Source organism: Lagopus leucura, unplaced genomic scaffold, assembly GCF_019238085.1.
Source record: "Lagopus leucura isolate 7727_CA_CO unplaced genomic scaffold, USGS_WTPT01 Super-Scaffold_54, whole genome shotgun sequence".
NCBI classification, from domain to species: domain Eukaryota; kingdom Metazoa; phylum Chordata; class Aves; order Galliformes; family Phasianidae; genus Lagopus; species Lagopus leucura.
In genome coordinates this window covers 3,825,370-3,958,675 of record NW_024962251.1, presented here as the reverse complement: position 1 = coordinate 3,958,675, position 133,306 = coordinate 3,825,370, and the positions used below count along the sequence as shown (strand labels likewise).

At 40.8% G+C, this 133,306-nt stretch overlaps 2 protein-coding genes and 1 long non-coding RNA gene across 12 annotated transcripts; 1 reads left to right on the top strand and 2 right to left on the bottom strand.

Annotated features, from left to right (window-relative positions):
- Positions 1 to 11,800: 11,800 nt before the first annotated feature.
- On the bottom strand, positions 11,801 to 98,399 carry MOB3B (MOB kinase activator 3B). 6 transcript variants are annotated; one of them, XM_042874056.1, is made up of 7 exons: positions 98,312 to 98,399; positions 96,408 to 96,507; positions 85,862 to 86,098; positions 77,045 to 77,123; positions 61,356 to 61,958; positions 30,906 to 31,108; positions 11,801 to 16,088 (listed from the first exon to the last, which is right to left on the bottom strand). In XM_042874056.1, exons 5-7 carry the CDS (start codon positions 61,771 to 61,773, stop codon positions 16,059 to 16,061), a joined length of 651 nt encoding a protein of 216 aa, XP_042729990.1. In that variant the 5' UTR covers positions 61,774 to 61,958; positions 77,045 to 77,123; positions 85,862 to 86,098; positions 96,408 to 96,507; positions 98,312 to 98,399; the 3' UTR covers positions 11,801 to 16,058. The 6 variants fall into 6 exon arrangements, with proteins under 6 accessions (XP_042729990.1, XP_042729994.1, XP_042730008.1 ...); XM_042874060.1 differs by lacking the exon at positions 77,045 to 77,123; XM_042874074.1 differs by lacking the exon at positions 85,862 to 86,098.
- On the top strand, positions 97,840 to 108,968 carry LOC122181548. 3 transcript variants are annotated; one of them, XR_006179474.1, is made up of 4 exons: positions 97,840 to 98,002; positions 99,772 to 99,912; positions 104,163 to 104,257; positions 106,346 to 108,968. It is a non-coding gene; the product is annotated as an uncharacterized LOC122181548 (long non-coding RNA). The 3 variants fall into 3 exon arrangements; XR_006179479.1 differs by lacking the exon at positions 97,840 to 98,002 and adding an exon at positions 98,612 to 98,665; XR_006179473.1 differs by lacking the exon at positions 97,840 to 98,002 and having other exon boundaries at positions 98,696 to 99,912.
- A 6,101-nt stretch (positions 108,969 to 115,069) lies between these two features.
- C9orf72 (C9orf72-SMCR8 complex subunit) lies at positions 115,070 to 130,095 on the bottom strand. 3 transcript variants are annotated; one of them, XM_042874032.1, is made up of 11 exons: positions 130,029 to 130,095; positions 128,772 to 129,267; positions 125,753 to 125,812; positions 124,825 to 124,920; positions 124,143 to 124,207; positions 122,965 to 123,037; positions 119,847 to 119,963; positions 118,912 to 119,147; positions 118,366 to 118,423; positions 117,636 to 117,745; positions 115,070 to 117,550 (listed from the first exon to the last, which is right to left on the bottom strand). In XM_042874032.1, exons 2-11 carry the CDS (start codon positions 129,213 to 129,215, stop codon positions 117,364 to 117,366), a joined length of 1,446 nt encoding a protein of 481 aa, XP_042729966.1. In that variant the 5' UTR covers positions 129,216 to 129,267; positions 130,029 to 130,095; the 3' UTR covers positions 115,070 to 117,363. The 3 variants fall into 3 exon arrangements, with proteins under 3 accessions (XP_042729966.1, XP_042729975.1, XP_042729981.1); XM_042874041.1 differs by lacking the exon at positions 130,029 to 130,095 and adding an exon at positions 129,407 to 130,013; XM_042874047.1 differs by lacking the exon at positions 125,753 to 125,812.
- Positions 130,096 to 133,306: the final 3,211 nt, after the last annotated feature.

Sequence of the window (133,306 nt, the reverse complement as noted above, 5' to 3'; positions counted from 1 at the left end):
TTCACAGTTTAAAAAGAAAATCTTCATCTTTACTAATCCAGGTTTTTGCTCTTCCATCTCTTTAAGAGACACAGAATGATAGAACCACACGATTCTATGTATGAGACATAAGCATTCAAAAATCTGGCTACTGGGTCTGAAATGCTTAAGATACAGTAATAGTTCAGTATTACATGGAAAAGGAACAGGCTGGCCAGTGATGTGGTTGATGACTCGTCCCTGGAGACTTTCAAGGCCCGGCTGCATCAGGCCCTGGGCAGCCTAATCTAGCTGTGGTGTGGTGTCCCTGTTCATTGCAGGGGAGCTGGACTAGATGGCCTTCAGAGGATTCTGCATGATTATATGAAAAACCTTGCATTTAAGCAATAACCTTTTATCCTGCCTTTTATGATTCTATATAGGAACTTAGAACACACAGGCACTGCTTCTAGGATAATTTCTTTCATCGCAGTTTGTTTCATAAAAAAAATTTGCTTATTAGCCCCTTGTTAGAAAATGAAATGAGATTACTACATTTTTCTCAATCAGAAATAGAAATAAGCTGATTTATTTTTCCAGACATAGAGTAAGCATACACTGCTGTTTGAATGAATCAGGACAGGGAAAGAACACAGAATCTCAGAAGGCAAACTGAACCTTTGACTGCAAGCACACGTCTCCCATTCGGGCCAGCAGAAACTTAACTCCATCCATACATTTGTAAATGTTGACCATATTGCCTCAGTTGAAAAGCAGTAGTAAAATGTGCTTGGAGGTAGACAGAAAAATGAAAGGTACACAATCTGAGGCACTTTTCGTGGATACAAGCATTTCTGCACACTCAGTACTTATTAGCATTGTGCTTTCCATAGTTTGTCAATGCGGATTAAGTTTCATCACCCACTGGCTCTGATGTTTCTGCCTGCTAATATGTGTGTACCTTAAAGACGTGAGGTCTGCCTCACGTTTTTCCTCTTCTGTGATTGTAGGATGAGAGTATGACAAAGACTCTTGACTTAAGGTTTCTTATTGATTTCATTATTGCTCGTCAAATTTAGAATTGATGTCATTTCTTACAGTACTTAGTTTGGTAAATTCAAGTCATATTTAATCCTTTGCTGAATTCTTTACCATACCATTCAAAGCCTGCTCCTCACTGTAGTTCTGTAGGGCAGCGTTATGATACTGGGGTCCAAATCTGGATTCTGGAAAAGAAAAACAGCAGCCAACTGCTCTGTCTCAGGGATAATCAGAAAGTTCAACATTTGAGTGGAAAAGGAAGCAGAGGAAGCGTGCCTACAAAAACTGCCTCATGAGGGTCAAAAGTTTAAAAGACAAAATTAGAAATCAGATATTTCTCTAGAAGACCTAGTTGGAAAAGTGGTAAGATGGCTTCCTTTAGGATAAGGAAAAAGCATTTTATTCTTTTGGGTTTTGCAGTTCTGCAGTGATTAAAAAACTGAGCATTTTAAATAGCTATATTAGGAACTTACAAACGACAGAAGAATATCTGATCTTGAGCTCAGTCATAATCAGATCAGAAGAGATTTGTTTAGTGTCGTGGTAGAAGCACACTAGATACACTAGTGCTAAACGCACAAGAGATAACACAACCCCAAAGAAAATGCCAGTTAGTTGTTACCTAGTCTCTTTGCTTCCTCAGAAATCTTCTCCTCATCATCTCCTTCAGTGGAGAGGAAATTTGCTACAAGCAGTAATAATAAAGAAGCTGCAGTTAAGCAGGAAAAATCTCATAGGGATAGAAACAATCTGCTTACAAAAATCCCCATCTCTACACACAGATTTTAAAGCAGAGCTGCTTTTGCAGGAGTGTTTTCCAGTTTTGTGTCCTGATTTTTCATGGCCCTGTGTGGAAAGCAGTGTATAATTTGCCTGTGGTGTGCTGAGTGGTACAGCATGGTTCACCTGAGACCAACTGTTTTGCTTCCTGACTGAGAACGATGATGAATGTGTTACTTCCTATCTACAGCTGCCCACCCAGCAGAAAAATGCATTGCTGTTAGAGTCCACTTTTCTCATCCTCAGTTGTTAGTGCCTAACAGAAATGCCTCAAAGCTATGACTTGGCCAGCACTGGAGTGGCCATGCACAATACTGTGTGTTGGCAGTACTGTGGCCTTACTTCTTTTCTACAGTTAATTCAGAAGTGGACTCTATAACCACTGACTGTGAACTCTGAATGATCACAAAGGTCATCAATAGGAAGATTATTAAACCTGGAAAAAAGAAGCAGAGCCCTTTAAGGACTGATCTATCACTGCAAGTCAAATAATACCGATGTATTTATTTTGCTGAAAGGTGAGAGGCAGGCAGGCTATTCATTCTCTCACCTGCCATTCTGTAATTTTGTTTAGCTGTTTGGACTTAGGGCTTCTTGGCACAAGCTTGGCACAAGCAATTTATCCTCTTCTTAGAATAGTTGTATTGGTGGCAAATGAATGGGGCACAGGATGCAATTTAAGATGCATAACTGTCTGATAACTTTGCCCAGACAGTCTCTTTCTTGCGGACTTTATGACTACTTCATGTGACTTCATATACTTCTACTTACAATGCTCCTGCAAGTTCTGGAAACGCCTCCTTGACTGATCCTGCCCATCATCTAGGTGGAACACAAGTGTCATTACAGAGACGTCTAAATGAGTGCGTACCACGTTAGACTCTTATTCTGGCCCTGTAGGTCTGGCGCTTTCTTAAGAGCACAATGGCAATATGACAAAAACTCTCATATCCAAGTGAAAAAGATGGCTTTCAAACTACCCAGTTGTGCTCTAATTGTTCGGTGGGTCATCAAATGCTGCCACTTTTAGAGAAAAACAAAACAAAGCAAAAACAGCCCCTGTGAAGGTTGCTACTTCCAATTCTCTTTTTCAATACTGGATTCTGATATTCTGCCTAAGATGCGATCAAGATGAGTGTTCTGAAGGCCACATCTAATGCTTTTCCACCTCTAAATTTTGCACTCCTGACCCTAAGGTGTCAGTACAGCTATACTTCATTTCATTGGTTTCTATCACCTCTCTTTTACCAGCATCATTATTAATTTTCCTTACCATACTCCCAACAATCTTCAGGAAGCGCTGCTACGCAGAAAATGAAACAACTGCTTCATCAAATGTTGGATATTTTTAAACCTGTTTTCGCTGATGGTTTGATGGCTACAAAATCGGTTGCTGCAACAGATGACTAAAACTAGTGGGATAAATTATAAAGCAATATAGTTAACTTTTCCTAAATGCTGTGACTTGTTATTTAATAAGATCCCCATTTTAGAAGTACAGCTTCCAGCTGTGTGCATGTGCTGACACTGAAACGCTGTCTGTTTGCAGGAGTGTATGCTCTGGCATTGTGGCACTGTGTGGTTGCTGGAGGTGCTGGAGGAGCTCTATGCACTCCTGTACTTGCACACAAGCAGAACAAGTCTAGCTGTAGAGCAAGTCTGCAAAACAGCAAGGGAAGGGAATGGCCTTACTAAGCTCTCTGAAGAAAACCAGTGTTTAGCAGTCAGAGGAAAAATGCCTTTTGCCTTTCTTTGTACCTAGCTGAACACAGCCTCTCTAATCACTTTTACCAGAAACAGGTTTTGATTGGCACACACCATAAAAAGGGAGAGGAAGCACCACGAAGAGCAGTATGAGCCACATAGCGGACACAGAGCTGCTTCTCCAGGGGGCCTCAGCTGCTCCCTGTTGTCACCCCCCCGACTGTGACATCATCAGGCGAGATCCGCACTGCTGGGTGGGGAAGCCCCACAATTACACGGGTGTAAAGGTGGCACCTGATGAAGATGTTACCACAGATTGAGCTGCGCAGGGCCCTGCGAATTTGCCAGGACTGAGCACGATTCCGTGCAAAAGCGCCGGCCTGACTTGCGGTTTTATGTAAGGGACGTATCTCCCTCTGCTGACTGCAGAAGGAAACGTCGCTCGGTGTTGTAAACGAAGAGCATGGAGAGGAAAGTGTTGCAAAACAAAACCGTGAACAGGAAAAACAAAAAACAAAAACAACAACAACCTAAGCCTTAACACAACAGCGTGCCAGGAAAAGAGAATTTCACAGTTGGTTTATTTAGCCAACATTCACGTGGCGTGCAGCTGACCCTCACTACTCATATAAGCAAGAATTACAAAGCTGATGGAGGAATTCAGGGTGTTTGTGGTGCGGCACACAGAGTTCCAGCCTGCAGTTTCGGCCATTCGTGGCCGAGTGAAACGAATCTTAAGCATAGTCACCCTTCTGGGAGGCACTCATTTCAAAGGGCAATAGCTGCCAGTTTTCAAATCTTGATCGCTTGAAGGCTTTTCATTAAAAGACATCATAGAGAAGAGCGTTGCTTTCCAGAGACAAAGAGAAGCTCAACCTCTCTCCTACATTGTCAGGAGATTAACAAGCCCTCCAGGCAGCTGGGAGGGGCAACAAGGAGGGGACCTGTATGAGTGTATACCAAGGCTTTGGAAGATGTTGGTGAGAGAATGCAGAGAGGCTGCTGGTGCCTGGCCTGCCTCAGACGTGCTGTCCCGTGTGACACCACTGAGCAGACCTGGAGCACGTCATCTACTGAAAATGTGTGGTACAGCATTTGTGCCAGCGCCTTCACCTGTGTGCACGCACGGCCGGTACAGCCAGTGAGCGGCAGCTGCACACAGTGGATTTCAGGTACCTTCCATTTCCTTGCAGTAGTTCTGGCAGACACACTATGCAGGTCTCTGCTTGCAGTTGCAGAAAAGATTCATGTTGCCTTTAACTAGGGGCGCTCACCATTATTTTCAAAGCTGACATGCTAAGCTATCTTTTAGCATTAACAACAAATACTGAAATTAAAGCCAGGCATATGCATTTTGCTTCCTTACAGAAAATAATAGATGTGCATGACTGTATTAGTAGGCTTAATTTCAGAGCATTTGTTCTTAGCTGTCCTGCAATTGGCTTACAACAGCCTCATTGTCACTATGCCATAGATGACAGATTCTACTCCATTTTCATTTTTCATGAAATAATTATATGGCCTGTCATTTTAATGGATAAGCATTGCTACACGATTGAAGTTAATGAGAGAAAGCCTGTTAAATTTATGTCATGGCCTTTGAAAACGTACTGCTCCTTAGACATAAAAGCATGTTCTGTTTAGGACCAGCTCTGCAGTTTTTCACACTTCTCTAGTTCTGCAGAAGAGGCCCAGACAAGTGTTCAGTGGAGCTGATAGTTCCTCCCCACCCATGGAGTGCATTCCCAGGCCAAATGCTGTCCTCACCTGATCTTACCCAAAACCAGTACTAGGGAAGGTTCAAGAAATAGAAAGTACTGTGAGGAATTTCATAATAACCTGTGAAAAATAATTCTGCTCAGAAAACTATTAGTTCTGCTTCATTTTGAACATCAATCAGATAATTTAGTTTTTAATTATATAACTGCAAACACGGTTACATTGCATTTCACTTTTCACCTTTGTTCTTTCACTGGCTCCAACAAGAAGCTTTCCCCTTCACTCGCTGGCAGTACGGGTTGCTTGCTCTGTACCCCTCTTGTTCCTTTTGAGCAAGCAGCAGCCTTTTCTGAAGGTGGTACATAAATGCTATTGACATACCATCATCCAGCCAAGATCTGTATCGAGGGTTAAACTTCAATCTACAAATCCACGTACAAGTACTGGTGCTCCCAGCCACTGGTGCCTTGCTAGCCACACCATAGGAATCAACTTACTAGCTCATGGGAAAGCAGTTAGAAAAAACATGATCAGTATTTGTATTTGAGAGCAAACTTGAGATTTTATGTTCTTCAGTGTTGCATGCAGTTACTGAGAAAAAGGATGCGGCCTCCATCCCTGCTCTGGCAGCCAGGACCCCTGCTTTCACAAGGCACCATGGGGTGCCCCTGTGCTCACTTCTCGCCTCATGGCCCTGAGACAGAAGCTTTATGACAACTTGCAGAAGTGTCAGTTCTCATGAGCTTTTGGTTACTTTTAGGAGATTGAAGGGTTAAAAAATAAATAAATAAACAAACTAGGGGAAAATACACCTTTCCCCACCTTTTTCTGACTCACCCAGGCACTTTTAGCCAAAAATTCATCCCCCAGCTAGGCCTAGCTCCCCTTGGTTTTGGAACACACTACACTCAGTTTTTCTGTTGAAATAAATGTAGAATCCCCTTTCACATACTTTGAGATACACAAACTTCTCCAAGGAATCTGTGGAAAGGGGTTCTGCCAGCCTCTGTAAAGGGTTGAACTTCCCTCCCAGCTGCTTGCTGTATTCACCTGGCTCAGTGTCCTGCTTTGTGTACTGCCTGCAGGTCACAGAGACTGCTACCACACCATCTGTGAACAGGAGAATTCACAACCATACCTAGCATTACCTAGCACAGAAACCTGTATTGAAGGGTGGCCTGTATCTGAAACCTGCTCACTAAGAACACCAGCTCTGCTTCAAGGCTATATGCATCAGCTTAGAAACTCACTGTCATACCGCGGTGTGTGAGAAAGATAAATGCAGTGCATTAAATGAATAGGATTTTGTTGTTTCTCCCCTTTTTTATTTTTCTGAAGAGTTTGTCTACTAAGCATGCTTTTTTTCTCCTTGTGCTTGATCATGCCATAGCTACCTAAAAAATTAAGCAAGCACGCAGATTAATTACATACAGTATTAACATGATTATTATGATCATAGAATCTTAGAATGGCCTGGGTTGAAAAGGAGCACAACCGCTCATCCAGTTTCAACCCCCTGCTAAGTGCAGGGTCACCAACCAGCAGACCAGGCTGCCCAGAGCCACATCCAGCCTGGCCTTGAATGACTCCAGGGTTGGGGCATCCACAGCCTCCTTGGGCAACCTGTTCCAGTGCCTCACCACCCTCTGAGTGAAAAACTTCCTCCTATATCTAACCTAAACTTCCCCTGTCTCAGTTTAAAACCATTCTCCCATTTCCTATCATGATTCACACCTTTCTCTCTCCTGTTTATATGCTCCCTTCAAGTATTGGATGGCCACAATGAGTTCTCCCCAGAGCCTTCCCTTCTCCACGCTAAACAAGCCCAGTTCTGAAAGGTGGAAAAGGGGCCCCATAAGAAAAAAGCAAAAAGAAGGTTTCACAGTAACTGAGAATAGGGGAGGGGATAGAGGGGGATAGTTAGGAATAGTTTATAGAAGCAGGAATGTAGAGCTTGTTAGAGAAAGGGGTATAGCAGACACAGTCTGGGATAGTGAGGGGGATGAAGGCCATGCTGATAAGGTTTGAGACATCTGGCAGGGAGGTGATCAGATGTCCACAGAGTAAGACAAAACTAGTTTGGGGGATGCTCCCCCCTCCTCTGTCAGGAGTTATGGTGAGGAAGGTCAGAAGCCTTCATGAGAAAGATAACAAATTCTTCAACCCATGACCCACTACGCACGCACAACAGGGGAGGGTTTGCATGCCTTGGGGTGTAATAAATGTGTATCCAAATTCTGGGAAACTATTGATTATGTATTAGTTTGGCCTATATCTGTAGCACAGTTTTTCTAGACAGTGTGCAAGCTTGGAGGAATTATCCCCCTTGCACCAGGGCTTTTGCACAGTTGCCAATAAAACATACCTTCTCTATATCCTTACAGGCTATAGGGTTTGATTTTCTGCACGTCAGTTCCCTCAACCTTTCTTCATAGGAGAGGTGCTGCAGCCCTCTGATCATCTTAGATGATCCTCTGGACCCGCTCCAAGAGCTCTGCGTCTTTCTTGTGCTGGGGGCCCACTTTGGGTTTAGTGTGATGGCAAATGGGAGAAGAGGTGGTTTAATTCTGGGTCTTAACTCAGTAGATCTTACACGTGGGTGTTGAACTGATTCTTGTTTCCATTAGGAAAGGTAGAAAACACTTAATCCTATGCATTGTCTAAATGGTAGCACCACTGAGCCAGAGGCTGCCACCACACTGTGAGATGCACCAACTTCAGTGGAGGTGGCTGTGTTCACACTTTGCTTGCCAAGTCCTGATAGTGATACCATACAGTAGCAGGAGAGGGGCTTAGTTTACTCCCCATATAATGAGATGCCACCTCCTCCTTCTAATTGCCACCACTCCTTGTGTCATATTTATTGCTGAATGGCCAGTAATTACATGGTATGTGGCTTTTAGGGATGTGAGTAACGTTGGTTTTCACTTTGCTACTAATGGTACATGCACACCAAGTGTGAATTGGATTACCAGCCAACTTACTTGTATTGCTTCTAACTGCTGTGATATATTAAACACAATCCAGGGGCTCGACTCATGAGGTCCACCTGCTGTATGTCAGAACTACTTTGTTAATCAGGCACAGTTCTCTGTTTTTTGAAGTATCTCCTGCTGAGTTTGCATCACTTCTGCTTTATGCTGGCTCTGAGGACCATGAAGAGCAATGTGAAAAACAGGGAGGATGAATTCTGCTTTGCCCCCTGCTGTGCAGCAGCAGGGAGTGCCACACATTGCATATGTGATGGAAATGATGCAGCTGACAATGTTTCCCAGTGCTACAGGGAGTGCAGGCTGGCTGTGACACTTCCCCTGGCTGCTTCACTCCTCAGCTGACCTAGGAAGTGGCTTCCATGAGCCAGGGAGCTGCATGCAGCAGAGGAGCAGCTCCTTCCCCTGACAGTGAATGTCTTCTCTTGCCTGGACGCTCAAAATGGCAGCAACAGAGCAGATTCTGATGGTGTCATGCTGTGACCAGCACACCACTGCAGCTGGAGGCCACCAGTCCAGCCCACACCCAGAGCAGGGCCACTGAGCAGGTTGCTGAGGCTGTACCCAGTGGGATTTTTGGTATCTTTGGGGATGGAGACCCTACAGCCTCTCTGGGAAACCTGCACCTGTGTTCTACAGCACTAACAAAGGTTTTCCTTATGTTTGAATTTCCTGTACTTCACTTTGGGTCCAGTGTTTCTGCTAGAAACTGCTGATTCTTCTAGATGCCACTGAGAAAGGTCTGGCTCTCTGTTCTCCACTCCTCACACCTGGTATTTATACCTGAGGATGCTCCACTAGCCTCTCCAGGTTGAACCTGTTGACAACAGTCGGGCTAATTCTGTGTAATGCAGCCCTGATGCCTCGGTCTCTGCCTCCAGGGAGGGCTGATGGGTCACGGTCATCTTGGTGACCACCAGGACCCCGGGTTACTTTCTGCCAGGCTCCTTTGCAGCCAGGTGCCCCCGGCATGCATTGGGTTGTTCCTCTCCATTGGCAAGATTCTACACCTCTTCCTGTTGATCTTACGAGGATGCCTCTTCATGCAGCATGTAATGGGCAACTCTGCATGGCAGCAGATCTGTCCCATGTTACAATATTCGCACGCTACCTTGAGTACCATCCTGGTATTCCCACCACTGGGATTCTTTCAGCTCTGCTGAGCTTCTCAGCTCCTTTTAGCATCTGTTTTCCAGTCATCCACCAGTCAACATGCTAACCTTCAGCTCCATCAGAGACACCCAAAGTCCAGAAGCATGTGGTCCCAACCTATCCCACAGCTATCCTTAACCTCCTTTCCCTTTGCTTGCTCCCCTTCAGCTCTCTAGCTGACTCACATCCCACTTTCCCCATCTCCTTGCGGTGTCATGGGTCCCCCGACTCCCAGCTAAGTCCACATGCAGCAGTTTCCCTTTTTCCCTCAGGCCTTCACTTCTTTCCGTGACCTACAAAACTCAACAAAGGCTCCTTAGCTTTGCTGTCAGGAGATGAAATTCTGCCTTCAGCTGGCTTGGTGACACCCATCTCTCTTGACCTGAGGTATCCCATCAGGAACCGGTGGCAGAGCGCGATGCAGCTACCTGAGCCTGAGGAATGGTGGGCGAGGACAGCAGGCCAGCAGAGCACCAGGAGGGCCACTTGCATGGCCAACCAACATCTGCTCCATTTCCCCTGGTGTCAACCCAGTGCCAGCTGGATCATCAGCTGTGACTGATCTTAGCTGTCTCTAACTTTTATGAGCCTATCAGGAAATTTCATCCTGCAGTACAAACACCATCTGCATTTTTCTGTCCAAAGAGATAGACTCCAAACAACTTCACAATATTCCTTAAGATTACATTTCATTTATTCATGATATTTGGATTTTACAGCTTCATCTACTTAGGACTGATGTGAAAAATAATCTGGTGTTCTTTTAATGACTACAACAGTTAGTGTTGGTCTCTCTTCCAGTTGGTCTCTCTTACAGCTGCAACTTATTTAATAACAAACAGAACAAAAAGAGTCTAAGACACATCTGACATCATTAAAAAAGGAATCAAACAACACTGATTCATGTAGGAGGAAAAGGAATCAAGCACTTGTTTGTTAGAAATATCCCCTTAAAATAGCACAAGAAAAATACATATTCAATGGGAAAGCTCAGGACATGTATCTGTGCTTATCTACACACCGGGAATGCACACATGCACACCCACTGAAACATACCTGTGTGCATTCATACATACACATGTGACAAATTCAAAAAAAGCAATTCAGTTTTTTTTCTCCTGGAAGAATATTGTAGTATCTCTTTGCTATATTATATCTATCTTTACAACAGGACGGAAAACTTACTAAAACAGAAAAGAAGCAATTACTTCTAAGAGTTCCAACTTACTTGATTAAATCCTGAAAACCACTGCTTTTCTCATTAGTATAAAATACATCAAAAAGTGGTTTTGATCATTTTGGATCTAAATGTGTTTCACTACCAGGTTCTTACAACTCATTTGGCTTGCTTCGCCCTCAGAACTCTTAGTAAAATTATTAAAATGCCTTCAAAATTTTTCAATATATGTGAAGTTTGATCACTGACCACTTGTGTTATCCCCCTCCTCAAAAATCCTCCCAAAATTTAAACATGTTCTACAATAGCAAGTATATTCTTACTTTATATATAGTGCATCCTGCTTTGAAGTGCCAGCAGGTACTTGGAAAGAAAAAAACACGTAGGAAAGACAAAAGCAAAAGAAAGGCATGGTCTCCTGCAGGATGGCTCCAGGACGTATAACTTGTTCAACCTAAGTCTAAAGGGGCTAAAGACCTTGTTCTGTATTTTCAAAAGAAAACAACTAGTCCTTGGAGCTTGATCTCCAGACTCAAAAGGTGGGTCCAGGTGAATCAAATGAGATTCAACTCAGCAAAGTGCAGAGTTTTGCACTTGGGCTGGAAGAATCCCAGGCATCCATACAGACTGGAAGGAGCGGTCCTTGAGAGCAGCCCTGCAGAGAAGGACCTGGGGGTCTTGATAGATGAAAAGCTTAACATGAGCCAGCAGTGTGCTCTTGAGCTCAGAAAGCAAATGGCATCTTGGGCTCCATCAGAAGAGGGGTGGCCAGCAGGGACAGGGAGGTGATTGCCCCCTCTACTCTGCTCTTGGGAGGCCCCATCTGGAGTACTGTGTCCAGGTCTAGGTTCCCCAATACAAGAAATACAGAGAGCTGTTGGAGAGGGTCCAGAGGAGGCCACGAAGATGATCACAGGGCTGGGAGCACTTCCACAGCAAAGACAGGCTGAGGGAGCTGGGCTTGTTCAGCCTGGAGAAGAGAAGGCTGCGGGGTGACCTCATTGCAGCCTTTCAGTACCTAAAGGGAGCCTACCAACAGAAGGGGAATCAACTCTTTGAAAGGGTAGATAACAGCAGGACAAGGGGAAATGGTTTTAAGCTGAGGGAGGGAAGACTAAGGTTAATCTTAAGGGGTCAGGGAGAAGTTCTTTACAGAGAGAGTGGTGAGGTGCTGGCGCAGGCTGCCCAGAGAGGATGTCCCATCCCTGAAGTTGTTCAAGGCCAGATTGGATGGGGCTCTGGACAGCCTGGTCAATTGTTAAATGGGGAGGTTGGTGGCCCTGCTTGTGGCAGGGAGGTTGGAGATTCATGATCCTTGAGGTCCCTTCCAACCAAGGCATTCTATGACTCCATGATCTAAATTTCTGTGGTGGAGAGGCGGCTGCCTTTGGCTGGAAACAACCTGGAATCCTGATTAATAAGAACGATGAAGACCTGAGAGGCTATCACTAATCGTGGTCCGGATACTTGCTCACAAGGGCACCATTCTCTCCGTGTCCTCTCCACACAGTCCTGGGAACGTGCATGATTACTGTGATGGTGTTTACCCCTTAGGTTTCTCCGTGTCTTCCTTAAATGTTAATTGGTCTGAGTTACATTTTTTTTCTCCTGTCCTCCTGCCCTGTTCTTAACAAATGCACTGGTCAGCAGAATTAACCACGACTATTGTATGGCAATGAGTTTTGCTGCTTAGAGCTTGAGTTCTCGGAAAAACTCAAGTTTTCACCTTTTCTCATATCCAAAAGGGAATAATCAATTTCACTGCTGCTGAAAAGCCTCCCTTTCTAGTCCCTGGAACTCCATCCTTCACTAAACATAAGGGAAGTTAAGATCTTTTTCATATTAGATTTGTTGCTACAGTCTAGCACTAACCTACATTCACACAAAGCAGAAGTTCATCACAAAATCCCTTATGGCAGAGACGAATCAATGAAAGCTATTAATCAGTCTTTAATCACTGAAGGCAATTTTGGTATCACAGGAGTCCTGAAATAAAGGTGGCTGTGGCCTCTATCAACTGAAGTGATCCCACTTAGAGTGCCTTGAAGCTCAGTACTAAGAACACCTCTTAAGATAGTTGCCAGACTCACAGGATTTTTTCTAGGTATGAAAAAAAGAAAAAAAGATCTTATTGAAAGGCAAGAAATAAAGCAAAACAAAACACAGTTCCAGAACCACATGAAATGCTAATAGGACACACGCTGGAGAATGATTAGGAAGACACATAAATGGTAAGGTCAAGTAGAAAGATTTTCTCAGTAGGTGGAATGCACGCTTTTGCATACCATCACATTTAAAATAGATTTCTCTTGACATATCCTGAGGAATCACATAAATCAGGACCTGTGATCAACACCCAGAACAAGAGTCATCTGGATGTGGCCCCAAGCAGATTGCTGATAAAGCTGGAATGCCTCAGATCTGGATCCAACAGGCTGCTGCCCCTCTCTCCTCCAGAGGAAGAGTAACTTGACATATTCATGTAGCAATGCCACGTTCCAGACATTATTCATAACAAGATATCAAGTACCAAGCGCGGGAAATGGAGAAGTGGCCCATGGCACAGGATGGCAAGGCCAGGGCAGGATACCTCTGCAGTGAAAGTAGTACTTGTTGGGAAACATTTGGCCAAGGACCCAACCCTGCCATCTGGAGAAAGTGTATTTCATCATCTAGCAAGTTTCAATTTGGCTTTGGATGTTTTCCACAGCAAATACAGCTCAACAGATTTGCGATGCCCAGGCATCACACCACCCTTAGCGTGGCACAGATAAAAAGTGAAGAGGCTGCCAAAAGGCCTCTGCCCTACTACCTACGCACAGAACTTGGGCCTGTGCCTGTCACAACACCGGTGGGACCGACAGAAAGAGCTCAGTGCTCACAGAGAAAACACAAGCTGGGGCAAAACTCCACCTTCTTCCCATCAGAGCAAACCACCAAACCAAGTGCATCGTGTGGTGGTTCAACTCCTGGGTTGAAATCCCTTTCCAATTAGACTCGTCAGGATTTTGGCCCTGGCAAACACAGATCCTCTAGGATTCCACAGTGAATATTCCCTCCTTAGCCTCCTAATGCTAGAAAAGGAAACACAAGAGCCAAGGAAACTGAAAGATGGTTTTAGAAAAATAAACACACTCCAACAAAGAACTTTTGCAAACATGCTGAGATTAACGCGTTTATAAGGTTATTCAAAAGTAATTCAAAGTAAATGGGAGCAAATTCTTCTGCATTTCCAGACATCGCTACAGTAATTAGACTCAAGACAGCTTATGGTAAGGACCAGAACAAACTGAAGGACAGATTTTATGCAAAAATACTGTTTCTCAATTTCTGCAATGGCACTTTGACCGTTATGTTAATCTTTAATACACAGCACTGCAGTACTGCCCAGCCATAGGAAGAGAAGATGGGAACTGGCAACAGTGAAGTTCAAGTACACTGTATCAACTACAGCTCCAGCTCCAACAGGACAATGACCTGACAGGCTTTGGAGAAGGTGTAAGAAACCTCTTCAGATGTAATCAAGGCTGCAATTCCACGCATATCCGTGTAGCCTTCTTCCAAGGACACAACATTTATCATTACATCCAAAATGAAGCAGCAAAGCCCAGCAATAGCTTTGGCAATGAATACCACTAGACAGTTATACCATGCCCGAGTGCCAGCACCCCAGAGGTGTTATGTCGTGCAACCCACAAAGAATAAACCTAACTGAAAATAATACTGGAAGAGGAAGGACACTTCAGCCTACTTCCCTGAAAGCAAAGGACAGCGCTCCTTGTGTCATTCTAAAGATGCAGAGAAGTCTCCACCTAGCTATGCTGAATGTTCACAGACAAAAGCCATTTCTCCCAGCAAGAACAGGATCACCAAGATTTATAAGCTCTATTTTAAGCAAGCAAGCAAGCGAGAAAGGCAGAATACACGACAACATGAACTACAAAGGGATTGTGGTTATTCTTAATCACTGCTACACCTCTATTTTCTAATGTTCCAATCACTGGATACTCCATGAGATTTCATTCTGATAATGTCTCAGAAGAAGTAAACACACCTAACTCGCTTGTAGGGAAGGCAGCAATAGGGTTCAGCACTTAAAAAGGAAAGAGTAATCTATCACAATAGCAAAAATGTGCAAAATTCATCAGAAGGCACAGAATACGTAGGTGTGTTCCATTCAATCCCCATTTATTCAGCTAAACCTCTCCTGCGATCTGCTAAGTATTGCTTTTTGCTTCTTTTTTTTTTTTTAATTTAATTTTTTTTTTTTTTTTTTTTTTAAGAAAGCCTTTCATCAGGGTATATTTGACACAGAAGACTGGATCTACGGTGTTTACATCCCTCCAGGCTGTTTACCAATGTGTTAAGTTGGACTAAGAACTGGGGAGAAATATTCTCCAGTGCAGAAATAAGGCCACACTGCTAGCACAATTCAGATGCAAAAGAGTCCTTTGCTCAGTCCCTCCTGGCCTGACAGTTATACTATTCATCTTTACTCATCTTCCTCCCAGTTACCGAAATTACATTTCTTTTCCCCTGAAAAGATTAAACATTTGGGAGAATGAAAGCTGTCCTTCCTCTAAGGGGATCATAGGACATCAAGTTACATCATGCACTGGTGCACTTTGTAGGGTATTTCAGGAAATGCTGACAATATAGGTGCTTTCTTATGTAATGCAGAAACACTGAGCAGATTTGCTGTCAGTCACAGTAAGAATTTGAAGACAGACATCAACATTGCAGGGCTGTGTCTGGAGCTCCTGTAGCTGAGATCAGAGGCTGACCCTCCATCACTCCATTAGGAATTGCAATGCAAACAAGCTGTTGATGAGGTCAGCAAGGTCAGGGCTAGACCAGGCTCGAAGTAACCTGATGTCCTTGCAGATGTTCCTTTTGATTGCAGGAGAGTAGGACTACATGAACTCTCAATGTCCCTCTCAACACAAACAATTCTGCAATTCTACGGTCAGCAAAAGGACAGGGCTGTGTTTGTGGAAACACAAGGCTCTCTGGCATTTGGGAACAGCAGCCAAGCCTTGAGTGGTCTGGTGATGGATGGGAGATGTTCAGGTAAGTTCTCTGTAACTCCAGACTGACTTGATATTCCACTTCATTTAGGAAACAAAGCATAAACTGAGGAGCAAAATAAAAAGAAAACAACATTGCAGCTAGTAATAGTTTCATTTGAATACAGTGGATCCGGAGGTCAGCCCAGGGACCTGAATTTCAGTGGGCTTTAGCAGCAGGAACATGGTCAGTCATTACGTGCGCCTCAAGAGGTTCTTAGCCTTAATGAAGAAGCTAGGATTAATATGAAGTCGATTCTTCTTTCCCTCACGTCGGCCGGATGAGGTTCCTAGCAGCATACTCTGGGTTAGGAACACTGACAGCAGTGGAAAACTTTTGTGAAAGTAACTGCAGTTCCCATCTTTTCTGCTTTCTTGGATTGAAAGCAGATGCATTCTGCAAAGGCTGCCATGTTCTGGAACTCTGCAGCAAGGATGAAACTGGACATGTTCTCTTCCGTGAGTGGCTCTTCAGTGACACAACCTGGTTGTCATCTCCTTCTGTAAAACAAGAAGGGAGAATTAAAATGCAAAGGACGTTTGTTTAAAGATTTGCACACACCTCTTCCCAATTATCACTTCTGCATTTGTGCCAATTTACACAGCTTTATATGCCACCATGTTTCTGCTCCTCTCTGTCAGTTTCAAGGTGAAGATAATTGGCAATTAGCATGCTGTGTTTTGTCACTTTTGACAGCTTTAGTACCTTGCTAACTTCCTATCCAGACCATGTAAAAGGTGCTGCATCCCACACATAACAAAGTAGTCAGGCAGGAAGCCTTTTAACTTAATGCAAGGAACAGGATTCCAACTCTTGTCATTGCACTTGCAGCCAACAGGAAACAGGGAAATATAATGTTTACCCAATTATTTCTGCTGACATATGGACACAAAAGGCAAATCGTTTTAGGACTCAACCAGATCTGTGGAATTTGATTCTAGGATGGGATCTTGTAGCATTCAGACCGTATTTGGAAATGGGGGTTGGCATCCACTGCAGGATCTGATTTGACTTGACGTGAATTAAAGGCAATTTGATCCAGCAGCTGACTACTCTGTTCTATAAAATCCTTCATATTTCTCCACATAAACTGTATAAAAGAGTATCAGATGGCCAGTCACTTTGTCACTTTCCTGACTTTCTGTCAGAATTCAGATGTGAAAATGTGATTTGCTCTGAACAGAGGACAACTCTTCTTTACAGAGTAGGGACAGCTGCATGTTAAGATCCAAAAGCCTGCTATTTCATAAGAGTTTTGCCAAAAGGTGTATAAGTGAGAGAAGTCCCAGATTTGACCTCAGGGTTGAAAGGCAGAAGCATGTAAGTGCCACTAAGGCTGTGCAGCTTGTCCTTACAGCTCCCCTCTCACGATGTCTCCAGACCTGTATAGCATTTCCTCTGGAACATCTATTGATGTACATAAAGTTGTCAGAATTTTCTGAAACTCCCCCTAGATTGCTTGAGTAATTTGTTGTCATTCGTAACACAACCTCATGTAAAAGCCATCTGGATAGTCTTGTATCTCCACATTACTCTGGGCTAACTAGATCATTTAGTTACAAAATAAGTGAAATTGTTGGATTTTTTTTTTCCTTTCCAGTTTTAATTAGTTTTCATTTCTAGCTGATTACAGACTGATTACAGAACGGAATACTGTCATTTACTATTGCTGCAAAGACAACATAACAGATACAGCACTTATAGTCCAAACTCGTAGTTGCTTTTCCCTCAAATTTGTTACAGATGACACAGATAAATGTTCACAGAAAACTCTGTCTGCCATTTAATTTCCTGTTAAATGTTATTTTAAAAATAATAAACAAACAAAAACAGCCCAGGATTATTCCTTCAAAGCAACAAATACCAAATGTGGAACTTAACTATAACCCAGCACACATAGGATATGACAAAAACTTGCTTGGAAGCAGTCCTCCTTTTCAAAACATACATTTTCATCCTCAGATTTGACTAATTTATTTTCCTTATCTGAAGATTCATTAGGTGCTAATGCTTCTTGAGGCAGCAGTAATCCTACATGTCTGCACTGCACGTGCAGTGACCATGCAGGTCTGTGAGGTGAAGCACAGCCCCTTTGTCCTGCAGAGCCGCTGAGAGGATGTTGGCAGCTGGGCAGCAGCATCCTCTCTACAGAAAAGCATCAGGGTTGTAAGGCAGGCAGCACCAGGCACTTTGTAAACTTGGCACAATAAAACACTGAAAGCGACTCATTCAACATTCAAAATACATTTCCATTCCTACTTTAGGGAAAAAAATAGCATCAGAGGTAGGATCTGAGACACAGGCAAAGGAAGAGTAGGATTGTCTGTAAACTAGAGGGCTCTACAACAGTGAGTGCCTACGTTGTTCCACTATCAATGAACTGTAGCTGCAGGTTTTTCATTGTTCAATTATCACTGACTGTGCACTTAGAACACCATTTCAAACTTTGCTATTAGTAGAGAATTTACCTTAGTGTAACACAAATTCTGCACACACCTGTTCATCTCCTTGCTCCTGCAACATTGCTTGGTTGAATAATGAGATCAGCAGTCCCTGAAATCCACCGTCTTCTCCCCAACTCCTGTTCCCCCCATCCCATCATGACGGCATTGCAGTATAAGACTGCAGTTTTATCCCTGCTTCTACTTTAAGAGCCTTCTGTTCCTGCACTGGCTTGACTTGGCTTGGTTTGGTTTGGGCAACTTATAAAGTCAGAACATCCTTGAAACTTAAAGGCTTCCGTGTCGTCCTAATCTGTTATGGGTAAATGAAGGACACAGAAATGTAGAACCACAGTCACACTGCATTTCTGCACACATGCGTATACACTTTAACTTATTTCAGGCAAGGAGCTGGAAATGCTTCCCTAAAAAAAAAAATAAAATAATCACTATATTTAGAAGTGTGGTTTGGTACATGCTTTGTGGAAGGGAGGAAAATAAACAGGAAATAGTTTCTCAAGGAGACTGCTGTGTAGCTGTTACAATTATGAACCAGCTAGCCTCTGTCACAGTGACAGTGTGAAGGAAAGGAGCGTGCTCTTTGTAAGCATCTTCTCCTGTAACGTTGTGCAGAACTGAACACACGTAGCACTGCCCTCAGCAAACACCCACAGCCCAGTATTCAGCAGAGTTTCTTCAGAACTCCAGAGTAGTATTCTGTGTTGCTGCATTCAGACCTGTACCTTCTCCCATTTTTAGATCACACAATTAATTCCAATAATGAAGGCATGAGTGGAGCTTTCAAAGAAAGTAGAAAATAAAACTTTGGCCCAATATGTCCAGAAACCAGTTGCTAAGGAGAATTTAAGAAATAACTTCTAAGTAACTTTAAGAGAAATGTTCTTTGTCAAGTTCTTAAAGTACTCTCTCATTTGCCCTGGCAAGCCACTCTATAAGTATCACAAGTCCATCTGTTTCCTTAGCATATGTGATTTCACAGAAGGATACATTCCTTCCTCAACTGCTTTCAGGAAGAATCAACATGATTTCCCAGAAGAAAGGAAGGAAGCAGCACTGAATCTTAAAAGGGTAATCTTTATCTCTGATAGATGCCCAGTCCTCCCCTCTCACTATTGCGCTAACATGCTGGACAAATACATTTGGCACAGAAGTCTGTAACTAAGTGCTTTCATTTCTGCTCTCCACTTCATCTTCAAATAAAGTGGAAAAAGAATGGGAAAAATCCCTCTGACATCTTATAGAGTTAATGAGTAGCTGAAGAAAAAAATTTTTAATGGGACAAACCTACATATAGGGACACGCTGACATGAGTTACACGAAGAATGAGTTCCCCACTAAAGAATAACATTCTTCTAAGAAAATAGTTTTGCTAGACTTGTGTGGTGAGTCACAGCAGTATCCAAAACATAAGGTGCAAACATCTTACACTAGTAGCAGAATTCAATAGAAGCAGGAGGGATCCACAGTCCATCTGAGGCTAAAACTGTTGGGAAAGTGGATGAATACACATGGGTTACAGTATGAACAGCAGCACTGTAAAAACACCTGGAAAATTAACCAATGCAATGACATTAGACATGAAGGCACTCATGCAGCACCAGCATCCCTGGGAGAGCTTTCTGCTACCTGCTCCCATGAGGAAGAGGGAAATCCATTGGATTCCCAGCAGTACGTGGAGAGGGAGGATCTGCAGTATGCCCACAGGACATCCTTCAGTCACAGACATTCAGTCGTTCAAATCAGAACCACAGAGTAAATGAAGGAGCAAGCAAAAGGCATAAGAGAGCATTTACATGCTGTTCTCTGAAGCACAAAGGTCTACAACTTTTGCTACCCTTGTGGCTGTTTTTTCTTCACAAAGACTTCAGCAACGGACAAAGCAACATGTGGACAAAGCTTAGTATCTTGGTCACAAGAGGCTGTTTGCTGTGGAATAACAAGTATCACCTGGTCTGAGATCCAGTGCTGCACAACAGATCTATATTCAGATGGCAAGTTAACCAGGATAGGAATGGTGAAACCACATTTGTAACAATTTGTTACTTACAAAACTTCTTTTTCTGGCATTTTTAGTTAGAGCCTTGTCTTGGATCCTCATTTCCAAACTGCTTTATCCAGTGTTATTTTTTTTAAATTTCCTCTATGTTTTTCAGTTGCCCCATCTTTGTACACCACTAGGAAGAAAATGATGGTCTGGCAACTGATAGCAAATAGGCACACTGATCATCCAAGTATTCCGGCTTCAGAACTTCTGCTTGAAGAAGTCTCAATTATGGTGATGCTTGGGACTTTAAACATGTAGCTTTTGGCTCTAAGGTCACGAAGACCAAATAATAAATACTAATGCTATCTTTAGTATAAAATTTTGCAGATTTTCTTTTTTTTCAGAACATGTAAATTCATCACTATGACCTATAATTCTTTTTTTACACGATGTTTTACATTAAGTTATTTTGTACACTAACATATCTTTTCAAATGACACAATATTTTCCTTTTTTTTTTTTTTAGCAACCAAGTTTATGTGGCACTAAATTTCTTCCTTTGGCTGTGAGAAAAAATTCTGCTTCTTAGCTTTCTGGTAGGTCTGGGTTTAAAAAGAATAACAAAAGGCCAACCCAAAACTCATTATTACCAGAAAGAAACACTTAAGAAGTACTGTTCAAATTGTGAAAATATACATTTTTACTTAGATCTAAAAGCTTTCCTGAACCTTATGCTTCTTAACGTATTCACAATTGCCTTGTTATGCAAGCAAGAGTATGGGATTATGTCATCAAGTGCTACAGAAAAGAAAGAAATGATAGACATATTTTGAATACCCATCCAAAATTTCAAGTTGATTTGAGTTTAAGGAACACTAAATTTTTCTGCTTCATAAAGCAGTCTTCTGTTTCTGAAGACTGACATCATTCCAGCAGTGGAACACCCCCTTGCATCAGTCTAGCAAGGGCAGCTGACTGACTCTACGCAGAGAAGCACAAGGTATGGCATTTTGTTGAAGGGCCCTAACAGCGCAGTACAACAGCTGAGGTGCTAATGCAGGACACAGGTATTTCCAAAACCCAGGAAGCATGTGGGATTCCCATCATTCTTCTCACAGTTTTGGTGAAAAATCACCACTGCATTTTTCTGTTCTTTTATCTTAGTTAGCAAAGTCAGATATTCCCCATGCTTACCGAACAAGCACAAATAAAATACTGAATATGCAAGATTCACATTAGCTCTTCAGAAGCATTAATTAAATAATAATGAAAAAGATTTCTTGACTGTCATTCCTTTTCTACCACTGAAATGTTGTAGCAGTTCCCTATAACATGACCTGAAAAAACTGCAAAACTATCAAAGGGATGCTATTTGTAGTTATTTTCTCTTCTAATGTTTTGCAGAACTGAACACATTTGGAGGTCTAAGCTCCTTCAAAGTTTCCTCTTCTTACTCTATTCTGCACTGTTACCCGTAGCTCTTTCAATCTGGTATTAATCATTTCTTTGAAGTACAAATGTGTTGTTATTTATTACAAACCATGAAATGTGGATTAATTTGGAGAAATCCTTTTTATTCACCAGGCTATGATTTATATTTACTAGCTAAACTTTAAAATAGGATTTATGTGGTGTACTCACCAAGCAACTGAAACATAAATGCACTCATAAAAGAGAAAATTGCATTAAAGTATAGAATGGTACAATGGTTAAGCCAAGGCACCAAAGAGAACCACCCCCAAACCTCTGGTGAATCAGTGGCACACAGAAAATTGTCAGCTGGAAAGTCCTTCAGCCTCCCTGTTTTGGCATTGTACATTTGGACTCCGTGCAAGCAAAGCAGCTGATGTGATAAAAATAGACTCAAAAAAACACAGGCCAGAAACAGTCTACTCAAAAACTCTGGCACTGTAGTGCATCTTATGACATAGCTTTCTTAGATCATCAAAGTTAAGAATTCTATTCTTCAGCAATATTATGTTCTCAAGTTCTTATTGTAGAGGAAAAAAAAGAAATGCTGCACATTATCACCATGTATTTTAGCTGCATAAAAATCTAGGCTGGATGTGGCTCTGGGCAGCCTGGTCTAGCAGTTGGTGACCTTGCATATAGCAAGGGGGTTGAAACTAGGTGATCATTGTGGGCCTATTCAACCCAGGCCATCCTATGATTCTGTAATTCTATGAAAAACTGGATTGGTAGCAAGGAATGCTTGATTTCTTTATTTTACTTTTTAAGGAAAGAAATAACAGTGGCTAGTTAGCAACAGTGATGAAACTTGCCTGAGTGGGGACTCTTAATTAAGCAAATAATTGGAGGGAGAAAAAAAAGACAAACTAATGCCTACTTTAAAACTGATGCTTAGCTAGCATTGATTTTTGGATAATACCCAGACAAGCAGTAAGTCAGTGTACCTCCCATGCACCTATGCATACTGCTCTAAATCACACACTACTGTTAAAGACATTTTTGTACAGTGGTTTTTACACACAGAAGCGTCACTGATAGATTTTAGAGTCAGAATCTGTTAATGATAGATTAAGCAGGGAATGAACAGTTATCTTTCTGGAGCAGCACCTATGACTGAACAAGATCAAACCTTATGTGTTCCCTGTCTAAAGCTTACACCATCTGTACAGCATACAGAACGCACCAGAGAGTCTGGAAGGATGAAAAGTCAAAGATACCTTTCAAACAATGTGCTAATATTATTGTTATCTTGCTCTTCTATGTGCTGTGAATCGGGAATCACCAAGGCTGGAAAAGACCTCCAAGACCATCCAGTCCCACCATCCACCTACCATGAATATTTCCCCACTAAACCCTGTCCCATCTAAACATTTCTTCAACACCTCCAAAAACAGTGCCTCCACCACCTGCCTGGGCAGCCCATTCCAGCACTGAAGGTCTCTATTTCAGCAGTAATGAGCAGCAATATAAAAATAGAATTGGGTAGCTATAAGGGATAGTTATAAGAAGAACATGGTGACTTTAATGAAATTAGTTCTCTGCTTTCAAGCTCAGAAAGTCTTCTGCTGACAGGCAGATCATTTATATTTCTGAGTCTGAAACAGCTAATTTCACAGTCTATTGATTCATGGCTACCATCGCTGTTTTCACAAAGACTGATGTACACATTGAAAAAATGAACAGGAAAAGTTCAAATTCCAATTTTCACCATGAATATAAAAAACTAGCTAAGCAGAAAAATCAATTATTTGAAAAAAAAATCAAATGAATTAAGAAAGGAATATTGATGTTTAAGAATTTATGCTTGAAAAATTTATCTGAAGTAGAAGCCTCATTTAATCAAATTTTGACTCAGCCATCTTTCATCTGAGAGTACTTTTACCAAGATGCTAGCAGTTCGCTATGTTTTGTTAAGCCTGATATTGCTGTTTTTTCCACTATAAGCTCTGGATAGAGCTAATGCCAGATGGGCTATGTTTACAGAATTTGTGCAATGTCTGTGGCATTTCTGGCAATGAACTGCCTAATGAATAAACATTCTGCAGCACAAACAAAGAGGCAGCAGAATTTCCAGTTATGTTGTGAAAAGATGTACTGTTTTGTAGTAAACTGGATGTCTAACAGCAGCTACATGGGCCTCATGCACAGCAACAGCAGAGCTGAGGTGTGATACTTGAGCCTTGCTGTAAAGCTGGCAAAGCAAAAGCATAACAGAAAAACTCTCGGCACTCATCTGGATACCACTTGCACGGAGTACTTCTCATTACTTCATCCTGAAACAATGTGCATGGAGAAACCCACCAGGAAATGCAGACTTCGTGAGCTGGTACCCTGCATCCTGTGTGATACCCTCAGCAGGTGGCTGAAGAAGCACAAACAGCTGCTGCAAGTGTTTCTAACATGTGCCTTGTGCTGATACTAGGTTGTGTGCAACGGCTCCAGAAACTGCCTAGGCAAAACCAGTGTTCAGCTGGGTCTTAAGATGATAATGTAATGACTGGCTCCGATACAAGGAAGAAGGGGCTATCTGAAAATAAAGTGCCCCACATTCATGTCAGCGTAATCAGGGCAGTAATGCAGCTCTGAATCATAAAATACAAGAAGGCAGAGTTAGATCATTATATAAACCTCACTGTGCAATTTCCTGAATGTGTTTAAACTTTGAAATCTTATTGCCACTCAGACCATAACTGGTTCTTGCAATTAATATATAATACAGCTTGCTAGAGAAAAAATAAACAGCAAAACAAAAAAACAAAACATCAACAAAACCAAAAAACCACAAAAACAACAATCCCAGAACACAACTTAGTACTTACAGCGATATATTAAACACTCATCTCTTTACCTGCTAGACTGCCTTGACATACACTAGCAATTCCATTCTGAAGACAATTTTCTATAAAAATAAAACAAACAGACATAAATGCTTACTTTTAAGCAACTCCTAATACTAAATGAATATATTATCAGAAGCCAATCATGCCATGAGATCAATGGAAGCTTTTACACTGAGAATAATGAAGGAGATAAACCCTTATTAACTTTGTTATTCTACAAGTAAACTCCATACTCATAGAGGCAATTACCAGCTTCTACACTAGTATGCATGCAGCTCCAGTGATTGCTACCACTTCCAAAACTCAAACTATCTACTTGCCACCATGGCTGATTATCTCTGCATCAAAATGAAATCAGTATTTTGTGAATTACCGTAACAACATGTTTAAATAACACCTTTCTCTGTTTTCCTGTCCAAGAGTAATTAATACTTTCTGTTCTCATAAAACAAAATGTTTAAAAAAAAAAAAAAAAAAAAAAACTTCTGAGAGAAAAATCAAAGTTTCCAAGGGACTGGAATTATAAAAAATAACTTTTAGGAAATAAGTGAAGTAAATGGCCAAATTCTTCTGTCTTTCACCCGGGCACTCAAGAGGGGAATTTCACTGCAATCAATAGTTTCCAAAGTCATGTAGGCATCTGCTGGAATCTGGCTATTTGCAATATATTTCTGAATATTTCTGAGAGAGAACAAGCTCTCTCAAGTACAAAGGTACTCTTTGCTTAGTGAGAGGATACTACGTTGGTTAAAAAGGAAAATGTACAGAAAGGACATATATTGGTATCTCTATCTATGTGGCCAACAGATGCATTTGAAAATTCACAGTAACTATGAGAGAAGCAAGTTTACTCAAACCACACAAACCCTTCTTTCATATTTGTCAAGGTGCCCCTAACCCATCACTTCCCACTGTCATTTGATATGATATAAACTCCTGACCAACCTACAGCTCTGCAGCCATGCAGCCAAGGAGAGACAAAGTGTACATATTTTTGCCACCTACGTTTGTTATTAGAATGCAAGTTCTAATTTAAAAAACAAAACAAATAAAACAAAAAACAAAACAAAACAAAACAAAAAAAACAAAAAATAACCCACTGAGGCATGACATTTGCTTGACACTAATTTTATCATTTTTCAGAAGCCTGTTTTTTCCCCCTCCTTTCCTACATGACACATTGCTGTAGCTGCATTGATTCTCAGGTTTCAGGCCATGACCAGTGCCTACTCCAGCTAAATCTCAGCACAGCAGCAAACAGGCCCTGTAATCACCAGGACAAACCTGGCTCCTGAAAAGACACCCTGTTCTCAGGAAAAAAGAGAGGAATCCAGCTGCTTCAAAACAGCAGAGCTAAGGAAACTGACCTGATGGCAGAAGGTTTGGAGATTCATGATCCTTGAGATTCTTTCCAACCACGCCACTCTGTGATTCTGTGATGCTGAGACACAGCTAGCAGATATGTTCAAAAGACAAACTGCTTTATGGTGAGACTGCTCTATCTGCAGCTGCACTTTATTCCTGCTAGGTAGTGTCTTTTTTCTGAGATGAGAGAAACGGAAAGTGATGCATATCAGAGAAGGTACTCACCTGTTTTTATGGAAAAATTGGATTTATGATGATTTATACTGTGCTGAGCTAAAGAAATTAGGAAATACCTGGAAGGGATTATATTGCCTTGTATTCAGGAGCTTGTAGTCCTTAAAAACAAGCAAGCTGATATGACCTATCTCAGAAAAACATTCTCCAATTCTATCTGTACTACAAACAGCTACATCTTCCACAAGGGGTATGGACTATCTTCTCACAGTATAGAGAACATTTTAACAGAGATGAGTTGCTCTATGAAGCAGTTCTGAAGGTGTTTCATGTACTCTGAGATTAGAGGAACAACAGTCTGCATCTGCAGGTTACAGCTCAGACTAACAAAATGCCACCTTTGCATTAATCCTGCAGACTGGTGAAATGTAATGGTGCAGTGCTTGAACACTAAGTGCAATTCCTAACACAACAACAAGCCACATTAATGAACATCAAGTTAAGGAACATAGGAGGCTTCTATTCCTTCAGCTGTTCTGCACATGCCAGTATCAAGGATCCAGTTTCAAACTGAAAGGAAGATGATGAACTAGGACTAAGATCTACTTTTATTTCAACTCTTACTTGGCGGTATAAAAACACTTCCCAAACATCAGTGAATTGAGGCTTACAGTATCATATTCAACAGGGGAAAACTCACTAAGAGAGTTATCAGTTAATCTGCTGATACACAAGAAAACCAAAGAATGCAAACCTTCAGCTAACAGGTTGCATATGATAACTCACACAACTGATTTTCTAACCAGCAGGGTATTGGTAGCAGGGGGTGACTGGGATGACCTGTGTTGTGGGAAGCCACACAAGTCACAGCCCCTTGCAAGTTATAGCTGCTTTCAAAGGCACACTTCCAAAGGTGCTGTGGGCAAACTATGCTGGAGTAGAGACAACCTGAGCGACTGTGTCCTTTGGTTAACACGTGCTGGTGTAGTGGAAAACAAGCAGCAACCAGCAGAAATAAAGCATCACAACCCTAGCTTCCTGCATAAACCCTGGCCTTGCCAAAGGGACTGGCCATAGTTGAACATAACATGTAGCACAAGCATGGTAAGCTGAACCTCTGAAAAGAGGATGAAAAGTTTTTTTACTCAATTTGAAAGCGTTTGTCTCCTGAGTGTTTTTTTATTATTAATATTTTGTCCTTTTACTTCTCATTATCTCATTAATAAGCAAAAGTTTCTGTTCATTGCTAATACATAAAGCATAATTTCCCAAATCAAGACTATTTTGCTCAAGACATGCTTATTACTTACAAACATGAGCAAAAAAACCAAGAATGTTATTTGACATGGTTGAACTGCCATTTGAACAGCAAGCTGCTATGCTGCATTAAAAGCCTCACTAAAAAGCAAGTTTAGATTGTTTTAAGTATCCTCTAACAGCAGTAATCTACACAGGTTGAAGATGGAATGGAAGTAATAATAATAATAATAATAATAATAATCAATGATATCGATGTAGGAATTGAGTGCATCCTCAGCAAGTTTGCTGATGACACCAAGCTGAGCGGTGTGGTCAACACGGCCGAAGGAAGGGATGCCATGCAGAGGGACCTTGAGAGGCTGGAAAGATGGGCCCAGGTGAACCTGATGAGGTTCAACACAGCAAAGTGCAGAGTTTTGCACTTGGGCCAGAGGAAACCCAGGCATCCGTACAGACTGGAAGGAGCAGTACTTGAAAGCAGCCCTGTGGAGAAGGACCTGGGGGTCTTGATAGATGAAAAGCTTAACATGAGCCAGCAGTGTGCTCTTGCGGCTCGGAGGGCAAATGGTATCCTGGGCTCCATCAGAAGAGGGGTGGCCAGCAGGGACAGGGAGGTGATTGTCCCCCTCTGCTCTGCTCTTGGGAGGCCCCATCTGGAGTACTGCGTGCAAGCGTGGAGCCTGCAGTAAAAAAGACAGGGAGAGAATCCAGAGGAGGGCCACTAGGATGATCAGGGTGCTGCAGCACCTCCCCTATGAGGACAGGCTGAGGGAGCTGGGCTTGTTCAGCCTGGACAAAAGAAGGCTGCACGGTGACCTCGTTGCAGCCTTTCAGTACCTAAAGGGAGCCTACAGAGGGGAGGGGAATCAACTCTTTGAAAGGGTTGATATGTGTTCGATGAGGGGAAATGGTTTTAAGTTGAGGGAGAGGAGATTTAGGTCAGACATCAGGGGGAAATTCTTTACCATGAGAGTGGTGAGGTACTGGAACAGGCTGCTCAGAGAGGTTGTGGATGGCCCGTCCTTGGAGGTGTTCAAGGCCAGATTGGATGGGGCCCTGGACAGCCTGGTTTAGCATTAAATGGGGAGGTTGGTGGCCCTGCATGTGGCAGGGGGGTTGGAGATTCATGATCCTTGAGGTCCCTACCAACCCTGGCCATTCTGTGATTTTGTGATTCTGTGATTCTGTAATAGACATCATACAACTAGACCGCTTGAAAAAGGCTCAGAAGTAAAATAAGGTGAACTGTGCCACTGGAGAATAAAATCAGTCACTCAGGAAGCGAGCACAAAACAGATGCTACATATTAAACTCAAACCTTAATTTGGTTTCTGATAAAACTCCCCTGGAGACATGCCACTAGGGCCTTATGATGCACACTGCCTCTTCTGCCTGTGAACTGTGGGAAAGGGCCGGTGCGTTCTCAGACTTGCTGTTTTCTCACAAATCAGCCAATTGGCCATGCCTTGTTTCCTTCAGGACCACCTGCAGGATCAGTAAGTGTGCCAGCTTCCTTTTTTTTTTTCCATACAAAAAGACTCTTTCCATGAGAGACTCAGGGGTCTGTCAAATTAACACAGCCTTGAAGATGGGAAGAAGATAAGCAGCACTTTTATCTATAGACTCTGTATTAACAAAAGTTATGAATGGGAGGGGAGGAACTCTATTTGACTCATTTGCCTCATTTGATTCATAACTGTTACATCAGCTTACAAAAGCTGATAAAATCTATTTTAAACTAAGGGTGAAAGTCCTGCCAGCAGGCTAATATTACTATTTATCTACTGCCTACTTCCTAGTTATTCTCCCTTTTTGAAGATGTGGTGATAAATCAGTTGCCTTCCTGTTTAGTAAAGCATGTGGCAGTCTGTTTATTTAATCAGCTCCTGGCCCATTTTCTAATTAAGGGAGATAATGTGGGCTCATTTCCTGCTGTGGCGAACCTGGCACAGCACAGGTTGTCCTCAGCTATTGCAATAAAGTAGAAGATTATTTGTAATATCTGCTTTTGTTTGGCAGCTCCTCCCCTTCTCTCTGCCCAGCTGAAGACAAAAATGCAGATAATTTTTTTTCTTCATTTCTAGTTCCTCCCGAGTCGAGGACAGGGAGACGTAAGAAACAGGTGGGGTTTTGTCATCTTGCTGATACTGTGCCTTTCATGCATGTGGAACAGTTTTCTGGAAGCTCCTGCAGCTCAACAAAGTTCAAAGCACCCTGTGCTGAAACTAAGAGTAATTTTGTGAGGGAAGCAAATGCTGGAATGCAAGGGGAAAGCATATACCGATGCAGCACATTCTTAGCCTGCTCTCCTGCTAGACTTGGGCCACTTCCTGCACCACTCTGGCCTCAGACCTTCATCTGTCTGCTCAGCACAGGAATTTTGCTAATCTCTTCTTGTGGCATCAAATTAATTTTTGGGCTCTTTGTATGTCAAAGCAGGCAAGGATCTTGTAGCTGACTAGCTGTCTCCTCTTTTCCCACCCCACCTCATTTTATTTGTAACACAGCTACAGAGATCAACAGCTACAACAAACCCAGAATCCCTGGTCTGCCAAAGTTCTCTTTTACAGGGCACCTACTCACCCTTACCAGACATTTAGATGGTATTAAGTTCTCCACCCACAAAGGAATGACAGAAACATTACAGGTTACTTGTATGTGCCATATACAGCATCTTTCAGAGGGACTTGTGAAGTGCTGCAAACAAGACCATTCTCTTTGTCTTTATTCACTGGCTCTGCTTCAGTTATCATAAGCACATACATGTACCACTCTGCAATAGCTCCAGCTCCCAGAGAGCCACCACTTCCAGAAATATTTAATACCAGCTATGCTGTACACATCTGTGCATTCTGCCTTTGTGAGGAACAATTGAAAGTCTGTGGACGTGTTCCACAGTGTTCCTAGGAAACAATGCTTTCAGTGGAGCACGTTGGACTGTGTTGCATCTGCAAGTGTTGGCCAATCTCTGCTGCTCTTGTGCCTCTGATGAAAAAAATACCCCAGCCATTATGAATAAGCTGTACAACACAGTACTTTCAGAATTCTGGCCAACACAGAAATGTTGCCCCATACCCTTTAAAAGTTGGCGCACAGTGAGGAAACCTTTTGAATTGTCTTTCTTATCTGCCTACACTTCTATTTCACTTGCATTTGCAGACCACAGCAGAAGGGTTTCCATTTCTGAAGCCTTAGTTTTGAAAACAATAAGTTTCATATGACCTACCTTCAGTCAAAAGGAAGTGTCTGGTTTTCTTACGCTGTTAATTGTCTGAGTCTCAGTCTCACCTCATTTGTCTCACTTAGATCCAGGCCTAGCACACTCAATATTTTCAAAAACACCTACTTAAAACATTTCTAAAAAATCCCATTTCACCTCTATTTACACCACTGTTCTCTTCATGTGCATGCAACTGGATGCTACAAGTACCACGCTGTGACCAACTAGTGAAAAAAAGACAGCACAAAGTTATATATAAAATATATAATACAAGAAGAGGGAAAGAAAACTGAATTTCCACTTTAAAATGAAAGCATTTCCCAGCTTGTATTCTTCCATACAAAATACACTGTATTTTTATCCTTTGACTACTCTGCATCTCACAAATGCTGCAGTCGATGGTCTCTGGTCAGAAGTCAAGTTCTTTGCTTTAAATTGCCTTTGTTCAACCATTGAGAAAATCCACTGCAGTAAGTGTGGGAAAGGCTCAGTGAAGGGTGGCTGAATATCTCCTCGAGCTTTCTCCTAGACCTCACACTTACCAAAGGCTCTAGTTCTTTGCGGTCTATCAGGTTGAGCTCTGTCACGAAGTAATAAAAATGCTTGTAGCAGGTATTGACGTGGGCCTCGGCCCCAATGAGGATGATACGGTCAAAATGATGAATGTAGACGTGAACAAACACCCGAAAAAGCCGGCAAAGTATCTTCTTGCAGATCTGAAGGAAGTTCTTTGGAAAGGGAACACCTGTGAATAGAGAAGGTAGAGAGTTGTCACAACAGCTTGTCATCCTACCAAAACAGTGACTTTGGAGTAAAGAAAAAAATCTGTAACTGTAAAGAAGGTTATGACATGACTCCTTTCCACTCCAAAAGTCTATATAACATACAGGTGTCCAAACTTTTGGCTTGCTTGGGCTGCAGTGAGTGAAGAGGAATTGTCTAGGGTGTTATCTACGAAGCTTGCTCTGAAGGTAATGCCTCCTATTTATTCTGATGGAAACTACAACAGCTACAAAGAGTACAGAGACACTATTTAATAGAGCAAGTTCTCAGCTACAACATACTCTTTTCCAGCACAATCACCATCCTTTGCTCTGTGCTTTCGCCCATAATGAACAAGAGCCTGCATGCTCCACTCAGAAAAATCTTCACCAGCAGAGGTGAACTCTACCACTGTTGCCACTGCTGATACATACCAACCCACCCCTCACTGTGTGCACATTTCTCTTTGGTGTCCATAAATGTTGACAAGTATCAGTGAATGTCAGTGGGTGCCATTTTTTCTGCACAGAAGAATTCAGTTCTATACCTTTGTTCCATATGCAACTCATGCCAGAGTTGCCAGAGACAGAGTGCCTCCCTGCTGCCATCTGTTGCACAGCAATAAAATCAAAAGAATACCCCTGGGGTAGCTCTACCTCTACTGCCGAACCACCAACATCCTCCTCTGACAACATGGGACAACATTATAAAATAGGAGGCAATACTTTCATAGTAGCCCTAATAAAATATATGATACAGCTAATGTATATAAGTGACAAAACATTTTAATTTTCAATGTTTTTTATTAAAATACAAAAAAGGAGAGCAACAAAACCATAAAAGTAGTGGGATATTGAGCCTGTTTTTGTGAATGTAATGCATCAAGCTGGTTTGACAGAAGCAGCTGCAATTCTTAGTAAGGTCAGATTTAGCTTACTGTAGCAGCATAGGTAGCCAAACACTTAATCACTGTAATGGATCAAGACTAATTGGTACTGGTCTTTGTTCCCTTACTAGTTTAACAGAGAAACAGTTGGTGGCGGAATATTCAGAAATGTGATTTTCACTGCACTGCACTTGATAACATCAATGGCTTTGCATGTGGAGGTAGCTGTTCCACTTGCTGTACAGGCAGAGTTTGTCCTAGATGCAATGGACTGTCTTCTGCCCATCTTATTCAACAGTTTAACATTTTCACAAAGTTAAATTTAATAATGAAGAGAAACTGAAGGATACATCCCTTTGTTCTCAGCTTCATCGGCCACATACACCACTCTGTCTGCTCTTTAATAGAAAAGCTCACGAAGACAACAAGAACAACCTTTCTAAAATATCCTGGAAGTTAGACTACTATGTAGTTGAATACTTGAAAGTAGCAGTATGAGGAATATTTGCAAGTAGACCACCAGGCAACCACAGTGTAGCATCAATAATGACTTCAAAAAACCCTGTCATTAAAAGTTCACCTTGCATAACACTATCTATCACAGAGCTGTCACAAACACCTAAAGGATTCACCTACTTCTATGATTGCACTCTAGCACAATGACTTCAGTGCCATCCTCGTAACTCTGCTTGCTATTTGCTTTGTTGCATTGTCCTGATGTTTCATTTATCCTTCATATTTTTTTTCCAGATTTGAACTACATAACTGTAGTTACTGCTTCTTTAAAAAACAAAACAAAACAAAACAAAAACCTTACCACTAACCAGTCCCACAGCCCTTGGAACCTGGCTCATGGTTTCAACAAGAAAAAACATACATTATTTGTAGAAAGGAGATGGAGAAATTAAATTAACATTCTCAGAAGCTTGAGGGCACTGTACTTTCTGGTCCTGAACAGACATGCCCCAAAATAGAGAATAATTAGTTTCATCTTCCATGGGCTGAAAAACAATTGTTAATGAAGAACATTACTGTAATGAAGAAATATTTTTATATTAACTAAAACAATCCTAATACATCTAGCTGGCAAAGGTGAACAAATCCTTTACTTCTTTGCAGCCCATTTTCCCACTGAACAGTCACAAGCAGCAGGAGCAAAGGGGGTAGCAGTTTCTGTTGCAGGTGAGAGCTTCCACCTGATGGCCTTATAGGTGTGTAGGCACTGAATGTGAGAACATGCAAACAAGACACAGAAATAACTAAAGCAGAACAGCCAGGGGCATATAAACTTGCCACCTACCATTTGTCACTGCAGCACTTCCCCAGCTTTGCAAACCTCTCCCTGTCTCACTTACTTGGGCTATGAAATGAACAGTGAGACACAGCTATCATAGATCTGCTGCTCTTCGTATTCACAAATGGACAAGAAGGATGGCAGAAATGCAGTCTCAAAGAAAAAAAAAAATCTAATGCAACAGAAGAGATTCCAAACACAGTAACAGAATAAATTTAAAGTAATGTCATCAAAATTTGAAAAATCAGAATGAACTGATTCCAGATTTATACTCTGAGGTCAGAATTTGGCCTAATGTCTTCTTCCCACTGCAACTGTTACCGTTACAAATAAATCAAGCACAGAATGCAGTTGTTAACAGTGACCCCTGGGAAATGACTAGCTTAGATTTAGATGCTTAACTTGCTGAAGAGTCAACAGTGCTTTAGTCGAGCCTTCCCCCTTCAAGCTCTTTTTAACATGCAGTCCAAGTTTAATAATTCCTTTCCTGGAAATCTGAATAAGGGAAAAAATGCCTGAGTATTTATTTAAACTTTGGATTCCTTCTGCAACAAAAAAGATTTTCAATAAAGTTGACTGTCTCAGTATCTGAGTACAGTAAGGTGATACTGTAAAGATAAAGAATGAAAAACCACCAAATTAGATTGATAACCTATATTAATGGAACACAAAGAAATACAAAGATGCCAATGGATTTTTTGAGCTAGCTGCTACTTGCTGAAAAAAAGTACTTCTTGGAGCACAACCTGTTGGGACTCAGTGCTGCTGTATGAGAAGAATGTATTGGAAGGATTCCCTTGGTTCCAAACCCCAGGGGTCCTGACTATGTCCTAGTTAAGTGCCACGTTACACAAACGCTCTCAGACATCCCAGTCATACCATGCAAGCTCTTTTACTTCAGGGCTGTACATGCAACTGAGAAACAATGCAACTGAGTAAGAGAATGATGTGTATAGCATAGACAGCAGCAAATACTGCTAATGATAGCTTCCTCCTGCAGCACAGCAGCACTGGCACGCACCAGAACAGCAGTGGCCAGCCACCACCTCCTCCTTGCTCATACCTGCCTACCTGTCCTATACTCTTCTGCTTCATCCAACAGTGCTACCTGCCAGCTTCTACACCTGGGTCAAAACAACCCCATGCAGCAGCATAGGTCTGTGAAAGAGCAATTGGAAAGCTGCATGGCAGAAAAGGATCTGAGGGTGTTAGTCAACAGCTGGAGTGACCTGAGCCAGCAGTATGCCCAGGAAGCCAAGACAGTCTATTACATCCTGGCCTGCAACAGATGTAATGTGTCCAGCAGGACTAGGGAGGTGATGATCACTCTGTTCTCAGACCTGCTGAGACCACAACTCTAATACCGTGCTCAGTTCTGGGCCCCTCACTACAAGAAGGATTTGAGTTGGTGGAACACATTCAGTGACGAGCAATGAAGCTGATGAAAGGACTAGAAAACAAGAGTTATGAGGGGTGACTGAGGGAACTGGGATTGGTCAGTTTGGAGAAAAAGAGGCTAAGGGAAACCTCTTCATCTTCTACAACCACCTGAAAGGAGGTTGCAGTGAGGATGAGTCAGTCTCTTTTCTCAAGTGACAAGTGCTAGGACACAAACAAATGGCCTCAGGTTGCACTAGGGCTGGTTTAGGTTGGATATCAGTGATTATTTCTTCACAGATAGGCTGGTCAGGCCTAAGGAAGTGGTGGAGTCCCCATCCCTGCAGGCACTCAACAGACAAACAGATCTGGCTTTTAAGGACAAGGTTTAGCAGTGACCCTGTAGTGTTACATGGATGGTTGGGCTTGATGATCTGACAGGTCCTTCTAACCTAAATCCTTCAGTGATTCTACGACTCTTTTTACTTGCTAGAAAAGGCTACAACAAAGACTCTGTAAAACATCCAAAACTCAATTCACTCAACATGTTTAAGAAGTTTTAACACTTTATTTTCCACTGGAAATCAGTGAGACTTTCCCTTTCCCCCTTGTGCAGTGACCACCAGCAAGTCAATGGTCTGCTGGTTTAAAACCCAGCTACATGTTCTACAATGTCAGACTCAGGTGTACTTTGGACCTTCTGTATTTGTGTGGTTTGAAGACTTACTTCACTTAAGGAAATCCCTCTGGCAGTTGTGCACAGACAGAGCACTGCACATTTCAACATCTTTTGACAGGCCACAGTCACGTGTCATTCTTTTTTAACAATATACATATAGGAAAAGAAGACTCTTCTCCACTGGCAAAAAGAATGATAATATACTACTGCAAACACTGTTTAAAAATATGCCAACCTCGAAAAGTAAGATTATTTTTACTTTTATGAATGAGAAAGCAGTATTCTTAAAAACCAATGACCTGGAGAAGGCATCTGATCCAAATTCTTCTCTTCTTGCTCCCTAAGTGTTCTCCTCCTCCTACTGTCCCCAGTACTAAAATTTGTGAAAGATAGCCTCAGCAATTGCTGGAAACCTCACTGCAAAACACCTATCCCGATCCAAGCAGATGTTTAACTCAGCATGTTACTCAAGGAAGCATCTGCCTCAAGTGCCAATGAAAACAACGTTGGCTTTGCAGAACTTTGTTCCTCACCAAAATAAGCTGACAACTGCAAAAAGTCAGTGATAAACTAGACTACCATGCACCTACATCCTCCTGATCTTGCCCCACTTTCTGCTCTCACATGAGAGAAAACAGAACAAAGGAATATATCCTGAAGATTACATGGTGTCATTTATTTTTTAAGTGGTGCTGCCACTAACGAAAGGTACTTATGTTCAAGGGGAAAAGAACAAAGATCTGAGAACTGATTGAGGGGTTACACAACTTGAACATCCTGCAGCACTCTCTGATGCTGTACAAGAACAAATGATGAAGGCACTAAATTCTGCCATTTACTAATAACTTAATGAGAAGACACTTCCTAGAAGCATGCAAACACCTAGGTATGCAATACCTGAACAGCTGGAGGACACCTGAAGCGACTCTCCCTCAAATCTGAGGACAGAAGAACCTGAATCCTTGGGCTGCATAAGCCAGGTCCCTTGCATTATTAGGGAAGTTGACAGTGGCTTGTTCCTGCCAATATCCTGACCTCTTCTGAACCTGACCTGCCACTTTATACTTTTGATTCTGCTGCAGCAGAGGAGCAGAAAACTGCAGTACTGGAGAGCAGAATGTTCTGCAGCTGCCTGTACCAAGCAAGGCCAGTCTTGCCAATAAACCCATTAGGATAGATCTGTAGGTCTACAACACGATAAGGAAACTGAGAGCCTGCAAAAGTAGCAGAGTCATGCTTATGTGACTCTGTAACCCATCAAACACACGGAAGTCCCTCCTTCACCATAGAAACAAAATGGGATTTACTGGAACTCTGGATTTAGACAACTTTATGTGGCACATATATTCACAGATTTGGAAATCTATTTAAATAGTAAATAGCGCTCAGCCTCAGCGGTGCAATGTTACAAGTCAGCAATAGGCAGCCACTTCTGGGGCAGACAATGCAGAAAGTTAAGACTCACTTGGCATTATAACAGGTGACAGTTTAGGGTAGGAACAGAGTTTGATGCTGAGTCAACGCAAGAAAAAAGAACGTACTAACACAGGAGTCTGACTAAGGCACAAAAGGAAACACTGCCTCCTCAGCTGACACTTGCAAACAGCTTCATTCCTTGAGTGCTTACTGTGGCCTGACAATTTCTGGGTAATGACTCAGCATCCCTTGTTGAGTACAGCGCTGCCAGTATGGTTTTTATTTTCGTTATTTACTTCTGGCATTTCCAGCAAGTAAACATCCTCCTCCCCCATTTATTTTATAAGAACACCGGAAAAAACATGCTGTTCTACAGGCCCCTCTTAGACTTAGCGCTGCAGCACCAAGCAGCAACATGAAACATTGTTGGAAGTAAGCAGCCTAGTCTTGGGAGCTACACTGGGAACCAGACAAAACAGCCCCCTGTCTCAAGGACGTGTTCTATTCTGGCCTTGATTAAAAAACAAACCCATAGTACAACATTAACAAGAAATTCAAAGATCTGAAAGGTTGGCATGGTTTATATCACAAAAGTAATGTTTGTTCTCCAGATGGCTGCTGTGCTCAATCCCTTTCAGGGGGCCACTAAGAGAAACACTCAGTACTAACAGCTCTCGCAGTACATGCCATGTTCTGACCCTTTGACATCTGCACTGACTTAGGAATCCATTACGCACACAAGGGTATCTTTAGTGTACACGGATAGCTGTTTGGAAAGATTTAGAAGTTTTAGAGAAGTTATTTTTCCCCTCCAGAAAAATGCAGCTCTCCCATGAGACAGGGAAAGACAAGTAACCAGGAGCATGCAATGAAAACTTCAGAGTCAGAATTCTGTTCCAGAAGCCCAGGTGAAAGCAGGAATGGAGCCCAGAACCTTGACACTGCTGGAGTTAACCTTGCCTTGCAGTAGTGCTGCCTCCAGCCAAGCCCAGCATCTGGGAGAGAAATATGGACGCTGATTAGCAAGAGTCACTCGGGGTTTCCAGAGTTGCTTTCAACTAAACCGTGCCTTTATATCACTGAATCTGGGTTTAACACAACAGGTGCTTTACAGCTGTTAAAGGACTTGTAAACTTGAATGGATCCATCAGTGTGAGAAAAAGGAGTCGGCTCCCTCCCAGCACACTGAAGCATTCTTAAATATTGGGGTGCTAAGCCACAGCTGCTCTTCAGAAATCCGCAGACGGAACTTTGCCCCAGCTGCCACCGCTTCCTTTCCCTGCTCAGTCAGGGGCACGGGTGAATTTGAGTATTTTGATTGCATATGTTCTGATAAAACTTTACTCCTAAAGCACAAGCCAATGACTCTTGGATTTACAACATACTCAAAACCTACAATTGACCATACAAAGAAGCCCAGATGATGTAAATGGACTCTTCCAATAACAAAGCTAAGCAGCATAATATTATTGTAATGCCTCTAGCAAAGGATAGTTACAACATCAATTTCAAAAGTTGCATTGACTTGAGCTTAACAAAATATTTTTGCAAGATGAATGCAGTAGTCAAAGTTTTTAATGAAAATACATCCATTAAAATCAAATGCTCTGCAGGATAAGAGCTCTTCTAACACAACAAATAAAAGAAGCATTTTAAAATACCTGGCCAAAAGCATGTCCATTTGCTGTATTACCAAATTCAACTGTGAGAGGGAAGCACTCTTAATTTACCAGAGTAAAAATTCCTCTTTAAAAGACCTTCCACAAGGTTAATGCACTCCCCTTCTTTCCCTCACTCATCCTCCTTCATCCAATTGTCACTCAACACTTCTTGGAATAAAAAAGATTTTTGAAAGCCTTGAATTCAACCTCTAGCAGAAACACCTCAGACTCAATTAGTTATGGGCAGTATCAGAACAGGAATCATCAACAGAACATTTATGTATTATGTAAGGAGTATTTCTACGATGGAACAGTTTCAGCCGCATGAACTCTTCCTGGGGTCTTGTAAACTGCCTATAAATATTTTCTGCTATTCTATTTAATACCGACTGAGTATCACAGAACTGAAAGGGAAATAAAGCAAAGATTGTTTTTGCTTCATTTCTTTTCCTTGAAGCTGTTTATTTCATGTAAAAGAAAACAGTCAATAGATCTTTATTTTCATATCTGAAAATCTTGAAAAAGAGCAAAACCAAACCCAGAAAGTATAATTAAGGTATCTGCTTTTCATACAAATTAATAAAATTCTTTTTTGTGTATGCACAAACAGTATTTATCTCCATTCCACTTCCCAGACCAGACACACAATAGATACTGCTCACACTTTTGCCTTGCTTTCATCTCACACCTGAAGCTGAAAAGCTCATCAGGTCCCCACAGTGCTTTTATTAAGCAGGGACAATTTAATTGAAAACAGTATTTATAGGGTTTTTTGTTTTTTTCTAGCATAATTTTAGAAACCTACGCTAAGACTTATCATAGAATGGTTTAAGATCACCTAGTTCCAACCCCTTGCTATAGGCAGGGACACCTCCCTCTAGATCAGGTTGCTCACAGCCCCATCCACCTGGCCGTGCTTTCTGAGAGGGGGGTCGCCCACAGCCTCTCTGGGCAACCTGTTCCTGTGTGTCACTACCATGACAGTAAAGAATTTCTCCCTTATATCCAGTCTAAATCTACCCTCTTCCAGCTTAAAGCCATTTCCTCTCGACCTGTCACTACTCGCACTTATAAAAAGTCCCTCCCCAGCTTCCTTGCAGGCTCCCTTTCAGGTTCTGGAGGGCCCCTCTAAGGTCCCCCTGGAGCCTTCTCCCTCTGGAGCCCCAGCTCTCTCAGCCAGTCCTCATAGAGGAGGTGCTCCAGCCCTCTGATCATCTTCGTGGCCCTTCCCTGGACCCACTCCAACAGCTCCGTGTCCTTCTTGTGCTGAGGCTCCAGAACTGGACACAGTACTCCAGGTGAGGCCTCACGAGAGCAGAGCAGAGGGGCAGAATCACCTCCCTGGACCTGCTGGTCACTCTTGTCTTGATGCAACCCAGGATATGGTTGGTCTTCTGGACTGCAAGCACACACTGCTGGCTCATGTTGAGTCTTTCATCAACCAACACTCCTGAATACTTTTCCCAAGGGCTGCTCTCAAGCCATTCTCCTCATTCTACTTACACTAGCAAGAGTGGTTACTGCAGTTCAGTGGCAGAGCACAACACATTTTTCAGTTTATTGCTAAGAGACTGATTTATCTGTATGTTTAACATTAATCATCTCAGGACTAAACATTCATTCATCCTTATGTTTCACGTCTTAATGTCTGTATGTTTTTATCTACATGTTTAATTAAGTTTACATGATCTCTGCCACTGTTCATGAGGTGTTTAACATCAATCACCTGTTAGGCTTATGGAGATTTATATGGTTCTGCTGCAGCTAACACAGTTGGAAAGCAGACCACGATCTTGAATTGATAAAACTTGTGTGTAAAATCTGACAAGTGCTGGCAGCTTTATGTATCTGGACACCTAAAACTTTCTGTCTTTAAAGAAACATATAAGAGTATGGTGTTGGCTCAGCAATTATCCTAAAATATCTTCAAGCAGTAGGCAGTGTTGCAGGTTCTCTTTGCAACCTCTGTAGAGTTTGCAGGCTTTGAGTCTGTGTTTTCTGAGTACCAGTGAACTGACTGCACCTGACGATGCTGATGAAGAGACACTAGCACTTGGAGGGATGTCTGTTGTGTGTTTTTGTAAAAAGGATGATCAAGAACTAGGCAGAGAGCTTCAATCCATTGTAGATTCACTCTGCTGGCATGCACTTAACTATTAGTGTAGGTCAGGGCTCTGGCAAGCTGGAGCAGACTTTCAAAAAGGTTTCATTTTTGCAATCTGAAGAGTATCCATAAGCTCCAGGCTTAAGCCAGCTTTTCCACAGAAGAAAAAGCATGAATAAATCATAAAGAACACAGATTTGTTATTCTCCTCCTGAGTAGTCACAAGATTGATGTTTCTATTTCTGGTTTCTAAAATCCAGAAGGCAGTGTCCATAATAGACACCTAAAATCTTCTTTTAACCCAGTGAGGATTTCCAGTGCCTTAAAAAACAGAAGATCTTCATGTTGGTGAGTGGGACAGGCCAGCAACTGATGCTTTGGTGATGATCCAGGAAGCGAGTGCAATTTGTTACAAGAGTATTTTACAACTGGAGAATACCTGTTACACACAGCAGATACTGACTAGTTCTTGAGATCACAGGCTTGAGTTGTGCCTTCTTTTTTCTACCTATCTGAGAGATAAACACAGGGCAGGACCATCTTTGCATGGCCATGGAAGTGGTTAGAATCAATGTCCATGAATACCTATAGTTCCAGAGCAAAGAATTCACTGCTAGTAACCACAGCAGGATAAAACTGATGGTCTGCAAGGACCAAATACTTGACTTTCCCAACTTGGATTGCATAGTTTCTAATCGATACCAGAACAAACACTGAACAGAAGATTTAATCTTTAACAGTAGCACAGTCTGCTCTGTTGGTGCACTGCAAGAGACTTCTGCATGAGAGGTGGAAGGACATGATGAGATCTAACGATACCTTATGTATCTAAAGGACAGTGCCTTAATATGCAGGTACACATGAGCTCACTGAACCTTCAGAAGATTTCTATGAATGCTTACTGTACAACAATGCATTTAGACAAGTTCTGTAGGGATGTGCATTTCCTGAGACCTACTGGGTTCATCTATTGCATTTAAGGCTTAACATCTGACTCTTAAGAAAAATTACTGAAGAGGGTCTCTGGTCCACCATCCAGATTCAGCACGAGTTTGTGCTGGGAAATACAATGGCATTTGAAGAAAAATGAAGAAAAATAATTGGAGACTGTGTTCAAAAAAACACCACACTGACTGTAAAAACCAAGACAAAATAGAAGCAGTATGTAAGAAAGGGGTGACTCCATTTGGCCCATAACAGAATGATGCCTTGGTGTAGTGTTTATCAATATTTAGGACATTGAAATTCACTCATTAACTGCTGCATCGTTATACTTTCTACTTACAGGATAATTGGGAATCCACTCATTTCCAGAAATACTGCTTTTTGTATTAGTGAAAAATGAGTTAATACAGGGAAAAAAGAAGAAAAAGCAATATGTATATTTATGCACATATTATACTTACTAATTGATGTTAAAAATTCAAAATTGCTATTTCAGGAAACTGAGCTACGTTTACTTGGAACCCGTGCATACAAATGTTCACAAATTGCTGAATGGATGATTTTATATATGTACATACACACTAAATCTTTGAGTATGTCTCCCAAAATTAACCGCAAGTTTGAGTCTTCTTGGTTCTGAGAGAAGCTTGAAACTAGATCAAGAATACTACACAAATTTGTCACAAAAACCTCTCTCTTACTAAGACAGAAAGCTCAATCAAAAAGTGCCTTTTAATTTGTGTGTGAGTTCTCCTGCATGACACTGGTCCCCACTCATTTAAAATTTGCTGGATCATCCTAAACAAAATACTTTGCTATGGTTTCAGACATTGCTCCTTGAGACCCTGTGTAAATCACAGTAAGTCCCAACAAAACTGTTGCCACTGCTCCTGAGGGTATCACTAAACAACCAGGCAACAGGAAGAATGCACTAAACATAAAGAAGAGAAATCTCTCCCTATGTACAGATCATGAAGCAGCAGGTATATTTTGTCACACTTCCACTTCCTTCCTAGCAGGAAATTTAGTGTTAGAATAAAAGCTGCATCAGTCCCTGAATCTGAGATGTTTGTGGCACCTTGCCAATTCAAAAAATCTGTTTATAGCACAGATGTTTTCACTATGGACTACTAAGTATAAAAAGCAGCTGTAGTATCTCTGTTGAACCTTCTCATGCAAAAAGGCGAGCATGCAGCAGCTCTAAAAATATTTAAGAAAGAAATCCAAGTGCAAAACATGTAGCCTCAGTGGTTAGCACATAAATCAACTTCTTGCATCTGCTTACCTTTTAATTAGTGTTTCCAGTTAGATTTAAACTGTAACAACTGAGATCCCTCAATCAAATGTTTCTCTTTGATTTTTCCAACAAGCCCTTTGTGTGACAGGGATGAGTGATCTCTGCCATTCTGATTTGCAATCATTTTAGAAACCCCGTAATCTGGGGGAAAGAGGAGGAGGTAATACAACCTCCAAAAGTAAATTCCCTAACCTATTCTTTGAGCATCTGATTTCAACAAAGCATCACACTCCTGTTGTCAGAAAGCTCTGAGCACAAGTAAAACAAAAATTGAATAACAGCACAAAGACAGTCGATGGTAAAATTGCGTATGGTTAGCACAGACTATTTTATGACTTTGGTTTATGATGCTATCTGAAGAAGGGTGGGTATAAGCTCAGGCCTAATATTAAGCAGAGAAAGTCGGACTTTATGGAATCACAGTGATGTCCCACATTTTTGCTCTTTGTCCTTTGCTTCACTTCATTTATCCTCTTGTCAATTAACTCCAAAGTATTTCTCTCTGCAGGTGGCAGATTGCAAAGCTCTTCTGAGTTCTGCCAGTCTCTAAGGTCTGGCCTTTCTCCCACTCTTCTCGTCTTCTGTAAAAGTAAACTTTGTAAATTGTCTGTCAGTTAACCAGTTGATTTAGTTTTGATACCTTACACATTTCTTCATTAGCTAGATATTCATTAGCTTGTGTGTTATCTTAAACCTCAAGTTTCATTTAGCATTTTTATTTATCAAAACTGATATCCTGTGATGAGAAAGCTGTGAACATCTCAGTGTGACAATGGACAGAATAAAACTAATCAACAGTTAATTCTCCTAAGCACTTTTGGGTCTACTTGGCATGCTTTGAATGTGATGACTAGCAAAACTGTGAATGACACCATGAATTGATCCGTATCTGTCTAGCTCCAGTTAGGTAGAAATCAGTACTGCATATTGAAATTACAACGAGATTTAACTACTTCTACAGCCCAGTAGAAATAAAAGGTTTCTGATTTGTGTGTGATCCACGTGAATAAATGCATCTTGCTCAGAAACAGGAAGAAAAAAATGAGGCTGCACAGTATTTGAAAAAAGAGCTGTAGTTCCCTACAATAATGCAAGCTCACTAAGAAACAGAAGGATTATTCTGTGTGAAGACTTTCTGCACAGAGCTTTTACGATGACTCTTTGGAGCTCCCTGGGATACTGCATAAGAGCCGAAGAATGGATCTTCCTCCAGCAATGACAAAATTAGTATGCCCAGAAACCCAGGATGATTATGACCAAAATTCCCTATGGCTCCTGGGATGTGTCTGAGCACTGAAATTGAACAACCAACCCTAACCCCACAAATAAACAAATTTCTTGCCTACTACTTCCTTGAAAATCTAAAATTTTTAATAGTAGCATAAAGAATGCTGATAAGACAACAACAAAAAAAGCTGTTGTACTCAGTGCCCAAAGTACCACTATATTAATAACTTAAAAGATCTATTACAGTGTCAAAGATAGAAGTGACTTTCAGCTTACCATCCACCACTATGTCTGTCTTCCTGAAACTCAGAAGTCAGGAAGATCCAGCTCCCATGCTGGAATAGTGGCCAGCTGTTGCTCTCCATGCCTGCATTGCAGCCCTCTGCTCAGCAAGCTCCTGTCACATGGACATGCCCCTAAGCCAGCTCCTCTGCTCCCAGATCAGAGGTATTTCCATATCTTTCCTCATCTTTGTTGGTCTCTGAGATTTCCTAACAAGACCTTCTCTGTGATGAAGAGACAACTATGAAATGTAGTAATGAAATTTATACAATAGTAGAAATACACATTTTGTCTGGCTGATGCTGCACTGTTTTTCCTAATCTGGATGGTAAGAATCACCTCAGACACAATCTGAGAAAGAAACCAGGCTTTTTTCCTGAATGCATCACTTCATACTTCACCTACACCAACATACATCTGCTTTTTTATTGCAGTTACTGACCCATGGGATCTGCAGTTCTTCCAAGTCAGCCCCTGTTCTGCTACCTTGAATACCTTTCTATTATCAACAAACATTATCTGTTACCTCACTGCTCACATTCTTTCTTGCCTCTCACTTATGAGCACACTAAGGAATCCATATTCCAGCCTGTAAGGCTGCAGAACTTCACTGCTGAATGTACTAAGTTTCACAGTGCAAGATTTCAACGATCTACCCCTCCTCTTCAATTCCTTTTCTAGCCAACAATTTATGCATTTAACATCTGCAGTTTAGCATTACAAAAGTGGCTTTTAGTACACAAACTTCATTGTTGTATCATGATCAAGAAGGTTTTTTTTTTTTTTTCATCAGGATTCATTAAAAAAAAAAAAAAAATGAAGAAAGATAGGGAAAATCCCTTGTATGCAGCATTCTTCAGTCCCATTGGAACTTGAGTTGCAAAACCAGAAAAATCCGCTACATATCAGGAGGTAACGTGAGACTGCTCAATTAAGAAAGCACTGAAAATAAGTCAGAATATCAATTCACCCTAAAACAAGTTTTCCAGAAGACTAAAGTATACAGTAAAATGACTCCATGGTGATGCATCAGCTGAAAACAGACTATTTTTTTGAAACCTTTTCTGTTGGCCACAGTTACACTCGTGTTACCACAACCAGTTATCCAGAGCATTGTCACAGTGCAGTCAAACAGGTAGGGGAGAGAGCTCAGATGAAAAAATACAGAATGTCAGGAGACGAAGCACAAAAGGCAAAGCTTCTGGATACAGAGAAGGATTTTACTAAGAAAAATGATATTTGAATTGACTGATTTCAGGGAGGAAAAAGCAGCCAGGAAGACAGGGTCACACTTAATTCCTGAAGTAAAGCAGCAACAGGCTAGTTTGTTATAGCTTTCCTTGCAATAATCCTTTTTTAAAGGAATGGTTTGACTCTTTTGGAAAGAAAAGTACCACATTCAAGAACCAATTTCAGTTGCCACTGAAGCTGGAAGGTCTAGCTTTTTGCTCCCTGCTCTATTAGCTGCACATCCTCCCTCCCCACCTCCCAGCAATGCCCTGCAAGTTGCTAACAGCCGGTTAGCCATGTCAGCTTAACTAACACTTTCTTTTATTTCAGCTCTGCCTACAGGTGCATGCCATCACCAAGAACTAACCTGATGCCTTAAGTGTACAAGGATTTTGTAAACAGCTCCTCCCACTTATAGCTCAAAGAAATCTTCTACAGCCTTCCAGCTCTTCTTCACTCTTTCAGTCAGGAAGATAATGCCTTAGAGTAACCATTCCTTCCAAGCACATTTAGGCACAGCTGGACTGGCTGGCCGTGACTATAATGCATTATTACCATAAGCTGTTCTGGGCCCTCAATATGACCACCCTTTCTAATTTTGACCTTCCTTATTTTTTCCCCCACTAGAAGCGTGGATTCATGGACTGCCCACTGCCCTGTACCATGTGCTGCCTCCTGTGCACTCCAAGCATCCAGAAGGCAAGGAGTCTTCAAATGGTCTCTGAAATCTGGCATTTATGTACTTATGTGCTCAAATTATTAGTAATTTCTGATAGTTTTGGCAGAGGTAAACATTGCACTGGGATTTTAAAAGCCTCTCCATGCTCTTATTTTTTTTTTTTTTTTTCCTTAGAGACCATAAAAAATAGAAGTTAATGCAAAGAGTTTTGTGCTTCTGCATTACTTCAAATATTTTCAAGTAGGAAGACAACTCAAAATCCGACTGTGAACAGCAGATTATCTCCATAAATACATGAAATATAAACTGGATCCTTTGTGGCTGTCTGTCTTTCGGGATAACCATGTGAGCTACAAGGCAATGTGTACAAGGCAGCTCAAATGTGGTATGCAGATGGAAAGTTTAATAGGTATCTTTAAGTACCATTAGATGATTTTACAGCTGTTGCTTGTCCCTGGCCAACAAGGGGAAGTAGGCCATTAAAGATGTTATGCTAAAAAAGAAACCATCTGCCAAAACCAGCATAGGCTGGTTGGGTGAATTAGCAGCTGCAGCTACAGTCTACAGCTCAGAGGACTTACATGGCTTTTTTCTGACTGTCTCCAGCCATGAGGAATTAACAATAGAAGGCTTAAAAAGAAAGGACTGTCCATTTTGCTTAGTAGTGTGTACTGGAAGTTCACACGGAAGATACACTTACTGTTTTGGGTTCATATTCTGACAAACAAGTTGCCAGTCGAAACGTCAGTCCAAGGAGAACTGGACTGGTGGTAGAAGTGCACAGCTTTTAACTTGTGTGTGGGTGGCTTAGATCTAGACCACATGAAAGTGCGTTACAAAAGAAAATACCAGGGACACACAGCAGCCAGAGACAAAATATAAACATGAGAACAATATTACTCCCTGCTGTTCTCTTCAAGGAGAAAATATTATGAAAATGAAAATATGTTCTTAAATGAATTTTCATTACACTCAATGACATGGAAAAAAAAAAAGGCAAATTAATCTGTATAAGCTTGATCTTCAATATGCAATACTTCTTGTAATCAGTTACACTACTGTGAAGGCAATTTCCATTTTTAAGTCATCGTGACTTGATTTGTGATCTGATTCACAGTCTGTGTTTCCATTCTGCCTTTTTCTATTTGTCTACAGAACATAGGTCTATCATTCAAGAAATATGACAAGTCAAAGAGCATGTAACTAGCTGCATTATGGAAGGTTTTCTGCATGTCAGCATCGATCACTACACCTTCTGTTACCACTCACAAGAGCCATTTGCCTTTGTCTCATAGCGCAGCTTCCAGCATTGCTATCAGCTATGGTTTTGGATGGGGTTTGAAAGAGAGGGATTGTCATCCACCATTTACAGCAAGGCACATTTCAGCAGCAGATCTCTTTCAGGTTAGCTTCTATCTGTGGTTACATCAAAATGTTAACAAAATTCCAATTGAGAGGTAGTTCTAATTACATCAAAGAATTGTAGGACTTGCTTTAAGTGACTACATTGAATCTCTCTAGTATCTGCTGGAAGGAAAGTCCAGCCAGAGCTCAAGCAACCTGAGAGTTTTAGATTGGCAACTTGGTAATGGAAGAGCCAACAAAGAGAAATGCTCAGCTGGACACAGTACTTCCAAGAAGAAAGAGATGATGGGGAACATAAAAGTCACACTGCAGCCTTGTGGCTGCAATAACCTCAAGGATCCTAAGAGGAAACACAAGTGAAAAAGTCAAAGCTTTCTGAGAGCTGAAATAGAGTTGATATTAGCAAGGCCTGAGAAGAGCAACAAGACTGAATTCCACACATCCTTCTGAAGCACAGTTAAGGTTCATGAAAACAAAGGCCTATTTGTGAAGAGGGCAGGGAAACGGGTGTCAAAAATGCTCAGCAAAGTGAAAAGAGGCAAAGAAATCACTGAGCACCTTGCTATGTCTTTACCACTGAAACTGTCCTTCAGGATCGCATACCACTGAGAGCAGAGAGAACACCTAGAAGAAGGAAGACTTACATTGTTGGAGGAGGACCTGATCAAGGAGCACTTAAATAAGCTGGGCATATTGAACTCCATGGGGTCTAATGGGTTACACCTGTAAGTGCTGAGGGAGATAGTTGATGGTGTCATGAGGCCATTCTTGACTACTTTTCAAAAGACATGCGACTCACAGTGGACCTTGATCACTAGCTATCCGTTCTGTTTTCAAAAATGGCAATAAAGAAGATGAGGGGAACTAGGCTAGACAGACTCCCTCATTCCCTGAGACAGTGATGGACAAAATCCTTATAGCAAGCGTTTGCAAACACATAAAGGACAAGAAGCTGACTGGGAGTGGTCAGCAATGTACACAAGGGGAAGTCACACTTATCCAAGCTGATAGTCTTTACAGTAAGGTGATTAGCTTGGTGGATAAGGCAGGAGCAGTAAACATTGTTTACATTGACTTTAGTGAAGTCTTTGACACAGTATCCCATAATGTCATCCCAGATAAGCTAGTGAAATATGCATTAGGTATGCAGAGAGTGAGGTGGATTGAAAATTGACTAAATGGCTAGGTCCAGAGGATTGAGGTCAGTGACAGAAAGTACAGCAGTCCACGCTACCAAAAGTTTTCACCAATGATGTGGGTGGTGGAGCAACGTGCCAGAAGTTTGCAGATAATTCAGAAATGATCCAAAGCTGGAAAGAACGGCTGATAAACCAAACTGCACGCTGCTGGGCCTAGGGCCCTCAAAAGGCTGGAAGCTAGTGTCATTAAGTTCAATATGGGTAAATGCAAAGTCCTGTCCCTAGGGGTAACAATCATACACCGGTACATTCTTGGGCTGTGTAGCTAAAAGCAGATTTTCTGAAAAAGACCTTGGTGGACAAGAAACTGATCGTGAACCAGCAAAGTGCTCCCACGGCAAAAGACGCCAGTAATATCTTTGGCTGCAATAGGAAAAGGTAGAAGGTCAAAGAAGATGATCCCTCCCTCTCCTAAGCAGCAGTGGGGCAACAGTTTGAGTGCTATGTCCAGTTCTGGGAATCTTCAAAGCAAGAAAGACAGGACTTCACTGGATTGATCCCAGCACTTTGCCACAAAGAAGTTAAAAGGACAGGAACATCTCTCATATGTGAGGAGAGGCTGAAGTGGGGTCCTTCAGCCTGAAGAAGAGAAGGCTTCAGAGCATCTATGTATATAAATACTGGTAAGAGGGAATGAAGACACGGGGGCCATTTCTGCTCCATAGCACCTACTGACAGGATAGGAGGCAACAGGCACTAATTATAATACACAACATGCTATCTGAGCCCAAGAAAACTCTTCTTTGATGTGAGAGTGGTCAAACACTGCAACAGGTTACTTAGAGGCTGTGGAGTCTCCACCTCCAGAGATGTTCAAAATCCAGCTGACTTGGTCCTGGACAACCTGTTCTGCATGATCACCCTTGACCCAGAAGGTTGGATCAGATCATCTCAAAGGTCCCTTTCAGTCTAAATTAACCTATGATTTTGACAGTCGTACTGTCAAAAATGCTCAGCAAAGCCTGTGTACCTGAGGAAAAGCAGAATATGACTCCTGACACTGGATAGTTCGTTCTTATTGCTGCAAGAGGAGTGAAAATAAGTGATTTACCAATTTACTAACATTTATAAATGCCTATTTAGTAACCTGAGGCAGGTAACAGTTTATCACAGTACACAACACATTTTAAGACTGAAAAGGAGTTTGGAATTTTCCATTTTTAAACATCAAAGTACTAGCAAAACTGGGAGCTCTGAATTCTCAGAGGGAATAAATCTTTAATCAGACCTCTAACTGCATGTGTGGCCTCCACAGTTATACATCTCTACTTGTACTGTGCTGATAGGAAGGCACAGTTCATCATCTGTTTCTGTTACAGGTTAGCTTTTATGGGTTTGAGTGCAGGATAAAGTTTTAAAGTTTTGCACAACACGGAAATCCTGACAGAGAACAGTTCTGTTTGTCCCATACTGTATCACATTAAAATATGTTTTGTACATTAAGATAGTACTGGCTTATCTCTAAGGATATACGTGTGTTGGAGAAATATTCCCAGACTTCTAGCACACGTGTGATTTAGTACAGAATAGGCTGCAGCTAGGAAAAAGAACTGGACTTTTTTGCTTGTGCATTTTGGCCTCCACAATCTGAATTACTTCCAATGACAGAAATCCTTAGATTAATTCGTGTAGTTATACAATATAAAATCATTTTTTCCTTCTACAAGTTTTATGGAAGACTCAGATTGAAGGTTTAGAAATCTCACTGGGATTCAAAGAATTTTCCTAAAGCCTGACTCTATTCCCTTCATACTTGTATCTGTTGCAAAATTCAGCCTAATAATTAAAAAATTAAAAATTAAAAAAAATCAGGGAAAACTACAATATCAACAAAACAAAAAGACCGTAGTAAAACAGAGATGTATTTTGTAAATTATTTTTATAAAATAACTGCCCACTTGGAAAAAATCCTACTCAAAAGATTAAGAAAGACATTGTAGCCATCATCATTTATTATAAGAATGGAAAGGTTTTTTTAACACTATTTAAAGAAGAACTGTTAAGAAACATTTTGAAACTGAATGGAAGGAAGATTTGCGTGTTTTAGAAGGTGGGCCTTCATGATATGAGACATGTTAGGATAAGCTCAGGAAGATAACAAAAGAGATAACAAGCACATCCTTCATTTCAGCTGAAAGCTACGTTCCATGAAAAAAATTTTTCATCTTGAATATTTACATAATCACTTGTTTTATTGTAAAGTTCCTCAGCTCCTGTGCAAGTACCTGCAGCTTCAAAGGGAAATCCTCAGCACTCTCCAACCCAGTTATCTGCAGGAGGAATAGAATATGCAAAAGCCAAACTTCATCACAACTCTGGTAGCAAAAATCCACAAGTGAAAAACTGATTCCTTTGTGTCAGTAACACTCAAGTGCTTTTTTTTTTTCATAAAACAATTATATTACTGCATTGTTCTTTCATACATACTGTTAACTGATAATCAGTCAGCTCAGATAACAGTTCAGCGTGAATAATAAAATGAGCAACGATTTTCTTTACAAAATTTTTGTCTTTGAGTGTAACAGGTACTGTGTCATAAGGAGTTTTTAGAATATGGTCAGCCAAAGAGAATCTAAGAAGCACTCGAAGGAGCTCAGGTGAAGATGAAAGACAAAATGGGAGTAAACTTTTAGACTCCTTATTTTCACTTCAAAGGAGAACAAAAGGATGTATCCTCCTTTCTAACCCAAATCTTCCAACCACTCTTTTCTTAACCTGTAAAATTTTGGGGTGGGAGAAATTCTTACCTTCAGAAAGCCCAAAGTATCAGAAAATTGAAATGAACAAATTAGCAAATCAGCATGAAGATAACAAAGTAGGACTGGCATTTGTGAGATGCAGATTCCCAGAAGAATCTCCCAGATCAAAGTGTGTTCTAGCACCTCCAAGGGAATCTCTAAAATGCCAGTACTTGGAAACTGGGTAAACGGCACCCTGCTCTTTTCCAATATTTGTTTTCCCAAGATATCCAAAGGCAGACCAGGCAGCACAAACTCTTACTCTAAACTTGTACAACTATTCTTCTGCAAATCACGTCCTCAAAATCTATCAATATAGAAAAAATATTTGATAGATTGTCATCTTGTATGTCCTGAGTAAACAAATAACAGGGCAAAAACTTTCTGCATTTGCTTTGTTGAAGTTCCCATGGGAATCAAAATTGCAAGCTTTCTCCTTTAATGGGATGGCTAAAAATGTATGGTATTGGAGTTTGAAGACCTCAGTTTTTACTTCCATTGCTCCAAATCCACACAAAAAAAGCCAACATTTTAGGAACAGAGAGTATTCTTAGAATCACTGATAACACCTGTCCCTGGATTCACCAAAGAACTACCATTATATAATACACGAAAAATCTCTTATGCAGACTACTTTAATTACCTGAGCTTTAGTCTCCTACTTGACAAATGAAAGAACAAAATTTACCTTACCTGACCTCTTCAAAATCATATTATTACTATTTTTAATTTTTAAAAAATCCAAAAAGAGGCAGCCATGCTATGCAACTAATTTTAAAGCATGTAAATTCTAAACAGATATATTGCCTTAATGACCAAATATCCACTGGCACTTTTCTAAAAGATCTGATCTCATCCAGCACGTCTTGAAAGTGTCTCTGCTGTTGAGTATTGTAGCTCCAAGCTTTCAGGATTTATCTGTTATGGGGCTAAGCTCTTTCTATTATGGCTCATTAAAGCTGACACTGTATGAACAACAATTACCATTATTTCACCACTCTAATGTTGATAAAACACATTTATCGATAAACTATTATGTTTCTCAGTTCAGCTGAACATCTGCCTCTTAAAAGCAAAGGGTTTTTGTTTGTTGTTTTTTTTTTTTTTTTTTCTTCTTCCATATCCAGGAAAGAGTTTTGTCTTTCAAAGACAATCTGTTCATTGTCTTTCCTTTTCCCGTCCAACTATTAACATACTTTTGATTATTCCCTTCTTGAGCATCTCTTATTCCAGATGGCTCAGTAACCTTCCTTTTGTTTTCCTTGAGTCAAAGTGCCACTGATTCTCATCATGAGAAGGAAATAAAAGTTTCCACCATACATTTTAAGGCTTATGAAATGGTGCAGCCCCCCTCCTGTGCTTTAGATGCATGACTCTCTGTAGAACGGAAAGAGAAAAAAAATTCTCTGAGTCAGCGCAGGCAGTAAAGCCTATCCCACTCTATGCAGAGTTGCTCAGATGCTCTGAACATTTGTCGGGTCTTAATCTTCAACTTTGCTGTAGCTGGATTTTTCTTTTAAATCGTAGAATAGTCATTCATCAATCATGCACTTATGCACTGAGGAGATCATGCATAGCCCAGAAGGCTTTCCAATTAAAGTAAAACTTTTGAAAAGTAAGAAAAATGAAACATCACAGATACCTGTACTTTAATAACATTCCTATTGCTATCTGCATGGAAAAGCACCAACCATACATCTGTTTCTGGAAGGTATTTGATATCAGTCTTCAAGGAAAAAAAAAACATTTAGACCTTGGCTTTATGCTTTTCCAACCTAAAGATTCTTTGAATCTGAATACAGTAGTACAAGAATTTGGATCTAATAAGAGCAGCATCAAACACTGAGAACAATTTGGATTTTCCACAGTCCTGCAGCACATGAAAGTTTTGTGGCACACGGCCTACTGAAGCCAATGATTCTTTTCTTGTAAGAGTTGTCTGTGATACAGAGATGACAGCCCAGTCCAATGATGACTGTCAGAATGCAGAACCTTTTTCTGGAGACCCCATGTGTTAGTTGAGCCCCAGTGTCAATAAGAGCTGTTTGGCATCTCAGGCACATAGAAGCAGCACTAATAAGCAACAAAGAAAAAGGGAAGTCTGTCAGTGTCATTAAGAAAGTTGTGTCTTTTGAGGTTATGTCCACACAGCTGGTAGATGGAAAGAATGAAGATAATTGTTTCATATCATTTCTGTGATTCACTAGATCTTTTTTTTGCAGGACAAGAGCTCGTCCCTTCACAGCTACATTAATGAAGTTCAGCCTTCACCTTTTGCTTTCAAATGCCAGAAGGCACATGTAGGACGCAGAGTCCATCTCCTCTTTCACTGCAGGCAGTTTTTTGGCTGATAAGCTCCAGACAAGTGTCCAGATTACAGAAGAGACAAAGTTAAAAAAAATAATAATTATGCCAGCAGGTACATATAAAGAGGACATCCAGGGTGCACAAAAACATCAATAAAATCCAAGCTGCCATTGCACTCCTGTGCAATCCTAACAGGTAACATGCAGAATCTTACAGGTGTAACACAGTTTCTGACATTGCATGGAGCTCCACAGATCTGAACACCATGAATGTGTAAGGTTGTACATGTCACCCACATAGCCAGAGGAGAGCTGCTACAGGAGTAAGGCAAGTTGCAGAGAAGGACAAGCTTGGATATAGCAGTAGATTAAAAAATACAGCTCACAATTACCAAGAAACCCCTCTGCTCACCAGCTAAGGAAAGCACGCTGTTGAACATATGTACATGTATTTCCATTACAGCTATGGAAGGGCCAGCAGCCAGTATGAATTCTTGTTTCACTACAACACACTGACAAAGCTAGATGGAAGCCTTTTTTATCTGCTACAGTTGGCCTACTGAAGCACAGAGACATATGCTTCCTGGTGTTTCACAGCACATAGCCATTGTCAGCATGGTAAACAGGGCATACACACACCTCACTGAAGCAAGGAACATAAGCTTGAGAAACATCTCTGTTTGTTCCGTTGCTCAAGTATTTTCAGTTACTTTATTTTCTGCTACCCAGCACGGACCAATATACACACAAACACATTTCCTCACCATCTCAACATCCTTAAGAATTAAAACAGTAGAAGGAATACAGCTGTCTTCTTCCAGATCACACCAGCCACAGAATTTCAAGTTGCTTTCTTCCAAGTGTTCAACAGATAAGTCATAAATTTAAGAGTCCTCAGTGTGAAGGAATACTATGGACTACATACGAGAGGAATGGTGAAACCAACAACCACAAAGATGGAGAGAACCCATCCCATTAAGCTCCTTTCAGAGCCACTACCACTGTCCCCCTCCCCCCCTTTCATTTGTAAAGGCCTTTATAGAAATGTGTACAATCGCACCATGAAGAAAAGATAAAGTGTGGTGCAGTGAATCAAATAACAACAAACATATCTGAAGAGAAAACAAAAAATACTGACATGACACACGAAGCGCAGCCAGCCAGAGGTCAGATGAAGGCAGTGTTCAAGGCAATCTGCAGCAGCAAAACCAACTTCAGCAAGAGCCATGCTAAGCAGCTATTTCTCTTGAAGCTCTTCTTCTCATAATTCCTTACCAACATTTGTTTAGCCAAGTACTTAGGCTCCACAAAGGAGAGAACTGCCACATAACTCTGCACAGAAATGTGCCACTACATTTGACTGTAACGGGAAGTACACAGGTGGCAATCACATTTCAAAACAGTGCTGATAATCAAGTTGATTGGCTTTTTTTTCCTGCAGCATTCAGAGGATGAAGCAGTGCTTACAAATGTTTCAAATTATCTGAATGTCATTCTTGTCTTTGTTTTTAAAGAATACAGCCTCACACATGGCTTTTATCAACACAAGGGGTTTCTAACCACATACTTTCTAAGTACATACTTGACTTTCCTCCAGAAATTATCTATAAAAGACATGAGGGCCTCATTTAAAAGAAACTAATGAGTTTCTTCTTGTTAAGATTTTTAATTTTGCTCGTTTTGGAAACTACTGAAACTAGAGGGCCAAATCAGTATTTGATAGAAGGAAAACATAAAGGCAGTATTGGTGGATGTATTTCTTAATACATCTCTGAGCGAGGGCTGAAGCAAAGGCCCTCACTCTAGGCCTTCCAGAAGTCCCTGAGAACTGCACTACCACAGCACTCCAGTTTTCTACAATGAAGTTAAATTATGATTATACTTTAAATAGGACTAAACTAATTTCAAACTTCTATGACCACAATTTATTCTGATATCACATGGCTGGGTTAGCTGAAAGCCACATTAACACTTCTTCCCCCATGACCAGATACATGCTCCAAAGTACAGATGTTGTGCTCAAAAGAGTCACCTTAACAGTGAATATATTCTGTGGGAGCATCATGAATTTTCTATGCTCTTTCTAAGCTTAAATAACAGCTTAGATTTGGTAAAGTAGACATAGGTAAAAAGTAGCAACTAGAAAAGGCAGTAATTGTGAAACTAATTTTGTTTAGGTTCCAAGAAGTGAAGCAGCAGAGCCATTATGAACCATAAATGTTACTCCTACATATAGTCTGCTTTGCAGCATAACAGACAAAGTCTGTTTTATAAGGGTTCTATAAGGAGCTGTTTTCCCTGTTCATCAAGGAAAGGAATGCACACAAGGCTGTGGAATGCAGACGGAACTCACTTCTACAAAACCCACTTTCCCAGGCAAAGCACATTCAAATATATCAAATTTCCCACACTTTGAGTTCAGCACAAGCTCAACCCCACTATCACAGACCAAACAGACATTAGCCATGCTGTGAAGGTTGCTAAAGAGATCAGGTCACAAGTTCAGATAGAGGAGAAGCTGTGGTGGTGAAGGTGCAGATCCTGCAAGAGGTTAATTCAAGTAATGTCCATAGCACGTGCTATTTCAGTGTGCTGGAAAGTCAAGTTTCCTGAAGGTTGATGGGACAATCTGTGTGACTCCTTACTGTTACCCTGAGTAATTAGTAATGACTGGGGTTGAAGATTGTCCAAATTACTCCTAGGATTTAGTCCTTATTCTTATAAAAGCATAGGCTAAAAAAGGCGTTTAAGATACTAAACAAAAACAGAGTGAAATTGCTCAAAAGAAAAATTTGTCAGCAAAAAGAAACAATGTTTAAAAGGCCAGATATTTATCTATCAAGCAGATGGCAAGATTCACCATGCAGACAGAGACAACACAATGTTTATCAACTGTCTTTGACAGTACTTTTGAAATGGCATATTCATCTGCCAGTTTACTTTACAGAGAAATATCTGCTAGGTCCTGAATCACCCTAAGAGCTAAAAAGGAAGAGAAAGAGTAGATTTGGGCATATAAACACGATATAAAATATCTACGTTATTTTTCAGGCACATATATTTCCAAACACAAAACTTTCTAAAAACAAGTGTTACTGCTCTAACTTTATTGCAACATACAAATAAGCACAGAATTCACACACTTCAACGACTAGAGAAAACTACTGGGATGCAATAACCTGTCTTGTTGAATTTTCTTCATTTACACAAAAGATGTAGTTGTGTAGTTGTTCAGTTGTTTAGGTTGCCCCTGCTGAAGAAGGGACCATAGACAGGAAGCAATAGGAGAAAGGAGAAAAGCTTTACAGTGCAAATGTCTTCCTTAGCCCAAATCCACTACTGATCAAAGTGATGTAAAAATCAGCAAGAAAGGAGTGACTGGAATTTATAACTGACTTCAGCTGTCAATCTACAGCTATACCTATCCACCAGCCATGACTGAACAACCAGCTAACATCCAGCCATCTGACCCATCCTGTCAACCCTTGGCAAAGCTTGGCAGAAAGAAAGCAAGAGAGAAAGCAAGAGAAAGGGAGGGAGGAAAAAAAGCCAGCTGTAGCAATTACACTTTTTTTTTTTTTTTTTTATTGCAGGGCCCATGTGCAAAGGCAATGTCAGACCCTAGATGCTGCAATTGCAGTGGCTGCAAAAGATGAAGAAAACCAGCCAATGCCAGTTAACACCATGCTACCAAAATCTCATACACCTCTCCATTCCTTGGGAAAACAAAAGCAACAGTAGTCTTTGTTCACAGCACCAGTCACCTGCAACCCTTTTCTGGAAAAGGGCTAGAAGGCCCCACAGTCCTGGTCTGCTTTTAGAGATGAGATGTACTGTGTGGACGTATGGGGTTCTTCTCTAGGAAGAAGCAGTACACTTATGCTCCATGTATAAATTTTGGAACTGCCTGCTACCAAAACTCATGAGCTCACAAGTGTGGAGAAGGCAACATATTTCTAAAGATATATTAAGTTTTCAGCTGAAGTTCCAGGCTTTAAACACTTTAAGACAATGTTGTCCTTTTGACCAGCCATAACTAGGCTATTTGATTACAGTAATTTAATACTTTTAAATCCTATTCCACACAAACTCTCAAAGCTTAGAAGTGATTTTGTACTTCAGTTAAATGCCAAATTGCACCTTCTTAAGCTGCTTCATCAGTTTCTAATCAATTCAGCTCTTGTTCCTTGAGCAGCTTGTCAGCGCTGAAATCAGAATTACATATTGCAGGACAGTTCAGGCTAGCAGGGACTCTGGGAGGTCTGCAGCCCAGTTTCCTGCTTGACGCAGCCATGAGATCCAATGAGGACACTCAAAGCTTTACACAGTTTGATCTTTAAAATTCCCAAGGACGGAGACAGCATAAACTCTGTGCCCCCAGCCTTCACTGTTTTCTTATCTTCAAGGGCTAGAGTTTTATTACATCAAGTCAGAAAAGCCCATGTGCTTCTTTATTTTAGCAGAAATCTCCGTCTTCTGTTTTACCTTTGTATTTCAAGCCATGGATCTGATGTAGCTGTATCTGGTAACTGAAACCCCAACACACTAAATAAGCCATGATGGAAACTAGAATCAATAGCTTCACCAGCATGGCCTAAGCAAGCACACAGAGCAAACTCTCCCCCATCCTGTTCTTCCTTTCCCAAAAAGGTCTCACACTGCTCACAGCAGCTGGCTAGTTACACGTAGAACATGTTCGCAGAGCTGCTAGCCTCTAACATGCATTAAACCCACCTAAAAATGGATGAAAGAAATGGGTAATAATTTAAATAAGAACAAGGTCATAATCAGTAAAACTTGTCTACAGGCTGTGACTCTGTTTTTCCAATAATCTTTGAAGTTTTGCCTTAAAGAAAAAAGAGCCCCTAATATTCAAGCACCTGATTTTGTCAGTTTCACTTAACAGCTCCTCAGTTCCCATGCCAGCTCCCTTTTCTCCTGCCTGTCAGATCGGTATTAGCAGGAGGGTGGCTGGAGAAGGGGCTCTTTACCAGTAAGTGAGCAGGCCAGAATGACCACAGAAAGCAAAGAGGAGCCAGACCACAGGAAGCACACAGACTGGTAAGTAGTCATAGGTTAGAGGTTACAGTGTCAATGTAAACACCAAGAGGAATTTGTGTTAAATGTAGTATACTGTTTATAACTCAACTCACTTGTTCTGCTTTTTTTTTTTCTTTTAACCACAGAGGGAAGAACCAAAACAAAAGCCCACCAAGCTGGGCTGTTCCCTATCCCTTTTTTAAGTGGTTTGCATGAATTATGTCAAATAAAAGAGGGCAATAGGATTAAGCTGAGAAAAGTATGGTACAAACAGCTCCTATAAATCTCCTAGATCTCTTAAGCAAACTCATCCACTAGTGGAAAGGTCAGCTGAAATCCTATCCACTGGACATACACTTTTTCCAGAGGAATTCTCTACGTATGCCACAAAGATTTAACACAATAAGTTAATCTCCAAGTTACATCCAGATACGATGCTTTAATACTGCTATACTACTAGTAATGGCATACTAAGTTCTGTCATTCGAGTAGATCATCTTTCAAGATCTATTTCTACTACTTTGAAGAATGAACAATCTTAATTTTCATTGCCAATTATCTGTTTGAATGCAAATCTGCATTAATACTAAACATAACAGAGACCCTATGGTTAAATAACCAAAGGCTGCTGCAAAACAGGCAAGAACAAACAGTATCCAATACAGTAACAAAGCTTCACTCTCTAACCAACTGTGAAGAGTAAAACATGGAACAATATTCATGCTGAGCTACCACATCTCATTGAACTGCATAATATGCAGCATTTGTACAGGCTGGTAGTGCCATCTCCACGTTATAGATAGGGGACTGATTTAGAAAGATTAGAAAGATTCCCTCAAGAGCAAAGCGTCTCATCCAGAAATGGGCCCCCGAACTACCAGGGACTTCTCCTAGCTGCTGAGGCTACAGAACACTGTGTTGGAGCTACTCTGACACAGAATTCCCTCTGACTGTTCTAGGTGCTTCCTCAGGGACTCACTGAGAGCACAGAACTTCAAATTCGCTGCAGTGTGCATCAACTTCTGAATCATGAGATCAAGGTTTCAAACCACCACTGTTATTTAATATTTAAGCATTATTGTTACTCACATTTATCCTGAAGGTTTACCTTAGGTGTATCTTACTAAAAACATACACAGGAGAGCTATTGGAGCTGAAACCTTGTGTATTATTTGGGTGGGGTTTTTTTTATTGTTTTAGTAAAACTCATCAGCATGTATGTGTTCAGGCCACAAATCTTGTTTTGCATATACACACTGTGGTGGCACAGCAGAAGACTGGAAGATGGAAACTTGGTGTAACAAAAGCATGGAAAAAATACCAATGGAAGCAAAAACACATATTTAACTGCACTCCTAAGCTACACTCAATTCCAAAAATCTTTCACAGCAAATAAGCTTTACAAAATCAGACCTATTCTTCACTATACAAAATGTATATGCTTCTTCCTTTGAAATCCTGCTTTTGCTAGACTGGCAAATTACAGCCTAAGAGACATAGTTGTTGTCTTCTTTCTACCTGTTAGTGCAGAAAAGAGATAAGGATTGGGAAACAAGCCACAAGTCTGTTCAAACAAAGAGCAGACGAGGCCAAGAATTGGCTATTTCAAAGGTTAGCAAAGCTCACCAATACATGCAGCCTCTTGATGTACCATCTCCTAACTGTATAAACTGCAAAATATTCTGCTATTTACTCATCCATATATTTATATTACATCTCACATTTCTGACAGGAAGCTCCTAGCTTTCCTACTTGAAAGAAGTGATGATTCATTAAATAAAACTGAAGTTCACACTGCTCAGGTACAGCATCTTGTCCTTTTCATTAGCTGCAACCACAGCAAAAGATTTAGGCTCTCTACACCATACAATGCATACAATGGCATTCCTCCACAAAGTCTTCCTCATTCAGAGGAAAATATTCTAGCAACAATACTTCCATTTATTTGCACACTCCAGAAAAGCTAACAACAGTACCAAAAGACAAATCGTGCTCTCTCTAGCAGCTTCCTCCCTGGGCTCTTTAGTTAAAGTACAGTAATTTGGGGAATAACTCACTTTCTAATTCATCAGTTTAGTGTTGGAAGTGATGAGAGGGTAGGACGGTATAGTTGACTGCATTCCTGACTGTCCATGGCCTTGTGCTGCATAGTGCTGTACACTTTTCCAAAGGGAAATACCATTCAAAGGCAAAGTGTAAAGCAATTCAAACATGACTAAGTTTCAGCAAGCTAAAATGAAATGGTCACCACCTGTAGTGAATAACCTGAGAAGCAGAAGCTTACCAAGAACAAATGGCTCAAATGAAAATGTTTTAGGCTAACAAACCCCATCAGATGTAGCAGACACAGTTAACATTTCATACATTTTAGACCATTCTGGCAAAACACCCTCCTCCCCCACCTGCTGTTACAAAGCCTTGGACTCCACAGCCTCTGTGAGGTCAGGAAGAATCATGCTTAGTGCACAGAATGAAAGGCAACTGACAATTCTTCCTTGCACTTACCTACACTTGTAGGAAATATATCCTCGTTGTTGATTTGCACCTCAATCCAGTCCATGAGGAGATTCATGTACTGCGGTGCCGGCAGCGCTGTAGGCTTCTTGTATTTCATGTCATCCTGCCACCGGTACTCATACTTAGGGCCTCCAGACATCACTGGGCAGGTCCTCTCTGTGCAGAACTCACAGATAGTTCCATAAATGAGGTTGATCCTGTTGAAGAAGTCAACAACATGGACAGCCACCCAGTCATTTTGGTCTTCTCCCCTGGGCAACTGTACAGCTGCTTTCAAGTCCACACCTGAGTGCAGAGTGGCCTGAGCTCTTTTATGTAGCTCAAACCTCTGGGTTCCAGGTTCAAACTTGCGTTTTGGACGAAAAGTCTTATCCTTATTAAAGACTTGCTTCAGTGCTATTGACATGTCTGATATCTTCTGCTCTGCAGCAGATGGCAGAAAAGCACTGCTAAGATTTAGCTCAGGTATCTGAAAACACTTGCTCCCTATCACAGGTCCTCCAGGTTCTTTTTGTCACAGAAGTTCGCGTTGACTTCAAAGCAGTCTACTAGCTCTTCCACTTGAAAGCCTTCCCGAAAGGCTTCATGTCCCTAAGGATATGGAAATGATTTACATTAGTGGTAAGCTCAAGTTTGGACCCACCAGTTTGTTATCATTTTACCATCGTTTTCTATTAATTATAAGCTGAAAAGCAAATGTAAAGTATTTAATAAGCCAGATTTAAAAAATACTAATCTCTAACTTGATGAAAACATAAAACATAAACAACATATTTTTTATACTTTTTTTCTTTTTTCTTTTTTTTAAGTATTAAGGAATTATCATCTCTGTCTTTTATCATACTTAATCCACCCTCGGGAATTCAACAATGGTTTTAATTTTCTACTAGACTGTGTAAAACTATTAAAAAGCAATGGTGAAGCTGACACTTTCTTAATAGCTCTATTTATCTTCTCTACAGGGGAACAGCCAGCATGGTGGATCTCTGCCTCTGCACAGTACTGCCACCAGGAGAGGGAAGGGATTGTCCCACTCTGCTCTGTGCTGTGCAGCTTCACTTTGAGTATTAGGTGCAGGTCTGGACACCACAATATAAAGATGTAAAGCTATTAGAGAGTGTCCAAAGTGGAGCAACAAAGATGCAGAAGGGTGTGGAGAATAAGAGGCGTGAGAAGAGACTGTGGCCCTTGATTTAAATTTTCATAGCACTATAAACATTCTACCCTATCAGTGTCTAATGAACACTCTTCATGGGATTATGTGTGCTCTACTGTTTTCATTAAGCTGTTCATGGAAAGCACTGAATTACTCTGAAGGCACTCTTAAAGCTTTCAAGAGAGGCAGAAAGGTCTTGAAAAAGGTTTTTTTTTTTTGGTTCACCAGAAGAAAGTAGCGCATACCTAGGCAAGGAGAACTGTAGTGTGTTAGACCCCATCTCCACAGAGTAGAATGTAAGCAACATGGAAAATCCTCCCCCAAGTAGCTGGAAGATTAAATAAAACCAGCTGCCCTTTCCTTTCACTGATGGCACATCTTTACACCACCCTGCAGAGATACTTCAATCATGAGTTTATAAGCAGTCATTCTTCCTCTGTCAGCAAAACATGAGACGTGCAGGGATGGACCCCAGGGAAGCCACTGTCACACCTGACATGGCCCTTGATGTAGTATTCCTGCACAGTCTGGAAATAATGAAGTACAAAGGCCGGGAAGGCCAGCCTCCTAATAGTCAAATTAAGAGTCATTAGCAGGAAATGAGGGTGCTTTAAGAGACAGCCTTGTCCTACAGTTTGTTGCAAAGACCATAACTTCCGGCTTTCAGATGCTCTGTGGCAGCAGGCTGTTTATTTAAAAGCCTTTTGAAGGACAGTGGTTACTGCTGCTCAGACTGAGCTGGTGACTGGCACACTTTGAGATGGCATGGAGCCAACGTCTCAGTTTGCAGTAAGGATGTCAAACAGGAGTTTCACAGCTCAGGTCACTACTTCTTTTGAGTGTAATGCACATGGCACTCTAACATGGCTACTTCCTCACGTGTAAATATTCACCATGACACAACATTTTTATTTAAAACAACTAGCTGTGTAACAAATAAAACACATCTTGAAAAGATAATATTCGCTGCTGTTAAACTTTCACTGCAGAAAAACAGTGAACACAGAAGAAGTAACAAAACACTCACCAAACAACTCACTGTCTCAAGTCTTCTACGTACCAAGAATCAAATGGTGAAATTGCTCACAGAAGCATACATACATCATGGTCTAACACAACTCAACAGCTAATAACATAAGATTACTATGCAGTCAGATAAAATGTGCTTTAATACAACAAGAGGAATGAAAATAAATGAGAATTGCCTGTGAATTTCCTGCACTGAGAATCCTATGTTCAGCATCTTGTAGTAAAAGGTAAGGCCACCTCTCTTATTTATCTGCAAATTTACCTGATAAAAAAACATATTTACTACTCTGGACTGTACATGTCAAACTCGTACTGTAATGCCTACTATGAGTTGATCTATTTTTCCTCTGTCTTAAAATATCCTGGAAAGCTGTGCAAAGCTGGGAACACGTGTATTTAATTTCTCAATCATTTTCACTTAAAAAAATATAATAAAGAGTATGATGAAGATCAGTGAATCAGTTCTCTGAAATCACTTTTTGCAGTTTTGTGAGGATATTTGCTATCTAGTTAACTCTGTTCTTCACTCAAAAGCTTGCCAAAATGAATTAAGAAAAACACAATTTTTTTACACCTCCCCCTCACTTCTGCAATGGACTGGGATCCTGCATGCTATGCTGTGTCCTTACTGCTCCCACTACAGCACCCAGCTACCAAGCATTTCTAAACAGTTACAGATAGCATCACCACTACTTTCCTGGAAGAAATAAGCTTTCATATTACTTACAAGGGACAAAAGAACAGCCTGAGCTTCAGCAGAGTACCCGATTTTCAGCTGAGATTCACTCACTTTAGATTTGGATCCTTCAAAGGCTTATGCTAATTGAAAAGCTTTAGCGACAGTCTGCAGTCTCTAAAAGTATCTTTACGGTTTAGGCAATGAAGTGGTACTTAATTGCAGGATGGCCTCTGCTTTGGGCTGAATCATGGAACCATTGGAGAAACTCACGCACCACTGGACTTCCAGCATGTTGCAGCATTGTGTTTTACTCAGCAAGTGATGAGAGGTCTGTCATTCCATTCTGGATCACAAATTAAAACTTCGTAGTGATAGACTTTGAAAGGAAATATATTGCTTCAAAATCGTATGGCTTTATCAAAAGTAAACCCATCCGATAGCAACAAATGGTGAGCAAAACTTCAAGATTTTTAAAGCACTGACGATGGAATTTGGCATGCCTGCCATCATTTTAACTTTCATGACAGTTCTCATCTGTGGAGAATGAGAAATGCTCACAGTTTCGTTACCTAAAGTGGTCTTGGGAGGGTTATTTCAGTGACTAAATGCTGTGAATAATGCTGCTGTATTGGCTATAATGGATTATAGCTCCTTGAAATCGGCACAGTCGCACCACCTTTCCACATAAAATTAAACTTGACTATTGATTACTTATTTGGCATTGTTTGTGTCTAACAGTCTTCATACCCCAGTAATGCCAGAAGGACTTAAATTGACTGATGTCAGAGGCCACAGAAACTGGCTTCTGACCCATGATAGATTCACTTCTGAATTGTAACACTAATTTACAGCTGTCCCTCTATGGGCAACTCAAGTGGGCAATTCCTTCAAATGATAAAGTGCGTTTCTAAAGTATACACAAAATACTCTTGTGAGAATATTCCATGGCCTGAATGATACAGTTTGGTGAACAGGTACGCCAAATCAGCTCATAAACCAGTCCTGCCCACACAGATACCACCCACACAGACAGAAAAATAAGCAAAACATCACCACCACCCTGTCTGAGTCACTGTTGAGTTAAAAACCCAACGTATAATTTCTTCATACAGTTTCTATTAAATCACAGGCATAAGAATGTTACATGACACTGTTTGCAATCACATGCTTTTCATCAGAGCACTCTAATGAGCACAACACGAGCCTTCAGCAGAAAGGTAGCTCACACAATTCCTATTTTATTCGCCAAGGAAGTGAAGAAACATGACCTCCCCAGCATCAAAGACACAGTAAGCGTTCTATCCTACAAGACACTGTCTGAAAAATCAACTCTGCATCCTCATTTTCTTTTATATTTTCCTTTCCAAAAATATAAGCTTTCATTCTGAGCACTTGTATGGTCTGATTCAAAGTCATCTGCAGCCTCTAGAAAAGCACATTTGATCCAAATCCCATTAAGTACCAACACTTTGTAGACTTCTCATATTTGGCTTCATACTTGACTATCAAATTTAATACAGTTTTAATACAAGGCACAATATTCTTTAAATAGAGGACCATACATACTATTCTTCCTTTTGAATATTCAAATACATACTTTCTCTACTTTCAGTCTCCTGACTGAGAGCAACTATTATCCTACATTACAATTAGTTCTTGTAACACAGCAAAGTACAAAGAACAATTGAGTGCACAATGGCCTGTCTAGAAATCTTAAAACACCTTTCCTATTTAGACAGCAAAAAACATCAAAATAAATAGGAATAATATCCCACATATCTTGCACAAGTTTGTGCAATTCAAGTTTAATCATAAGAAAAAAAACTGCTGTACAATCATGCTGTGCAAATTCATGGTGGAAACTTCATACATTTCTTTATGGGGGGGCAACACAAACAAACAAACCAAACAATAAAACCACAACAAGCAAAAGGACAACAACCCTTACTAACATGTAATATAGACCTGCATTATGGTTTTACCAGAGTTGAAAGAGAAAGGAAAATGGATCAAAGCAAGTTTGGGTTACTGAGGAAGCGTCTCGAAAAAGCACCATGTACAAACACAGGAACTAGGTTTTAAAAGTCACTGTATCCTTTTCTACATGTTATCCTATTCTCAACAATCTTCTAAGCTCATAAAAAGTGAGCTCCCATGGACGCTACATAGAAATGTATGAACAGTGACTTGGTTTTCCAGATGCTGGCCTGTATAGTTTCTCCATGATTTCTGCAGTGAATGTTTTCAGGAAGAATCAACATTATTAACAAAAAAAAAAAAAAAAAAAAGTCCTGCTTCAGCCTTTGTCCATGGTTTCTATGTTACTTAGCTGAAAACTTAGAGCATTTTAATTAATGTGCAAAATAACAATAGTAAGTGGTAGCATTCAGTGAAAGGAAGCTAAGTGATGCCTGAGGACAAGAATTTGCTATTTCTTGTGGTGGTAAAAATCCCAGCATCTCTAGAAAAATATGGAATTTGGCTTCAAGTCCTCTCACAGAAGGACTCTTGAGTTTCTTCAAGCTCCTCGCTTTTCTATAGAGCTACCAGGATTGCCTTACATTAATGCTTATATGATAACCATGAGAACAATACAGCTTCAAGGTCCTCAGTGGAAAGCGCTGACTGTAAAGAAGTCTTCCCATAGTCAGAAACATTTCCCAAATATACAACAACATCCATTTTACATGTAATAGCAAGCCTTTGTTTCGCTCGTGCATGAGATAAAAAAAAAAAAAAAGAAAAAGAGCAAGTCGTTTCCTGGGATTAATAAAAACCACAATGGTAAGAGATTGCAGAATATAGTACAAGCAGTATTTTAATAATCAAGGTTCAGTGGAATAAAGGATTTTTACTCAATTCTTATTTGATTTGGAGCTGTAACTGCTTCCCCTTCTCCTACTGCCTTATTTCTAAGCTTAACACTTGAAGAAGGAAAGCAGAATATAATGGATAACTGTCTATAAAGCTGGGTCCCTTAAAATGAATGTATTCCTGTAATATTTGACAAACAGTAATTTCACTGGATCGGCTTCTGCTTAAAAACCTCTACATTAATGTCATTGCAATGCCTGACAAAAGAAACAGAATCATACTTCATGACTCTGCCAAACTACAGAGATTTTCATAGAGATTAAACTGGAAAACAATAAACAGGACTGAAGAAGTCCCTCCATTGCGTCTAAGGAGCAAGGCAGAGGATAAATCTTAGGCGTAAACTTCATTATAACAAGTTAGGCATGCTTTTCACCATAGGAACAAACATTTCTGTATTAATGGAGGGCTCATTTCTCAATCAGTGTCATTCTAGAGGCTTTCAGAAGTGTAACAGGAATTAACATCTCATCAGAAGTTCTGGAGAGGTACTAGTATACCCTCCTACTTACTTGCTTATTGGAAGTCTATGTTGTAATAGCATCCATAGTAATCCAAACAGGAATATGTCCTTGCTATAGAAGACAGCTTCATGTCAGCTGAAAAAAGGATTCCTCAGAATTACAAAGAGTAAAGAAATCACAAAATATTGATGGTTTAGTTCATACTGAAGTTCAGTCCTTACTCCTCCGTTGTTCAAGAACTTAAGGTTATGACCTTCTACAGACTGATCTTCATGCAAGAGTAAGTATGGCTGTAATTTCTTTCTGGAAAGTTCTGTTCCACTTCAACTCTTAGCCTTTCATGTTCCTGTCCTCTTACCATGTCCGCTGTGATATGTGGCCTAAGTGGATATAATCCTTTCAAAACCCGTATAAGGCTGAGTACTAAACTAAATAATTAAGGAGACCATTGATTTTTCACCCCAGTACATTTCTTTGATCCCCTGCATGGATACACAGCACAGGAAAGAGGACAGCATAAGCACTGCCTGTGGAGGGCAAAGGATAGGATGGGTGAAACATGGAGGAGTGCCTTTCTAGCCAGTCACTGAATCACAGTGTTTGCCATTATTTCAGACCTTCCAAGTCCTTAAAGCAGGTTGGGAACTCCCTTTGGCTCATGCATCTACTGAGGCTGAATTCTGACAGAGTGACAGGATCATGCAGTGAAGTATGTTCAGTACTGACAATGCCTTTGAATGATGGTTGTTGGGTGTTTTTTTTTTTTGGCTACCCAGCTCTTATAGTTCTCCTCTTGGTTCACAAACTTCAACTGGTCTGAGCTGTAGCTAGCATGCTTACAAACACAGCCACAAAGCCACGCTCTTTCTAAATACACCAACAGCTTTTGCTTTCAGTTGTCAATTCCTTGTGATCTGCTACTTCTTTCCACCATTAATAAAAAAAGCTTTTACAAATGCATGTGCATAGCTTGGCCAGCTGGTCTTGCAGTCACTGCTCTTGCAAACACCACACTGGTGGACTGCATGGCTGGGCTGACCTACGCTCCGGTAGGTGTAGCAAGAAAACCAGCTCAAAAACCCTGCTTTGTCCAAAATCCTGCCGTCTCTGTGGATGGTGTTCTCACTGAAATTATTGTGACAGAGAACTGTTATTATCATTCATTCTTTTAAAAATATGAACAGGATGGTTAAATGGAGTAAATAAATTCTAACAGCTTTCAGAAAACAGGGATACAAACTAAACTACACAATGATTCTCCCTAACACGCATTTTTCTCTTCCAGTTCATTTCATTTCTACCCTCAATAGAAGTAAAATTTTACTTTTATCCTCTGAATACACTCCTTTGAAAAGAGAGTAAGAATGAGTTAAATTGTGGTTACAGTTCATAAATCTCTTTGTTCTATTCAGCTTAACTCACTCCTCAATCTGCATTCTGCCTTTCAAAAGTGCTGGAATAACTGAGTAGATGGCACTAAAATCCAGTTTCCTTCTCACCCCCACATACCAAGAACATTCACACAATTCTCAAGGACAAAATCCAAAAGCTGAGATTTAACATGAATCCTAGGAAGTCTGTTTTTAGAATGACCACAACAGGTCTCGTGAGTGGTAAGAAATAACAAAACATACGTACACAAAATTGCTCCAGTGGTCTCAGATCTAAACTCAGGGCCTTACTCTTCTACGTGTACAGACTCACTGGAGGGCAGGTCTCTGTACACAGCAGTACAGTAGCTCTTGCTAAAAGTCAGCATTTTATCCTCTGAAACTTCAAGTTCCCTACCCTACAAACAGTGGCCAAGGTCTTCATTTTTAGACTAAGCCTTAGTTTTAGGAAGCCACATATGTGTTCAAGAACATCTAAATCATACATTCCATCATACAGTATCATTTTGATTCAAACTACTCATTTTTACATCAAGAAACGGAGCTACAAAGGCAGTCATGCTACACATGCTATGCTGGCAAACATAAATAACTAAGACTGCTCAGAAAACCACATCTACTCAGAAAACCAGATATAGAAAGGTTAGCCTAAATCTGGCTTCTGCTGCCAAATCTCAAGCTGACTGTCCCAGGGAGAAAAGAGGAGAAGCAGGTTGGTGACAGAGAGCCTCAGTTCTAAGTAGCTCCAGGTTTCAGAGCAAAAGACCTGCAGGGAGTCTACAGCATCATCAGGTGGTGTTCTGCATCCTTCATTACAAACAATTCTCAACATGGCATAGTGATTTTGCATTACAAAGAATTACCCTTAGCTCAACGTTACTGAGAGACAACATCAACCCAAAATCATGTAGCAGTTGAGGTTATGCCTGTCCCAGGTAGCCCCTCGATTTGATCTCTGGTAACTCATATCTGAGTGGGACTGTTATGGGCCCTACAGCCGGAAGACAGTGAAGGTAATTCCACTACTAACCATGGGGATTAGGATTTGTTTGTCTTTACAAAGCAGTGGTGAACAAGACAAAATGCATACTTTTTCACAAATGAAGGAATATTAAAAGAAAAAAAAAAAAAGGGATATATTAACTACAAATATATTTTAATTATTCATGCCACAAATCTAAAGTTTCGTCCTGAATCAATTCACTTGAACCCACAATTCCGAACGAGTACTAGAAAAGCTAAGTGATCTTAAGATCAGTAAAGAACATTTAAAGAGCTAAAGATCAGAAGAAATCTTAGCTTCCATCAAAGTTCCCAATGTATATGCAACAAATAGTGAGTGGCAGCAACTACAGTTAATTATGGACATTTTCAGACCAGAGAGAGCATTCCTGCTTGTGTCTTTTGAAAAATACAGAAGGTTTCACAGATCAGACCAAGGATGATTTTGTAGGCTAAGGGTCTGGTGGTTCTGTGACTTGGCAAAACATACTGCATTTCAACACACTCAGTCACAAGGCATAGCCTTTGTAGTTGTAGAAGTCTGGTTGTGTGTCCTCTACCTCCAAAATTCAAAGAAATGGATCAGTCAATGCTGATTTATGAGTTGTTCTGAACTTGTAGGACTAAATTGGCTTGAAGGCTGAAGAGATTTCTGTCCAGAGAACAGTTCTGACTACCACCCTGTAATTTTACCATGTTTGACCTTATCATCTGGTCAAAATGACCTACTATTTTGTGCAGGGCAGGAAATGCTGGATCTGTTAAACACACGCATTCCCATAAACCAGACTAGAAACAGAATACCTGGGGTGAAGTACTCATCCACACTCCAAAGCTCTAAATAAGCAGCTTGTAACTTGTACCAAAAAACAAAACAAACAAAACAAAACGTGCTTTCTTTACCACCTATGAGATCAGAAATACAAGTAAATGAACTCAGAGACATGATCTAAACAACACATGCTATTTGGAAAGAACACTGTGATAACAATCACCTCTCCTAAGGACAGCTTGCTCCTCTCCAGTTTACAAGAATACAGCTGATAATCACGGATTGTTCATGCAGATAGAAAAAATATCCTTCAATACAGTTTAGTAGCAAAAACCAAACTCCAAGAACTATGAGACAAAACAACAGAACAGTAACACCAGAGGAACCCTGCACTAGGGTAGGTTGTAGGAACAGCTATGGAATTGCACTCTTCTCCACACACGCCCAAGGAGTTTACAATGCAATTTTCCAGCAAGCTAAACAGTTTAAGATTTCAAAGCCTCTTCTCTGCCACTACATACTGTTCAATCTGTATTGTTCTCAAAAAGCCACTCAACACAGCAAACAAAACTTCCACTCACCAGCTGATCTGGAAAGCAGGTTTGGGCGGATTTTTAATTATCCCCCATGTTAAACAGAATATGCAGAAGCACAGTATTTAATCATTCTTTACAGTCCTTAGAGACTTTCAGGAACCAAAATAAGACTCACAACTAATTCACAACTTTACAACTTAGCAACTGTACAAGAGATACAGCTTTTCAGAAGCCAAAATATGTCTTGCAATTACTTAATAATTTTACAAAGAAAAAGAACAAAAAGGGAAAACTGAAGAAAACAGAGGAAAAAAAAAAGCGTCAGAAAAACAAGACAGGAAAAAAGATTGATCACCAGTCTGTTTTGGGCATCTGTTTCGAGGAGTTCTACTCTCAGCCTGCAGCACTGGAGAAGGGGTAGGGGTGTTAGTGCACTCATCCAGAAGTCATAGTCTCAAACCAGCAAATGGCAACAGTGACCACCAAGATGATGAAGATGATGACAATGACTCAGGGTCCTTTTCAGGCATACTTTTTAGCCTGTGAGGCTTACAGATGCTCTGTCTCAAGCCTGTAAACAAGCGAGTTCACTATAACAAGTTTGTCAAAACCAAGTTCGTAGACAAAAATTTGTCAGTAAAGCAAGTCTACTGTGTTGGGAGGAGAGGATATCGTATCTGCTGATATCAGTCTTTGACTGGCTATCACAGCAATGGCCTTGCACTGCAAGTGTTTGAGACATACTAAGCACATCCTAGAAAGACAGAAAGTGTTTTTGTTGGCCTTTTACAACCACAAAAGCACTCACTCTGAGACCCATAGGATTAGGCCCTCCACAAGTATATTAGGAAGGAAACTTTCTTCACTGTAAGATTTTTCTTCTCAAGCCAATCTCATCACTTTACACTACAGAAGGAAGGGAACAAAAATGATTTACTTAATAGCAAGTAAAAGTGATCAGCAGGGGAGCGTTAAGATGGATTCTTTTCTGACCATTAAAACAAGCAGTTACCCTGAAACAAAATAATTGATTATTCACTATGCTCTGTGACCAGAGCAGACAGCAAGTAGGGAAAGCACAGCCAGTGGTCACGGGAAGACAGTGCTTGAAGGACCCTGGTCTGAATGGCAGTCCTTCCCCATGGCTTGGCAAAGCTTAGTTTATCTCTAACTAAAAACCAATTGCTGATGTGATTAAAAATTCACTATAAAGCTGGCTCAGTTTTAAAGTGGGAGATGTCAAGGCATCTAAGATTCATCCTACAGATCTACTTTATGTGGCATGTTTCCCACACCATAATTTCAGTACCTTCCACAAAATTTCTGACCAAGAAAAAAGCTTCACATGTACATTTATAAGCAGTACATGCTGTCATTCAAAAGCAAGTCTCCATCTGTCTTGGGCCCCAGTCACAGCAACATCATTAGGAACATTGATTTGCTGGTATAATTCTAAAATTTTTGTAGGGAGGTTCTGTGGTCGTGTTTCTTAACCCACAGAACTTTAAGATGCCTTTCTACCATAAAGCAAATGGAGCTTTATGAGCTCAGAAGGAGCTGCTGTAAGGGAAAAGTGCCACTTAAATGCCTAAGAGAAAATAGATGCCAGGGATCCTGTATTACAGGATATGCTGTACTGCCAAACATACATCCAAACCAATGAATGGTTACAGTGGTCATAGTAGTGGAGGAATTCACACCACCTCTAGTAAAGCAGTGAGCATATATGTACAACACACACACCTGTAGCAGTTTCATTCCTTCTAAACAAGACTTCATAGGATTCACACACACATGGAGACATTCAAGCTCAGCCTGGACAGCACTCTGAGCTGTAGATAACCCTTTTTACTGTAGTAGTTAGATTAGACGACCATTTAGATTCCTTTTCAACTTGATTGTATGAATCTGTATAACCCTTAAGATGTCAGAGGCTGGTGCAAAGTAATTACACCAACACAATCTCGGCAGATCTCTGCAGAGAAAAAAAAAACAAAAACAGTCCCTGTGAGATCAGAGCACCAAAATACGAAAAATACTAAAAAGCCAGCTCTAATCATATATCTGCTTTATTCTGTTAACAGCTCACTTCCAATCTGGATATAAGGCACTTCATTATCCACTGATATTCAGCAGCTGGAAAACTAATTTAGAAGTATTCCCTGCCAACATCTTGGGAAGATTGCAGATAAAATTTTTGCAAATAATTTGGAGAACGTTATATAAAACTTAAGTTGTACGTCCAAGTTAAATGCAATTAACTGAAGAAAAACAGCACCAGAGAAAATTCTTCTGAAAGATGATTCAGTGCCTGGTCTTTAAAGGCTGATTAGTATCTGAGGTTTCTACTCCACCACAGCCCTCTCGTCACTTTAGTACAGTCTTCCAGATAGGAAGCACTTGAAACAGCAGCATGCTTTTCATCTATTCATCCAGACCGTGACCTCATTGTCACATCCTGGCTCACACCACAGTATAAACTCTGCTGCATTGCTGAATGTGCCCATGTCCAGGTTCTGCATTTCCCTCTTTCATCCACTTCCTGCCATACACACACATCCTGCAACACCCAGAAGATAATGGTACTGAAATCTTTTACCAATAGTTATTTAGCTAGTTATGTGGCTTTATTATATTTAACATTTTAATTGATTTTCATTAAAATTTTACAGTGTCTTTAGCATTCCTGTGAATACTGCTTATGTTCACAGAAATTTTAGTACCAATAATTTATTTCTAACCTGGCAGTAAGCCAAAACAACCTTAGACTGAGTGCTCTGCTTTCGTCATTATGGTTGCTACATACATAAATGGTTAGGAAACTGGATTGCTACCTTGCTATTCTTCATCCCATTTCAGTCATATCTCTTGCCATCCACACATTCCATACATTATGCTTAGATCCCATCACAAATTATTTGAGTAAACCCAGCTGTATCACACACAGTATCTGCTATTAGGTAGGAAGATGCCACCATGATTTTTAAGATAGTAATCACCACAGATCCCAAGAGTAATCTGCAATAATAATATCTCTGCTCTCTGAACAGTATGCCAACCAAGTGTCTGACCAAGACTGAACCCTTGACGTACCACAGCTGAAACAGAAGCCCAAGCTGCCCTTGGTAAAATGTGTGAGAATTCAGGATGGCAAGCTACACAACCAAATTCTGAGCAAACAGTGTTTTTTTAGAGAGCTAGTATCCTGGAGACTACTGCTGAGACTCCAGTAAGACTTAATATCTAGGCTACAGATATTTCTTCAGGAACCACTGATAATACCTAAAAATTATCAAGAGGAAAACCACTGGGAGCCTATCTGCAGATGCTGCAATGACAGTGACTTAGTAGTTAACAGACAGCTTCTCTCATGCTGCTGCACAGTCTGAAAACTCACATTTCAGCAATGTTGTGAAAACAAGCAAATATTCAGAAATGCTTTCCTCTCTTTTGTTTTCTATGTTAGGAATTTCTTCCTCTTCTATTCCTCTCTTCGTTCCAGAGTATTCATTCCATTCTCCTTGTGCATTTTTTTCCTTCTTTCCTTCTCCACTCCTTTACTAAGTGTTTCTTGCAGTCATATTCAGCACTATAAGAAAAGCACACGCTTTGGCTCAGGTATCAGCTAAAAAGCAATTGAGAAGGGTGACAGGAGGCATGAAAACAAAGGCTGCTGGTTACATCCTTCTTTGTCCCTACTAAGCTTCTAGACTACAGAAAACAATCAGGCAGATATATGAAGAAAGTGTGAAGTACCTACAGCGACTGCTTTTGGTAACATCACATTCAGACAGGTTTAAGTATTACCTTATTGCTTGTATGTGGGAGGACATACAATTAAAGAAGCACTCTTCTTTCACATTTCCTGTTTTAAGAATGGGATAACACACCACAAATTCTACAGCCTGAATGACTAGAATCTGTCACCCAATCCTTCACATGTTTGTTCTAAACAAACCAGATGAGCTCCATTTATGTTAGAGCCAGACTGATGAGACACTACTCTGTGATTTGTTCTTTAGCAAACACACTGAGGATGGCATGAAAAGTGTGGTATAAGTAATACATAAATGTAGAGAACATGGCCACTATAAAGAAACATGACAAGAGGAGAAAACCTAAGTTTTGAGTACATTGGTTATAATTAAAATGGAATAATCTGCCTCTGCCAGGAAACAAAGATTTTCCAAATTGTGGTATGCATCATCAGTCTTCAGTTTCTTTCAAATCCAACTTCTTTTCTAGAACAAATACGAACCCCAGTAGTATATTCTCCAGTACTTAGTGAAAGAAAGAAATTGAGCCAAAACAACATGCAAAACTGAAATATTCTGAAAACTAAAAAGTAGCTAATTTGCAAAACATACATTCAAATTCAAATATATTTTTGATCACTGGATTACACAGAGTTAAAATCAAGCTCACAACAATGAAATGGCCATACTGGTATATTACAACACAAGATGACAGGTAACTCTAAGATGCCCATCATGACCTCTTTAAAGGCATGAGGATTACCTTATCATAAGCATATTGATAAATTATGAGAATACATTGTGAAAGCTCTTGCAATGTCTAATATTAAAAATCCAGTGTAATTTATTGAAGCAGATAACATCTACAGAGTTGCAGATGTAATGTAATATGCAGCTGCTCTGAGCTACAGAGATGTAAACAGGTTCCCTTTATGTTCTATAGATTTTCATTAAAACTTGCACACTTGATGTAACCACAAGCTTCTCACAAGAGACATCTCTGGAGGCGTAACAGAACTCATGATTTCTATTATGCAGCTAGCTATCCAATGCATTTAAGACAAATGAAACAATACCTCACAGAACTTCACGTAACAGTTGTCACCTGTGGAAGGCTGGACACATAAAACTTTTGCTTGTTGACAACACTCCCTGGATAACCTGACTTATATTTCATTGCCCTGCAGAGATACTGTGTCCAGACTGTGAAATGGCATACTCCACTCCTGAACTTCACCTCACACAAAAGAGATTTCATCACATGGATGCTAAAAGGTAGGGGATAGCCTTATACACTCGCTTCTGATCTGCCACATTCCTCTATCATTGGGACAGGGATTAATTGTAGAGCTCCTTCCAGCATCAAACATATGTTATGGAACAGCTTCAGGCAAAAGAAAAATATGCAGGAAACATTACATCAAGCATTATACTTCTTGTCAGCTTAGGACTTGAGAAAGCTTTTGTTGCAAAAGCATGATCAGATAAACACAGTCAGATGGCTCAGTACCACACCAGCCTGGGCAGCTGCACTGCTTGGCCAAACTTGGTGAGAGTCTCCACAGGCAAGTGTGAAGGGACAATGGGATGAACCACGAAAAGGGGACATCTGTGGAGAACACAACGGAGACACTGTTTGTTTGGAGAAACCAAAACTGCTCCTACTGTCACCATACTCTGCCTTGAGCTGAAACACCAGCACATGTGTGGAAGATCTTCAGGATTAAACCTCCAGTAAACAGACTCATCTTCACATAAGCTATTTTTGCTGTAAGCAGAGCATAAGAACTGAAGCATGCATTGCTTCCCTAGGATGGATGCAAAAAGTAGCGCAGAATAGCACACAACTGTCCTGGAAAGGCTCATATTTATCTCACAACCAAATTAACACCTTACGTTCAGTAAAGCAGCAACCATTCTGTGAGTAAACACATTTCCACTCAAGTCTGAATTTCACATCCAGCTTCTATGCCAGTTTATGCAGACTGAGTATCAGGCCTTCTTTGCTGTCATACTCACGCATTCACTGATGTTTACAGACATTAATTCCTGCCAGCAGTGCAATACATTATTCCAGAGGAATGCTAAGATGACAGTCCTGTAAAAGATAAGTGGTAACAGTCACTTTTTACTATTTCTACTATGGGGAGAATGTACCTTCAAAATGCTGTATACCTTTCACAAAATACAATGCCATGTTAGGGATCTCCTACTGGCAGTGTTTTCTGAGCCTATTCTTCATGAGGATTTAACATTTCAGAAACATACTTGAAATTACTCCTTTCCACAAACTGCATTAAACTGGACACTAATAATAGTTTCACTTTCTTTCTACCCAACATAGAGGGCAAAAAAGAGCAGTCTGAGACAACATGAGAAACCATGGCAAAAAATACACTTGTAATGGATCTGGATTGTTTTTTTATTCCCTTCCAGTGCATTTGGACATAATTTTTGGGAACTTCAGTGTTCTAAAAGTGCTTGAAAAACAGTTTTTGCAACAGATAAGGTACACCAGACCATTATATTTTTGCTTTCATTAGCTTAACTAGGGAAACAAGACCAACCTATCTAAAAGACACTTATATTCTATCACTATGAACAGCATAAATGGTGTTGAATTTAGTACTAATGTCTCAAAGTATTACTGCAACAATATAAACACAGTGACCAGGATATAATTGAGCCATGGAATTTACAAATGATGGAACAATGTGAACAAGACAATAATAGAGATAATAGAGTACCTATCAGCTTAATTTAATGCATTACTGAGCACAGGCCTATATTAAGGGCAACTAAAGGCCCAGCCTCAGAAACCTAATTGTAACAACTCAGCAATTCCACCTTTCTGGACCAAACATCAGATTACATGGCACAACAAACAATCACAAACACTAAATAAGGATATGAATAAAAATCCCTGATAAGCAACTCAAGGAATTCTCAGTTATATATTAGCAGCTATCCAGTAGGGACAGGGAGGTGATTGCCCCCTCTACTCTGCTCTTGGGAGGCCCCATCTGGAGTACTGTGTCCAGGTCTAGGTTCCCCAATACAAGAAATACAGAGAGCTGTTGGAGAGGGTCCAGAGGAGGCCACGAAGATGATCACAGGGCTGGGAGCACTTCCACAGCAAAGACTGGCTGAGGGAGCTGGGCTTGTTCAGCCTGGAGAAGAGAAGGCTGCGGGGTGACCTCATTGCAGCCTTTCAGTACCTAAAGGGAGCCTACAAACAGAAAGGGAATCAACTCTTTGAAAGGGTAGATAACAGCAGGACAAGGGGAAATGGTTTTAAGCTGAGGGAGGGAAGACTAAGGTTAATCTTAAGGGGTCAGGGAGAAGTTCTTTACAGAGAGAGTGGTGAGGTGCTGGCGCAGGCTGCCCAGAGAGGATGTCCCATCCCTGAAGTTGTTCAAGGCCAGATTGGATGGGGCTCTGGACAGCCTGGTCAATTGTTAAATGGGGAGGTTGGTGGCCCTGCCTGTGGCAGAGGGGTTGGAGATTCATGATCCTTGAGGTCCCTTCCAACCCAGGTCATTCTGTGAGTGTGTGATTCTGATTCTATAAGTCTATGCCTTTCAACTGCCTAAAACCTGACTACACTGTGACAGTGATTAGGACTGAATAAATTCAGACTGTACTATTTACAAAGGCATCACAATATCATCCAGAGAGAAGAGCACAGCCTAATCTGCTATGCCCTGCTTATGTCAATACTTCACTGCTGTAGACCCAGCACCAGGAACCATGGTGGCATCCCAGCCCAAAATGGAGCTACACCACCTTCCTTTCAGCACTGCAGCTTGGGAATACTTCTGCTAAGCAGGCTGTTCCAGCAGCACCCTTAGCCTCATCAGCATCCCCTCTGTGAAGAACATTGGTGAGCCCAGCTTGGATAAGGTAGCCCAAAAGGGGACAGCTGCCACTGCCATGACAAAAGGCTTTAACTTTCAGAATACACATGCCATTGCAAAGTGCATGAAGTCAAGAAATGTATTTCTTCTGGAATACATTGTATGGAAGTGGAAAGTCACAAATTGGTGGCAGTTTCCACTCACAGCATGGGATTCACCTGCTCAAATGCAGGTATTTCTGGCATAGACATAAGACACATTGGTTCTCATCTAAACTTCCATCACAGTTAATAGTGCAAAACTACTGCTTACAAAACTTATTTCACACTGGACAACTAAACTCCAACAGATGCATCAAACCAAAAACTGTTCACCTGCTTCCCTTGATAGTAAAGGTATCCCATTCCAATCAGCTCAGATGTGTAAGTCTTACAGCACGAACTGGAAGCTGCAGATTCCATCTTTTCCTCCCTTCACACCCTCATCCTTCTGCCCGTTCCCTTTCTTAAGTCAAGCAGAATGACACTTATAAGTAATATAAAGTTACATTCATATACCTACATATTGTGTTATTCTCTGAGACAAAGTATTTTTAGAAATGAACAATTACTGTTAGCTCTTTAAGAAAATGAATGAGTAATGTTTATCCGCCCATTTTCAATACAAACAGTGAAGAAGTGCCTCCCAAAGCAGATGATACTGCTGTAACAGACTATGAGACACAAGATTCCCATTCCATAATGGGTTTGTGCGTAAGGTTTTGGTAGTGGGGGCTGCAGAGGGGAGGCCTCTGTGAGCAAAGCCCAGCACTGCCCTGTACCAGGGCCGAGCAGCTCCAGCCTGCTGCCTTTTATTGTATTTTCTTACTCTCTTCTGATAGGGGGACTGAGTGAGCAGCATGATGGAGCTGTGCTACCTACCAATTTGCAATCACCACACGTTCTCATATGACAATCTACAGATAAAGAAAACCAGGCACGACTGAATCTAACCCAGAACAGGCAGACAGGGGGATCGTCAGGCAAACTGCAAAGACACTTAAGGTTACTCTTTCCAGACCTAAATCTAAGTGCTCAGAAGTGGAAACAAGTTAACCACTAACACTTCAAGAAGAAAATCTTCACAGACTTCCCTGAAGCAACTTTGGCAAAGGTTTAACACCTCAAATTTCATAGTGAACTTGCTGATAAGAACAAAGTAGCGACTTTTAAGCATCATTTTCAGCATCACTGAACCATTTGTCCACCCTGAAAACATAAGACAATGGTGTATATTCCTTTCCTCCTCTGTGGTGAATCTCATGTAGCTATTTTTGATCTTAGCCACCTAAGGCAAATGGCTGCTACTCACAAGTGTTTTCCCACATTCTTCCATTCCCCCCTATAAATCCAGTTTCCTTCCAGCTACCTGTTTTTGACTGTAATAAATGGGTTTCTGTGAAGATTAGGACACGTCCTTAAAAAGCTATTGTCAGCTGAACTCAGACTGCCAGAGCCAAATCCACTGTCCACATGCATTCCCTATTACTGCAAGAAGCCTTCCACTATAACATAAACGAGCCCATTAGAGACCTACTCTCTATTAGAAGACATCAAGCTATGATCATCGTTTAATCCAATTCATTTCCTAGAAGAGAACAGCTAACACCTGACTCAGGAAAACATAAGCTGTATTGGTGGTGACTGGCACAGCTCTCTTTCTTTATATAATGGGGTTAGTTTTGTAGCCATGGCAGCTTACAGAGTGATGCAGAAGATAATCCTGCTACCTCATGAATAGATGTTCTCTTTTCCAGGTACCCTCATTCACCACTGCATGTGGATTACACAGGCTGCCACAATGGAAAGTAGCTCTGAGAACTTTGGAAAGCAGTTCTGCAGCAAACCCAGATGTCTGAGTGCACAGAACAGCTTACACAAGCACCTCCTTGCTCATGCACCAGTTTTTTACCAATAACAGCTGAGCCTTTAGTAACATTATTTGTACTTCTGCATTAAAAAAGATGAGCTGGCACTTGCATTTGGATTAATGTATTTTGTAAAGCGGTGCACTGAAGACCTTATGACTGACTAATGGAAAAAGCAGAAGTAAAGCTGTGCTTCCTCCAAAACCCTTAGAAAGAAAGAGAAAAAAGCTGCCTAGATACACACTCCCGAAGGAATGCAAAATTCCCAAGGATTTTGCATGTGAGGATTTATTCTTGCAAATTTCTCTGCCATTAGGACAAAAAGCAAATTAAACTGTGCTGTGCACAATGGAGATCAGTCATATTTTTTAGCAGTTCTTTCTATTAGTCATCCTCCATCACTACAGAGAAGATTTCAGTAGGAATCTTTTCAGCCCAAGGAGTTCTATTTCTACTTCTCTTTTATTTATTTATTTTTTGTTACATTCCAAGAGAAGGTCTCCTAAAGTTCATGTCAAATGAAGAGTTTCCTTCAGGGTTTACAGTTGAATTCCAACAGTATTTTACATGTTTTAGAACCTCTTTATCCTATATCCACTGGAGGCTCACAACCACTGTAATCAGCCACATCTCATTACACTGCAGAAACCAGTAAAATGCTAGCACCAAGCACTAAAAAAGGCCAGTAGATTAGAAGCCAACACCTGCAAGCAAAATGAACTCTATGACCCCAAGAGGAGTCCTCCCCTTCTTATACTGCAAGAAAAGCCATTAATGGAGTGAAGTTGTGTTTGATACTTCTTATAAGTTCACAATAACCACAAAGAAAACAAATTATAAATTCATGTTAGTATAAAATTCCTGGTTTTCAGATGGCCTTCAATAGTACACCTGTAGAAACTGCAACAATCTGCATTTGAATACATGAAAACACAGTGGGTAATCCTGCGCCAAGGACAGCTACCTATCCACCAGTGCATAAAAACAGACTTTTGTAAGCACACATCATTTTACAGGGCATCAGAAAACACTGTCTTAAAGAACTTCAACTAATCTAATGCGTAGTAACCAGTTGTTTGTTTAAGGTAAGCTCTGATGTGAGATGTAACCACAAAATTCTTATCACAACCAATTCCAGAGTCCTTTGTGAAGCCTGTTTCAAGGACTTTGAGAGCAGTAGATGAAAGAAAAGAGCCATGAGAATCAGTAAACAAATAGCCCAAGGTCACACTGCAGGCCAACAGCAGTACGAAGTACAAGACCATAGCTGCCTCATTCACAGGGTAGCCATCTGCTCATAAAGCAGACTCCAAACACATTCCTGAAGCAGACTTTGGCACCTCTATTTAACTTGGTTCCAACCTGTTTAATGAAAAAGTGTTAAGTCTCATTTTCTATTGGATAATAACGGAGCCCTCTGGATCTAGCCAAATCACATGAAAATGCAGTAAGTTTGTACTTGAAAGAAAAATGTGTAGTACAAACTTGTCATTTTCTTATCCCTCAGGAAGTTTTGCCTCTAACTTGCTATGAAATTGCACTTCTCTTAAAGTCTCAATGTCATTAAACTAGAAGAGGCATGGACTATAGTTTCAGCATCTTCTCTCCCTTATCTGTGCCTCCTTCCAACCCAGCACACACCTCTCTCCATTAGCCATGACTGACAGAACATAACAAGACTACTCACTCATCTAAAGGCACCTAGAGTAAAGGCCTCTCTACACATTTGAACTTATCTAGATGGTTCTCCAATTGATGTTAGTTTTGTATTCTACCACAGTGAAATTATTTTCTTGTACAGTGTTTCTCTGGATCAGGTTAAAAAAAAAATAAAAAAAAAAAAAAAGAAGAAGAAAACACATCTCTTTCAAGCTGAATTACTCCACTGAACAAAGAAATTAGCTCTCTACTTGATAATGTCATATCTGAAGCTTACAATCACAACAAAAATAAGAGAAAAATAATTTAGTTCAGGAAACTACATTGTTCATGGCCCCATGATGAAAACCACTTACTGTTATTTACAAAGATATACATTACAATAATATGTATTACTTATCAAGATATTCCTTATCGGAAATTATACTCTTACCTTTGATACTCCCTGTTCAAAACCCAAAGGCCTATGCACATATCCCATCCCAACTCTCTTTACAGGGGTGCAAAATTAGTTCTTCCACCCAAATTCTATGCAGAATAAAGCGGTGCAGCGCTGAGCACACAGTGATGGGAGTTCCTCTCTCTACTTACCCAAAGCTGGGAGAGGACAGGTGCATCATGTAATTATTATTTGCTTGGCAGCTAACCACAACTGTCAACACCCTTCCTGTGGAGCACTTCAAATGAACTTCAAAAAGAGCCCTCACCAAGTTAATGAATGGACTGAAATAACATGTCTATAAAGTACAGGAAGCCCAAAACAAGAAGATGAGATGCATATGGGAAAAAAAAAAAAAAAAAGTAATACTGCAGTAGCATTATCTCTCTGCTTAGCAGGATATTCTTTAACATCAAATAGGAAAGGATGGGAGGAAAACTTTACCTCTTTCAGTACCACAGAAATTTGATATAGGTTTCCCCAAAAGTTACTTTTCTTTGTGACCTCACCAAGACAGAAAATGAAACTAGAGTCCTGCAAGTGTTTGCTGTCCTCTGACACAGGGAGAGGAGGGCTCAACTCCGCTTACAAGTGAAGGACTTGGAACCAGCTGCAATGGTCAGACTGGTCAGACCAGCCCACAGCTGTCCTGGTTGCATGGCAGCAAAATGCTGGTCAAAAAGAAGGGCCGTTTCTGGCACACTCAGTGGAGTAAGAAGTCAGTAAAGGAGAGAAGAGGTAAAAACAGACTGCTCTCTCCCTGCAAACAACTCACTGGTTGAGCTGTCCTCTCGCAAAATTTGTCCTCCAAATTCAGCTTCACTCTGAAGAGTGATCTGGGAGGGAAACAAAGATCCACACAGACGCTACACAAGCAAATGACCTATCTGTAGTGTAAAGTGTAACTACTGTGTTTACTTCAGGGTCAACCCACCATGAAATTAGCACCTACCTCGCTCTCGTTATGAAAATACTTCAGCTGTCTTGAGGAATACTGCAAACAGTAGAAGCTAAAGACTGCTCTGAGCTCAGACAGATGTTAAAAAGGCCAAAACATCTACTTCACAAAATCAGTTACATTCCATTTCACCTCTTCTTCTACTGTCTGAGTTATGAACAGAAAGATAGGCACCACAGAACAGCATCAATCAGAATTGTTTTCACACCTTAATCAATGGCAGCACCACAAAGGAGTGCACTATGGACTCCTGTTCTTCTGTACCAGAATCTCTTACTTTCTCAACCATATCTACTGGACAAAGGTAATTCTTCTCTCTTATATTTAAATTACTATGGTGTAAGGAAAGATACTACTGTTGTGTAGATGCTTACAGAACACTTGTAGTTTATTGTGTTAACATGAAGTATCATCAGAGGTAATCAGAACTGCCAACACGGTGAATTACAAGGATTCCCCTGGAAGCACATTGTGGTTTGGGACCTGGAACTTCGCCCATTCAATACAAGGATGCTGTAAGGGAGATAAATCCTGCTGCATAAAAATCAGAGCAGGGCAACACTCATAACTAAAATCTTCTGGTCCTTGAAATACGGTTTGCATTTTTAATCCCATAGTAAAATAACATTATCTCTCTCTCTGTTTAACTTCTCCTCTAACTAGTACTAGTACTAAATTTCTATTATAAATCTCTACAGAAGCATCAGTGGAATTTAAAGTCTGTTAAAAAAAGATTTAGGAAGGAATGCAACTCACTAGTTAGTTCTAGCAAAAAGGAGTGCTGGGCTAACAGGAATTTCATTCACAGAACCCAGTTTTAGTCCCTCCAAGAAGTCATCAACCTCTCCAAAAACTTGCTAATCTCACCAGTAGAAACAATTGCAGCTTTTCAGCGGCCTTCTGCTTGCAACATTCAATGTCCATTCCAATGCAGATGGCATCCACACAGATAATCCAAAATACAATCATGGTTCACAAGGGGTGACCACCAGATCACTGCTTAAAAAAATTTCTCTTCTATAATCATACTCTTACATGTGTCATACGGGCATATTTCCAGGCCTGCTATGAAAGATAATGTCTTATTTCTTCTTCATAATGATCTTCAGTGAGTATCAGTATTTCAAGCAGTTGTTCAGACAGTTCATGAATGGTTGCAAAAGCTAACAAATTTCTGCAAAAGGATTTCACAATTTTTTCAACAGGATCTATGCAGACAGGTACTACATTCTGGAGTACTACCTCTTCTAGACTTGATCATTTCTTAACAAAGCAAAAAGGTTAGAAAACCAAGGCCAGAGTAGTATGCCATGTATGGTCAGTGCCAATCACTATGCAACTGGGCCTAGTTGATAGCACCACAGCCTGTTGTGGCAGTTTGCCATAGTACTTCTGCTTGCTTAACGTGCAGGTATCCAGATGGAAACTCAGCCATCTACTCCTTTTTATTCTGTCAAGGACTTTAGAGCTGTCTTTCCTGCATCCTTTGAAATAAGATTTACAGTGAACTGGCTTACACTTTTGGCACATCAAAAATCCTGTCCTGAATGCCATCCAAAAGGCTGACCTGTCATGTGCTAGCCTGCTCACTTGCCTGTTGTGTGCTGAGCCATTTCAGAACATGCATTGTTGCCAAAAGCCTAGACTGCTTACTAACTGCACTGTTAATGTTAAATGCATACGGCCCAGCCACTAATTTCAGTAGCATTCCCCTCTTGTATAGACCAAACAATCTCCTAATGAGCAAAATTGAAAAAGGCTGGAAAATCCACCTAACTCTGTTACAGATAGTCTTGAACAAAATCCCAAGTAGCAAAACACCAAGTACCAATAGTTCTCCACTCTGGAGTGAAGAAAACATCAGCAGTTTAAACGAAAGCCATCGGATTTACTGAGGAATAGTAATAATAGTTCTAGAAGGTCTGAACTATTTCTTATGCAGCATGAGGTGTGAGAATGGATGGACCACAAATATTTCTACATACAAGGCAGATGGGAGAGATGTGGATATACTTACATGTAGCAACATGAGCTGTTCTCAGTTTGGACCAGCCCTGCTGTAGAAACCTCAGCAATCCAGAATCCTGCTGGGCTTCGAGAGATCACAGCCCACAGCAGCTGTTACTTGACAACTCGTAAGACACAGAGAGAACAGTCTTCGTGACCATTTCACATTCAGTCCTTCAGCCAAGATCACTATCAAGGCAGGTTATCAGAGCTGCTGGTAATGACCATTTTCATAGTACAACCATCTCTACAGGGAAAACAGAGCAAATTTGGAAGGTTAACATTTACCTTGCCTGCCTGGTTAGAAGAAAACATAAAATAAGAGCAAGGCTGGTTATTACTCCTGTTGATCAAGTCAACATCTATGCTATACTAACCTCACTTGACACGTGCCCATGAAAATCCACTGCTACTACACTTTACAACAATGCTTAATTCTGTAGGCTTGTTATCCATGTGTGTTATTAACTTTTAAGGTGTAATGTGGAATTATACCTTAATTATACTTCTTGACCTCCTAGAAAAAGAGCCTCCAAAATTCAATTACCTATATGCTCCCTTCAATAACTTTCCCAATCACCATCCAATTTCAATGAAATATGAGAGAGCATTTCAAACCTCAACATAATTACAGCCCTCCACAGTTCACCCAAATTAGCAACTGGACAGAGAAGAGACCCAGCTCACTGAACTCGCTAAGGAAAAACCTAATCAATCATTCAGAAAATTCATTCAGAAAACATATGGAATTGAAAATTAGCTTCAGGTAGGTCTTCTGTCCTACTTTCTGAATGCTTTCACAGAATACTAAAAGGAGTTGAGGAACTGAATGAAAGAAGATCATTAACTGCCTTCAGTAGCTAAAGAAGTAAATTTCCAGAAATTGTAAATACACCTGGCACACATAGCTATGTCTTCACCTCAACATGCCTGGGCAATTCTGCATCACTAGCAGCCTTCCAACAATCATGCCACATCGTTCAAGACATTTCTCACCAGCCAACTGCCATGCTGAAATAATTCATCAGCAGTATGAAGAAATTATTACATCAGAACAGCAGTCACCCTTCACTCAAGATAAATGACAAGAAATAGTCTACTTCTACAGCCTCTTTGTAGCCTCTGCAGCTTCCAGTTCTCACAGAGGCTGATTAACATGCAACAATGATGTATATCTGGTATCAACCCTGTAGGAAGAAGCACAGTAGCACACATCACAGTTAACAATCTCAGATTTCACTTAGTAAGGTTCTCATTCTTTAACTGGTTTGATTTGAAACAGTTTTGAAATGTCCTATATTCTGCAGCCAGTTTCAGGCCCAAGTACTTGAAATACAGAACTGTGAAATTTCACAATATAGCTAAAGCTTCCCTCTCCCAGGAAACTGGGACATTTTGGATGTCATGATGACACAAGGTCACACAACTCCAGGTTGCCTTCTATGCAGCACAGGCTCCTCAGTTTAAGACACCATTCTCTTAGTCTCACATCTCTTTTTAAAAAGGTCTGAAAGCAAAGGAATCCAGTTGAAATTGCAAGCATCAAACCAAAAGATAAGAAAAGGCAGCATTTCCCTTGGAGGTGCTACCATGGGAAATTAGCAAGATCAGATCTTCCAACCCAAACATACCTTCTCCAATATCCTGAAGGGTGCCAGCTGATGAAATCAGGTCATGTTCTTCTGCTAACAGCCATGCTTTCCTAGTCCTCCCTATGTGCCTGCACCAGTTCTATCCTAATTAGCCTCTCCGATTGGCAAAAACAAGATTTTTTTTTTTTTTTTTCCTCCACAGGGAGAGGGAAAGGGTTTGGCTTCTCAGACAGATTTGTTTGGGGGCTAAAAAAGTCCTAAGGCCAAACAGAAGAGAGACAGAATTACACCTCTAGGTACAAGACAACTATTACATCAGTTTGCCTGCGTGTGGTAAAACATCACCTTAAGCTCCATATCATCTGCAACCCGTTACAAGTTTACTTCCCAGAGCAGTTAAACTGACAAAGATCTCTAAAAACACATGCAGCATGAAACATTTCCTCTGCAGCTGGGGGTAAACAAGTTGGCTGGGTAGAGCTTTTCCTATCACCCCTATTGGATTCAGTGATTCAGGCCCGAGGGTTTTTCACATCTCAGACTCCATACACAGTGATGTTTGCAGTCTTCCCAGAAATGAGAACACCAAGTGAGCCTTATCCCCTGGACTTGTGAGGCACCTTGGTTTATCATCCACTACAGCAACATTCCACCACACAAACATACAAATTTATTAAGACTGGTACTAAGTACTGCAAGTGAGAAAGCATTAGGAACTATATAACTCTTATATACTATATATACTCTTATAACTATATAACATCTTTACAGAAATAGTTTTGAGAGTGATATTCTACTGGTTGCCAAGATGGATGAACAATCATGTTAGACTGTTTATAAAAACTGATTGCAAGCAGATGAGAACAGCAGAGTCACAGACATCTAACACAACCAGTTTGACAGAGCAGCCAGATGGAAATTCCCTCAGAAAACCACAAAGCCTCTGTAGGGCATTCCACCTCTGCTTTTCTGGTAGGTTATGACCTCTTTATTTTCTCAATGGCAGACATGGCACTAAAGATCAATCTTCTTTCTATCCCTGCAAGTGTTCCTCTGCTTTTACAGCCCCCAATAACTTACATACAGGGTGAGGTGGGTACTTCATAAGCACTTAGATGAGACTGAATTTCCTGCTGGTCCCTGGCTGAGAGAAAACGACCATAATTTGTTAGGATAGGCAAAATCTGGCACCCTAGCAGAGGTGAGGCTGCTCAGCTCTGAGCTTGCAGGTTCAACCAGCAGCTAGGTGCAGCATGCATTCTCAGCAGGCACACACATACAGTACATACACCATGTAGAACATATGGTATGGATGTGACCACATCAATTGCCAGCAGACACACAGAGCACTTGCACAAACACAACTTATGCCAAGAGTTTCATCCTGTTCTCTGTAGCCTAGTAGGACAGAGGTCTGCTAGTGGAGAACACATGCACAATGGAAATTCCCGCAGCAGCTAAGCTCAGGCACTGCTGGCTCCCAGCTATCTCTGGTTCCTGGCACCTGGACAACCAGCCCCCTTTTATCCCCTCATTTCTCTACCTTCACATTTGTTCCTCCTCAAACAAAACCCCTAGGTCCATTCCTTTCCTTACCTCCTGCTTCTCCCCCAAACATCCCATAATAAATCCCACACAAACCCAAAGTGCTTATCCTCTTCATTCCACCACATGTCCCTCCAGCCAGCAGACTCCAGCAATGCTCCATTTTGACAGGATTTGTTCCAGCCTATAGTGCTGAGGACGCTGCAGGACAGCCCTGGAACTGGCTTTTCTGCAGCCTTTCCTTTTATCTCTATATAGGACTAAATGGCAATTTGAACCTAAGCATTATCTAGGTGAATTCAGACCTGGGATCTCAGTTCTCTCCAGTTCCTTCTCCTAAACCTGTTGCTTCAACTCCCATCTAGCTACTAAAGTTTCACATCTTCAGCTCCTGTGACACAAAATGAGATCCACAGTGCAAAAGTTCTTTGACCATCGGTGAACCACAACTAAGCCACTGTAAGAACAACCACACCTCTCACAAACCTACAGATTCTATAACAGAATGATCTTGGTTTTGACAACACCAAAAATATTTCCTCATTAGAAAAAAGCAAGTTATTCCAGAGACTTCGGTTCCTTTGACCAAACTCCAGAGAACTGCTTGAAGGAAAGAATGGGATGCAATGCTTGGGAAAACATGAAGCCCTGAAACAAATGCAGAGATCTCCCCTTGAAATGCTTTTCACAACAGCCAAGTAAGTCATGGATCATCCATGAAGTCACAATGACAAGAAGATGGCAGACAGATGACTGAGGATGTGATTATTCTATACGGTGTGTAAACAGAATGCAAAAAGAAAAACAAAAACAAAAAATGTTCAGCAACAGATTGGATCCAACTCTGCCTTGAAACATTAAGCTGTTTTTCTGTGTTGCTTTTGAAGATGAAAGTATGGGTCATCGCCTATCGCTGTTGTTCCATTTAGAGCAACAGAGCCACGTATACGCATAACAAACTGAAATTCTGTCCTAAGATTTTTAATGCAGACAGTGAAACCATCTGAAGGTGAAATGAACTGGCATGTAATTCTTGACTGAATTATCAAAACCAGGGCCAGTCATTAAAACTGCATCAGAGTGATTTCTCCTGTACTACTGTACAGACATTCTTAATGTCCTCCTATAGCTGTAAGTTACAGCTGAATCCAATTTATTTCTTTAATCTCATACAATGACTTGTAAGTACACAATTACTATACCTTAAATGAACTCTCCCTACACACTTCCAGCAGTGCACTGAGGTCAGATTCAGCTCACAACTTTGCCCAGTCAAGTCAATCAAAGCTAAAATCTTCTGACATTCCAACCACAGTTGAAAAAGACATCCTCTGCTATCTTGGTAACTCTCACTTCAAGTCAACATCAAAAAGCCAGAGAAACATGTATTTGATACTGCATTAGACTGTGTCTCGTGACTACTGTGTGCACTGTGTCCTGCAGTCTTCAGTGATGTAATTTCAGGAGATCTCACGGTTACCATCTTGTAAAAGTTTCAGTAATCTTTTATGACAATACATTTTAGTTTGATATGCTGATCTTCCTAACACCACATGCTAGTTACAGTTTAGCTTAAACCATTCTGATATTGGCACAGACTTAAAGAAAATGTAAAAATACACAACGAAGGCAATGCCTCCAACTAAGTTTAGATCCCTCGTGTCTAGAAGTCATACATATTTGTACTAAGCCATACAAACAGAGAAAGGAGCAAAATAATAATTAAAAAGCAAACAAAAAAAACCACAACACCTTAGCAGAGTAAGACAAAGTATTGGAAGATCTCACTGATGGACTTCTGTGGCAAATCCATGCATTAAACCTACCATGTACTTCTCCATTCTCTGTACAGAATTTCAATCAAGAAATTAATACTTCCTACAGTTTCATTCATAAATCAACTTCTCTGAAGACATCTAGCTGTAAGTAATTCATGAAAAAAACCACAATATTACTATCAGCAGTAGCAAAACAAGAAGAATAACAGGAGTATCACCATGTTAGTAGGTTTCTACTGCATAACTGCTGAAGCCATCACGTGTCTCACTAGAGAAACTGCTTATCCATAGCAATCCCTCAGTCTGTCACATTGTAAGCACTAACAGGATAATTTTAGCAAAATATTTCCTCAGAATTCCTTTGCTGCTCACATCAAACATTCTTGAACTTCACCTTTTTCCATATTCTCTTTGAAATAACCCTGTAATTATGCATGATGAATTACATGAGGACACATCCTCTGGCTCTGTAAACTCTGTACACTTCAGTCACCAAATAACTTAGTTCACGTGAAGATTTAGCAATCCTTAAATTCCCACAAGAGGCAAGTCTGCCTACTAAATGCCTTATAACTTTTTCTTATCTGAAAATCCAACACTGGCTCCAACTGATACTCTACCAGAAAGTTTTTTGTTTTGCAGTTACCAGAGCCAGCTAAGTGGGCTGACAGTCGCACTGGAAGAAGCCAACAATCCATAGAAATACAGCAATTTGCTAATGCACAATCAGGAGCTGCCATATCAGCTAAGGACTTGCATTTCAACCTGCAATGCTTATGCAGCACAATCTTGGTCTTATAATCACTGCAGGCTGTGAAATTGTTTGGGACATGTTAGTTAACCTGAGTACTAGCAGTTCTACTACCAGCTGGCCCACAAACTTAATATTCACAGAATTACTGCCCTGATTTTAGGATGTATGTTCCAGTATCACAATGGCTATGGTGGCCCCCAAAATAGGACATTTTGCTACCAACACAAACTCTCAGGGAGTCTGGACTTACTTATCATCACAGGAGGAGGCTTCAGAACAGAAGCTGTCTTACTCTAGATGTAAGCAAGCCCTCATCAGTAACCTTACAGCATGGTTGACAGTTGTCAAAAACCAGGTTCAATCAGCTGGTTATGCAGTAGAAGGAAGCCTCTCTGAGCAGCAAATTATCACAGATAATAGATAAAAAAGCATCTGTCCTCAAAGCTGTGTATATTTTTTCCAACATAGTGATAGCAACAAATGCCCTAGTGAGTCAGTGCTTGTGTCAACAAAAGGGTTCTTCTGCTAATAAAACATTAGCTACTTCCCAAACAAAACAATTTGTCCTACAAGACATCACTTTTTAAAATCAATGAAATGAAATTACATCTTGCTTAGGATGGATATCTGTTAGCCACAAATGTGATTCTTTTTTCATACTCTTTGCCAACTTCAGCATAAAAGCAAAACTTCTCAGCATAAAGCAAGGCTGCCTGTTTAAGTATAAATAAGATGAAAAGTCCTTATCAGATGCTAATCTGCCTGTATTCACTGACCAATCACTTACTCTTCCTTCAGTTAATAAAGTTATTGAAAAAATAAGCAATATTTTGCAACTAAAAGAAATTGAAACCAACAATAAACTGGCAGAATCACTGTTGATAAAAACACAGCTCTTACAAAATAATTAATACCTAACATGTCACGCAAGAAAATCAGAGTAATAAAAGAGCAGCGTCTGAATACAGAAGAGACAAGAAGAAACTACAGGCTTGCAGACCAGCACAACAAGGGTAGAACTGACAGATTCATCACCATGACCATCTTGGTTCAGAGAAGTTTACTGCGAGTTTGCATTACTTTGGCACTATATATCAAAATCTCACACCACATTTGCTTTCACCAAGGAATCAAAATGAACCACCAGAACATTAACTTCCTACACAAAATGGGTGGATATTTTTCTCATCAGTGTCTCAATGAAACAATTGATTTCGGATTTCCCAGGGAGATCATGAAGATCACACAAAAGAATGCAACAGTGGTCATCTATGAGTTCCTCCAACAGACTTTTCAGCTATTTAGCAAAAATCACCCCAAAGGTGTTTGGAATACAGGCAATATTGAAAAATTTCAAAATGGAATTCATCAGCAAATTGAAGAATTAGAAATTTGTTTGTTGGAAGAACGACCAAGGGCACGGAACAGCTTTCAGATGCAGATGCTAAAGAGCAGTACCCTCAGTATGAAGAAGTACTTCCAAAGAATCACCAGCTTCCTTAAAGACAGGCAATACAGCCACTGTTCCTGGGACGCCGTGCAAACAGAACTGAGATCATGCCTCATAATTTTTGACAGCCTTATGAAAATCACACATCAAAAAAAGGTAAAATCTTTTGTATTTGTGTTCTTTGTCAGGCACTGGTAAATTCCCCCTTCTTGGAAGGTTTTAAATCTCTGCATTTGAAATATTTTCAGGTCAGATTTTCGGTACTTCAGACTTGCAGACAAGATATTTGGTGCTCTGAGTTAAGCACACAGAATACTTCAGTGAAAGGACAGTTGGTATCACCAGCTGCTGTTGGAGATGAACTTTTTGAAAATGTGGGGGTCATCCTGCTCCTACATACTCCTTCTCTACACTATAAATGTATTCTCTGGTCTTTTCACAGAATACGCCTATTGCTTAACAGCCTGAAGCTCTTGCATGAGGACACTGTTCTGATACACTGTACCCCTGCATCATTTCACTTATGCAGAAAGAAGACCAAGATGCAGACATGCATGAAGAAGACAAATCCTCCTGGAGTCCTGATGCAGTATAGATCTTAATTTACAAAACAGACAAGATTAATCAGAAAACATTTACTGTATGGATATGGATGCAAACAAGTTTATTCCACTCCTCTATCACCTTTGCTCCTCTCATTGCAGAGCCAAGGAGTGTTTCAAATAATTGTATTCATCAGTTTAACTGCTTCCCAAAATACCTTGAAAACCTTTGGGCTTTGGTACCACTCCTCATGTACTACAATACTGTACGGTTTTCAAAATGCTTTTTTATATGCTTCAGATTTCTAATGATATTTGATTTCCCAAGTATGTTCATCACAAATGGTACATGTTCAATTGGAATGCAAGAGGAAAAGTTAAAACAATATATCTAATAGGGGAATGTGAAGAAAAAGAGCAAATACTCAAGGACATGAAGTTCAATACACTGCTACTGTTACCTAAGCACAGACTCTCAGCACTTTGCCAGAGAAGTGTGAGGGTTGACAGCAACTTTTATCACATCCTTCCCTTTTTAAAATCCATTCCCCCCTTAGGAAAAAACAAAACAAAACAAAACAAAATAAAACAAAAAACTAACAGAATAGCTACAACTGCCTAATTTTTTACATTTAAACATTGAGCTAAGGAGACAAAGCCAATAAAGCCCACACTCTCCATTCCCATACACTCCTTTTCAACAGAAATGAGGGGAGAGGGAACAAATTTCAGACTCCCCCATGTACATCTGCTCTCAATCACCAAGGTAAGAGGTCAACTCTTTCACAGGTTATATAGGGAACATAAGACCAATCAGTAACGCTTAACACATAGTTAATGTTCAGTTTGCAACAACCTCATTAATCAGCCTCCGAAGTGGAATCTTTGTTCCGTTCATTTAAGGACTTTGCAACTGAAATGAGATCAGGGCGATGTTTCATGGCAGTATGTTCAAATACATTCCATTATGACTTTGCCTTAATTTTTGCTTTTTACTGTAGGCAATCCTACTTGATTTTGCATATCCAACATAAATAACTTGAAGAACTGCAACCCATGAAGTTAAGGTTTCCCTATGCATATATTACACATGGAGTAATGTCCAAGACAATGCTTTCCAAATCTGCACTTGGATTTCAGAAAGGTCAGAAGTCACCACAAGTTACAGTAGATATGACTGGACTTCAACCTCACACATTCTACTACATTCTTTTAATTCTTCGTGGGATAAAAGGATATTTTTCTGACAGCCTGTGAATAAAAGCCCATCCCTGGGCAATTTGGAAGTACTGGCTTCTTTCATCTGCTCTTGCAAGGAAGTGCTTTAATTAACCTTATACACATATGCCTATTAACTTGTGTGCATTACTATCAGTTGTGACTGACACTTCCAGATGCTCTTATACTTTGAAAAAGGTAAATGAGATTGTAAAGCCAAACACTCATTAGTCTGGTCCGGTATTAAATGGGGAGGTTGGTAGCCTTGCCTGTGGCACTGGGAGTTGGAGATCAATGATCCTTGAGGTCCCTTCCAACCCCAGCCATTCTGTATGATTCTGTGATCAGTACAGAGATTCAAAATCACTTACAATTTCCTTGAAGGAAAAACTTAACTACATCTTCAAATCTGGAAGCTGGACAGCTTCTTGACTGTTCTCTTTGGTAATAGAATATAAAGGAGGATTCTGTATTTTGCAAAGAAGTACAGACTGAAATGTTCAGTGCTAGCTTTTGTACCATACTGTACTGGTCAGTGAATGGCTGGATCACTTTGATAGATGCAAATGACAAACTGCATTATGCAAACTATGTTTTGTATGACTAAAGGGTGAGAAAATATAGCCCTCAACCATGTTTCTTTGGTTTCAGCATACTGACAATGCTATTGGGCAAGGTTTAAGCCTCCTAATCAGTTTAAGTGTCTGTTCAGCACTCACTCCAATACAATTTAGAGACTACATTCATTTATCTGCTTGTATTTGTATTAAAATATCAGTGCTGTGTAATCATGATTAATGAATTTTTTTTGTTTGTTTTTGTACTCTCAAATGGTAATAAATGCAAAGTTACAAAAAGAAAAATCAAAAACCAACCCTCACTACAGAGGCGAAAGACTCATTTTTAAGCCCACAGGGGTCAAGTGAAGTAGTTGGATATACCAAACTTTACTAGCCATGCAATTTGCTACAATCTTTCTGAATTAAATTCTTGTACCTTTTAATAACACAAGCATAAATTCAGTCTTCACACGAAAACAGAAAATGCATTTTTTCTGACTATGATGGTGTAGTAAGGAAATGCTATGAACAGCAGAAGAGGCAGATTTTTTATATCTGAACAAAGATTTCTTTGCTCAAAAATATCTTGGAAAATTTCTAATAATCAGACTGAAAAGCCCCCTTCTCTCAAAAAGCATGTTTCCATGAAGGTATTTGATAGGGTAAGTCTCTCTTTAATTCTTTTTTTATTTAAATTAAATCAGATTAAATTTATGACTACAAGTCATGATGACCCAATTTAAAATCATTCCTCCTTCCCCAACTTTTTTTCAGTTCCACATTCTCTTCCTATTCTAACATTTATTGAACCTTTTCCTCAGTTCAGAAGAGAAAATAAAATGTGGCAACAAGATTTATTAATTACAGGGAAAGCATGGTTACTGTCTAATCTGTTACTTACTGTCTAACCTAAACTCCTTTAAACAACAGCCTCTTTGTAAGCCTGACTCTTACATCCTTAGCCATTCTGTCCTTCATTTGTAAGTGTGCTTTTCCTTTTCTTTCTTAGTAATGAGCTAATGACCCATCAGCAAATACTGAATTAATAAGCTACTACTTCCCTGGAAATTTACCTGTTCAGTAGTTAGGATTAAAATTCCAGTTATATCCTACCCACCTCCTCAACTTCCTGTCTGATCTCATTTCACCTCCACAACCCAGAATAGGCTTACAGGACTCATGCCTGCCAGAGGTACCATCAAAATGCTGATAATATCCTAAAAGAGAAAAACAAAAATAACAGTGTTTAGTATATAAACTATTCCATCTGAGATCTCAGTGTGTCTGACTCATAGGAAAGATTAAATATTTAATGAAGAACTGTGCCACGTGGTTTTCCTGTAACACTTTTAAACAATTATTATTCTGAAACATCTCTGAGGTCCATGTTTCCAGAGCGCTCAGCTCTCCTCACTTTTCTGATCCAGAACACAAGTACTTTCCTCTGGGATCTTGAATGGTGCTGAGTACTTTGCTGGCAGCTGATAAAGAAGCATTTGCTATGATGGAAGTATCAGCAAAGGAGCCGAAGTGATTTGGTCCAGCCCCAAGTTTCATAACACTCATGGGCTCTTAGCAGCCCAGACTACTCCACCAGCACTGAAGCAAACAGCATTAAATCATAACTAACTCCTAGTCGCCTGATGCCAAACAATGCCACACTATAATGCTATATCCACCTCCTAAAAGGAGGCGACTCTTCAGTCAGCTTAAGGGCACCCTGTCTATCTTGTATCTCTCTTCTTTCTGTCTTACTGAGATGTGCACACTGTCTCTGCTACAAAAGAACAGATTATTCCTCGTTTGTGTCCGGGAAACTCTTTTGTCTCCCCTTAGAGAGGAGAAAGCAAAGCTGTCACAAATGTTGGTCCACCCAGAAGAATGCAGATCTTAGCACAAGTTGCTCGGCTATAGTGGGATGGAGAGGATCAGGTTCTCCACGTATGTGCTGGACAGCATCCTGGGCATAAACTGCCCAGTTTGAGGAGAACATATTGAAGACTTTCTCCTTCCGTTCCTCTCTTTACAAGCAGTGACATTATACCTTATTATACACAAGTGATAGCCTGTGTGAAAATGCAGTTACAAACAGCTTAAGGAATAGAAACAATCCTGTTTCCTATGGGATAAATTACTGCAATCCGAGCAGAGGTAGGAAGGATTCTCAGCCACCCTTTATCCATCTGATAAGCAGAGGCAACTTGTTCTTGCACCGGCTTGGTTCCAGCATCGTTTGGAACAACTTGCTTATGAGAGCTGCCCACAAGCAGCCTCAGAACAGGCTGACCTGACCGCTGAGTTGGAGCAGGAAGGTTTTTACATCTCCCAATGCCGTATGACAGCACCCTCACCCAAGAACAGTCCGACTGCCTGCAGGGTCAGTCAGCAGTAGGGCTGTCCTCAGCACAGAGCTTGCTGGTCCTCGCAATCACTCACGTCTCCATTGCCGGTCCCGAGCCAGCCTGAGCAGCTGCCAGGCTGTCACACCGGGGCGGTGCAAAGCCAGGCAGAGATTTCAGACCCGCGTTCCTCGAGCGAATGAGGAAGTTTAACACGTCGTTCAAGAAGCGGCCAACCCCACCAACTAAAAGCAAGGTGTGCTCAGCCCGTCCCAAACACCTGGCGGCCGGGCCGTGAGGATGCTCCTACACGAACGCGATCCCCGATACCACAGAAGGGCAGCAGAAGGGCCGTGCCTCAGAGGACGAGCAGGTGACCAAGCAGCTCACCGCCCCGTGAGCTCGGTCGGAGGGCCAAAGCCGACCCTCAGCGACCGGGGCCCGAGCTGCCTGCGGCGGGCACGGCTCCCAGCCCCGCTCCGGGCTCCCGAGCCCTCAGGCTGCGCGGGAGAGCACGCGGAGACGCAGCCTTGTGGAGGGCGAAGCGAGCGGCCGAGCACCGGAGCCAGCCCACCCTACGGCTCCCTAACAGCGGCCCGGCCGGACGGAGCTCCTCGGTTCGGACCGAATCGTTCGCTCCGGGCAAGTTGGCGGGAAAGGGGAGCGGGGCTTACCGCCTTACCTCCGCCTCTCCAGGTGCCCGCCACGCAGCGCTCCGCAGCGGAGGCGGGACAGGACGCGACGCCTCAGCGCGGCTACGCGCGGCTCCCCGCGGCCGCCGGCTCCGCCGAGCCGCTACCCCGCGCCCTCCCCGGCTCGGCTCCCGCCGCGCGGCCCCGCTCGCTCGGCCGGGCGCCTGCCGGAGCCCGCCCTCTGTCGGGCGCGGGGCGGCCGCGCGGGTGCTGAAATGGCGGCGCTGCCCTCCCGCCTTCGGCGCCGTCTCAGCCAGGCTGCCCCGCGTCCCGTCTCCGATCCCGCGCGGGGCGGAGCGAAACTTCGCCACGGACTTACCTCAGCTCGGGCCGCGAGCGGAGCGGTGGGTGGGTGATGGGGCGGAGGGGTCTGAGAACCCGAAGCCTGCCCGCGGGGCTCCTGGTAACGCCGGAGCGGTCGGGCTGTGCTGCGGGGTGGTGTGGGTTTAACCGCAGCGGCGTGGGCTGCAGACCGCGGTCTCCTCCCTCGAGGCAGCAGGATAAGATAAATCGTGGTACTCCTGCAGCCCGTTTGGTTTATCTGATCCCCGGGGTATGTGGGGCCGGCTGACCCCCTCTGCTAAACCCACCTTTGCAGCCTGTGATTGTCTCCGTTGGGAAGCAGCGGCTCTGCAGCTGGGCACAGCCTGCTGTGTGGTGGCAGAGGATCACAGAATCACCCGGGATGGGTGGGATGGAGGGCCTCTCATCATCCCACCTGGCCCGGGCTGCTCTGCGCAGAAAGAAGAGATGGGGAAAGAATCTGCACCCAGCGTGCCCTGTCAGTGCTGTGCCTCGAGGTCACACCATCGAGTTTGTGATGGTGACAAGCCAGAGCCCAAAAAGAGCAAGCAACAGACAGAGTTTTTCTCCGGAACCTGAGCCCATGACACTCTTGTTCATTTCTAATCGTCACAAATGGCTGGAGGTATCAATGGGCTCCAGCCAGAGCAATAGGTGAAGGGGCTGAAGGACAGGTGGCCTTCCAAGCAGGAAGATGCCAGCTGCTCCCTCACAGCAGTCTGATTCTCTATTGGAACACAGCCCCACAGACATCTCATCAGTGCTCTTCTGCTGCTGGGAGAGAAACCAGCAGCCACCCAGCATCAGTTAGTCTGCTCCAGCAGAGGCTAAGCGGGTGTCAATTCAGTCATAAATGCCATGTTGCTCTAAGCACATACACCAAAGATGCTGAAGCCAAAGGCCTTTCCTACCATGCCAAATGAACAGCTCATGTAATAAATGGGCAGTCTTCAGATTAATTGTTCTCAGTATGAACAAACAGAAATGCAATTTAATTCAGCATCAAATGGTTGAGGTCTGCTGTTTATCCTCCACTGCTAGGAAACTGGACCAGAGAACACAGATGAGGCAGATCACAGTGCTATAGTAATAATTCCTTTCAGAGTTTATTTCTGCCTTGTTTTTCCACTATTCTCTTTTTTTAAAGGACATGCACTTGGAGGAAATAGCCCTTAGTCTGCAAAGAAGGAAGAGAGAACATTGGGCTGAGGAGTTCCTCTTCTCACACCAAAATGACTGGAGGTCACACCAGATGCTTGCCCAGCATCAGCTGGATGGGAGATGTCTGGTAAGTCTGATGCAAACTGTGTGTTTTCCTCTGCAGGAAGACATCTCCAACAGGTGACTACCTTGCAAGTGAGGTCCAAAAACAGCAGAAGGGTTCCTACAAAGTGTGATTGGGCACAGACATGGCTGTCTTCAACACAGTACCTTCTAGTAAAGGAAAGAAGCAGGAAGGTTTCTGTGGGAATATATCAATACTCAGAAAATTAAAATCATGAACATGGAACAGAGAGACATATTTAGTTACCCATTAGCAACAATAAAACTTATTTTCCTCTAATGGTACTACTTTACTGCAGCTAGCATTGTACTGAGTGAAAATACATTTTTATTACGCTTTCAGCCTGGACACAGTGCACATTTTCATGGTTTTGGTTTTGTTTTTTTTTTTCCCCCCATCACTCGCAGCTGCTGTAGGCACATGCAAACAACTCAACATCCTGAGGCAGCCTGTAGAGTTGCAGCCTCACAGCCCTGCTTTGGGCTCACACAGAACTGAAAGGCTGTATCACCACTGACAAGTAGCAGTTTGAAAAAGACATAGAAGCTTGCACAGGGCCTTGCTTTGTTAGAGTAACTGGAGATTAGCTTAGGCAAGGAGGGCAGGTCAATGCCCTCTTGTTCTTCCCAGCAGAAAATTCTTGTTTCACTTACTAACAGTTTAAAATAGTGAGAACAGTCTCTGATGGGTTTGTTCTGTTCCATGTTGGGTGTGCCTGTGCTTAGATGCTCTTAAATAACCAGAATCTTCCAAGTGGAGCTTACAAGAATCTTCCACTGATTTTTTCTGTCTGAACTTTTGTGCCTGATATGACTAAATCTGTTCTAATTCCTTGGATCTCCAAGTTTGTATAAATCATCTTGTCTACTCTGATGTATATTTGCACAGAAGTTGCTGAAACAACTTTGGTTTTGAGATTTGCATTCCTTAACCAATCTAGCAAAATAGAATTTGACTTGGGAACAAAGAGAAGAGTGGAAATACAGATGTAATCAAAACTCTGCTAAGAAAACTGTTTAACTGGGAAAACAGTACACAGTTAGAACTTGCTTAATCTCCCTTCCTCTGTCAAGCTATAGTTTTGAAGTCTTCAATAAACCATGGCTTTGTTAAACTTGATTTAAACGGAAGGTCATTTTTATTCGTTTCTAAATCAAAATTATTTAGTTCTAGGTCAAGGTTCAGAACCAACTTAAACCAAGGTGAACAAGCCATCACTGGGTGCTGACTGGCAGAATCAGCCAGAACTGCTTAAGAAGTTGCTGTCCACAGTAGTTGGATGCCTCTAACTACTTGGTGATATTTAACATCTCAAAGCTGACTCCATTCCACTGAAAAATAAAGTGTCTTCATTTAGGTCAACCACTATCAACGTCAGTTCAGTCAGGCTGGTTTTGGACTGAAGTGGGTTACAGCAGGCTCTTATGCCAGGTGCTGTAGGCATGTGAAGCTTCAAAACAGTGTAATGAAAGGCACATGTTAGAATTGCAATTTCAACAACTCAATCTGCTTTTGAAGTAAATATATGTTTGCATTTACCAACACCCAATTCTGCATATTTTTGGCCTGCCCTTATTACTAATCATAGATCACAAAGCTTTTCTGAAAACAGAACTATGCCATCCTACTGAGCATATGGCCTAAACTAAAAAAAAAAAAAAAAAAAAAAAAAAAAAAAAAAAAAAAAAAAAAAAACCCACCCATACTTTACGTCTTTCTTTTTTTTTCCCCCCCACCCCAGTTTTTAAAATGGCGTTCAGTATACCAAAGATGCCTTGTGGAATGGCAAAGGCAGGGGCAGAGATTACAGCAAATTACCTTTTGAAAACGTGCCTACTGTTCACCAGTTTTGGCTCACTGGTTCAGAAGTGTGTATGCAGCAGAATTTCTTGACAAAGGAAGAGAACACATTGTAACCTTGGTTCTACAGAGCATTTCTGTACAGTTGCCTTTAAAAGAGCTTTCCTTCCAGAATGACTTTTCTCCTCTACCTAATCTATTAAAAGTTGGTATTGCAGAGAAGTTGAAAACAAAGAGTCAATGTGGCAAAGAAACAATCAGTGAAATTCTGACTAGGTTACAGGCTCAATTCATGACAGATTAAATAAACTTTGTACATAATTTTATCTCCCTGTTCTCATTTGCTTCACCATTTGTTGGCAGCCTGTAAGATCATTCATGTCCACATCCATCGCGACAGAATTGTGATTGCAACAGCTCTTCATTTTTCATAGCACAAATGTCCCGCACATGGTGCCCAGCACTAAATTCTGACTTAGTCCCAAATTAATGGACAATAAAGGCCATCTGCCATAAAGAAAAAATCACCCCGTTATGCTCTTCCATAGGATACTATTGCCTTTTAAATCCTGTGCATGGCATGAATGCAGCATGGTTGCTTCTCCAACAGTTATCTGGGTGAGCGTAGTGAGGGCTCACATAGGTGTACTGGGATGGGAGAGGAAAAGGAATGCCAGAGAAATTCATGCATCTCTCTGGAGAAGTAGTTATTCCAAAAGGTTTTGGATCCTACTCTCTAAATATGAGCTATTAAATTACCTTGAACAAAACTCCCACTTATGTGGGACAAATAGTTTATCCTTCCCACCATGCACATTTGATCATAAATTTCCTATGTAAAAACTGGATGTAGTGTTTCTGTTTTGTTTTTTGTTTTTTGGTTTTTGTTTTTTTTTTTTTATATGGAAGTCTGTCTAATGGGCTTCCAGATGCTGTAAATGTTTTTAATAGAAAGTCTATAATTTACTCAAAAATATCTGCACTCAGATGTTGCTGCTTTTTTTTCTTTTAATATGGTAAATATACATTGAAACTGTAGGCATTAATCAGAAATACTACAAGAGTGTATCTCCCTCTTATATTTAGGAATTGAACCCCTAGGCCTGATTTCCACTTACACTGAAGCATCACAGCCTAGAAATCTCCTGCTGTTATGTTCTGGTAAAGAACATGGTTTGGATGGGGGAATTTCAAAGTGACCTCATGTCAGGAGTGGACACAATCAACTTTTCCACACACTGGCTCACTTTATATATATACGTGTAATTTAGAATCATAGAATCATAGAATGGCATGGGTTGAAAAGGACCACAATGATAATCTAGGACATCCTGCAGCTTGGGGCGGCTGCTCCAGCATGTGTGCTGTGGTGGCAAGCAGCAGCAGTGACTGTAGAGATGCAAAGGCAGCTTTGACACTCTCAGAGGTGGCTCACAGAGCATCTACAGCAATGGCTCCTGCTGTCAGAGCTCCTGGTTCCCATCTCAGCTCAGAGAGATGACACAAACAACGAAAGGGACAATGAAAGAACTCTGAGAAAAGCAACTGCATGGCTGCATAGCAGCTTCATTGGGGTAGGAAACCCTTTTTGTTGATCTTGACTGCAGGTGGTGATGATCCTGTCAAAAGAGCTTTTTCTGGTTTGGTGACTCAGAAAAACAGCTATTCCTCCCACTGACTCTGCAGGTAATTTTTTGTTACTTGTACAGCAGTTTGTTTCCAGGAGCTGAAAGGCAACATCAGGAACATTTGGTGGACTCCCCATGGTGCCACATTTCGGTGCATACGTGACACTGCTTACTTGCTACTTCTTCAGGCCTGTTGCTGGCAGCAGGCAGTTTGAGTGTTTCTGCCACTTTGATGTTATCTAAGCAGCGTGAGTGATTCTAAAATTAAGCAAGAAACACAGTACCTTAAGGGAAAAGGCAACGTGACAAAATAATTCGCCTTCCCTCTGCATTAGGAAAGTCTTTCTGCAACTCTCAGAGCAAAATGCAATCTTCATGCTAGTAACTCCTTCCAGATTTTATCTTGAATTACCTGGAAACAAATTTTTCCCAATATTTGTAGCTACACCAAGAAAATCTTTTACTGCTTGCAGTGAAGAGATTATAAACTCATGCAGAGTTGATCAGGAGTGGAACTCAGTGCCCTTTGTCCCTTTGAGATTATTGTTTGCTGTTCCTACCCAGGGAAAAGTAAACAGCAAAATCCAATTACCTTATCCTCTGACTCAAATGCTGCTCAAGCCTTCCCTCAGGACAATGCTTGCATTCAGGCTGCTCTCTGAGCTTAGCTCTGTTCTTAAAATTGCAGTGTCTCCATTAGATCGATTTGCCAGAAATGTGTGGATGAAAAAGTGCTGTAATCTCACTGCATTTTGACAAAACAGAAGTCCCCTCCTTTTATTTTTTTTAAATCCTTACTGCCTCTCCCTTTCCTCTCTATGACAGGATACACAATTTCATCCTAAGAGTAAACTGTCAAGCTTGTACCAGAAGCTGATGGAGGATGCAGAAGTTGGCTTTCAGATGACAAGGCTTTTCAGGTGATGTGACTACCCAAATGGTTAAGATTGCTTGATGGTAAACAGCAGAAATAGTTCAGTGTTTCCCTGGAACAAGTGGAAAAATTCTATCTCCTCCTGGGGTTCCTGTAACACTAACATAACTTGAAAGGCACTCTGGCAGATCCATGAAGTACATACTGGTTCAGTTTCCTGCTTCATTAAGAACTATTTCATTGAAGATTTTGGTTTTAACCACTCAAGTCAAGTTACAGACAATGTCATGTCCAAAAGCAGTGATCCCATGTAGCTGAACCCTAGAACTGTTGCCTCTCAAGCAGGTGAAAACCATGACTGAAGCTGTCAGCTGAGCTAATACCCCAGCCCTAGGAAGCTGAGCCCTCTTGCAGCCTTTGCTGGCAGCACTGTGTGAGAAGATACAATGCACAGTGGCCTTTTTGGGAGAGGAGGAAAGGAGACCTCTGGATAACATCTGCCAAGCTGATGTTTCTACCTAGGCTCAGGCTAGCCACCAGCATTTGCTACAGTAGGAAATGGTAAAAAGAAGTGGCCTTCTTGGGATAAAAAGGGGAAGGACAGAGCTATAGTGATATGGAAAGCCAGCAACAGGAACACTGATCATCATTGGAATCCAGCCTGGCTCTGTCCTGGTGTACAAGTGCCACTCCAAGTACACTCCTAAGTGAAAGCAGCCTAAGTGGCTGCTAGTAGGTCTTTTAGTTTTCTTCTCATGTGTTTCCCCCTGCTCTTATATGTTTCTTTCCACTCCTGCCCAGAGCAACAATGATCCTTCCTCCACCTTAAAGATAACCGTCAAAGAACCATGTGCAATATCCTGCAATTTGCTCCCTATGCTCAAGTTTCCAATAATACCAGTGTTTAATAGAGGTTATCCCCTTTTCCAAATCCACCATGAACTGTTTCATGCAAAACCCAGTAACTCCATCCTGTATAATCCTGGTATGTCATTATGGGGCAAATACCTCAGAAAAGAACGAAATGAATGGAGATTGCACAGATTTTCAGTATTCTGAATATTTTAGCCACATTTTGAATGAAGATTATCAATGAACCAATGCCTATCGTGCTTTGTATCCAAACACAGGTCAACAGCTTGCATCTATATGAAATGCAGAAAATTTTGTGGTATGTTGTATTATAATGCATCAATACAGTTTGGTTATGAACATACACTTTAAAAGATTCACACAATAAATATTACTGCTTGGCGCTTAATCTCATCTGCTGAGTGGTGACACAGGACCTTAGCACTGTTCAGAAAGATGTATAGGCAAGCAGAAAAGATGTCCATTAATGTTATTTCAGTTTCCATCTGGCCTATTCCCTGTCTAGCTCTGATCTCTTCTTCTATTTAATGACACCACTTGAATGCCAAAGCTAATTTGGAACTTAGCAGCCTACTTATTAAGTGGGACTTTATGACAGGAGAGCATTATGGTGCTACTCAGGCAGCTGCACTGGCTGCCAGAGAGCCTATGGGGAAAATACAAAGCTTTCAAGGCTCTAATTGTTTTGGATCTAGGTTATTTTGTCAGGAAAAGAGGTACTCCACTTTAAGAAGCCTTTATATAAATGAGAGGTGGGAGACAAGGGCACTTGGCTATTCAGGTCTGTTTCTCCTGAGATTAAACTCCCATATGTGCTATTAAGGCCTATTTTCCTGATGGAGAACTGGGAAAGAGATGGTTATAGAAGCTCCATGCAGCGTACAATTAGCTTATGTGCTGAGTGCAGTAGCATTAGCTGGTACAATAGTTAGAAGATGAAATTCTGTTATTTTGAATGTTACCATGAACTAAGAAGACCATTCCATCTTTGGAAAGACACTTTTGTCATGTACACCTTGTAAAATGTACCTAAATGCAATATACTTTTGCAAATTGTTCTCTGAGGGCTCAAGAAAACCAGAACACTAAGTAGTTCACATTACAATTCAGAACGCTATAGCAAGACTGATCATGGACTTAAGAGTCATTCTTTCTTTCTTTTTTTTTTTTAATAAACAAAGCAAAAGGGCAACAAAAAAGCAGTGCTCCCTTTTAAGAAAAATGAAGTTAACCGACCTTTAATTAATTCTTTTATCTAAAGGTAACACAATTGCCTGCCTTCCACACAAGACTGTAGGGGCTGAAGCATGGACCAAATGCCAGGCTAGCGAGAGACCCTCACTTCAATGCTGAGCATCAAGAAGAGTGGGCCAGTGCCCCAAAGAAGGACTCAGACCACTGCACATGGGGGAAAAACACCAGAATCTCACAAGTTTTGCAGCTCTTCCTACCAGCTGTTAAGGACAGACAAGGGACCAGTACCACCTTCAAAAGGGTACAAGATGCTCCTTTGGCAGTTAAAGAAAACCAGCAAATGCAGATCCAAACTACAGTTATGCCGCGGATCTTACATTTTCCAAAGTGACTGTCTCCTTCAGGCAACATCAAGGACTCATCTGACAATACAAGCAGCACTCTTTGTCTGAATTCTCATCTTAAAGCACATGACTTCCTTTTTTAAATTAAGTTGCTAACTTAATAACAGCCCTGTCTTTTAGAGTGCCAATTTAATGCCTGTAGATAAAATATGATGCAGTTATTAAAGAGCAGGTAGCAGCACACCCCATCATCTCCCTGAGTGAAGTGTGGGCCAATCCATCACAACATAAGACGTTGTGTTCCAGCTGGTGAAAGGGAGTAGCAGATGGGGATGGGGGAGTGCATTTCCAAACACAGAGCTAGTCTGCGGTGGTGCAATTTATCTGGGACATACAATTAGTTCAGGAAAAGCAGAGAGGTTTGAATAAATGAAATGAATTTCGTATAAGTGGGCCTTGTCTGCATGCAGAAATCTTGTTGGTATAACTCTAGCAAAATTGTACAGATCTGGGTGTGAAGCCCTATCTAGATACTTTCACTTGGTTTCAGGGTGACTGAATTACCAACGTCATCCATACTCAGCCAAAGAACCTTTTGCATAAGCTTAACCTTTGCAACATATTCCTGTACCTGATACTGTCACAGCTTTATTCTCTAGTATGTTAACATAAGATTGCTGTTTCTTCTGAGCAAGTTCCACTTAGTTTTTCAGATTCATGCATCCCCTGGGCCTCCCTGAATCTGCTGAGCCCACAGAGAAATGCATTTTAGTTCAGTGAATTCATTGAGATCCTCACTGCATCATGAAGACAGAAACCTGAGGTGAGTCAGCATTCAGAACACAGCAAAACATTCTTAACAGGTACCTTTAAAGTAAAGAGACAGAAGAGATATCTGAAATGCCCCAAAAGTGATATCTGTTCATCTGACACAAACCAGGATCGAGTCTGTGAAATCCCAACTCCACCATCCATAGAGGTGAAGGAATCAAAACAAGAGCTGAGTCCTCATGTGAAAATATTGCAGTTCACTCATTTTACCTCAGTTTTCTTGGTATATTTTCCAGATATGTGTGTATGTGTTTCTGATTTTATATCTATTACATAACTTTCATGAATTACTTGATTCCATCAGGACTGCTGTAGCCCAGATAGTTCTGTAGATGTTGTATCTATCTCGATGGTGTCCAAGAGTACAGTAAATGATATGCAGCAGCATGCAAGGACTCAGAGTGCCTGAGATTAAAAAACGAAGAAATTTCAGTTTATCATTTTGTCTTTTCCACAGGTAAAGCTGCCATAGGCCTTTACGGCTGCTACAGGCCGTAATCCTCCTTGTCTGAAGCCAAATAACACAGAGAATCAAAATGCCTTTGCGAGCTTTGAAATGAAACAGTAAGAAGTCTAGAGAAGATAATTCCATTACAATCTTTATAGTTGGGCACATCCAGTATAGTCAATGAAGGAGATAGACAGTAATCTCAACCATAATTGCTTTTGAAAAGATTTGTTTATCTATTCTTTCCTTAGTCGAATATCCAGGCAACAGAATCACTCAAAAAATCAGAATTCTGCTGTATTTCTTACCCTTCCCCCCAGCAATTTCTTCACGCATACTGTTATGTTATCTTACAGTTCTCATCTCATCTCATCTCATTTAGTGGGAGCTATTGGTAATAGATGAACTGTTGGACTGGATGATCTTTTAGGTCTTTTCCAACCTTGGTGATTCTATGATTCTATCTGGCCGTTTCTTGGTGCCCTAAAGAGTACTAGCTAAATGACAGATCTCCAGAAAAGTAAGAGCCTTGTTACTTTTTGCTTTACTTTCCCTCCCTCCTGAAAACCACTATGGCCAAAACTGGAGCAGGGAAGCTGGGTATCAGAAACACATGCTTTGCATTGGTGAGAGTGAAGAAGGGCTGTGTGAGCTGTGTGGCACTGCACCCAGCCAGTCTCTGTGCTTGGTGGAGAGGCTTGATTGCAAGGGCTGCAAATTTAGAACAAGGGACAAGAGGGCACTGTCTCCTCCTGAGGCTGGTCTGTCAACCCTAGCAGATGAATAAAGATCAGTGTCACATAAATATTTCAGGTCTTCTTTGTTTGTTTTGGGTGTTGAGGCGATCAGTGCTGTCATTGGTTGACTATTAAAGTTATATCTGAACAAGGAGAAGTTATTAAACAGTCCCAAGAAAAGTTAACAGCAATTGAAATATCTCCTTCAGAGAATTTACTGAAGCAACACAGCAGAAGTTGAATAATTCCTCCCTTGGATTGTCTCTAGCTGGCTTCAAGTGGCCAAGTTCACTTAACACTGACCAACAAGGAATTGATCTCATCAGTTTTATCTCTGCAGCCACCTGCATGTACAGTTATTTGTACTCATTAGAGCAAACTCTGAAGAAGAGTAAGGCTAATGACCCAGTGTATCAGAGGAGCCGTCTGAAGCTCATGCCACCAGATCGCTGGAACTAAGTTTTCAGATATGCTCATTACACCAGGCAGGAAGCCCAGGATGCTGACATGCTGTAGGGAAAGTCCACTCAGGTTGTGGTACAGAGCATTTAGGTCTCTCGTGACTCAGAGATGGTGGAAGCACATAAACCTTGCCACTGATTCTCTTCTCTCCCCTTACCTATAGCTTCCTCCCATTGCCAAGCCAAGCAGATTTCAAATGCTGGAAGCATCCTGGTTCTGAAGCCTGCGTCCTGAAGGTAGCGAAGAAAGACAGTCTACTTTCTGCAGGGTTCAACCTTATAGACATGTTCTCAAACAGAGCAAAAAACTGGTGGGTATTGCTTCTGCTGGGGAAAAAAATAGCAGCGCTGTTTATAACAATGGCTTTATTTTTCTCCATTGGAGAGATTTGAAATGCAGAATAGTCAGCATTCCACAATTTCTGCCCACGAGCAAATATGAGATGGCTCCAAGATGCTTTGCTTCCTTGTAATGCAGAAAATTTCTAATGAGAAGCCAATTTTCTGAAAACTGGAGATGCTGCAGCACACACAGCCCTTGGAGAGGAACCTTGTAAAGCCAAGTGGAAGTGGAAGTAAATCAGGCTGCGCTGGAAACTGATGGGAACCCATAGCAATGAACAGAGTGTCTGTTTCAAATAAATAGTCAAAACTTAAAAAAATACTATGTTTTTCCAGGAGATCATCCCATAACCAATACTAGAAGGTGTTTTTCAGCCTCTGATTAAGCTATGTGTCTTTACAGGCATTTGGATACACTACAGTCATTTTAAAAATTCTTCTCATTATAAAGCATGTGCAGAAATATTTGCTGATACATGCTTTTGCAGCTTTTTTGATGCATCAGTTTTCTACTGTAAGTAAAAACATAGCCTGCATTCAGTGATCAGCTGTCAGAGAGGGAAGGGAAGGAACTGGACAAGTGCATTTCAGCCGACTTCTACCACTAAGGACCTGAGAACAGTAATCCAAACCAGATGTAGGGAAAAAATGAGAGACCCATAAATACAGTCATTCTAATGCCTGTTTGATTTCCCGCATTCGTAAGTGCTTTACCGATGAAAATTGCAGTGTGTTCATGAAGCAAGGATCTGTGCTCATACTCATTTCTGCCCCACTCCTTGCTACCTTTGAACATGAATGTCTGTCACTTTTGCTTCTCTGGGATCTTTGCGGAGGGCTTGTCCTTTCCTTTCACACTGCTTCTTTTCCCATTTTCTCCTTCTTATTGATCTTCTTTTAGTTTCTTCTCTGCATTCGTGCGCATTGCTTGTGCTCAGCTGCTTGGTTGGGGGCACCTTGCAGCAGTGTTTCAGCCCACACTTGGAGTGCCCCCCTAACATCGTTCACCTGATTATCCATCCCTCCTCTCACCATCATTTGCTTCACCTAAAGAACAGCAAGCTGAATAGAAAGATGCACTCCAGCTTGCTAGTGAGCAGTCTGTGTTTGGGGTACAACCAAAGTTTATCCGAGGTGTAAATGGCTGAAGCACACACAGTGTGGTCTTCACCGCATTTTGCTCTGTGAAACCAACCCAGAGCACTTCACCAAGCACTGACAGGACACAGCAAACACCAGGTGTGCCCACACTCTAAGGCCACTCTGCGCCCTATGAACACATCTGCCAGCTCATACCCTTGCTTTGTCAGTGTGCCGTTCCTTCCTGCTTCTTCCTCAAAATATCCTCTCTGCAGGGAGAGCAGCTCATCCACAGTCTCCCCTGCTCGCAGCTGCCTGCTGAGGACAGGAGGTGTCTGTGAGCTGCCAGGAAGGGGATGGCACGGGGACCCCAGCATCCCTGGCCCTTTCACAGCCTGAATAATTGTTCCTTCATGGCACAGCAGAGAAACACTGGTTTGTGTTTCAGCAAAGCACAGCTCTGCTGTTTTAGTCTGAAAGAAGAAATGTTTTCAGTCTCTACACAGTCAGGCTCTTTGCATTTCAGACAAACGGACTCGTGAAGATTACTGAATTCTTCTCTCAAACTGTTGCAAAGCCCACAGGAGGACCTCTCAGCCCCTGCTGGTCTGTGTCTCTGTGGTATCTCATGCTTCTAAGACTCAGTCACCTTCTACATCCTACCTCCTGCCTTTGCCAGGAGCAAATGCTGGTGCAGGAAGCTCAGAGACCACCACCATCTCCTGCAGGGACAGGGACTGACTGCCCCGGTGGCTGTCCAGAATCAGCAATGAGCTCTGCTTCAAAACTGTTGCTGTCAGGTTTCTATGCCTTCTAAAAGCCCGTGGCTTCTGCAGCACACTGGTAGCTCTTGGCAGCCTGAGGCAAGCCTCAGCATTGCTGCAGCACACAAATATTATCTTCTGGAAAAGAGCCATTCTTCTGGCCTCTGTCCCAATGCACTTGTTTTGTAATATGTGTCATGACTAAGCATCAGAAATTAGCAAAACACTGGGAACAAAAACCAAAAGTTTTGAGCCAAATGAAAAGCACTTCTGGTATTCGGTTTGTGAATTTGCACTCTCAAATAAAATCAGCAGTGGAGAGGGCAGAATAAAACCAAAGTGTGGGAGCTTGTAATGCAGACTCCACCAACACAGCCATCCGTTCCGAGCTCTGCGTGGTTTTTTAAGTGCACACATTCTAAATTACAAAACCCAAGAACAAAAGCTAACAAAAAGATGTATTTTGACACTGATGTTTAAAGTGAGTCACGTAAAGTTATCCATATTTTCTGCATTAAGCACATTGATAAGCTGACTTTTCTTCGAGACTAACTCAACAGATGACGATGCCATCACATCCAGAAGATCGAACAAGCATTTCTATTCACACATGGCAGAGTGGGAGGTTTGTGCAAAGATGGACAAAGAAATATGCAGAAATATGAACAGATGCGAATTAAAACAAGGTGATTTGTTTGAAAACGGTCACTCAGAAACATAACAGTGCTGAATGGGCATTTTTTTCGCATTATCAGAAAGGTGATAAGAATATGTTATTATATTCTTGTCATCTTAGTAGTAGCTTAAATTCTATTTGTATGTTTCATATCTATGTGAAACCTTTACCTGAAGTGCATATAGCTACAATTACAACTCCATATTCCACTGTCCCATGGGCAGTGACTATCATAAATATCATTCAGAAACATATCTGCCCTTTTGTCAGCAAGAGAGAAGGCGAGGATGATGAAAAACTCTGAGATCCAGCTCAACTTGCACAGAGCCACCATGGTGCAATACGGGCTGTAAAGCTCTTCACGCCCAGGGGCTTCAGTTGACGTCAGCCTTCAGGTCTGTGTGTCCATCAGGGCTTGGGGAGAGGAAACAGATTTGCACCTCCCTACTAATAGAAGTGTTTTCCAGCTGTGATTATGTATTTCACTGGACTTCAAACCTATAATCCACAGCTTTGTAGTGGCACTTGTAATGTAATTGCAAGCTGGTACATCTGATTGCAAAGATCACTGATAATTTTGCTGTTCTACTGATTTCTTTCTAGCATGGTCATTAATTAATAAACTTCTTAATCAGTTTGCATCAAGCTTGCATCAGTTTGCATCTTGAGTCTTCAGCCTGCTGGGAAAGTGTCAAAGCTTGGCAGTAACTGCGTTAACAGCAGACTGAACCCAACATTTTCTTCAGCCTGCCAGTGTCCAATTGCCTGCCAGAACACAGTATGAAGTTAATCACTCATTACTTATTGCCCAGGTCCTTGATAATCGGCACAGCTGCCCTTGACTAGTAAAGAAATCTGAAGGCCAGAGCGTCCTTCCTCCAGAATCCAGGTTATCAGAAATTATTTCCAAATACTGCTGTCACAGCAGACCTCAGTGCAGTGTGGGATTAACCTCTGGCAAATAGGCAGCTGGAAAACAGACACAAGTCTCAGGACAAACTCTCCCATACATCCTCCTACAAATGAATGAGGAAGGCTCAACACACTACTGGCACCACTGAACATTTGGCAGAAACAAATGAATTGCTGTTTATACAGTCAGCAGTACCAAATTTCAGTATTCCCAGACCTGTAATTTCTTATTTTTCTGCTTCTACTAAAAATCAAGTTTGGCAAACATTAATCATGTTTAATTGAAGTTGGAAAAGACTACTCTTAGTACAATGAGACAATTTTCTAAATGGAAGAGAAACTGGCACTGAATTCCAAATTTCGTAAGGGAGCTTTTGGCTGTTGAACGGTCTCAAACATTTTGGCTTTTTATTGGATACACGAGATCAAACTTCGGACATTTGCCTTTAACATAGCAAGGCATCAAGCCTTACTTTGAAACTGAGTCAAAAACCTTTCATGACTTTATCTCGCTGTCTATAGCTCACATTTGTCTACCCTTGCTTATATGTTTACATTCCTCTCTCATAAACATCTTTCTTCTTTTGCTGCAGGTAGCTGTTTCTACACAAAGTACAGTTACCCCACATGTTTCAATTCAGGGGCACACTGCCCCTGAATTGTAACATGTGTTAGACCCAAAGGAGTCTAAGGTGCTTCTGATACCTCCTCCTCCTTTGGTTCATATATTTGAGTTCCAGCAGTTCCATTGGTGAACCCAGGGCCACCTTCAAGTTTTCACATGTCCATGCTCCCAGAGCAGTTTGTTTAGCCCCATGTTTACCAGCAATGTATGAGACACTCAAAACTGGCGTGTTATGAACAGCTTTGATGGAAGTTTTTCTGGTTTGAGCAGAGGGCTGAAACCACCAGCCTGCAGTGGCTGCCCGCATCAGTCATTCCAGTTGACAGTTGCCTTTCTGCAGGACCATAACACCACACGACAATTTGGAGAAACAGGGACATCCTGAAGCCTCCAATCCAGCCCATTCATGTCCCCAGCAGGTTCAAATGTGGGTCACGGCTTTACCCCATGAAGGCTGGAAACCCTACAAGGAGGGAGATGACACCACCTCCCGTGGGCCCTACTCTCCAGATGGGGAAAGCTTTCCCTTCACTGCAGCCTCTATCCCTGCTCAGCTCACTGCACGAGGCTCAGGGCCTTGCTCCCACAGCTGCCACAGCCCCATTGGTGTTGCTGCTGGGGCTCTGCCTGCTCAGGACTGCACAATGCTCCTGTCCAGTGGCAGTGGGGATCCCTGTGCTTTCCTCTCACTAGCCCAGGTCACTCTGGTCTCCTCCAGTTTGTAGTCACCTCAAAATTGACAAGGTGCAGTAGATCATCTCCGGGCAAAGTATAGGGATGTTGAAAAGCATAGGCCCCCGGTGTTCCACAGGATCAGACAGCTGCTCTAGGAGGACACATACCACGATATCCCCAGACAACTGAGCAAAACTGAGCAACCTACAACTCACCCAGAAAAAACTGCCGCTTTTCCAGCTGTCAGAGACCTTCCTTCACCTCTTCTATAAAGTATGTGAACACTAGAAGGTAAGAAGTTGTTGCTGAATTTCCTTACCAAAAAAAAAAAAAAAAAGTAGAAATTTCTCTTTTCAATGACCCTTTATAAGTCTGCAAGCAACAGGAATTAGGATCAGAGAAGAATGTGACAGTAAAAATTCTCTAAAGGCCTATTTCCCTGGAAATCCAACTGGAAACAAAACGTTGCTGTAGGGTGTAAGGAATCAGAACACTGACAGAAGACATTCACTGATTTAGTCACTGGTACAAGTGAACTAAAAACACATATAAGTATTAAAGTATGGGATTAAAACTTTTCAATAGTTGAGGCTGAAATCTTACTTATGGACAACAGAGGCCCACGGAGTCACTCTGGTGGAAATCAATGACTCCTTAACAGAAACAGAGGAACTAAATCTGGAGACTTTTAGAAACTTGTCATTTTAAAAGTAGTACAGTCAGACACCAAGTTAGCAACATAGGACTGGCTGTCAGTGAGAACCTGTATTCACCATCTCAGGTATTTTTATTTTAACAAGAAAAAGGTTCCTTCTTTATTTAATGATAAATAATTATGATCCCATCAGATACATTCTATTAAAAAAAAAAAAAAAAAAAAAAACACACAGCAGAAATTAAAATAAAAGAATTGGCATAAATTTTATTAGAACAGTATTTTTCCTGAGCAAGATTTACAACACAGCATGCAGTATTTAATAACTTACTTCACTATACATTCTGCACTAGTGACAGTTGTGCAATAAAGGTAGCAATTGACATATTTCCAGCTTTTAGTCATTTCAAAGCGGCAGCATATTCCATAATCAGAGTTCTACTGTTAGTAGTTAGTAGTGTGAAGTTCCCAACGCCTGTGAAGCTGAAGTGATTAAATTCAGCAGCACACTTGAAGCTCTTCAGTCTTCAAGCAGAACTTCTGTATTAGAATTTCGAGATGAGTTCATGACATTATTTTTCACAGGCTTAGGCAACACAATCAGCAAAACTTATCAATCACAAAAACTTATCAATCAGCCTCTTTTATAATGGATAAACTGGCTGAAAACGCAAAAGGAAATTACATTGTTAGTAAGGCAAACAGAATGTCAGTACAAATAACTGAAATCATCACATTTCTGATAAGTTCTTTGGGTGAAATGCTGAGCTCATATTGCAGGAGTCCAACATATGTGTACAGCACAAAAAGGGCCACGTGCTGTAACCAAGGTAACATAGCACAACTGATTTTTATTCACAGAAAATGGAGCCTGGCTGTGGCTGAATTCTTTTCAAAGCTTTAAGTATTTAGTTGTAAATTCTTCTTTTTCAGGAAACAGAAAGGAACTCTGGGCATACACAAACAAACAAACAAACAAACGGCTTTTCTTTCAAGAAATGAATGCTGGATATTTCGGGAAAAATTGGAAGTCTGAGTTACCAACTAACTCACTGCATAAAAGAGACGCTGGACAGCTATCCTGAAAACAAAAACACACTTCTGTTACAGTGAAGGAATGTTACAAACAATCGTAAGCAATAAGGCAACAGCACCTTCTCAAATCATACGTGTAGCTCCTTTGCAGTGAAGACAGAGCTATACGGTTACACTAAAACACGAAACAAATACATTTCTGCTTTGTCCAAAAACAAATATACCACCACACAGCACAGATGAATCTCTGTTCTCAATATTACACACCAAACTTGCCCAAACTGTAAAAGAATAGGTCTGGTTAATCTGACACTGCAACCTTCACGGTTATTGGAGTTCTATACTTCTTTATTTTCAAGCAAAGCAAAGTTGAATATTTGCTGGCTGAACTAATAAGATTGGCAAGATTATTGGCCTGAATTCACTTAGTAAAATGCTAATCATGCAAGCTCAAAGCTGTGCTGATCTCTTTATCGGGATTAATAAATATATTAATCGCAGTGTAAAAAGAATTAGTTTTATCTTCCAGCGCGGCCATCACCCTGTTGTTCTTGGGGAAATTAGGGAAAAGCCTAATGCTTTAATCTGAACCTCAGTCTAACTGCCAATAGACAAAGCAGCCGCAGCAGTTTAGGCACAAAGACTGATAACCGCTGTTGAATGACACAAAGTTTTCTGCTTTGTGCTTTGAACGAGCTCAATTATGCTGGATCACTGAACACTCAACCGCAGGATGGCTCAACAGCCTGTGACAGAATATTCTAGTTGGCATTTACATGCAGAAAGCTGCTTAAATAATGACACAATTCCAACGTGCAGGGTGCTACCATTTATGCTGCTAATAGCCAACACATTGCTTGCAGGAACAGCACTGCAGATTGGTTTACTGTACATGTAAAACAAACAAACAAACAACAAACCAAAAAACCAAAACAACTAAAAGCAGAAAACCAAGCTCCTGACCTTTAAAAGTCCTAATGAAGGAGTAAGTAGTGTTTTAAATGAAGATAAAGGAAGGCATATTTCAGAATTGTATCATGTACAAAAGAATGCTTTAAAAATCTTTCTCAATCTCCTGAACCTCCCAGATTAGAGAGGACGCATTCGTCGGTTATTTTTTTTTGTGGAAACACTAAAAATTCTGGCTCTGTACTGAGCAGGGGAAAACACACACCTGAAAGAAATCCGTGGGGAAAGAAAACAACAACGCCTTCCTTTATCCGAAACACATTCAAATTTACCTAGTGAGCCCATACAGCAAAGGAACTTCTGATCATGTTTACTTTTACTACCGAAAAAGCACACAGAAAAAATGGGTTCACCCAAACCACCTAGCTAGGCTGATATTCCCCTTAACAAGACTGCTTCCGACAGACGGCACCGCTACTCTGTTTCTACCGACCCCTCGTAAATCAGGTCAATGATTGTCACAAGCCTGCTGCTCACACCGACAGATTGCTCTCAGCGCCATGCAATATTACACATTAACAGTGGAGAATTTTAAAAGGTCATTAGCATATCACGCTCTTGCACACTGATGTAGAATGGCCTCCCAAAGATGAAGGAATGCAGACCAGGTTTAATCTTCTCAGCCAAAGCCATTATTATGTTAAGATCGCCCTCTGCTGTTAGGTCGAGATCTATCTTTAAGCTACGGAGAGATTTAAAAGGTTTTTTTCCTTTCTGCCTGCAAGAAAATAAAAAGAAGATTCATAAAAAAGAACAAAGTAAGTTTCTCGAAGCCTGCTTTCTATTATTATCTGTTCACTTACGTGTCATCCTCTATGTATTTTATTAAAGTTAAAGCTTTTCTATGAAGGACTAGCAGGAACTGAGCAAGGAATGTACTCCTTAGAGACAAGCCAGGTTTCAGATGAAAGATCTGTTAAAAATTATAGGAGAAAATTAGCTAGATGTAGAAATTCAAGAATCACTTTAAGAGTGTAGAATAAAAAGAAGCACTGCATACACATATACCACATCCCTGATTACACTACAGTACGTGCATTAGCAGCAGATTCATGGACGCACTGAAGATTCATTCTTACTTTGCTTGTTGTTCAGATGCAAGCAATCAATCTGTTTTACAACTCTATTTGGATGAAGTATTACTTTCACTTTAAAAATGGTCTGAAATGAATCTCAGTCTGGTAGGTGTTATTTTTTTTTCAACAGTGTAAACACTGCTGTGCAGTAATAGAAAATATGCTTTGGTTTTATACGTAACAAGGAGTTTCAGTATTATACCAATACCACAAATTACACAAAAGAGTTCTTTCTTTAATCACTTGTATTACCAGACCTACATTTCAAGTGGTCAGTTTTTGATGCCTTCTGCAGTATGCAGAAAACCATCACAGTATCAATTGGGATAACTACTGTAATACTTTGAAGAAAGAGGTACCATAACAGCAAAAGTTAAACTAACACCACGATAAATTGTCACCAGATGTCAAAGCACTGTTCTCTAGTTCTTGTTCTTTCTAGAAAAGCAATTACTACCTGATCCAGGAAGGCTTTTACTAATGTGTCTCGATGCAGGATATCTTGAAAAACATTCCTAATGGAAAAAAAAAAAGGCAAAGAAACACATGATAATGCCATGAAAAGACAGTAAATGTCCAACAATTGTGCATAGTAATAACGTTACAATTTACAATCTGGCAGGAATGCAAAGTGCATTAAAAATTTTAGTGAATTATAATCCTGGTATGAAAGGTAGCACTTTCAGGAGAAATAAGCTAAAACCAGAAAAGCCATCGAGCTTTATCAAATACACTTAGCTCTGGCATAAATGGGCAATAATATTAACATAAATAAACATTTAAAACGGGCAATAATATTAACATAATGCCATCAGAAACATCACAGAATTTCAGCAACCCTTAATGCAACAAAATGACTGAGAGAACTGATAAATTCTGCAAAACAAATTCAATTCCCAGTTGCTTCTTAGAAGCAAAAAATCCTGTACTGTATCAGAAAGTACCCTTTACTATCTCGTCTCACGTCAAGCAACTTTCTGAAGCGTGGGAGCAGAGTACATACAAATCTGGTGTGAAGCTCTCATCTGTGTGGATAATAGGATCTTGAGACATTTCTTCATCTGAATTAGCTCTCCAAAATGCTGTCAGCTCAGACCTCATATACCGTCGTTGGTTGTAGATGTGTTCATGACAAGGGGGCATCTGCTTCACTGTATTGACATCTACATCTATGTGTGTAGTAGGGTATGGAGCATACATCACTTGACGGAAGGGCAACACAAAGCTTCCTGTTGCATCCTGTTTTTTGGGGGAAAAAAAGCTGTTTTTAATTTTTTTTTTTAAAGCTATATTGGAACAAAACAGCATGAAAATATCAAGCCAATCTTTTAAATTCCATCTCTTTACACATATTTTGTTTGAGACAAACAGCACTTGTAGTCATTAAAATATCCTTAACACTGCACAATTCCCTTAATGTAACAGTGAAAGTAAGTCTTGAGGCAACCTGCGTATTACACTGCACTGTCTGCTTCCTGAACTCATTAGCATGACAGTATTATATCTATTTGTCAAGTTTAGACTGTTCTTTAGAGCAAGAAGCACTATTTTTCTATTTACCCTCAATAACTGCTGTAGCTCTTTTAAAATACTTGGAAACTGTAGTACTGACATAGGCCAGTTCTATTCTGGTTCTGTATCCTTTTTGGGACTCTAGTCCCAAGTAGGCAGCAGACTGTTACTCTCATACCTTGAAGAATAGGAATGATTCTAAACAATACACAACAAAAGAAATCGTTGGGTCATAAAAAAGACTGGCTAGGAATTGTAACATCAAATAGTCACAGGCATAAGCTCTAGCATCAAGGAGAACTCAAGAGAAGATTACAAATTTCTTCAAACATGAATGTGTGTATAAATTTGCATCTATATGTGCACACATGCACTCAAAAATGTTCTTAAACCACAGAGGAATAGAACTTTCCTAAATGTACTTACTTTGAGTAAACCTTGAACAAAAAGCCCTGACTCGTACTTGAAAGAAGACTCACTTCTGCAGAGTCTGGAACATTTCCGCTCTGACGGGGTAAGGAACAGGCACAGTGTTCTCACAATCTGCATTGCAAAGAACAGTTTTGAAAAAGAAGAAGATTCCAGCAATTAACTGATCTTCACATGCAATTTCTGACTTAAACCTGTTGATTAGAAAAGACAAAACCTGAGTGACATCACAGAACGGCTGCATGTTTAAATAATTAAGATGCAAAAGATGGAAATCCAACTTCCTGCCAAATGAAGAAGAAAACCTAAACTTTTAGCAACTTTTTTTTAGCCAGCTACACAGAAGAAATAACTTGTCTTCCAATGCTTCTTCCTATTACAAAAACATGAATTACTGTAATTATTCCCTAACCTTCTAAGCCACTCATTTTATTTACTCCCCATTGGAATGTCAACTATTGTCTCCAATAAGACACATCCAATTTTATAAGCATCCACACTTATTTCCTCATTAATTTCCTCAAACTCTCCATTAAAAGCAACAAAGACATTTAATTATTTCAAGCTCCTACACTGCAACAGCTGCAAGCAATCATCTCCAAACACAAACACATATTTCTCACATAGTCAAACGTGTTTTGATGCATGCAAGAAGCATTTTTGTTTGTTTGTATTGCTTTAACAAAAGCTAAGGTTACCATTAAGAAAGCAATTATTTTGGAACACAGCACCATAACAACATGAGCACGTTACAGATAAAGATCTGTCTAAAATGCATGAAATTTGCTCTGCAGACATCATGAGGCTCATATTTTTCCACAGCCTTTTTTTCCCAAAGCAGCCAGCTTATCAATATACGTGTTAATAATCATTCGGATCTTGAAGCCTCCTTGTTAGTTATTATGCCATTCTGGCAATGTGCAAAACCTACAACTCTGAAACCAAGTGTGCTAATAACTGTTAGCCGACTTCACATAGGAACAGAGTTTTCTTTTCTCTGATTCTCTTGTTGCCCACAGTTATTTTTAATTGACCACCAGCATATACTGTTTATTTGATCAGAGGTGCTTGATCAGCACTGCCAAAGGCACATCAAACACTGCATTACTTCTCCATATTTTTGTAAAGCATCATGAGCTGCTTAATTTCAAGTCACAAAACTACTAAAGATGCTGAAAATTTTCAGAATCTTTTAACAAGACATGTTTTCCTGCAGCAAAGAACCCTAGATACTGTAAAATACATAGTATACTATTATATATGTATAATATAATGAATATATACTCAACAGGCTCAATGTTCTTAATTTTCATTTGACATCAAAGTAATACGAATATCAAAAAAGCACAGATTTCAAAAATTATAGAATAGGTTTCTTTCTCAAAGAGAGTTTTGAATCTCACTGCATGAACTAGAACTCAATTACTGTAGTATTACAATTAAAAGCAAAATCAGACAGAAAAGCTCAATATGCAGAAAGATTTCCTATCAAAAAATAAAGCTACCTGGACGTACTGCTTCTCCACATGTACCCTGACAGTAGCATTGTTATGGTCTTCAAGTATGGAACTACTGATACCACATTGCCCAGAGGCACCTGTGGAAATTGAGAGCTTACCAGGCTACACATCTACAAAGAGCTTTACTCTCACACAGTACTGGTGTACTTATTATTTGCAGTGGTGCCTAATACCTGAAGGCTCATTTTTTATACAATCCCTTTTCTCGCTCACGGTGCGGGGCTATCCTGAGTCAAAGGGTTTTATGAAAGGACTCAGCTATGAACAAAGAGAGGGAATTGATTTTGTGAAGTACGTTCTCTAAGAAAATAACAATTTCTTCACAATTTGCCTCTGAATATCCTAATTGAAAACTGACTTCAGTGGTTTTATTAGAGGAGATGGTTATCGTACAGCCTAATTAAATGAAGACAAAAGCAAGCCTTTCTGAACAAAACACACATGCACTACAGTAACCTGTAAAGAAACATGCTAAGAAATATTTCAATGAACTGTAAACAGAAGAGTTATCTCCTCTAGCAACTGATTTCGATTCATATGAAAGTATCAACTTGGAATAATCAAAAAGCTGTGTACAAAAAACGTACCTGAAGAATTTCACATAAGGAAAACATCTTCCCTTGTTTTTTCCTTCACATACTCAGTAAGCTTAAAGTAAACACCAAGAAACTCTCCATATACACATAAACATTAGAGAAGAAGCAGGTCAGGTTATAATTTCAAGTTGGTTCAAATTAAATATTTGATAACAGACTTACAAGGGAGTTGAGAATAATAACAACAATAATAACAACAACCTACAAATTTCACACTTCTCCATTCAGAGGTACAGCTAATACTGCTTTATTGTTTCTAAACTTGAAATCTCCTGTGCATCATCCCTACTGATAAATTCTACACATATTTCAGCAAGTTTCTTTTGTTGCTATTGTCCTCAGCTTTTAGGGCTTGTACTCTCTGATTTCTCTGGAAGGTCTTCTGAGTCAAACCTAATCTACTCTGTACCAGTTAAACTGTACAGATATTTACTAATTAGGATTTAAACAGACAGCAGATGAAGAGTCAACACAAACACAAATATGAAGACAAAAATGCTGGAACTGATAGTAATGGTTTAAGATTCCAGTAAACTCGCTTGTTTTAATGTGTGCATGACTATGGACACAACAGCTTTGAAGTTCCACGAAGCACAAGCATTTCTTTCATTATGATGAAGCACATTTCTTCCTCAGAACAAGCAAAATTAAGCAGATAATTATTTATTATACAGTATCTGCTGACTTTGCTAAACTCAGTGAATCAGCTGCTACGTGTTCAGACTGTACATTTGAGGTAGCAAAGTTATTTTAGAGGTTCAGACTCATTTATTCCTCACTACGTGCAGCATCAATTAAATTACACTCTCTGGTTCTCTTATAGTTGCCAGAATACAATTGACAAGGGAATTTTTAGGCAGAATTATCAACAGTAAGATAACCAAACAAAACATTCTCTCTTCCTACTGTAAGTATGCTTATAGACAAACCTTGTTACAATAATATGCTAACACTGCTGATAATCAGCATTTAAAATTCATTTATTGGAAAGTATATTACCTTATTAACTTTTTCTGCGCTGCTTCCTACAACTACAGAACAACCACAGGTCTGCAGATGTGAACTAATTGCACTGCAAATAAAAATAAATGTGGGTCAATGAATTCAACCAGACTTTTCAAATAAAGCCCTTATCATTTTAACAAGAATAAGTAAGAGCTGCTAATCTAACTGCAGGCCTATACTACGGCCCTCACACATGCTGAAATCCAAAAGTTCGGCAGCATCTGTATTTTCACTTCGGTGAATAAAAAGATTGCCAGCCAGAACCACCCAACACCACTTACAGAGCTAACAAAAACTATTTAGCTGTGTTACAGAATCCAAAATCTGGCCACAGTCAGAAAGCTTTCTCCAGTATCTGTTAGTAGATGGACCCTATCTTACTAAGGGAGGCTTTGTGAGGTGATTAACCTGTTGTAATAAACACCTCTCATTTATAAGGACTATAACAGCTACATTTGGACTGTGAAATCCTAGAGGTGGACTTTATGCTGGAGCTGACACTACTTATCATACCAATTTTATTTTAAAGGATTAGATTAAGGCCACGTGATTTCCTCCTTAGGGGTAGAAACAGGTGTTTGTTTCATTTTGAGGTTACCATAAAAGCATGACTGTATTTTACAGGTTAGTTTTGTTAATATGACAGTCCACTTAGCCTAATCCAATTTTTATTCAGTGGCACTCTTCCAAAGGAAGAGACCAAGTTGCCCTGAAGTGCAAATTCTTCTACTTACACATTAAAAACAATTGGGGTGTGGGGGGAGTATAATTCAATAAAAAGTGCTCTACAGGCCATACTATCAATTAAACACAATTCTGTTTTTTGTTGGTTTTTTTTTTTTGTTTGTTTGTTTGTTTGTTTTGGGGGGGTGGATTTTATAAAGACCTAAGCCTATGATTTACACACTCACAGACTTTAGGTATCAAAGAAGACTTGTATTTCATATGGATTCTGCTATCAAGCAAATGACCCTGTCACAATGGCCAGGCAGCTGCAGCTGTTAGCCCAGAGCCATTCTTTTAAGTAGAAAACAACTTTTATAGCATTTTGTAGACTAAAATCTCAAAAAGTCAAACATCTAATACCAGTTCATATGCCAATACAGATTTGTATACACACATGTAAGTTTAATCCATGTCAGTATGGCATAAATCAAAACTGAAATTCATACTTGAGGAGAAAGCCTTCATGACAACTATCCCCAATGTCATCGTCGTTCAGTACTGTGTCACTGATCTGAAAACCAGAGAAATAAAAACAAAGATTAGAAAAAGATGTACATCTCAGAATTAAGTGATTCTGATAGGAGAGGACTGTTTAGGATCTATTTAAGCTGAGTTGTAAGACTGCCAGAAAAGCAGTTTTAAAAAGGGCTTCTGACTTTGGCCAAAGCATTTTGAAAACAATGAAGCAATTTAATTTTTAAACTGTTTTTCACCAATGATACAGATTCCTCTCAGTGTTTTTTTCCTAAAGCCTTGTCCAGAATATTCTAACCTAGCCTATGTCACAAGATTTCTACTTCTTCCACATGAACACTAAACCACACTGAAACAGATACCAACATTGAAAGGTGAATACCTCTCCATTCATTTCGTTTTGAATCAAACAGCCTTTCCACACCACTCTTCCTTAGGAAGCATGTCAATCCATGCAGCCCATAGCTCTGACTATTGAAAATGCTGCAAGTACTATTCACCAAACTGAAACTGTTATGCCATTCCCTAGAGCACTTGGGATAACTCGAAGGGTACAGAAATTTATGACATGTTTATTTTTCCTCCAAGGAGAGTACCAAATTGTACTGGCGAAGTCATTTTCTAATTCGGAATGCAAAGAAAACAGGGACTTACATCTATTTCTTCCGGAACACTGTGTGATTTCATAGACGAAAGGAGCTCCATCACAGGAATCACTTCTCCTGTTAGCATTGGAATGATGCTCTGGCCCTGTGCAGTACATAAAACACTTGAAGTGCATTATAAGAAGTTACTAACAACCTAAACATGCAAAACGTATTTCACTTCCTATTGTGTGAAAGTGTAGTTATCAGTGTCAACTGATCCACAGACTTCTTTGGCATTGCTCATCACCAATTGTGAACTGGAAACATGCATTTCACTTTTCAACATCATGTCTAAAATACACTTCTAAGGTGTTTTGCTGGTCAGTTTGTTTGGCCTACACAGGGCGTGTTTGGAATAAGATAATCTGAGCGTTCCACACCACATGCAATTACTGTTAAACACTGTAGATCCAAAGTCTTACAGTAACAATGGAAGGAAAACAAAACCAGGCTATTGGTTATTAACATACAAAATCATGTCTTCTTTCACAAGAAGCTGAAGCCACAATTCCACATTTAGTTTCAGAAACAGAACATTATACACTAATCCTGCTACAGCATTCCAACAGGACATATTGTGTACATCTCTGTCACTTGAAAAGGTAACAACCTTTATATGAGGAGAGCGTATACCTATGGAAGCTACTACCTTTACAAAGCTTCAAGTTCAAGTAAAAGACTTCCCCCTTCTGAAACATAACATTCTTCATAGATTTCCACTTCACCCACAAAGTGATGAAATGTATATTCCTTCATTTTTTCATAGCTTCCATCATCCTGTCTTCAGAAAGGATGTCTTTTGTGCTTGTCAGTCAGTCCAAAGTATCTTCTTGGATCTCAAAAATAAAAGGCAGCACCACCAACTTCTACCGTCACCAGATCCAGTCAAACAGTTTTGTGGTGATGTGCCATATGCATCTACCAGACACTCTTACCTGATCCTCCATTCTCTCCGTGCCTTCCAAGACAATCTTCTGGAAATGCTCTTGCCTCTCCTGAGCAAGAGAAGCAGTTAAAAATATAAATGCTCTGGTACTTGGTTATATACGTATGCACACAACAGTCATATGGCACAATTTCTTGCCTGTGGAGTCATGCTTTCGATGTTCAAGTCTTTTTCTTTTACAGAGCTGACATTAGTAGGAAGTGGCTTCATTTTAAACAGATCAATGTTCTCTGCTCCAACCCCACCAAACCTCTCGCATGCTTGGGCAGGAGTAGCAGATAACGGAGTGTGTGATGACAATGATGAACATTTTCTTCATTAAAGATCAAGAAAATGCCAAATGATCAGAATATGGTGCGGAACTCCATGAATTTCTATGGGTCAGATGGGTCAGGTACAGACTGATGGCTCCTGATACAGTTAAAAAAAAAAAAAAAAAAAAAAGATTTCCAAAACAAGGAAAATTATGTTTGGGGAAGGCAGGAATACCAAGATTTTTTTTCCACATCTTGAGACACTGACAGGTCTTCAAAACATTGTCTTATAACCAACTACAGGAGACACAAAGCCTCGAACTGCACAAAATACACTGTACCAAAGACAGGACAAAGTTCTCAAAAGAGACTCATCAGCAGCTGAGCCTCAATCACTGGCACAACCAACTCCGCATGCAAAAAGAAAAAAGAAAGTATCTTTTACTATACGCTGAGACATTATTGCCTTTTTAGTGGTTACTTTTAGTCTCCTGGGACTGATCTGCTTGGAGTCGATCGAAATCAGGCAGGAAAAGAAGCGCAATGCTTTTCAAACAGATGAATAGGTGACAAGCTGCAGCAAATTACCCTAAAACAGTTGTAAAACCTGCCTGACCATCTGAAAGAAGCTTCAGTGAAAAGTAATACTGGAACTAAGCAGATTCCTTTGGGGCACGGTGACATTCACTTTGACTTCAGAGTTGGTGAACTATGGCATATTCCGTAATGGTGACACTTTGCTTCAAAAAAGTCAGTCTTCATGGAAAGCAGGCTGAACAAATATTAGCCACTTCTTTCTAGAAATGTAACTGCTATAAGCATTAGATAAAGCATTCTAAGCATATAAGCATTAGATAAACCTCCAGAACAAAATTCAGACAAATGTAAGTTTTCTCTTCCCATAAAGAAAACTTGCTTGAAGTTGCTTGTCTTTGCCAGAATGAATGCTGTTCCATGTCTTCCCTGGTCTTTGAGGTCAGGTTTTTTCTCCTCTACAGATCTGTCTGGAACTGTTGAGTGTCTCTACAGAGAGCTCATGAGAACTGAAAATCACTGCATCTATTAGAAATGCCAGAGCAGATACACAGTACCTTTCAGATACCTCCATTTTTTTAATAGCCGTATTTGCTGAACTACCTCTAAACAAGGAATCACAGTAATTAGGCCTGTTTTTATTCCATATTGTAATTCTACAATGCATGCTAATTACATGCCTGCTATTTTCATCTTCTAGTTAGAGCTGCATGTGCAGATATATGCAGGCTTACTTTTCTTCTCTTCAAAATAAAATAAAATAAAATAAGACACTAAAGTGCCTTTTTTGGAATCTTCTGCTTTCTTTCCTTGACCTAACTGGCTAGCTACTTCATGGTCACCTGAAAAAGAATAACAAACAACAGGACTAATTTCAGAGGAAGCTAGTAGAAAACATTTTGTCATTCCCAAAGCCACCTGAGGCCATTCCTAGTGTGGGAATAGATTGATACGGATCAATGTCCAAAAAGGGGGAAGATATGTAGCAGTTAAGAAGGACTGACAGCTCTTATCTGACCACTCACATTACAAGTCAGTGGGGAAGACACTAAATGACAAGAGAAGGAATAGGAGGAATGTAATTAAGAACAGAAGATAGTAATTTTGATACAAGCTAAAGTTCAGCAAAACAAAATAGCTTTTAGGAATGAAATATGTGTGTTTCTAGTCTACTGAAAATGAAGGCTTATATCCTATTCTTCCTCTGAAAAATAAACCTCGTTATCAAGGGTAGATGTGAAGGAAGACACTGCCAGCCACCATCAGGCAATACAGCAAGAAGCAATGGAAGTCGTTAGTGTAACAGAAAGAAAATGACAATGCAGAATTTAACGTCAGCTTCTTATTTTTGGACTCTAAATTAGTTCAGATTAGAGAACTTAAGAAGGAAGTTTAAAATATGTTTATTAGAGGCCTCAAAACAGAACAGGAACAAACATCAGACAACTACACATCACCACACACATTACAACTGACATGCAACAAACTGCTCTAAGACAACTTGTACTCCATGAAGACAACAGAGATCCTTTTTTTATTTTAGTTTTTATTATTAGAATGTTATTTATTTTTAACAAAAAATACATAACAATTTTCTCTTAATGACCATTATGCACCCAAAGGTAAGAGCTGCAACTCTTAAAAGAAAGAATATTTTAATTTTTCCTTTTTCAGATTCCAAAAGTAGTAATAATTAATTATTAGTAGTGTTATAAAGTAATAATAATATTAGTTTTGCATAATTTAACACCTGCTGAACTCCTTGATGATACCCTTCTAGAGAAACAGAACTGAATACACATAGAATGACATTAATTCCATCAGTTCTCTTCATTAAATTCAAAAATGAAAAAAACTGATTTGAAATAGTAAATTTATAATACTGTCTGGTTTAAACACAACAGTTAACACAGTTAAAAGCAATTATTTAAATCAAATTCAGAGAGATGACAGATTGCACAAGACAGCCAATTTAACATAGTAGCCTGGTACATGCTTAAATAATACTATGTGGCTATAAAGGACAAATCACCAAGATAAAAATTCTAGCCTCAAATTTGGTGCCATACGGATAACGTTTTACTTTCAAAATTCTGTATTTATACAGAAGTCAGCATTCTCTGAATTTTTGTGCATGGATTGCCACATAACAGATGTCACAAAACAGCTTTGCTCAAGACAACTAGGACAACTGCTTTTAGTAATGAACAATAAACCTACCTTATGCATCCATATTCTTCCTTTCCTTATAATATGTGTTAATCTATCCACGCATACTCTGTGAAGAGGCAGGTAGAAGGAAAGTTCACTTTGTGGAAGTATAATCGATAGTCCATATGTGCTTCTGTCTCCATTCCAGTTTCCATCAAAGATTAATGACACAATAATTACCCTTTTTTCTGCCAAGACAAAGAACTTCACATCTATTGCACCACTTTCTGCATTCCGAAGTATTTCTCCATTCAGGGTGTGGTTAGCAAGAAAAGTTATTTCACCGTCACTGAGAAGTACCTGATCTGTCTTTGGGGCCCAGATGTGCCGTACTCGGGGGCCAAGGATATTGTCCCAGTAAGCAAAAGTGGCAGCTAATAAAGGTGACTCGCCATTCATAGAGATCTCTGTTTTAGCAACTGCAGGAGATGGTGGTGGACACAGAGCTGACATGGCTGCTTCTTCTCTTGCAAGTCAGCTCACATCACCTAGAACAGAAAGTTTTCTGGGGAAAAAGAAAGGGACAGTGATCATCATTATAACATTTTGGTTTGTTTCCAAATAAAACTTTAAAAGACAGCTCTGGCTTCTTCACCTAAGATTCCACCATAGACTTTATTCAAGAAGGAAGTTCATATACGTACCTTCCTTATAACACTGCGTCAAAGAGACCTCAAGTAGCCTTTACTCACAGCACAAGCATGATGACTAATATTCAACTGCCGTAAGAAACCCGACAGACGGCAAGCACACAAAAAGGGGCCATCCCGGCGGCCGGGGTACAAGGCGAACCCTCAATCAGCAGCAGAACGCAGCGATGGGAAGCGCTTCGAGTCCCTTGGACACAAAGCCCACGGCACACACCCCAGCAGCTCTCAACGGCACCAAATCGGGCGCTCCGTGACACCACAGAGTTCCACCTTCCTCGCAAGTCACAGCGACATACGCAGAACGCAAATTAGCACGAGTGGCTGTAAAAGCCAAAACGCGCTCAAGGGGGCACGAAGGCCCACGGGCAGAGCCGGGCTCTGCACACAGCTGCCGCCCCACCTTCCCACAGCCAGGCGCCGCCGAGGCCGCTCCTCCGGCCCCTTCCCAACAGCAACGCGCTGCGGGCCGCACCGCCCGACTGCACATCGATCAGCGTTATTTTTCACTTCCGAAAGGTCCCAAACCCTGTGCGGGCGGGTTCCCAAATCCGGTCCTCCACCTGCCCTCCCTCCGCGAGCGGGAAGCCACGGCGACCGGCGGCCGCCACCGCCTCACCTGCGCTCCCACCGCCCGGCCTCACCGCGCCGCGCATGCGCCCTGAGTCACCCGCGCAGCTTCAGCCACAGCGCTGCGCATGCGCGGCACCGCCCCCCGCTGTGTAGGCGCCGGGGGCCTGAGTGCCAAGATGGCGGCGTGCTGGGTACGGTCACCCCGTGGTTCTCATTTGGTTGCTGTGTGAGGTACCCCTTCACACAGGAAGTTTTTAATAAATTAGTATCTTAACAGGCTATGTGTGCAAAACAGTGAACGTGCAATGTTTTGGGCTTCTCTTTGTTTTGTAGAGAACAGCAAGTGCTTCGATGTTATTTCCGCAGCGTATCAGGAAGAAAGTCGCTGCAGATGTTTGGTTTCTAGAGCTATCTGTTCATAGATAGCCTAAGGAGGAGCAGAACACATTCCTGTCTCTGGTTCTTGAAGATTGTAGAGTCACAGAATGGTCTGGGTTGAAAAGGAGCACAATAATCATGCAGTTCCAAAACCCTGCTCTGTGCAGGGTTGCCAACCAGCAGCCCAGGCTGCCCAGAGCCACATCCAGCCTGGCCTTGAATGCCTTCAGGGATGGGGCATCCACAGCCTCCTTGGGCAACCTGTTCCAGTGCCTCACCATCTTCTGTGTGAAAAACTTCCCCCTAATATCTAATGTAAACCTCCCCTGTCTCAGTTTAAAGCCATTCTCCCTTATCCTATCACTGTCCACCCTTGTAAATAGCCATTCCTTCACCTCTGCTGTCTTTGGAGAGCCCAAGTCAGGCAGGGCGGAGCAGCCTGGAATTGTCATTTCTGAATCGCACCCTCTCAACCACAAAAATCACCCTTCTCAAAAGGCTGGTCATTTTAGGCATGTTAGGTTTACATTTGTGTGCAAGCAGTTTCTTCCCATGCCATGCAAAAAAGAAATGCATATCAACCTCTCCAGCTCCTGTAGTTGTTGGCTATAAGCTCTGTGGTATGCACTGGTACTGAGTATGGCATGTAGTGGTGCAGGAAGCATGGGCTTCAGGGTAAGTTTTGTCTCTAAAATGTCATGGAGCCTTGCATCAGACGTGTGTTGTTACTGCATCAGTTTCCCATTAGAAGATGCTTTAAGGATACTAGGTATTAAACCAAGTCATTGTATTTTGTGCCAAGAAACACCAGCACAAAGTAAAAATTCTTTATTTTCTTTTGAAGTAATAGATGTGTCTCTAGCTGCCTGAATGCTGCTAATGGCAGTCTGTATGTCTGCCAGATGTAGCTATATTGACCTTTCTTTCTTTTACTTCAGTTTTTAATATTTTATCCAGTCAGAGAGTAACAATCCAATTATATTATGAAATGAGGAGACTAATAATAATTCTGCAAGTGCATTTTGTGGACACATCAGAGAAGTGGTGACAGGCTGCAGTGTAAGCGCAATTTTTTCCCCAGATATCTGGCTGCGAAACCTAATGCTGTGCATCTGCAAACAAGTTAATTAGAATGTGGAAGACAGAAAACGAAAATGAGCTCAGGTCTGAGCACAAGACAAAATAACACATTTCAATGCTGCTTATGTTTTCAGTAGGGCATCCTGCATCGTTATCATGACTGATGCCATATTTTAAGATTAGGGAGTGTGTTGGCAAAAAGGGAAGGGGACGAAACAGAAGATAGAAGAATTCAGCTACTCAACCTGGTTAAGATTACGTGAATGCAGAGATGGAAGGATCGTAAAATATTCCTTCGCTATTGTGCCACAATGGAATCCCTGGCACGTTCTCAGGCCAGATCTTGCACTCCCCTATCCCCAGCTTTCTACAGAAGAGGGAAGTGGGGAATTTCCACATTGTTCCTCTTAGTGGTTTAAGGCTATAGTTTCACACCTGTGTTTAAACAGTGAAGTACACTTTGCACTCTCTATCGTGCTTATGGAGTCTGTTTCTTTACTACTTTTAACTTCTCAGAGGAACCAGAGCAGGAGGCCATGCAAATTGGAGTTTGACCTGTGAATATGAATTAATTCCACACAAATCCTCATACTGATTCTACCCATATCTTACTAGTGGGTACTTACTTTGAGTGGTACTTTCATTATCATGTTAATTCTTTACAGTTCACTAAATGCACAGAGTTGGCAGTGTAAAGACCTCTTAATTCACGTGACAGAAGGCAGCCTGCAATTCTAGAGCTGTTCAGTGTAAGTTAATATTCAGGTGTAACTTCAGGGTCCAAAATTTTGGAGAGGCCAAGTATTTTTTTGCCAAGGGGACTCCTAAGACTTTTTTTCACCATCCTTTTTAATCACCTGCAAAGGATGATTTAATTTCTGAAAGAGAAATGTGTGTATTCAATCCCATGAGCAAATGGTGGTGTTATTGACAGAAAGCTTATGCAAACAGCTGGTGCCTGGTGGAACAATCAGATGATACACCGGACATCCTGTGTCTGGAAAGATGGCCTGAAGTTTTACACAAGAACAACACAGCTTTGTATGGGATGGGTAGATAAGGTGTGTTTTTAGGCAGTAAAGAAAATGAACCCCTGCGTAGTTGCTGAAACCACATTGCAATTCCTCTTAAGCTAGCACATATTTAAAAACAGGAAACCAAATTTAGTATCTCTATATTGACTAGAAATAATTAAAATACCAAATTCCAGATGTAATACAGTTTCTTTTATGAGAGAGCTGTGACCATGTGGGATTTGAGATGTTTCTTGTTGATTCAAGGATGTTTTCCAAATACGGAAAGGCAGTGTCTGTCGCAGTAAGCCCCAAGAGTAGCTTTATTATTTGACTTGTCCACTTTCCTCTTTCTGCTTCTATTAACTTTATCTGTACACCAGATCAAGCTCATCTGCCTGAAAACAAATTTCTTTTCTTCTGAATAGACAGACAGACAAAACTAATTTTGAAAATGATGTACAGAAGCAAACAAATATTGTTATGTCATATTAAACTTAAGAATGATAAAATTGGACATAATCCAAAACATTTTAAAATAAGAGATGAATACTTCGGGAAATTCTCAAATCTGAAGTAACAGAAAGTAACTTCTATGCATGTCATGAAGAAAAAGAGAGGATGAAGTATAACAACACTTCTTATTAGCTTTGCATAAACCACTTCTTCCTCAGGTTCACTTCTCCTCTTGAGTTTTACTTCTGTTTTCAAGGAAAACTGAGATACGTATTGCTGAGAATTTGTGGCAATGTGCTGTTTTTGAAAGCTGTAGATAGCTCCTGTAGTTTTCCATGGCCGGGCTTGCTGCTGGCTATCAAGATAGCTTAAAGGAATTCTGAACGAAGGAAATCTC

What these genes read in the sequence shown, in the direction of transcription:
- MOB3B (XM_042874056.1), bottom strand. Translation starts at nt 61,773, where the DNA reads ATGTCAATAGCACTGAAGCAAGTCTTTAATAAGGATAAGACTTTTCGT. An exon ending in TATATTTCCTACAAGTGTAG is followed by an intron (nt 31,109 to 61,355) that starts GTAAGTGCAAGG and finishes CTCTATTCACAG; the next exon opens with GTGTTCCCTTTCCAAAGAAC. An exon ending in GCAAAGAACTAGAGCCTTTG is followed by an intron (nt 16,089 to 30,905) that starts GTAAGTGTGAGG and finishes CTTGTTTTACAG; the next exon opens with AAGGAGATGACAACCAGGTT.
- C9orf72 (XM_042874032.1), bottom strand. Translation starts at nt 129,215, where the DNA reads ATGTCAGCTCTGTGTCCACCACCATCTCCTGCAGTTGCTAAAACAGAG. An exon ending in GAAGAATATGGATGCATAAG is followed by an intron (nt 125,813 to 128,771) that starts GTAGGTTTATTG and finishes TCTCTTGCTCAG; the next exon opens with GAGAGGCAAGAGCATTTCCA. An exon ending in GAGAGCTTCACACCAGATTT is followed by an intron (nt 118,424 to 118,911) that starts GTATGTACTCTG and finishes TTTTTCCATTAG; the next exon opens with GAATGTTTTTCAAGATATCC.